The sequence below is a fragment of the Aegilops tauschii genome, chromosome 2, assembly GCF_002575655.3.
Source record: "Aegilops tauschii subsp. strangulata cultivar AL8/78 chromosome 2, Aet v6.0, whole genome shotgun sequence".
Lineage (NCBI taxonomy): Eukaryota > Viridiplantae > Streptophyta > Magnoliopsida > Poales > Poaceae > Aegilops > Aegilops tauschii.
The window spans coordinates 304,229,310-304,373,488 of NC_053036.3; positions in this window are offsets into that span (position 1 = coordinate 304,229,310).

The following is a 144,179-nucleotide window of genomic DNA, read 5'->3' on the forward strand; positions in this document are numbered from 1 at the left end:
TATGCTACTTTGCTGCATCACCCTTTCCTCTTCAAGGGAAAACCAACACAGTGCTCAAGAGGTAGCAGTGGCCCGTCTGGTGGGTCCCTGCTGTCAGGTGGAGGAATAATTTTTTTGCGCGTAATAAGGAGGCACTTCCTTGCTGCGGCCGTGGACCCAGCTGTCAGCCTCTCAACGTACAGTACTCGTCGGATGGAAGTCTTTCATTGACCACATTGACCACGCCGCACCGAGAGCACCAAGGCGGTGGACGACGGCGAGGCCTAGGAAGGGAACGATGCAGAGCCGGCTGGGGAAGACGCGGCAGTGGATGCCCACGCGGAGAGGAGTACGAGGGTTCACTGGTTCGGCTGCGGTGTGGGGCTGCCGTTGCCGCAGGGCCTGGCCAGCGGTGGGAGTAGTAGGGGGCGGTGAGGCCTCCGCAGCAGCACAGCTGGCCACGCAAGGCAAGAGCACGCGGTGGTTTGGATGGCTGGAGCAAGAGAATCAGAGGTTGAAGAAGCAGGAGGACCGTTGGATGTTAACAATCCAACGGTCACTGGTGATAGAATCGTTTGTCGACTAAGTTGACAAAGCCCTCCGTCTGCGTCAACTTAGTAGGCCCACAAGTCAGCCTCCCACTCTGGTGGGTCCCAGCTAGCAGGGGGGTATTCATTTTTTGTGCGTAATAAGGAGGCACTTCCTTGCGTGCGAAGATATAGCTGGTGGGTCTGAACTGTCAGCGGGAGTATTCATTCTTTTTGGCGTAATAAGGAGGTACTTGCTTGCGTGCGGCCATGGACCATGTGGGTCCCAACTGTCAGCCTCTCCATGTATGTCCCTCTTCCGATGTTGTCGTTTGTTGACAACGTTGACCACGCCATGCCGAGAACACCAGTGCGATGGACGACGGCGAGACCCAGGAAGGGAATGACCCGGAGGCGGCGAAGCCACATCAGTGGAGGGATGTGGGTGAGTAGAGGGATGGCCTGGCCAGCGTGAGAGTAGTAGGGGGCGGTGAGGCCTGCGTGGCAGCACAGCCGGCCACGGGAGGCGGGAGCAGGCGGTCCCGCCGGCGCTGGATTTGGCGGCTGGAGCAAGAAGATCAGAGATTGAAGAAACACGACGGCCGTTGGATTGACATCCAACGGTTACGTCTGCTAGAATCGTTTGTTGTCGTATATAATAAGTAAAAAAAATATTGCATACGCGTCAACTTAATAGGCCCACAAGTCAGACCATTCCCTATTTTTTTAATAATTTATATTTAGCTCATTGCAACTTCTTATGCAATTTATTGCAGTCCGTCTTTTTTTGTTGGCCAGGGCCAGGGTTAAAAATTTAAATGAAATTTCGTATATTTCTGTGGGTTCCAAACTATTTTTAATATCGAAATGTCGAGCCAGATTTAAAGTACTTTGAATATATATTTGAATTAGGTTAAAGCCCAGTGAAATTGGAATCTGAAAATGTGAAAAAATTCAGAAATTATAAAGTAATTGCCAATTTGTCATCTGTTTTTTATATTTACAGCCCATTTCATATTACTTTCAAGATTTGCAGGCGTCTTGAAAGAGTTGCAGCCCATCAGGGCGTAGAAAAATAAGTAGGCCTGGATTGGGTATTCTTCAGAAAAAATAAACTAGGCTCATTTTCACAAACAAAAAATAGCTGGGCTGGTCATGTGGTGAACACAAAATATAAGCCTATGCTAGACGGGCCATAGCCCAGTTGAAACCCTGCTCCGTCGCAACAATAACAAAAAAAAAATACTGCTCGAGTAGCTACGGCCTAGGTGTCAGCCGATCTTGTGTTGTTCTCTTGTCTATTGACTATATACGCTAACAATGTCGTGGGTCCCAGATGTCAGGAAACCACTAGCAGGAAACATTTTCTTTTTCCATACGCTAACAATGGAGTATATCTATATATAACAAAAAATGAGGAACTTCCTTGCATCCGGCCATGGACATGGTGGGCCCCTACTGTTATCCTCTCCACGTACAGTCCTCCGCCAATTCCTCTTGTTTGTTGACCATGTTGACAACGCGAGAGGGCGGCGCTGCGGCGAGCACAGCAAAGCGCGCGGAGGACAACGGCGAGGCCTCGGAGGTCGGCGTTAATGATTTAGGAGACGGTGGGGCGGCGATGCATGCGCTGAGGCGCAGCCAGCCGTGGGAGGCGGAAGCAGGCGGCCCCGCCGGCGCCGGTTTGGTTTTGGCGGCTGGAGGAAGACAGGACTGAAGAAACACTACAGACTGTAAAAGCAGGAGGAGTACTTAACAACCTTAACTGAAACCAGCAGGGGCACTTAACAACCATAGCTGAAAGCAGTATGAGTACTTATACAGTTTCAACCGTACAAAGCACGCCTCGAACAATGCTACTTTGCCTACAGTTAACCAAAGGGTGAGGCCGCCAAGCCCCAGGACAAGGCCCAGGCGCCACCCCGCGCATCCACAACCTTCTGAAAGCGGCTTCATCTCGCAACGTGGTCAATAAACAGGATATTCACTTTAGAGCCATGAAAAAGCAGGAACATAATCTTCTGTCCTATTCTCCAAGATGGACGGGCCTTCATTATTTGAGACCACCCATGAACAAGTATCTTTTCACCTCCAAGGGGAATGCAGTAGGTCGACATAAACATCATGTTGTGACCAAGCGCAAGTCTGACCCGACCATGGTCAGGCATCTGTATAGGAACAATAGACCCGGGCAGTTCCTGTTTCAAGAAGATCACAACTGTAAAACTATGCATAAGCAAGAGTTTATGAACAACATATATAACAGAAAACAGCTCGTACCATAAGTTTCTCAACATAGTTGGACCTGTTCAACGAGTGCAGTAGTGGCACACATATCCCACATAGCCTTCCACCATTGAAACGCCCCACAAGGACCTCAAGACGATCAATAAAGTGTAGGAACTTGTGGATGTCGTCCAAGTCAACTTAAGTGCCATGAGTAACAGCCGAGTTCTTATAGAATAACAAACGAGTAGCCTGTTTAACTCTGAAAAAACCTACACGTGCCACCAATTATAAGAAAATATTAGTTAGAAGTAGCATCTTCGTGAGAGATTCGTTGCTACTTCTAAAGTTAAATTGTGATTAGTTAGACAGAATAGGTGCATTAAGAAGTAATCAAGGCAAGAAGCAAGAACCAGATACAAAACTAACATGGATGAACAATTGGAACAACGTCGGGGTGGAAGATCGCAGTGAAGATGAGACCAGGTTCTGCTATTTCCATCAACATTCGTGAGCCAACTTTCAGTCCATAACACTTGAGAAAGTTTATCCAAGTTCGGCCATAAAAAAAGCAGCGGTCTTCTTGGTTCATGAACCCAATTCGAAACTTATATCCATGGCTTGTCTTCATTGTGACCATTAAACTGGTGTATTCAGTTATGGCAAGGCCGAGCATCTTGAGTACATGTGTTCTGGCAGAGCAAGGAATGCAGTATAGGAAAAATAATATGAGAACACAATGTATTCCCTATATCCAAATCTAGAAATAATTTCCTCCTTCACGTCAGAGTTGACCATGGTACTAGTACCTTCTATCCAAATATAGCAATCCAAATTTCCAAATTAGTCGACAGCATGTTCAAAAAACCCCACCCTCCCGGATAGAAAAGAGGATTCTAGGAACATACTGTGCGCGTTTTAAAATCCTGTGTTAGGATGAGAAAGAACAAGTGTGGCGTCTTGCCGAGGGTGCAGAAACCTGTAGGGTCCTCGCACTTTGGGCACTGCAAATGGAACACACTAGATTCAGTAAGAAGAAAAATGCATCAACGGCGGCGGCTGCCATCCTAGGAGTACCCGCGACCAAGGGACTTGGATTTATCGGGGATGGATGAAGAATTCGTACCAGGTTCTCCATGAGAAAACCCTATGCAATCACCGAGCGGGGGTTTTCTCTGAACAAGCAGACGAGGGAGAAGGGGATTCAGGCCCAGTGAAATATTGTCGCTTTGTCCGTCCAGCTTACTGCTAAAGCTGGAAAGGTGGGGGGGTTTTGTGATTTGACGGCTCATTGGGCATTACTGCGGCGCTACGACCGGGGTGTGTCTACCGTGCAGTTGTGCACCCTAATTTGGTGCATATGGCACGTGGACCCCGTCGCCGGATGCCCCACATATCAGCGAAAGGAAGTAGAAAGACAGGAGTAACCAGTTACACATAAATATATTTTTGACAGAGGGATACTCCCTCTGTAAAGAAATATAAAGATCTTTTATATCACAAGTTTATACATAAGAAAAATCAAGGGGAATATATATAACATATATATATTTATAAAAAACGGAGTTTTTTTTAACATGGTATAGACGAGTTGGTGATGATGGTGTGCTTGCCATCCTGCAATATAGGCCGCCCGATTTATATCTGACGGATAGGAAGGAAACTATGGCAATTTTGCAAAAAGGTACCCACACACCTCTCCACATTTGAAAATAAGGCCTTCCCTCATTCATCCTTTTCTCTCACAAGATAAAATACTCATACAAATGCATCTTGATGTTACGTGCAATGCACGAGCATTATGGGGGTTCAGCTGAGAAATACTCAGACAGGCTCACGGTTCTGGACTTTGGGCCACAGGCCGGTGGGCCTGCATGATTGGGGGCCCATGTGTTCTACCTCAGCGCTTTTCATATTGCAAGCGGTCAGTACGGCACTGGTTTTAGATGCGGTCGCAAGGCGAATACACAAAATTGAATAAAGCACGGCAGCTGTTGGAATGAAATCAAACGACAGTTCATAACAAGCAATTAGAGTTGCAATTCTATCAATGATACTGTCGTACTACTTATACACACAGGACACTTGTTTCACCATGCCAGAGTATTACATCAAAATCTCTCGGAGGATAGATCAGTTCGGCAGTTTCGTGCTGCTACTGAAGAATTTCAAAGTTGATTTGGACCAGCTCTCCTTGCCGAGAAAGTTCGATTTTGACATCATCCCCTACCGCAAGATATGATTTAGATTTGAACCTTGACCATCCTTTAGCATCAATCATCATGCGACCATCCTTTGTACTTACGGTATATTGAGCAGGTTCATTCATACCAAGGCTGCGCATGGTAAGAGAAACTTGGCCACGGTCGCCCGGATTGTTGAACAACTCCCTCGTTGCTCTAGGAATTCTCTGTTTGCAAACAAGAAGACATACACAAATAGTTAGATCAACACAGTGAATCATGTGAAACAACATGGAAAGAAAAAAGAACGAAGCACTTGGGCGGCCAATGCTTACCAAGAAGGTGGACATGTCGGTTTTTGTAAGGACTTTGGTATATGAAGTGCGAACTGCAGCCCAGTCTGTTGCCGGTGCAACTGCTGGTTCCGTTGCCGCTGCACGGGGCGGAGCAGATGCAAGTGCAAGTGTTGGTGCATGTGCCGAAGTCGTTGCTGGTGCCCGTGCCGGTGCGACTGTTAGTGCCGCGGCTGCTGCCGGAGATGGTGCTCCTTGTAGAGCTGGTGCCGGTGTCGGAGCAGGTGCCGGTGTCGATGCCCGATCCTCCGGTAGATCAGCCTGATCCACTGACGCGATTGGTGCCCAATCCTCAGCTGGATCAGACTAAGCTGCTGGCGCTGTCAGTGCAAGAGCAACTGCCGGTGCTCGATCCGTTGCTGAAGGTGGTACCGATGTGCGAGACAGCGGCGATCGTGTCTGATCTGCTATGATCAGCTTTCTAACTTGACTAGGCTCCGTGACCGTGATCTAGTCTTTTTCTTCATTTCTTTTAAACGCGAGAAGGACTAATTATGGCGTGTTTGTTAAACCAAACTGTAGTTCATCATAGGGATTCAGCTAGTACTCAGACAATAGATTGATCCAATTTTTTCCAGTAATATAAGTGATGGACAGTGCCTTCCTTACTGACACGACATAATAAGTGAAACCTGCAAAAATATCCATCGTAGAGCAAACCAAATGGTTTATTCTGTGATGAATGTCACATGGCAAAACCTGCATCGTAAAATTGCAGCAAAAGAAAGAAAACATGACATTAAATCAATAAGATCTAGACAGTAAATCAATAAGATTTACTTGATGTGACACGAGTGAATCCTTACCAGGAAATCACTATGTTGAAGTACTAAACAGAAGATTGGTCATCCAACTACGCGTGGCATACAGGGCCCACTCCTACTCCCACAAGCAGGACAGTCCAAAGGCCATGACAAATCGTATGGACCGAACATCCATGGGACTGGAAATCCTGGTGGGTGCGATAAACCCTGCAATGCATACAGATATTGGAGTGTAACCATAATTGATAAACCATCCTCACAAAAAAGATGATATGGATACTTCAAAATATACAGACTAAATTGAGTGGACAAACATTAACATAGACTGTTCTCAGGACTCACCACACACCAAAAGCGGCAGTACTAAACAATACAGGGTTCACAAACACAAATCAAGTACTGAACAATAGTACTTACTACAGACAAGCAAAGTTGCACTAATTAAACTCTGCAGACTATTTCTTGCCACCGACCTACGGGATGAACCCCGCATAACTTACTAGGCCATGGACTTCGTGAGAGATGTCTACTGGCACCATCACCATCTCCTCAACCTTGGAGAACCTAACAGAGTGGTCTTTCCACTCATAAACATGACGATGAAGACTTGCCGCATCAGATTTGTCGGGAAGCTCTACAAGAACCACACCCTTCGTAATCGAAGGCACAGCCGGGAAACTGTTGTGGTCAAGTACAGCCTCGAGAACACTCCTGACAACAATGCTACAGGAAAACACTAGCTCAGGACACGTGGCGACAAGGACACAGTAGCTGGATAATTTAGCAGTAGAACTCATCCTCAGGTCTTCCAGTTCACACGGCGTGACTTTGAGAACTTCATCTCCACCGCGGACCTGGTTCTAATTCAAACAGAAACCAAATATTTTATTACTACCTCCGTTCAGAAATATAAGATGATTCTCGATATTTTACTCCATATATGACTACATATACGCACAGAAATGAGTGAACAAAGACACTAGAACATGTCTTCAAAGGCATGAGAGCAGCGGGATTACTTGCAATATCCATAACACAAGTTACTGATGCAAATATACCCTCTTCAAAGGTAGCATTGATGTTCGTAAAGTAGTTGAAAGTAATCTATAAGAAATCAGTGTCAACCTCTCACATGTTTTGGTCAAAAGAGGAATTTAGAACCGCCATTTGGCACACAAAAATCACATGCAAGATCACCCAGAAAGTGGTACTACTAGTACTAGTACTGCATGTTAGATGAAAAAACATGATCAAGATCGAGAAAAAGATCGTCAAGAAGAGATATTACCTGGACTTGCTTAATGAGGGATCCCGGAGAGGGGGGCTTGGACAGGGCGATGGCTTTGACCTTGTCTGCGATAGTCTCAGCGGGGTGCTTGCGCTTCTTCGTACCATGAGCCTCGAAGGTTTTTGCCAGAGCCATAGACATCACTTCGGCCGGTGCTCCAGCATCCATCAAGAAACTATCAAATAGAAATAAAAGAAAAGAAACCATAATCACAAACCCAAAAGAAGAACAGAGAGGGAGTTACAGGATCAGCCTCGGGGTTGCAAGACCGGGCCTTGGCCAGAATCAACACCATTGATGCGCTCACCTTTCCTTCTTTGGGAGAGAAGAGCAATGGCAGAAGCAGGTCGGAGTTTTCTTGAAGAAATGAGGAACAAGATGAGGGAGAAGCGAGGGTTGGGTCGAGAGGAAGCTGAGAGAGAAGAGTGAAATGATGGTTTCTTCGTCCGTCCAACTTACTACTAGAAAGGAGGGTTTTTTTGTGATTTAACGGCTCATTGGCCATTACTGCGACGGTTCGATCGGGGAAGTCTACCGTGTAGTTGGGCACTCTACTATGGAGTAATTTAGTGCATGGCTGGTGGACCCTTTATGATGGCTGTCCCACACGTCGGCGAAAGTGAGTAGCAAAGTTCCCGACGACCTTTGAGGAGGATGCACATGGTAGAGCAAGTCCACTGTTTTTTCTGAAGAAAAAATGATTACAGCAAGCGTTTCCACTCTTACGACGGAGGAGTGCGAAACACGGTAGCCACTTGAACATACACAGTGCTCCTACTACTAGGCATGTGCTGTGGTTCATACGTCAATACTACATAATCTTGTTGCTAGTGTAGTAAGATATGACGATAACAAATGATGTTGTGCGCATGTCAACTATATGAACAGTAATGTAACTATATTGAGATGAGAATGTAACCAAACACACCCACACGCTTTGTGCTACAGTGACTGATCTGCACCGTCTGATTTTGATCTAATGGTCATGTTGTGCCGAGGCATGGACATGCCCATGTAGAGGACGCCTAAACACCACCGAAGTCCCTCTACTTCTCGAGGCGCGCGACGTTGGCGATGCAGGGTGCAACGGCCCGCAGAGCCTGCTCCCGGTCGACGGGAGCCAGCTCATCAAAGACGACGTCCAATGGCACGAATGGATTCCGGTGACGGAGCCCTGAGAGGATTCGCCCGGCAACGGCGACGGCAGCCCGCAACCCCTCCTTGTCCAGCTCCGCCCCCACCATCGCGCGGAGACGGCCCAGCTCCTCGGAAATATAGGTGAAGAAGGAGACCAAGTCAGGAAGCCGTAGCTCGTTGAAGTCGACGGGGTGGTCGAACGGGTTTAGCCTGACGGCCGGCATGGTCGCGCTGGCACGACGGTAGGCATCGCACAGCCACAACACGTGCGTGGCAACTTGGTCCACCAAGTGGCTGAGGCGATCCTGGACCTCGTCACGATCGGCCCGCTCGCGCTCCAGCCGCCTCCCCTGACGGCCTATTGTATCTCCCACTTTCGGCAGCAACGCCGCCGACGCCTTGAGCATCTTTGTGGTGGACGCCTGCCGCTTTTGAAGCTCCGTGAACTCCCGCACATAACGGAGGAGCATGGCACTCCTCTCCTCCTTGAGCTCATGGAGCTCCACATCCTTGGCCCTGAGCTCTGCATCCTTGGCCTCGAGTTCCTGTGTCAGGCGCCTCACCTCAGACTCCGTGATCTGCTGCGCCCCCATGACACTAGGTAGAAGCAATGGGGAGAGGAAGCAAAGGGGGCGAAACGGCTGAAAGGCACTGCAATCTTCGGGAAGGCGGAGGGATCCAGCCGAGGAGCGGGGAATCTTTAGGTTTTCACCATGGGAAAACACCAGTCGACGACTTCTCACATCAGGGAGCAGTGGGTTTTACAGGCGGAGTCATCGTGACTAATTGCTGCCGCGCCTGCTCCCGTCAATCAAAAAATTAAAAATCCTGCCGCGCCTGCTCCCGTCAATCAAAAAAATTAAAAATCCTGCCGCGCCCAAAGACTAGAGCAACACCGCGGTGGATATTTAAATTTACCTGCCGGCAAGGAGATAAAAAAAAGGATGAAAAAACAAATGTGGCGGCGGCCTAGCTAATCGGTCGCACTAGCCCAACTAGCTAGCCACCGTGCTTCACTGATGTACTCGGCGGGAAAGGTGGTCTTTCGTGATTTGACGACTCATTTACTTGCTTCAGCGCTACGACCGAGGAGGACCCAGAAAACGCACGGTAGGGCGTCCCACGTCTCGGCAAGGAAGAATATATGCATGCACCACCCGGGAGGACCTCGAAACCGCGCGGTAGGGTGTGCCACATCTCGGCACGGAGGAAAAATGTGCGTGTAAAAATATATCAGACGCAGTAGTACCTATGGTTCGACCTCGGGACCCAGCCGGTTGGTCGAAAACACCCCACTAGCCACACAGCTTCATCATGCTAATGTGGCATGGAGGATAGGTGTGGTTAGCTCCGTCTCGACCAGCCACAACGTCTCTTTTTCTAGGCGATTCTTCTATTCTCCAAGCTTTTTTAGTTATAATAACACCACAGCAAGCTAGCGCCGCTCTTCGTGTGTGCATGTGCGTCTAAAGGTTAGACGATGGAGAGGAGAGAGAGATTGCAGACCTGGGGCCACCAGTAAGTGAGTCAACGGTCATGCACGTGTTGACGAGGCATTCCCTCTACTCTACTCAACGTAATACTGTATAAAATCAAGTTATGGGACAAAGCCAACAACTGTTGTTGTTTCAGGCTATCGACTTACGCTTTGTAGTCCAGGTTGCCAGTTCGAATCTCGTCTTTCAGATTTGTTAGTTTTAGGTCCAAATTTTGATCAATGACAAGTGGGACCCCCGTGTGTTGTTTCGATATTTCAGTGTAGGATGGTTTTTTTGAACAAACACTTTGCGCGGTTAGACAAGTAATGACACGAGTTACACGTAGTTTGCAAGTTTACGAACAAAAATGACAACGGCGTAGAATATCACATCCACCCCGCAGCTTAGATGCTATGGTGATATGAGCAAGGTTGTCAGAATCGCGATTTTGAATCGGATCGGAGCTCTGATAGTAGAATCATAAATCGTAGAATCTTCACTACCAGGATCATAGGAACGTAGATTTTATGAACTAAATCGTAGAATCGGATGGGTAAGTTTGGATCGTAAAGTCGTAGAATCGTATAACAGAATCGCGATTCTAACAACCTTGGGTACGAGTTTTTAAATCGGTGTTTGGGAGCTAGTGTGGGGACAAATATAATCTAAACAATCCTAAACAGAACTTCACAAATTTATCTAAGGTCGAGGGGTTAACCCCCGACAATCTACATAGCTCCGCCTAAACACAACATTTGCATGTACTGTAGTACTAGACTTAATATTCATGTTTCAGTTTCCTGTTCATTTTAAATATTGAATTGAGGACCATGCATGTCTTACATTTTACTCCCTTCATTCCTAAATATTAGTCTTTTTAGAAATTTCAAATGGACTAGCACATACGGATGTATATAGACATATTTTAGGGTGTAGATTCACTTATTTTGCTCCGTATGTTGTCACTTGTTGAAATCTCTAAAAGACTAATATTTAGGAACAGAAGGAGTATTTTTGAATTCGTGTCATACATGCATGGTTTGGAAAAATAGATGCACTATACTTATTGGATTGTTGTTGTGTTCGTGTGTGTGTGTGTGTGTGCGTGTGGGCATATGCTTGATACATGCAAAGTTTTCTCACCACCATATTGTTCATCTTTTAAATTTGAATTTGCGATGAAAAACTTACTAGGGATACCATGAAATGTGAAATCCACGTTGAGATCACTATATCAAAAACTCACTCTTATTCAAGAACTCATCATAAATCAATTACCACATCGAGATTACTATTTGCAAGGAAAATACGGGCATTGTAATACACATAGATTCATTCGGCAATTTAAAAGATTCCTTTCGTATTCTCGAATGGTACCCAACGGCGTACCAGCCAGACCTTCGCTCGTGTTGATCCTAAAAAAAAACGGGCTCGTGTCCTTCTGGTGGCGTGCGTGGTACGCACATTAGCCAACCCCAACAAGTCGAGCCTCCGTGTTTCGAGTCGAAATATCTGGCGGCCAGAATTCCAGCCCTAGGAAATTCCCCTCATGTCCCTGGTCCATAATGACTACCGATGAACAATGGAGGGATGACTTAGTAACTAGACAACGTTACCTACCATGCCTAGCGCGGTTCAATTCCCTCGGTCGCCGCTCCCCAAGGTCACCCGTCAACTGCATTGCCTAGTATTACTACTACTACACCAGGATGAGCACAGAATTGAGCCAGTTTGTTCGTGCCTAGTACTACTTGAGTCAATATATCAGGGACCCCTCAAAAAAAGAGTTAATATATCAGGCAATGCACTGGTACGGACGGATTATCCTTTTACTCTGCATATATAACTTGTCTGAAGTCTAACTAAGAAAAATGTTTGACCAAATCCTTTCTTAAGAAATACAACAGGACAGATGTATCACTTGAAAATTTATTGCATGATGCATGTTATGATGTTGTTTCGAATCCTGGATTTTAAATTTCAGAAAATCCAAAAGTGACCAGAAATTCATGAAACTGAGCGTGGTCACGTGATATGGCACAAACATTCTTTCGTAATTTTTATCTTCAATTTGAGACAAGATGCTTATGACAAGTTGCACAAATGAAGAGCCAAGGTATTTTGGAACAAAGACCTGTCATGTTAAGGCGAACGCTTTCACTATTGAAACCGTGGGTGTTTACGTGCCGCCACGAGTCCCGCTTCTCATCAGCAGGTGCCGTTCGAGCAAGCGTGTGAGTCGACGGGAGGCGTGCGAGTAGACTGCTGTGCCAGCTGACAGGGAGGCATGCGAGTAGACCGCTGCGCAGGCTCACTGGGAGGTGAGCCCTTTGACCAGGCTCCGCCGCCCACCTTCGTCCCAACTGCTCCCACTTTTAATGTCGTCGGCGCCGCAGTTTAAAATCAACCCCGCACTACTCGGTATCGCTACAATCTTCTCTCTTCCTCTCCGATTCTCCTGTCGTCTACCTCCAACCAGCCTGACCTAAACGTACGCCATGCCGCATCATGATGGTCTGCCCTTAGTCTTCCAGTTTCCTGAGGTAGACACCCAGCTGGAGTCTTAAGAACATAAGGCGCTTTGGGACGAGCTTGAACCAGCCTTGCGGGAAGACGCCGTGCCTGTCCCCGCTCCCGTTCTGGCTCCCGTCGCCCCGACTGTGCCAGCGCCCATCCCCGTGGCACTGATGGGCTAGGAGCCGCACATTGTCACCGAGCTTGATGCCACGGGATTCCATGAGGTCCCCGCCGACTTTCACGCGCCCGTGCACCTGCCAGCACATGCGCCTACGCGTGCACTGACGCGCAAGCCCGTGCCGGTGCCCGTGCACCTACCTGCGCATGCGCCTGCGCGTGCACTGATGTGCACGCCCGTGCTGGTGCCCGTGCACACGAATGTCTACGCCGCACCGTTGCCAGCGCCTGTCCCCGCGCGGGTGCCAGTGCCCCATTCAGCGGCATGGATGGCCGCCATCGACCGCTTCCTTGCACCAATGCCAGTCGCCTCCTCCCGCCAGTTAACTCGCTCCTGGAGACCGAAGTCTAGAACATTGTGGCTTTCCTTGAAGGTAGGGCCAACGTCTAGGAGTACGCCAACAACGGCGCAAGACGCCGCCGTCGCCGTCGCCGCCGGTCAGTGGCCCGGCGACACACAGAGCACGGCAGAGGAGCCCCTTCCCACCGCAAGACGCCCCCGCCGCCGCCGCGTAATCTAAATTTGCCATGAAAAACGTTCGGATTGCCATGCTTAAAATCCGAACGTTTATCATTTCCGTTTATTTTAGATCAATCGTCGTATGAATTTAAAGTCGGAGTCAGACTGAATGAAATCTATGGTTTGATCGATTGAATGTTCTGCTAGAGCCGTATCAAATTAAATATAAAACGTCATCAAGCCACATGTATTCCTTGTCATCCAACGACCTAGACTGCTTCAATGTCGAGAGCTCAGCACGTTTAGCATGCAGTTAATTTCATGCCAAAAATAGTGTTAATCACATAATAACACGCAAATAATATCCTACTTAATATCCGCATGCACTTAATATACTTCCAAATTAACGTGCATTGCACGTACACATTGACTAGTACTACTAGTACGTGAAACTGGTGCCGTAACTTGTGAACGCGTCCAGATATGGTCAACGGCAACATCGCCCGCGAGTTCTTTGTGTTTTCCCATGCGTCTAAACGCAGAAGGGGAGGAGAGAGAGAGAGAGAGAGCACACATGGAACCCACCAGTAAGTGAAGGCGAATAGTACATGCTAACGAGCCGGGCCCACTAATGTACTAAAAATAATATTACATGTTATCCATTAAATAGGCTGTGGTAATATAAAAATATTATATGAAAAAAGGGGGGTACAACAAACATTGTTGTTCTATGTATGTTGCGTATTGACGTGCTGCTTGAAGGCCCTGATCGCATGTTCGATCCTCGTCCTTTATTTTTAATTTTGTATATGGGTCCAAATTTGTTTCATGACAGGTGGGCCCCTCGGTGTGTAGTTTGTGGCACTTTAATTTGTGGGTCGAAATTTGTTCCATTCTAAGTGGACTATCGGTGTGTAGTTTTGTAGCTTATTTGTAATAATTAGAGTTTTTTGCAATAATACCATGGTGCGACATTGAAGGCGAGAAAGGACGTGCGAGAGAGCGATGACCGAGCCAGAGGGAAATCAACTGGGGGAGGTGCGGGGGTTGCAACGGTGTTTGGAGTAGTTGTGGGCCGAATGTTACGAAAATATAATCTACCACCGGAATAAATCCCTACACAAATTAATCCAAGGTTAGAGTCCCCCTCGCAATGTAAATAGCTCCGGCTTTGCGAGGGATGGAGAGGTAGCTTCAATGTGTGGAAGATACGACGTGAGAAAGCGAGGTCAATCGAGAGACATATAGATAGAGAGACAAAGTGAGTGTGGCCCGGCATTCATTGAAAAGATATATATGCTCTAGAGAGATATTGTTCGACTGAGCTTTTGGGAAGGGTGAGGGCTGTAAGATAGAGCTTGAGAGATGATCCAGTCACAGACATGTAGATATATTTTGTGCGTGGGAGGAAGCAAGGTCAATCAATTACATATATAAAGGGAGAGAGATTGGGCGAGTGTGGGTCGTCGTGCGATCAAAAGAGTGATACGGGTTGGAGAGAGTGACCTAGATAGACAATGTGCGTGAGAGAGTATACAATATGAATATGTCGAATTGGGCTCAAACATGGAGATATATCGTTTGTGTCCGAGAAAGAGCGAGGTCAATCGAGACATACAAAGAGAGACAGAGAGAGAGGGGGAGGGAGAGAGAGAGAGATTGAACGAGCGTGGCCCGCCATGAGTTCGAAAGAGTGGGGGCGGCTTGGATGGACTGACCTAGATAGACAATCTGCGTGAGAGAGTATAATGTGTGTCGATCAAGGCCCGAACAGGGAGATATATCATTTGTGTGGAAAGAAAACGAGGTTAATTGAGACTCAGATAAAGAGAGCGAGATTGAGCAAGTGTGGCCTGCCGTGCGAAAGAAAGAGTGAGACGGTCTCGAGGGAGTGACCTAGATAGACAACGTGCGTGCGTCCGCATGAGAGGTTGGGGGCTAGATAGGCAATGCATGTATCTAGCGAGAGAGGGTGGGAGGGAGGGAGGGAGAGAGAGCTCGGCATGGGGTGCAATGGCGGGTGTGTGAGGTAAATACATTTGGTAACAGAGTGGAAAAAGGGGGTTGTATAGTTGAGAGAGTTAGAGATCGAAACATGGAGAGAAAGAATGAACGTGTGTCGGAAACCCATAGCTTCCTAAGGTGGTTAGGAGAGGAAGATTGACCGATACAGGAAGTATGTAGCGTGTGTGCCGGGGGGGGGGGGCTAAAACCAACATTTGAACGTAGATAGTACTAGACTTAATATCGATGTTTCAATTCGGTGTACATTGTAAGATTTGAACTGAGGACCGTGCATATGGGTAATTATTTCGAATTCGTGCCATACTAGGTTTGGAAAAGTTGACATTGACTCGATTGTTGTGCTATTTTTGTAGGTCATATGTTTGAATCCATCCAAAAGTTTTCTCACTACCATGGTGTTCATCATATACATATGAATTTGTATTAAAAAAGTAGCGTGGATACAGTGAAATGCGAAATCCACGTTAGAATTGGAGATTGCTATGTGACACACACTCTAATTCAAATAACTAATTATGTGACACACACTCTAATCCACGTTAGCGTGGATACCGTGGATACCGTTTCGTTTTTTAAATAACTCCTCATTAATTAATTTATAGTATCTCATATCGGATGACTAATTATTTGCAAGGAAAACACAGGCATGGTAATACATAGAGATTCCTTTGCAAATGAAAGAAGATTCATTTGCATTCTCAAATATCCTCTCAAATGTAGGCGCACCAGGAAGACCTGGGTCCTGTCGTGGTGGTCGCGTGTGTCGTACGGTGGCTTAGCACCCACCCACCCGCACGATGCTTCGGTGCCTTAAGGCACCTACCTTTGTGTCTATGACATGTGGGCCCAACAGGTGGCTGGCCCACATGTCAGTGACCCAAAGGCAGGTGCCTTTAAGGCACCGAAGCTGCGTCCCACCCACCCCCTCCCTCCCTCCCCCTCCCCCCAAAAAAAGGACGACGACAAGTTCGCGCTTCCACATTTCGGATTGAAATATCTGGCGGCCCCAATTCCAGCCCTGCAAAATCTCCCTTCTCCACCGTCCCCTTCCGCGCCCAGATTGCTCAAATCCCCAATTCGCCGCCAACCCAAGCAAAGTTCAAATTGCCCCCCGTCTCGTCTCTTTCCCCACCTCTGTGCCGGACGACGACGACGAAGACGACGGTCGCGCTTCACCACCGCACCGGAGCTACCTCATCTACACCCTCGTCCACCGCACCAGGTGGTCCACCGACAACGTCGGCCGCCGCATCCGACGTGCCTCACAGACACCAACTTCCACTGCATCAGGTGTGCTTCACCAACGCCGTCTCCCACCTCACCGGGGCTACTTCACGGAGCACATCGTCACACCTCCGCCCCCCCCCCCGAGGCCGTTGGGGCTTCACCAACTGTCTCGTCCACCGCATCGTAGCGCTCCGCTGCCACACAAGATCTGCATCCGTGCGCGACTAGCCAACGCCAGCGCATCACCCTCAATGGCTCTGAAGTGACCCGCTCTCTAGCTAGGCGAGCATGCCCAAACGCCGGCCCGAACTAGGTATCCACACATCACTCCTTTGTGCACTGTTCCAACGATGCTTGGATATCCTTTCACTGCTCTCTTAGCTTACACGCCTATGCAACTCTGACTTTAACTCTTATTTCTTCTGGAGATATCATCTGAAACAAGCAAAACCATTTTTTAGCGAAGCATGACGGCGCTACGGTATCTGGTACACATCCTTCACACCCGTATAACCTTGTAAGTATCTGTCCTCCGGTACAACATCAAGGTCGATTCCTCTTTTTTGATCAACCATTCGCCGTGTCAAAAATGCATAGGGGGATGCAAGGAGCACAAGGCCTGCACATCCAAGCAAGTGGTAACATGGACTTGTACATGGAACATCCCAAGCGCAAGTAGAGCTGCAGTGAGCCTGTACAACGAGCTAGCGTAAGTCCCTGCATTTCATTTAATTCGTACTGGCATGCGTGTATGATTTGTGTGGAGTGGCGGATCCACAAATTCAAGTTACCAGGGGCGAACATCTAACTTAAAAAATATGAAGGCACTTGCACTCCGGAAATCAACATAACTTGAGAAATGAGAAGCTACATGCACTTTGAAAACCAGCTAGTGATCCAAAGTAGTTTAGATTATAAAACACTAAATGATGCAAGCACCAAAAAACACAAAATGCAACATGGTGTACAAGGACTACTAACATGGTCTATACCTGCTTGAATTATTCGTTCTCTGGCTGAAAATATCGAAGTGTAATTGCACCTATAACCAGTGCGCAAACTGCATATCAATATATCTATCCTGCACAAGTATGCCAATAGTTTCAAACAACATATTAGAAAAGTATTTATGCTACGTTGTCATGATACGGGGACTTTCTGGTAGATGGCCTCGACGCTTCCTCAAGCCATGAAAATGCACTATAATTTGCTTGCCATCAATGGCTGCAAATCTCTATGTCTCTCTCAATATAGCTGATCATCATTAGACACTAAATCCTTCAATGGGAGCTTGAAAAATGCTTGCATTAGATCCCTCATTAGACACTATATGTTCATCACCAAGAGCATGTAAAATGTTTGCATCAAATCCTTCAGTTGCAGTCTGTTCATTACACACTTCAGGCTCAAGAACAACATGAGCTTGTATGTTTGCACCGGAAACTTGATTAGATACATCAGATTCAGTCAGTTCAGTATTGATAGGGGGAGTTATAGAATAAGCAGAAATTGGTTTCATTTTCTCATAAATTCCCTACATAAAAGCAGTTTTACAACACTGTCAGCTTTAACTATTGGCCAGAAATTGAATAGTTGAATTAGATATAATCAGGGATGTGATGTACTTGCTCGTTGTGCATGCTACTCTTGCAAGCCGCGACTGTCCATTTGCGCAAGCTCGATGCCATGCCCGTGCTGCCGGCGGTGCCTCCCACGCAGGCTACACCCAGGGTTGGATCTTCATCTTCTTGTCCGTTCGTTCGATTGAAACCCAGCGACCGCCCTCCAACGAGGGCGCGAGGAAGTGCTGTGTCGGTCTATCCAGCGGCGGCTAGGTTAGGAGCGAACCAGACTGGAGGCTGGAGTGAACGAATTGGGATTTTTCCTGCTGTCGATCGATATGGGAGGCGCTCCTTTGGGCCGCGAGCCTGCTATAGGGCCTGCCTTGCACTTACGTTATTGGCCCATCCAAATTGAAACATTTTTCTTCATTTTTTACATTGCCTGCTTGTGCGTTGGACCGAACAAAACTAGCCTCGGCCAACCTGGACGACTCAAACTAGGTGCACACTTTCCAGCCACCCGAGGCGGCCGCCCATACCAGCCCCTATGGTGGCATCGCCCCTTTTTGTGTGTATGATTGGGGTAGTGAAAAATATTCCAGTGGCGCTTTTGATTCGCCCATAGAATGGTTCAATTGCTTGTTTATATGAATTGAGTTCGCCAATAATTTGAAGGATGCCAGTCTTTTCATCCTATTGTAGATTGCTTAGATCTTGATATGCCAAATGTAATCGCATGAAATATACAACAAAAGCCAGTGTGATGTCTGTGGCTACAACTAGTCTGACTACGCGTCCTCATATAACATATCAAGGACGCACCATCTTACCAGATTAACCATTTGACTTACCAATGCAGTGTGGGAAGAAAGAAGTATTGGGACTGCGTATCCAAGCAATTGATGCCATGGACTCCTTCATATAACCTTGTAAGCGAAAAAGAAGTTGCAGTGTGCCTGTACAAAGAGCTAGCGTAAGTTCAGTTATCTGCTTCTCGCTTCTCGGAATTTTAGTTAGCCACTTATTGCAAAATTGTTCAATTACGTTGCTTGGCTTAATTTAGTTTGCTACAGATTACATAATGCCATAGCCTATTAATCCTATTATAGACTGCACCTATCTATGCGTTTGATACTTACTATTAAGAATTACCTGTTTGCCTGAACTTAAATAGCTACTTAAGCACGTAGATAGCTGGTCATATGTACTTCTAGGGTACAGCAGAATTCACGTGTAATTTACGTTCTGATACCCTATTTGTTTAAATGGTTTGTTGTTATCACTTGTAGCACTAGTAATGTTTGCATGTTCATAGATAGACAACTGTCAGGTTTATATGAGGGACACCGTCTTTTTAACTTATATATGTGTTGGAATCATTTTGCTTACATCAAAGAAATTTACAGATGTCTATGTTGCTGGTAAACGGAACCGACTTGTTACTTTAATACGTTGCTAAGAACTTGTTAGTTTTAATAGTTCATGTGTAATTAAATACGTTGCCAAAACCGGTTAGTTTTACTAGTTTGATGTTAGTTTCTTATGGCTCTTGCAAAACTTTATTTATTGATTGCTAACATTCAAGTTTACAGGATCCAACTGAAACTCCGTTGGCACAACAGGTATGTTTTCATAAACTTCCTTGTTTACCTGGTTTGCTGTTGTAACTTGTTGCTGTAATCATCTTTCCAACTTCAAGTTTTCAGGATCGAATTGGAAGTCCAATTGCACAACAGGTACATTTTCAAAAAAATATTTGTGTAACAGGTTTGCTGCTATAACTTGTTGCTCTAATCAAGTTACTGACTACTCAACTTTTTAGGATCCAAGAGAAACTCCAATGCCACAACAGGTTCCTTTTGCAAAAATTGTTTGTTTAACTGCTTTGCTGCTACAACTGGTTGCTCTAATCACGTTACTGGCTACTCAACTTTTCAGGATCCAAGAGAAACTCCGATGCCACAACAGGTACCTTTTGCAAAACTTGTTTGTTTAACTACTTTGCTGCTGCAACAACCGGTTACAATGATGTTAATAACTACTTTTCAGCATCCAATTGAAACTCTTTAATTCCTTGTTTGTTTAACTGTTTTGCTATTATAACTCCCAGTTGAGATGTTTTGCTAACTTCAACTTTTTGAAATCCAATCGAAACTTTAATGGCAAAACAGGTTAGCCCAAGATCAAAGAGCGATGTCCCCATGGACATTGTATCATCCCACAGTAGTGGCACCGGCCCAATCATACATCATGAATTGCCAACTGCTGATGCTCTAGAGGCTAAATTAGTGGTAGAAAGAGATTCTGCTTCTGCACTTAGAGATGAAGTTGACATGTTGAGGAAGTAAACAACACAATCACAAGCAGTACTCAAGACAACCATTAAATAATTGGTGGATTTCAAAACGAAGCAAGCTGAGACTGATCGCATTGTTAAGGTCCTGAAGGAAAAAAGGAAATTAAATTCCCACTTGGTAAATCATAGGTGAAATGTTCTTTCCATCGTTTAATAACCTTTGTGTTGTTTGTTCACGTAATCAATCAAACCATTTGTTTTAGAGATCATGTAACAATTGTTTTTTGTTTTTTGGTTTGTAATTTTATTTGAGCACAAGTCTGTATTAATTGATAAGACTCGGAGACATTTCATTTTGATTGCTGTGCCAGACCTACAAATATGCCAATCGGGCTGAATGTGCATTCAGCAATAATAGTAGTATAGATGGACCATAAGTGGCACGCATCGGAAAGGGCAAAGATGATGTAGTAGCTTCGCTAAAAAAAGGATGCTGTTCTAGCAAAAAAAGTACAGCGGCCTGGCTTATGTATGTTAGTTGATATTATTGATTCATATACTCTAAGTGTTTATATGTCTGTTAGTTATGTACATTCTTGGTTGATTGACTCGGTATTTGAATCTTGATACATCGCTTGTGTACATATCTAAATGGGAGTACACATTATGTTGCGTGTGACATTTGAGTTGGACATAAAGTGTTCCAAATATTCGAATTCACCTTGAACTGGATTCTAGCTTCTGAATTTGAGTATCAGCATTTGTAAAACATATTCATATATGATAGTGGAATACATCTTTGTCGTGCTTTTGAAGATATATAAAAACACATAGAATGATTTATAAAGATTCGTATATGAATACAAAATGGATTCAAATTTAGTTGCCAGGGTAAACGTGGATGCTTATTGTCCCAAAATTCGAAAGAAGCGGCAAAATGTCCACTCCCACGTCGGCTGCCCACAGCCAAGTGTTTGGGAGATGGAAATTACTGTCTACCCATTACACGGACAATCCATCGGCCCGATTTCCACTGCTTTCAATAGGGGTAGGTTAGTAACTTCAATTAGACGTGACACGACCGCCTCTGAGCCCATTCCGACACGGCGGGCGCCAAACATGGGCGGCAAAACACATTTGATTCAAGCTCGTCCGAAAGACCTCTGTTTCTCCCTCCATTTCCCCATTCATACACGGTGGGCGGCAAAACAAACTTGACTCGGCCGAAATTGATGTAGGCAAATATTTTCAATAGGGGCAGGTTTGTAACTTCACTCAGACGTGACACAACCGCCCTACCTGTCAGCCCCGTTCATACACCGTGGGCGCCAACCGTGGACGCCAAAACACCCTCTCCTCGCCCGAAATCGCTCTGGGCAAATATTGGCGAGATGCGAGATTACCGTCCTATCACCAACCGACGAGACGTCCAAATTTTTAACGGGGGATAAGTTCGTAACTTTCCCATATTTCAGACAGGCGCATCCTAAAAACATGGTTCCCCGTACCTCCCCCTCCATTTTCCCATTCATACACCGTCCGCGCTAGAACACCACCCCCACACCAGCCTCCTCCGTCCGCCAGCCCATCCATCGCCGCCGTCCTCCACCCCATCCATCGCCACCGTCCTCCACCATGCCGGAGCGCCTACGAAGACCACGTCGTCCACTGCTAGAGATAGACGTTTCTCATCCACGGCGACGGACCAAGAGCCTTGCATCGCGTCCTCTCGCTTCATCGGCGCCGTCGTCCTCTTTGCCGGGGCCGCTCACACGACCTTCTCTTCCACCGCAATGAGACTTATCCCCCGATGCACCCGTCTACCATCGCAGATCTGCTTCAACGCCACCGATAGCCATCGCACCCCCGATGCCTACACGGCGCCACAAGAGAGGTGGTACTTCATATCTCCTCAACTTTTTGATCTCAACCAGAAAATAGATCGTGACTTGGTTACTCTACTTTCTTTTCAGCTCTTAGAATTTAGTTCTTAGTTCGAGGCAAACAATGGATGCTAAATATCATTTCTCCGGTTTGTAGCTTTAAATCTGCCATGGCACAGTCATAATACGGTTTAATTGATCATGCTTAGGGTTTAATTGATCATGTTGGTTTCGTGGTGGTTTCTTTAATAGAAATCGGAGGGGAAACCCTCTTTTGCTCAAAAAGAAATGCTTAGGGTTTCCCCCTTTTATGATCACTATACGACCAGAATACGTGCTTCGTGTCATAATAGCACTGCTCCACCCATCAAGCTAAACAAGCTTAGTTGTTAAAATACGAATATGATATTATAAAAATAGATTCGTTTAATTGGTCAGCTAAATGTTCCTAATTTAGTTTCGAAAATGCATGTTCGCCGCTCGGGTGTGTATCTCTACAGGGTGCCCACGGTGGGCCGGCCCACCCTAGAATTTTGGGTCGTCCCAGGCCCCGATTCCCCTCTGTTCTCCTGCGTGCTTTTGATCTCTACTCGCCCCCAGCCGCCAGCCTCGCCGGCGACTTGCCGTCCCCGGACGGCATGACTCTAGGCGGAGACGTCGGACTAGTAGGAGGTCAGGAGCCGCTCGCCCTACAGCGTCACCGCTGCCCGGGCGCGCCGCTGTGCCTACCTTCCTAGTCCGTTCAGGGCTCAGGCGTGCATCACCCACTAAGCCAACCCAATTTATCCTGAGATACGTCCTCAACACTCAGCACTTCAGCAGCCACTCCTCATCACCCATTTTCTAATTGATTCATTACTCATTAGGCAGGACTATCATTAGGGTTTGTTGTGTGCTGAGTGCTACCTACACTTACTTGTTCAGATGTATTTCAGTAATCTTTAGTACCTGTAAAGTTCACAGGGTTTCAAAATTCCGGCCCTAGGAATAGACACTAGTCATTTTGGATTGTTGGTCGTAGTGACATTAACCCAGATTACTACTGCAGGCCAGGTTTGTTGACAATTTTACTTGTCTTTCTTACTCATTTGATATGATATCCAATTATTCACGTCGATTAGTTGCAAACAGTAAGTGCTAGACAAACTTCTTGATTCAGATTTTGGACGGTCTCTTACTACAGTTACAATTCTGCATACTTGTCCTAGTGAGCTCACAAGTAAATGATTGATTCACTACATCTATGTTTGCCTTCTCATATTTTTTGTCAATATTCTTTTAGGGTGGACCACCCTGTTTCAAAATACTAGAACTGTAGACATGAGTGAATAGTATTTCTCTGTGTGATCTCTTCCATCATGTGTGGGCAACGAACACTGCATTGTATAGAAAGAAAGTGTCATTTCCAGCTTTTACATAGGCTACGATCTTTTACATGGAATACAATCTGCCTACTTGCTTTGTGTCGCACTACCAACACTTCACCCTTGAAGCTAAACATTATGCCACTCATAATTCCTTGGTTTATTTGTTCAAAACGAATTTGATATGATTCTAATGTTCCTACTTCTGTTTTGAAATGTGTGTCTGCCTGTTATAGAGACATAATGGGTTTGTATTTCTGTGTGTGGTCTGGTCAGCACGGTTGGGGGGGGGGTGAACTTTGCATATGCAGGGGTTTATAGGGAGACACTCTTTGAGTTGAATCCGCAATGCATTCCATAAATAATCTGACTACTTTTTATGTTTTAATAAATCTCAGATTCTGAACATCATCATATGATTATGATCTTGCGCGCATGAAAAGAATAAAGCAGAACAATGCCATGGCTGTCCACCTTGGCATTAAGGGACTGAAATCAAGTCTGGATGCAATGCAATGCAAACGCTCTCCACCTACAGATTCATGCTCAGAATATGATCCTAACAGTGATTCTGAGCTAGAGGGAGACCTAAGTCAATGTAGCTCCCTAGTGGAGGAGTCAGAGGCAGATGCCCTATCTTATTCACCCATCAAGGTGCTTTCTCTAACTTTCCACGGTTATATTGATCGCACATATCTTGCAACTGATGCTTTGCATTGCTTCTACTTTGTTGCACTGCCATTAGCTTAGTTTACACATCGTGTATGTGAATACGCCCTGCCTATCCATTTTCAGTACATATTCCATCTGTCATCATACCATATTTATCCATTCAAATGTTGTTCTTGTGTATCAGACGTTCAAAAGGAAGAGGGCGATTGCTGATCGCGGAGGAACACAAGCAAAGTATTTGGAAAAGGTAGTGACACCTGATAAATCAAATAGCCCATTAGGTGTAGTTGCAATATCACCTGACCCGCAAAACACCCCAACTCTAGCAGACTCTAGCCCTACTGCACTGGTCATTTCTGATGCCCCAACTTAGCAGACCCCAACTGTAGCAAACAGTATGATGATGCCAGTTGACATAGCACCAGCTCTACGACACAAAACCCCCATTCCAGCAAAGAGTACACCAATCCAGTTGCCAAATCCCTTTTCGAACCAGAGAGAGCCCCAATTGCAGCAAATAGGACCCCTGTTCCATTTCTTCCCAGTTTAGAAGACGAAGCTTATATTGTTGTCAGGAACCTTGTGCGCATCTTTCCTTCATGGAAAGATTATACCGCAGACACATAAAAATTTCCAGTCTTCCTCCGCAACTTACGCGTAAGTAACGTACTAATGTTATTCATGGTAAGTACTGCATATGTTTCTACTGACAGAAGACACAAGATTTCATTCTTTTAAATAGGCGAGGACCAAACTGGACTGTCAGGACAAGCAAGAGTTGGTTGCGCTTTTCAAGCACTCGTTGATGAAGTATCGTTCCTACCTGAGGCAAGCGCACTTCGATGGCAAGCCTCTAAATGAAATTTCTGTAAAGTCTCCGGTGCTACATTTATCCGACAGTGACTGGAATAATCTTGTTACACATTGGTCTCGTCTGCAGCGTAACATACTGTCTATGATATCACATCACAATTTGAACTACATTTCTGCATTTGCCTTAATGTCCCACTTGTACGAAAACTGTTAGCAGAAGAACATTCATTCTAAAGGGACCACAACATCTCGCAACTATACTGCACACTGCATTGCTCTTGAGTACCTCTTGCCCTGTATAACCATACTTACTTTCATAGCTGTTTGATTATGTAGCATCACTGCACATGTTAGCCTCGTTATCATCCATTTGGTGGACATTATAAGATTCGTCTGGACTCTTACATAAATTTAGAATCAACCCAATGCTTTTGAAGAGGTTTAGCTCTAGAGTCCTTGATACGTCCATTTTGCATCATGCTTTTATATTGATATTTATTGCATTATGGGTTGTTATTACACATTATGTCACAATACTTATGCCTATTCTCTCTTATTTTACAAGGTTTACATGAAGAGGGAGAATGCCGGCAGCTGGAATTCTGGGCTGGAAAAGGAGCAAATATTACAGACCCATTCTGCACAACTCCAAAAGTCCTGAAACTCCACGGAAGTTATTTTTGGAAATAATAAAAAATACCGAGCGAAGAAAATACCAGAGGGGGCCCACACCTTGGCCACGAGGGTGGGAGGCGCGCCCCCTGCCTCGTGGGCCCCCTAGTGGCCCTCCGGTGCCCATCTTCTGCTATATGAAGTCTTTCATCCGAGAAAAATCATAAGCAGGCTTTCGGGAAGAAACTCCGCCGCCACGAGGCGGAACCTTGGCGGAACCAATCTAGGGCTCCGGCAGAGCTGTTCTGTTAGGGAAACTTCCCTCCGGGAGGGGGAAATCATCGCCATCGTCATCACCAATGCTCCTCTCATCGGGAGGGGGCCAATCTTTATCAACATCTTCACCAGCACCATCTCCTCTCAAACCCTAGTTCATCTCTTGTATCCAATCTTTGTCCCAAAGCCTTAGATTGTTACCTGTGGGTTGCTAGTAGTGTTGATTACTCCTTGTAGTTGATGCTAGTTGGTTTATTTGGTGGAGTTTTGTATGTTCAGATCCATTATGCATATTAATACCCCTCTGAATATGAACATGAATATGCTTTGTGAGTAGTTATGTTTGTTCCCGAGGACATGGGAGAAGTCTCGCTATTAGTAGTCATGTGAATTTGGTATTCGTTCGATATTTCGATGAGATGTATGTTGTCTCTCCTCTAGTGGTGTTATGTGAACGTCGACTACATGACACTTCACCATTATTTGGGCCTAGAGGAAGGCATTGGGAAGTAATAAGTAGATGATGGGTTGCTAGAGTGACAGAAGCTTAAACCCTAGTTTATGCGTTGCTTCGTAAGGGGCTGATTTGGATCCATATGTTTCATGCTATGGTTAGGTTTACCTTAATACTTCTTTTGTAGTTGTGGATGCTTGCAATAGGAGTTAATCATAAGTGGGATGCTTGTCCAAGTAAGGACAGCACCCAAGCACCGGTCCACCCACATATCAAATTATCAAACTTCCGAACGCGAATCATATGAACGTGATGAAAACTAGCTTGACGATAATTCCCATGTGTCCTCGGGAGCGCTTTTCTCTATATAAGAGTTTGTCCAGGCTTGTCCTTTGCTACAAAAAGGATTGGGCCACCTTGCTGCACTTTATTTACACTTGTTACTTGTTACTCGTTACAAATTACCTTATCACAAAACTATCTGTTACCGAAAATTTCAGTGCTTGCAGAGAATACCTTGCTGAAAACCGCTTATCATTTCCTTCTGCTCCTCGTTGGGTTCGACACTCTTACTTATCGAAAGGACTACGATAGATCCCCTATACTTGTGGGTCATCAAGACTCTTTTCTGGCGCCGTTGCCGGGGAGTGAAGCGCCTTTGGTAGGTGGAATTTGGTAACGAAAAATTTATAAAGTGTGCTGAAATTTACTGTCACTTGTTACTATGGAAAGTAATCCTTTGAGGGGCTTGTTCGGGGTATCTTCACCCCGACCGGTAGAGCAAATAGTTTCTCCTCAACCTACTGAACCTACTGAAAATGTTTACTTTGAAATTCCTTCGGGTATGATAGAGAAACTGCTAGCTAATCCTTTTGTAGGAGACGAAACATTGCATCCCGATTTACACTTAATCTATGTGGATGAAGTTTGTGGATTATTTAAGCTTGCAGGTATGCCCGATGATGTTATCAAGAAGAAGGTCTTCCCTTTATCTTTGAAGGGAGATGCATTGACATGGTATAGCCTATGTGATGATATGGGATCATGGAATTTCATCAGAAGTTTTATCCTATGCATCTTGTTCATTGTGATCGTAATTATATATATAATTTTTGGCCTCGCGAAGGAGAAAGCATCACTCAAGCTTGGGGGAGGCTTAAGTCAATGTTATATTCATGCCCCAATCATGAGTTCTCAAGAGAAATGATTATTCAAAATTTTTATGCTCGGCTTTCTGACAACAATCGCTCCATGCTCGATACTTCTTGTACTGGTTCCTTTATGATGAAGACTATTGAATTCAAATGGGATTTATTGGAAAGAATTAAACGCAACTCCGAAGATTGGGATCTCGAGGAAGGTAAGGAGTCAGGTATAACACCTAAGTTTGATTGTGTCAAATCTTTTATGGATACCGATGTTTTCCGTAAAGTTAGCACTAAATATGGACTTGACTCTGAGATAGTAGCTTCTTTTTGTCAATCCTTTGCTGCTCATATTGATCTCCCTAAGGAGAAGTGGTTTAAATATCATCCTCCCATAGAAGTAAAAGTAGTTGAACCTATTAAAGTTGAAGAAAAGATTATCACTTATAATGATCCTATTGTTCCTACTGCTTATGTTGAGAAACCACCTTTCCCTGTTAGAATAAAGGATCATGCTAAAGCTTCAACTGTGGTTCGTACGAGTAATATTAGAACTTATACACCCCTGAGAAAGTTAAAGTTGAACCTAATATTGCTATTGTTAAAGATCTCTTGGCTGATAATATTGATGGGCATGTCATTTACTTTTGTGATGAGACTGCTAGAATTGCCAAACCTGGTGCTAAAGATAAACATAGACCTGTGGTAGGCATGCCTGTTATTTCTGTTAAAATAGGAGATCATTGTTATCATGGCTTGTGTGATATGGGTGCTAGTGCTAGTGCAATACCTATTTCTTTATACAAAGAAATTATGCATGATATTGCACCTGCTGAGTTAGAAGATATTGATGTTACCATTAAGCTTGCCAATAGAGATACTATATCACCGATCGGGATTGTTAGAGATGTCGAAGTCTTGTGTGGAAAAACTAAATATCCTGCTGATTTTCTTGTTCTTGGTTCCCCACAAGATAGTTTTTGTCCCAATATATTTGGTAGACCCTTCTTGATTACTGTTAATGCTAAGATAGATTGCGAAAAGGATGTTGTTACTATTGGTTTGGATGATATGTCTCATGAGTTTAATTTTTCTAAATTTCGTAGACAACCCCGTGATGAGGAATTGCCTAGTAAGGATGAAATTATTGGTCTTGCTTCTATGCCGCGCCTCCTAATGATCCTTTAGAACAATATTTGCTAGACCATGAAAATGATATGTTTATGAATGAAAGAAGGGAAATAGATGAAGTATTCTTTAAACAGGGACCTATTCTGAAACACAACTTGCCTGTTGAAATCCTAGGGGATCCTCCTCCACCCAAGGGTGATCCAGTGTTTGAGCTTAAACCATTGCCTGATACTATTAAATATGCTTATCTTGACGAAAAGAAGATATATCCTGTTATTATTAGTGCTAACCTTTCAGAGCACGAAGAAGAGAAATTATTGAAAACTCTAAAGAAGCACCGTGCTGCTATTGGATATAATCTTGATGATCTTAAGGGCATTAGTCCCACTCTATGTCAACACAAAATAAATTTGGAGAAAGATGCCAAACCATTTATGATCATCAGCGACGGTTAAATCCTAAGATGAAAGAAGTGGTAAGAAAGGAAATATTAAAGCTCCTTGAAGCAGGTATATTTTATCCCGTTGCTGATAGTCAGTGGGTAAGTCCTGTTCATTGTGTTCCTAAGAAGGGAGGTATTACTGTCGTTCCTAATGATAAAGATGAATTGACTCCGCAAAGAATTATTACAGGTTATAGGATTGTAATTGATTTCCGTAAATTAAATAAAGCTACTAAAAAGGATCATTACCCCTTGCCATTCATAGATCAAATGCTAGAAAGATTATCCAAACATACACATTTTTGCTTTCTAGATGGTTATTCTGGTTTCTCTCAAATACCTGTGTCAGCTGATGATCAAGCAAAGACCAGTTTTACTTGCCCTTTCGGTACTTTTGCTTATAGACGTATGCCTTTTGGTTTATGTAATGCACCTGCTACCTTTCAAAGATGCATGATGGCTATATTCTCTGACTTTTGTGAAAAGATTTGTGAGGTTTTCATGGATGATTTCTCCATTTATGGACCCTCTTTTGATGATTGCTTGAGCAACCTTGATCGAGTTTTGCAGAGATGTGAAGAAACTAACCTTGTCTTGAATTGGGAGAAGTGCCACTTTATGGTTAATGAAGGTATTGTCTTGGGGCATAAAATTTCTGAAAGAGGCATTGAAGTTGATAAAGCTAAAGTTGATGCTATTGAAAAGATGCGATGTCCCAAGGACATCAAAGGTATAAGAAGTTTCCTTGGTCATGCCGGTTTTTATAGAAGGTTCATTAAAGACTTCTCAAAAATCTCTCGGCCTCTGACTAATCTATTACAAAAAGATATTCCTTTTGTCTTTGATGATGATTGTGTAGAAGCATTTGAAATACTTAAGAAAGCATTAATTTCTGCACCTATTGTTCAGCCTCCTGATTGGAATTTACCCTTTGAAATTATGTGTGATGCTAGTGATTATGCTGTAGGTGTTGTTCTAGGACAAAGAGTTGATAAGAAATTAAATGTTATTCAATATGCTAGTAAAACTCTAGACAATGCCCAGAGAAATTATGCTACTACTGAAAAAGAATTTTTAGCATTTGTATTTGCTTGTGATAAGTTCAGACCTTATATTGTTGATTCTAAAGTTACTATTCACACTGATCATGCTACTATTAAATATCTTATGGAAAATAAAGATGCTAAACCTAGACCTATTAGATGGGTTCTCTTGCTACAAGAGTTTGATTTGCATATTATTGATAGAAAGGGAGCTGAGAACCCCGTTGCAGACAACTTGTCTAGGTTAGAGAATGTTCTTGATGACCCACTACCTATTGATGATAGCTTTCCTGATGAACAATTAAATGTTATAAATGCTTCTCGTACTGCTCCATGGTATGCTGATTATGCTAATTACATTATTGCTAAACTTATACCACCTAGTTTCACATACCAGCAAAAGAAAAAGTTTTTCTATGATTTGAGGCATTACTTCTGGGATGACCCACACCTTTATAAAGAAGGAGTAGATGGTGTTATTAGACGTTGTGTACCTGAGCATGAACAGGAACAGATCCTACGCAAGTGTCACTCCGAAGCTTATGGAGGACACCACGCTGGAGATAGAACTCCGCATAAGGTATTGCAATCCGGTTTTTATTGGCCTACTCTCTTCAAGGATGCCCGTAAGTTTGTCTTATCTTGTGATGAATGTCAAAGAATTGGTAATATTAGTAGACGTCAAGAAATGCCTATGAATTATTCACTCATTATAGAACCATTTGATGTTTGGGGCTTTGATTACATGGGACTGTTTCCTTCCTCTAATGGGTATACACATATTTTAGTTGCTGTTGATTATGTTACTAAGTGGGTAGAAGCTATTCCAACTAGTAGTGCTGATCATAACACTTCTATTAAAATGCTTAAAGAAGTTATTTTTCCGAGGTTTGGAGTCCCTAGATATTTAATGACTGATGGTGGTTCACATTTTTCATGGTGCTTTCCGTAAAATGCTAGCTAAGTATGATGTTAATCATAGAATTGCATCTCCTTATCACCCACAGTCTAGTGGTCAAGTACAATTGAGTAACAGAGAGATCAAATTAATTTTGCAAAAGACTGTTAATAGATCTAGAAAGAATTGGTCCAAGAAACTTGATGATGCATTATGGGCCTATAGAACTGCATATAAAAATCCTATGGGTATGTCTCCGTATAAAATGGTTTATGGAAACGCATGTCACTTACCTCTCGAATTAGAACATAAGGCATATTGGGCCATTAAAGAGCTCAACTAGATTTCAAACTTGCCGGTGAGAAGAGGCTATTTGACATAAGCTCACTTGTTGAATGGAGAACCCAAGCCTATGAGAATGCTAAGTTGTTTAAAGAAAAAGTTAAAAAATGGCATGATAAAAGGATACAAAAGCGTGAGTTTAATGTAGGAGATTATGTGTTGCTATTCAACTCTCGGTTAAGATTTTTTGCAGGAAAACTTCTCTCTAAATGGGAAGGTCCTGACGTTATCGAGGAGGTCTATCGTTCCGGTGCCATAAAAATCAACAACTTCGAAGGCACGAATCCGAAGGTGGTGAACGGTCAAAGAATCAAACATTATATCTCAGGTAATCCCATAAATGTTGAATCTAATATTATTGAAACCGTAACCCTGGAGGAATACATAAGGGATACTTTCCAGAACGTTTCAGACTCCGAAATGGAATAGGTATGTGGTACAGTAAGTAAACCGACTCCAAAACAGTTCTAATGGCAATTTTTCTCCGTTTTGGAATATTTAGAAAAATAGGAAAATAAGAAGCAGTCCGGGAAGGACACGAGGCTTCCATGAGGGTGGGAGGCGCGCCCTACCCCCCTGGGCGCGCCCCCTACCTCGTGGGCACCTCGTGTGCTCTCTGGACTCCGTTTTCTTGCACGATACTTCTTTTGGTCGGTAAAAAATCATTATATAATCTCCCGAAGGTTTTGACTCTCGTATCACGCAAATATCTTCTATTCCTGTTTCGAGCTGTTTTCTGTTAGAATCGTGAAGGCCAGGCATCATGTCGTCCCCCTCCTCCAACAATCAGGGCAACGATGCTTGGCTAATGAAGATAGAGCTGAAGAGAGAAGAACCCGAGGAGATCAATAAGTATGATGGGATCAAGAAGGCCATGGAGGATCAGGATCCGGTAGCAGAAGAAGAAGACATCCTTCCACCTCTCTTTACCCCAACTAAGATTGAAGCTTTCAAGATGATTGAGTTAGCTCGTATACAAAACAAGTATCTCACACGTGAAAATATTTTGTTGAAGGAGCATATCGTCGCACTCAAGGGCATTATCCGTAAGCTAGAAGATCTGCTATGCTCGATGTGCGACTATCCATCTTCACCACCATCTCCTTCACCAGCAAAAGAGATATAATCACATGGGTATGGGCACTCCCCTTGGCAACTGCCAAGCTTGGGGGAGGTGCCCCGATATCGTATCATCATCACACTCCTATCTTTACCTTTTTCTTAGTTCGTTCCTTTTAGTAATATCTTGATCTAGTAAAATAAAATTTTAGTATGATTTAGTTTTGAGTTCTGCCTTATGATCCTTCTATGTAATCGAGTCCGTGAGCTATATATAATAAAGATTAGTGTTGAGTCAAGGGCTTGATTATTTTGCCATGATCTTAAGGGAATAAAAGAAAAGAGAAAGAATAAAAAGAAATAAAGAGATCATATTGATCTTATGGGGAGTAATGAATTCACATAAAAAGAGTATGATGATTAAAAGTTGTTGAGAGTTGACAAACATAGTTTTGGTCATCGTTGAAATTAATAGGAAGTAATAAAGAAAGAGAGGTTTCACATATAAATATACTATCTTGGACATCTTTTATGATTGTGAGCACTCATTAAAATATGACATGCTAAAGATTTGATGTTGGACAAGGAAGACAACGTAATGGGTTATGTTTTCTTATATCTGAAATAAAGTATATTGTCATGGATCATCCAACATGTTGAGCTTGCATTTCTCCCTCATGTTAGCCAAATTCTTTGCACCAAGTAGAGATACTACTTGTGCTTCCAATACCCTTAAACCCAGTTTTGCCATAAGAGTCCACCATATCTACCTATGGATTGAGTAAGATCCTTCAAGTAAGTTGTCATCGGTGCAAGCAATAAAAATTGCTCTCTAAATATGTATGATTTATTAGTGTGGCGAAAATAAGCTTTATACGATCTTGTGATGTGGAAGAAATAAAAGCGACGGACCGCATAATAAAGGTCCATATCATAAGTGGCAATATAAAGTGAAGTTCTTTTGCATTAAGATTTCGTGCATCCAACCATGAAAGCGCATGACAACCTCTGCTTCCCTCTGCGAAGGGCCTATCTTTTACTTTTATCTCTTACCCTTATGCAAGAGTCATGGTGACCTTCACCTTTCCTTTTACATTTTATCCTTTGGCAAGCACATTGTGTTGGAAAGATCCTGATATATATATATATATATATATATATATATATATATATATATATATATATATATATCCAATTGTATGTAAGTTAGCATGAACTATTATTGTTGACATTACCCTTGAGGTAAAAGGTCGGGAGGCGAAACTATAAGCCCCTATCTTTCTCTGTGTCCGATTAAACTCCGTAACCACAAGTATTGCGTGAGTGTTAGCAATTGTGAAAGATTAAATGATAGTTGAGTATGTGGACTTGCTGAAAAGATCTTACATAGACTCTTTCCGATGTTATGATAAATTGCAATTGCTTCAATGACTGAGATTATAGTTTGTTGGTTCTCAATGAAGTTTCTGATTCATACTTGACATTGTGAATAGATTATTACTTGAGCATAAGAATTCATATGACAATATCCATATATGTTGTTGTTATAAGAGTGATCATGATGCCCTCATGTCCGTATTTTATTTTATCGACACCTCTGTCTCTAAACATGTGGACATATTTATCGTTATCGGCTTCCGCTTAAGGACAAGCGAGGTCTAAGCTTGAGGGAGTTGATACGTCCATTTTGCATCATGCTTTTATATTGATATTTATTGCATTATGGGCTGTTATTACACATTATGTCACAATACTTATGCCTATTCTCTCTTATTTTACAAGGTTTACATGAAGAGGGAGAATGCCACCAGCTGGAATTCTGGGCTGGAAAAGGAGCAAATATTAGAGACCTATTCTGCACAACTCCAAAAGTCCTGAAACTCCACAGAAGTTATTTTTGGAAATAATAAAATATACTGAGCGAAGAAAATACCAGAGGGGGCCCACACCCTGGCCACGAGGGTGGGAGGCGCGCCCTACCCCTGGGCGCGCCCCCTGCCTCTTGGGCCCCCTGGTGGCCCTCCGGTGCCCATCTTCTGCTATATGAAGTCTTTCGTTCGAGAAAAAAAATCATAAGCAAGCTTTCGGGAAGAAACTCCGCCGCCACGAGGTGGTACCTTGGTGGAACCAATCTAGGGCTCCGGCAGAGCTGTTCTGCCAGGGAAACTTCCCTCCGGGAGGGGGAAATCATCGCCATCGTCATCACCAACGCTCCTCTCATCGGGAGGGGGCCAATCTCCATCAACATCTTCACCAGCACCATCTCCTCTCAAACCCTAGTTCATCTCTTGTATCCAATCTTTGTCCCAAAGCCTCAGATTGGTACCTGTCGGTTGCTAGTAGTGTTGATTACTCCTTGTAGTTGATGCTAGTTGGTTTATTTGGTGGAAGATCATATGTTCAGATCCATTATGCATATTAATACTGATGAAGTCATGTACCTAGGGTAGGGTCATAGGCCTGACCTAGACACCCTCCCCAAGGGCATCACCCTAAAGACAGAAGCATTCGAAGGGTACCATCATCCACTCGACCAGAGACATTCCACTTGGAAGAATCAATGTCACTCGACCGTCATAGGAACCACTGGACATACAGAAGATCTAAAGTCACTCTACGCAGCAACGGTCGGGCATTTACTCATAGACTTAATTACCATTTATAACACTTTATTGCGGACGTTACTAGTAACGCTTACTCTTTATGAACATTGAACCCTTTGTAACGGAGGGGAGCTGGGGTCCTAGCGCCCTCTATATAAGCCACCCCCCTCCTCTGGGACAAGGGTTCACACCCCCTGTAACTCACACGCGCATAATCCAGTCGACCGCCTCCGGGCTTCGAGACGTAGGGCTATTACTTCCTCCGCGAAGGGCCTGAACTCGTAAAACTCGCGTGTACAACTTCGCCATAGCTAGGATCTTGCCTCCTCATACCTACCCCCCATTCTACTGTCAGTCTTAGATCCATGATCGTTGGCGCCCACCTTGGGGCAGGTGTCTTAGCGACTTGTTGGAGAAGTTGCGATTTTTCCGATCCCCATCATCATGGTTTCCGGCAGAGGATTGGCCGAGGGCCGCGAGATCCTTCTCGGCGCGCTCGTGTTCGTCGCCGACGACTCCGCTTGGCTCCAAGAGGCTCCACTCGACGTCGAGGCGCTCCCCGTCCGTGGGGCAACGCACTTTCGCACGTGCGTCCGCGGCGTCCTTCTTCGGCAGCCGTCGACTCAGTATCGGTCGGCTCCTGTGGCGTCCTCGCTCCCCGCTGTTCGTCGGCGCAAGCGTTCCGGTCGGTCGCGGCTCCAGCGGTGGGTGAGGCATGCGGTGGCCCGCCAATCGGCCACCCCGCAAGTCACGGCAATCGAGCCCGACGAAACTCTCTACGGCCTGTTCGACTGGCTCCGTCGAGACTGCATCCGAGTGCGACAGCAGTGACCCCGCGGCGGAAGTCCTGATGGTCAACGGACCACGCAGTCCTCCTGGCTTCCCCCGCTACGACGGTGGCGATGGCGGCGGTGATCCGTCGTGCGTCCACGAGGAGTACCGCCCCGAGCCCCTCTCTTCGCAGCAGAGGGAAGAGCTTCGCCGCCGTAACATGGATGCACTTCACACTCCTCTCGTTGGAGAAACCCCAGAGGCCCGGGCCTTGGAGGAGGCGCGCCTGGCCAACTTGGCTGAGCGCACTCGACTGGAGAACCTCCAACACGCACTCGACGAGCGTGCTCGGCAGCGGATTCCTGAGTCCAGTCGACGACAACTTTTTCCTTCTCCAACTCAGGTATACCGAACTTCGATTCAAAATCTCACAGCTGCAGCCCGAATAGCAGAGTCGATTCAGCCTTCCCAGTCGGAAGCTGGCAGAGGTTTGATGCAGATCTGGGCTTTACTCCGGGCTGCAGGAGAGCAGAACACAGCAGTATCACAGTCACGGAATAGAATTCATAGCAGGTGTGTGGTGGCAGACACAGTTCAGTCGGCTCACAACCCAAGATCGCCCCCGCGGCATGAGGGACGTGGGGACCGGCAAGATCAGTACAGAAACCGTGAGCAATATGATCACCGACTCGACCACGATGACCGTCATCGAGTGCCCACACCTCCCCCGAGGAGTGGGTCATATGTGCCTCGGCAGCACGATGAAGACGCCCTCACAGTGGCGGGCGAAGAATTCCAGTCGACCCCAGGGAGCCGGGCTTTGATGCGAGATCTATTCTTGTTCAAGGTCTGGTCGATAGAAACAGAGCACACAGGGAGGGTCATGACAGAGATCACCCGACTGGCAGCAGAGTACATGTTTCAGGCCCAGAGTGCTTTAGCAGAGCCATCAGGGCTGCGGTGATTCCTCCCAACTTCAGGTTGGCGACTGGAGTCAGCAAGTTGACTGGTGAGTCCAAGCCTGACACTTGGCTTGAGGACTACCGAGTGGCTGTGCAGATCGGTGGCGGCAATGATGAAGTGGCCATGAAACACCTTCCTCTTATGTTGGAAGGCTCAGCCAGAGCGTGGTTGAATCAGTTAGCACCTGGCAGCATATACAGTTGGGAAGAACTCACCCGAGTGTTTGTCAGAACCTTTGAGGGTACTTGTAAACGGCCGGCATTGTTAACAGAATTGCAGTCCTGCGTGCAGAAACCGAATGAGACCTTGAGAGATTACATCCAGAGATGGATCACATTCCACCATACAGTGGAGAATGTGTCAGATCACCAAGCAGTTTGTGCCTTCAAGGAGGGTGTTAAGTATCGAGAGTTGAATCTGAAATTCGGTCGGACAGGAGATATGTCTCTGACCCGGATGATGGAGATCACCACCAAGTATGCTAATGGTGAAGAGGAAGACCGACTCCGGAGTGGCAAGCATAAAACAATCGCCCAGGAAACCGAAGGAGGGAATTCCAGTCGGAAGCAGAAGCGCAAGGCCGAACGAGCTACTCCTGGTGAGGCTTTAGTTGTGGCTCAAGGAAAGTTCAAGGGGAAGCCCAAAGGGCCCTAGAACCCCAAGAAAGTGAAAGATCAAGACGGAAATGATGTGTTGGATTTACCCTGTCACATTCATATCAAGATGAAGAGGGTAATCTGATTTATCCTAAACACACCACTCGACAGTGTCGGCTCCTGATCCAACAGTTCCGAGAGAAACAACCCAAGGAGAAGGAAAAGAAGTCGGACAAGGGTGAGGATAAGGAAGAAGACGATGATGGTTTTCCCAACGTCAATTCCACTCTGATGATTTTTGCTGATGTTGAAAGCAAAAGTCAACTGAAAGTTATAAACAGAGAGGTGAACATGGTTGCTCCGGCAACACCAAGTTACTTGAAGTGGTCCCAGACTGCCATCACATTCGACCAGTCTGACCATCCAGCACGTATAGCCACCCCTGGGAGGCAAGCGCTAGTGGTCGACCCAGTTGTTGAAGGCACTCGACTGACTAAAGTGCTGATGGATGGTGGTAGTGGCCTGAATATCCTATACGCTGAGACCTTGAAGGGAATGGGCATTCCGATGTCCAAGCTTAGTGAAACCAACATGAGTTTTCATGGCGTCATACCTGGCAACAAGGCTGAATCACTCGGCCAGATCGCCCTTGATGTGGTTTTCGATGATTCCAAGAATTACCGCAAAGATAAGTTGACATTTGAAGTAGTGGATTTCCGGAGTGCTTATCATGCCATTCTGGGTAGGCCTCCCTATGCACGTTTCATGGCTCGGCCATGTTACGTGTACCTCAAGTTTAAAATGCCTGGTCCCAGAGGAGTGATCACTATCACTGGCAATCGGCAGAAGGCAGAAGAGTGCTTCCAGAAGGGCTCAAAAATCGCCGATGCACAAATGGCAGCAGTCGAAATGCAAGAATACCGGAAGAACGCAGATCCGAGTGATTTTTTGCGCTCCAAGAAGCCTGCCACTGATTCTGCATTTCAGTCGTCCGGTGAAACCAAGCCGATTCATATTCACCCGACGGACCCTAATGCTGCTCCTACTCATATCTCAACATCACTCGACAGCAAATAGGAAGAAGCGCTCATCCAGTTCCTCCGTGAGAACTGGGACATCTTTGCATGGAAACCTTCCGACATGCCGGGTGTACCCAGGGGACTGGCTGAGCATCGTTTGCGAGTCGACCCGAAAGTAAAACCAGTCAAGGAACATCTTCGACGGTCCGCCGTACAGAAGAGAAAAGCAATTGGTGAGGAAGTGGCTCGACTCCTGGCAGCTGAGTTCATCCGAGAGATTTACCACTCCGAGTGGCTCGCCAATGTTGTCATGGTCCCTAAGAAGGACGATTCGCTTCGCATGTGCATTGACTTCAAGCATATCAATTGGGCCTGCCCGAAAGATCATTTTCCTCTCCCCTGCATCGACCAAATCGTCGACTAAACTGCGGGGTGTGATCGATTATCTTTTCTAGGCGCCTATTCAGGGTACCATCAGATCCGACTGTATGCACCCGATGAGATAAAAACGGCTTTCATCACTCCATTCAGATGCTTCTGTTATGTCACCATGCCATTCGGCCTGAAGAACGCTGGAGCCACATTCATGAGGATGATTCAGAAGTGTCTGCTCACTCAAATCAGTCGGAATGTGGAAGCATACATGGATGACATTGTGGTCAAGTCATGAAGGGGTTCCGACCTACTGGCTGACCTTGCTGAAACTTTTGCCAACCTCAGAAGGTATGATATCAAGCTTAATCCATCAAAGTGTACATTCAGAGTTCCTGGCGGAAAGTTGCTCGGTTTCCTCGTCTCCGAACGAGGGATCGACGCGAACCCAGAGAAAGTTGGTGCCATACTCCGGATGAAGCGCCCTGTGCGTGTACATGATGTCCAGAAGCTTACTGGTTGTTTGGGCGCCTTGAGTTGATTCATATCTCGTCTCGGTGAAAAGGCCCTGCCTCTTTACCGACGGATGAAGAAATCCGACAAGTTTGAGTGGACAGATGAAGCTGACACAGCGTTTGCAGAACTCAAAGCCCTGCTTTCCACCCAGCCGGTGCTTGCTGCCCCAATCAGCAAAGAGCCTTTACTGCTTTATATTGCAGCCACAGGACAAGTTGTCAGTACGGTGCTCACGGTCGAGCGGGAAGAAGAAGGAAAAGCCTATAAAGTTCAGTGCCCAGTATACTATGTTTCTGAAGTTCTGACTCCGTCCAAGCAAAGATATCCGCATTATCAGAAGCTTGTTTATGGGATTTACATGACCACAAAGAAGGTTGCACATTACTTCTCTGATCACTCCATTACAGTCATCAGCGACGCACCATTGTCAGAGATCCTGAACAACAGAGATGCAACTGGTCGAGTGGCAAAGTGGGCGATTGAACTCCTTCCCTTGGATATCAAGGTTGAGGCAAAGAAAGCCATCAAGTCCCAAGCAATAGCAGATTTCCTCGCCGAGTGGTTTGAACAGCAACTGCCGACTCAGATTCACTCAGAGTATTGGACCATGTTCTTCGATGGATCCAAGATGTTGAATGGTTCCGGTGCTGCGGTGGTATTGGTATCCCCCTGAGGTGACAAACTCAGTTATGTTCTCCAGATTCATTTTGACTCCTCCAACAACGAAGCTGAATATGAAGCACTTCTATACGGGTTGCGTATGGCCATTTCACTCGACGTCCGTCGCCTCATGGTATACGGCGACTCGGATTTAGTGGTTAATCAAGTGATGAAGGAGTGGGATGTCAGAAGCCCAGCTATGACTGGCTATTGTAATGCAGTGAGAAAGTTAGAGAAGAAGTTCGAGGGGTTAGAGCTCCATCACATACCCCGACTGAAAAATCAAGCAGCCGATGATCTGGCAAAGATAGGTTCCAAGAGGGAGGCCATTCCCAGCAATGTGTTCTTGGAACATATTCATACACCTTCAATTCAAGAAGATCCTTTCACTGAAGATCCCCCACAACCAAAAAGTGCCACTGATCCGACTGAAGTCGAAGTCCCAGCCATGGTCGACTTGATCATGGAGGTTTTGGTCATCACTCCCGACTGGACAGTGCCGTACATTTCATACATCCTTAGGAAAGAACTCCCAAAGGATGAAGAAGAGGCTCGACAGATTGTTCGTCGATCCAAAGCCTTTACTGTGATAAGAGGACAGTTGTTAAAAGAAAGTGTGACTGGAGTCTGCCAGAAATGCATAACACCAGAAGAAGGTCGAGTGATCCTCAATGACATCCACTCGGGGACCTATGGTCACCATGCGTCTTCTCGGACCATTGTGGCCAAAGCATACCGAGCGGGATTTTATTGGCTGTGAGTAAATGAGATGGCAAAAGAAATAGTCGACAAATGTGAAGGTTGCCAGTTTTACTCCAACATGTCTCACAAGCCTGCGTCAGCCCTGAAGACCATTCCACTTGTCTGGCCATTTCCTGTTTGGGGGTTGGATATGGTTGGACCTCTCAAGACTGGTAGGAGCGGCTTCACTCATGTGCTCGTGGCAGTCGACAAGTTCACCAAATGGATCGAAGCCAAGCCTATCAAAAGTCCTGAAGCCAGTACTGCTGTCAGCTTCATCAGAGAGTTAACATTCAGATATGGTGTTCTGCACAGCATCATCACTGATAATGGGTCCAACTTCGATTCTGATGAGTTCAGAGCCTTCTGTGCTTCCCAAGGCACTCGAGTCGACTATGCTTCAGTTACCCACCCCCAGTCGAATGGACAAGCTGAAAGAGCAAACGGATTGATTCTCAAAGGACTGAAACCCCGACTGATGCGTGATCTCAAGCATGCAGCGGGCGCCTGGGTCGATGAACTTCCATCAGTGCTTTGGGGATTGAGGACAACTCCCAATCGGTCGACTGGCCGAACTCCATTCTTCTTGGTCTATGGAGCTGAAGCTGTGCTCCCGAGTGACTTGCTTCACAATGCACTCCGAGTTGAGCTTTTCTCAGAAGATGAAGCAGAACAGGCACGGCAAGATGCAGTTGATCTCCTAGAAGAGGAAAGAGAGATGGCCCTAATCCGGTCGACCATCTATCAGCAAGACTTGCGTCGATTCCACGCCAGAAACGTGAGGGGTCGAGCATTTCAAGAGGGAGACTTGGTTCTTCGAGTGGATCAGCAGAAACCACACAAGCTTGCTCCTGTTTGGGAAGGCCCCTTCATCGTCACAACAGTGCTCCACAATGGAGCATACCACCTTTACAACGTCGAGCACAAGAAAGACGAGCCACGCGCTTGGAATACGGAGTTGCTCCGCCCTTTTATACTTAAGAGTTCAGATGTAATAAGAAATACCTTCTAGTTTGATTATCAAAGACACAGTTTTACAGACTCCTAAATGTTTGTTGTTTCTTTGTTATATGTTTCAAATCCCCCAGCGGGTGCCTTAGCCGCGAATCCATTTCGCCTAAGTTTAAAAAATCCTACCGAGTGGTGAGCAAGCCTCTCACTCAGGGGCTTAGCTGCGAATCCGTTTCGCCTAAGTTTAAAAAATCCTACTGAGTGGTGAGCAAGCCTCTCACTCGGGTGCCTTAGCCGCGAATCCGTTTCACCTAAGTTTAAAAAATCCTACCGAGTGGTGAGCAAGCCTCTCACTCAGGGGCTTAGCTGCGAATCCGTTTCGCCTAAGTTTGAAAAATCCTACCGAGTGGTGAGCAAGCCTCTCACTCGGGGGCTTAGCTGCGAATCCGTTTCGTCTAAGTTTGAAAAATCCTACCGAGTGGTGAGCAAGCTGTTGGGTAACGTAGTAATTTCAAAAAAATTCCTACGCACACGCAAGATCATGGTGATGCATAGCAACGAGAGGGGAGAGTGTTGTCCACGTACCCTCGTAGACCGACAGCGGAAGCGTTATCACAACGCGGTTGATGTAGTCGTACGTCTTCACGATCCGACCGATCAAGTACCGAACGCACGGCACCTCCGAGTTCTACACATGTTCAGCTCGATGACGTCCCTCGAACTCCGATCCAGCCGAGTGTTGAGGGAGAGTTTCGTCAGCACGACGGCGTGGTGACGATGATGATGTTCCACCGACGCAGGGCTTCGCCTAAGCTCCGCAACGGTATTATCGAGGTGTAATATGGTGGAGGGGGGCACCGCACACGGCTAAAATATCGTATATCAAGTGTGTTTAGAGGTGCCCCCCTGCCCCCGTATATAAAGGAGCAAGGGGGAGGCCGGCTGCCCTAGGCGCGCCAAGGAGAGGGGGGGAGTCCTCCTCCTATTAGGAGTAGGACTCCCCTTTCCTAGTCCAACTAGGAAAAGAAGGGGGGAAGGAAAGAGAGGGAGAGGGAGAGGGAAAGGGGGCTGCGCCCCCCTCTCCTAGTCCAACTAGGATTCCTCCTGGGAGGGGGTGCACCACCTCCTGGCTGCTGCCCTCTCTCTCCCCTCAAGGCCCACTAAGGCCCAATACTTCCCCGGGGGGTTCCGGTAACCCTCCGGCACTCCGGTTTAATCCGAAACTTCTCCGGAACACTTCCGGTGTCCGAATATAGTCGTCCAATATATCAATCTTTATGTCTCGACCATTTCGAGACTCCTCATCATGTCTGTGATCATATCCGGGACTCCGAACAACCTTCGGTACATCAAAACATATAAACTCATAATATAACTGTCATCGTAACGTTAAGCGTGCGGACCCTTCGGGTTCGAGAACTATGTAGACATGACCGAGACACCTCTCCGGTCAATAACCAATAGCGGAACCTGGATGCTCATATTGGTTCCCACATATTCTACGAAGATTTTTATTGGTCAAACCGCATAACAACATACGTTGTTCCCTTTGTCATCGGTATGTTACTTGCCCGAGATTCGATCGTCGGTATCTCGATACCTAGTTCAATCTCGTTACCGGGAAGTCTCTTTACTCGTTCTGTAATACATCATCCCGCAACGAACTCATTAGTCACAATGCTTGCAAGGCTTATAGTGATGTGCATTACCGAGTGGGCCCAGAGATACCTCTCCGACAATCGGAGTGACGAATCCTAATCTCGAAATACGCCAACCCAACAAGTACCTTTGGAGACACCTGTAGAGCACCTTTATAATCACCCATTTACGTTGTGACGTTTGGTAGCACACAAAGTGTTCCTCCGGTAAACGGGAGTTGCATAATCTCATAGTCATAGGAACATGTATAAGTCATGAAGAAAGCAATAGCAACATACTAAACGATCGGGTGCTAAGCTAACGGAATGGTTCATGTCAATCACGTCATTCTCCTAATGAGGTGATCCCGTTAATCAAATGACAACTCATGTCTATGGCTAGGAAACATAACCATCTTTGATTAACGAGCTAGTCAAGTAGAGGCATACTAGTGACACTCTGTTTGTCTATGTATTCACACATGTATTATGTTTCCGGTTAATACAATTCTAGCATGAATAATAAACATTTATCATGATATAAGGAAATATATAATACTTTATTATTGCCTCTAGGGCATATTTCCTTCAGTCTCCCACTTGCACTAGAGTCAATAATCTAGTTCACATCGCCATGTGATTTAACATCAATAATTCACATCACCATGTGATTAACACCCATAGTTCACATCTCTATGTGACCAACACTCAAAAGGTTTACTAGAGTCAATAATCTAGTTCACATCGCTATGTGATTAACACCCAAAGAGTACTAAGGTGTGATCATGTTTTGATTGTGAGATAATTTTAGTCAACGGGTCTGCCACATTCAGATCCGTAAGTATTTTGCAAATTTCTATGTCTACAATGCTTTGCACGAAGCTACTCTAGCTAATTGCTCCCACTTTCAATATGTATCTAGACCGAGACTTAGAGTCATCTAGATTAGTGTCAAAACTTGCATCGATGTAACCCTTTACGACGAACCTTTTGTCACTTCCATAATCGAGAAACATATCCTTATTCCACTAAGGATAATTTTGACCGATGTCCAGTGATCTACTCCTAGATCACTATTGTACTCCCTTGCCAAAATCAGTGTAGGGTATACAATAGATCTGGTACACAGCATGGCATACTTTATAGAACCTATGGCCAAGGCATAGGGAATGACTTCCATTCTCTTTCTATCTTCTGCCGTGGTCGGGCTTTGAGTCTTACTCAATTTCACACCTTGTAACACAGGCAAGAACTCTTTCTTTGACTGTTCCATTTTGAACCATTTCAAAATCTTGTTAAGGTATGTACTCATTGAAAAAACTTATCAAGCGTCTTGATCTATCTCTATAGATCTTGATGCTCAATATGTAAGCAGCTTCACCGAGGTCTTTCTTTGAAAAACTCCTTTCAAACACTCCTTTATGCTTTGCAGAATAATTCTACATTATTTCCGATCAACAATATGTCATTCACATATACTTATCAGAAATGCTGTAGTGCTCCCACTCACTTTCTTGTAAATACAGGCTTCACCGCAAGTCTGTATAACACTATATCCTTTGATCAACTTATCAAAGTGTATATTCCAACTCCGAGATGCTTGCACCAGTCCATGGATGGATCGCTGGAGCTTGCATATTTTATTAGCACCTTTAGGATTGACAAAACCTTCTGGTTGCATCATATACAACTCTTCTTTAATAAATCCATTAAGGAATGCAGTTTTGTTTATCCATTTGCCAGATTTCATAAAATGCGGCAATTGCTAACATGATTCGGACAAACTTAAGCATAGATACGAGTGAGAAACTCTCATCGTAGTCAACATCTTGAACTTGTCGAAAACCTTTTTGCGACAATTCTAGCTTTGTAGATAGTGACACTACTATCAGCGTCCGTCTTCCTCTTGAAGATCCATTTAATCTCAATGGCTCGCCGATCATTGGGCAAGTTAATCAAAGTCCATACTTTGTTCTCATATATGGATCTTGTCTCAGATTTCATGGCCTCAAGCCATTTCGCGGAATCTGGGCTCATCATCGCTTCCTCATAGTTCGTAGGTTCGTCATGGTCAAATAACATGACCTCCAGAACAGGATTACCGTACCACTCTGGTATGGATCTCACTCTGGTTTACCTACGAGGTTTGGTAGTAACTTGATGTGAAGTTACATGATCATCATTATTAACTTCCTCACTAATTGGTGTAGGAGTCACAGGAACAGATTTCTGTGATGAACTACTTTCCAATAAGGGAGCAGGTACAGTTACCTCATCAAGTTCTACTTTCCTCCCACTCACATCTTTCGAGAGAAACTCCTTCTCTAGAAAGGATCCATTCTTAGCAACGAATATCTTGCCTTCGGATCTGTGATAGAAGGTGTACCCAACAGTCTCCTTTGGGTATCCTATGAAGACACATTTCTCCGATTTAGGTTTGAGCTTATCAGGTTGAAGTTTCTTCACATAAGCATCGCAACCCCAAACTTTAAGATATGACAACTTTGGTTTCTTGCCAAACCACAGTTCATAAGGCGTCGTCTCAACGGATTTTGATGGTGCCCTATTTAACGTGAATGTAGCTGTCTCTAATGCATAACCCCAAAACGATAGTGGTAAATTGGTAAGAGACATCATAGATTGCACTATATCCAATAAAGTACGGTTATGACGTTCGGACACACCATTATGCTGTGGTGTTCCAGGTGGCGTGAGTAGTGAAACTATTTCACATTGTTTTAACTGAAGGCCAAACTCGTAACTCAAATACTCTTCTCTACGATCAGATCGTAGAAACTTTATTTTTCTTGTTACGATGACTTTCCACTTCACTCTGAAATTATATGAACTTTTCAAATGTTTCAGTCTTATGTTTCATTAAGTAGATATACCCATATCTGCTCAAATCATCTGTGAAGGTGAGAAAATAACGATATCCGCCACGAGCCTCAATATTCATTGGACCACATACATCTGTATGTATGACTTCCAACAAATCTGTTGCTCTCTCCATAGTTCTGGAGAACGGCGTTTTAGTCATCTTGCCCATGAGGCACGGTTCGCAAGTATCAAGTGATTCATAATCAAGTGATTCCAAAATCCCATCAGTATGGAGTTTCTTCATGCGCTTTACACCAATATGACCTAAACGGCAGTGCCACAAATAAGTTGCACTGTCATTATTAACTTTGCATCTTTTGGCTTCAATATTATGACTATGTGTATCACTACGATCGAGATCCAACAAACCATTTTCGTTGGTGTGTATGACCATAGAAGGTTTTTATTCATGTAAACAGAACAACAATTGTTCTCTAACTTAAATGAATAACCGTATTGCAATAAACATGATCAAATCATATTCATGCTCAACGCAAACACCAAATAACACTTATTTAGTTTCAACACTAATCCGGAAAGTATAGGGAGTGTGCGATGATGATCATATCAATCTTGGAACTACTTCCAACACACATCGTCACCTCGCCTTTTACTAGTCTCTGTTTATTCTGCAACTCCCGTTTCGAGTTACTACTCTTAGCAACTGAACCAGTATCAAATACCGAGGGGTTGCTATAAACACTAGTAAAGTACACATCAATAACATGTATATCCAATATACCTTTGTTCACTTTGCCATCCTTCTTATCCACCAAATAGTTGGGGTAGTTCCGCTTCCAGTGACCAGTCCCTTTGCAGTAGAAGCACTTAGTCTCAGGCTTAGGACCAGACTTAGGCTTCTTCACTTGAGCAGCAAATTGCTTGCCGTTCTTCTTGAAGTTCCCCTTCTATCCCTTTGCCCTTTTCTTGAAACTAGTGGTCTTGTTAACCATCAACACTTGATGCTCTTTCTTGATTTCTACCTTCGTCGATTTCAGCATCGCGAAGAGCTCGGGAATTACTTTCGTCATCCCTTACATACTATAGTTCATCACGAAGTTCTACTAACTTGGTGATGGTGACTAGAGAATTCTGTCAATCACTATTTTATCTGGAAGATTAACTCCCACTTGATTCAAGCGATTGTAGTACCCAGACAATCTGAGCACATGCTCACTAGTTGAGCGATTCTCCTCCATCTTTTAGCTATAGAACTTTGTTGGAGACTTCATATCTCTCAACTTGGGTATTTGCTTGAAATATTAACTTCAACTCCTGGAACATCTCATATGGTCCATGATGTTCAAAACGTCTTTGAAGTCCCGATTCTAAGCCGTTAAGCATGGTGCACTAAACTATCAAGTAGTCATCATATTGAGCTAGCCAAACGTTCATAACATCTATATCTGCTCCTACAATAGGTCTGTCACCTAGCGGTGCATTAAGGACATAATTCTTCTGTGCAGCAATGAGGATAATCCTCAGATCACGGATCCAATCCGCATCTTTGCTACTAACATCTTTCAACATAATTTTCTCTAGGAACATATCAAAAATAAATGCAGGGAAGCAACAACGCGAGCTCTTGATCTACAACATAATTTGCAAAAATACTATCAGGACTAAGTTCATGATAAATTTAAGCTCAGTTAATCATATTACTAAAGAACTCCCACTTAGATAGACATCCCTCTAATCATCTAAGTGATCACGTGATCCATATCAACTAAACCATGTCCGATCATCACGTGAGATGGAGTAGTTTCAATGGTGAACATCACTATGTTGATCATATCTACTATATGATTCACGCTCGACCTTTCGGTCTCCGTGTTCCGAGGCCATATCTGCATATGCTAGGCTCGTCAAGTTCAACCTGAGTATTCCGCGTGTGCAACTATTTTGCACCCGTTGTATTTGAACGTAGAGCCTGTCACACCCGATCATCACGTGGTGTCTCAGCACGAAGAACTTTCGCAACGGTGCATACTCAGGGAGAACACTTTTATCTTGAAATTTTAGTGAGAGATCATCTTATAATGCTACCGTCAATCAAAGCAAGATAAGATGCATAAAGGATTAACATCACATGCAATCAATATAAGTGATATGATATGGCCATCATCATCTTGTGCTTGTGATCTCCATCTCCGAAGCACCGTGTTCGTGATCTCCATCTCCGAAGCACCGTCATGATCACCATCTTCACCGGCACGACACCTTGATCTCCATCGTAGTATCGTTGTCGTCTCGCCAACTAATTGCTTTTACGACTATCGCTACCGCTTAGTGATAAAGTAAAACTATTACATGGTGATTGCATCTCATACAATAAAGCGACAACCATATGGCTCCTGCCAGTTGTCGATAACTCGGTTACAAAACATGATCATCTCATACAACAAATTATATCACATCATGTCTTGACCATATCACATCACAACATGCCCTGCAAAAACAAGTTAGACGTCCTCTACTTTGTTGTTGCAAGTTTTACGTGGCTGCTACGGGCTTAGCAAGAACCGTTCTTACCTACGCATCAAAACCACAACGATAGTTTGTCAAGTTGGTGCTGTTTTAACCATCGCAAGGACCGGGCGTAGCCACACTCGGTTCAACTAAAGTGAGAGAGACAGACACCCTCCGGTCACCTTTAAGCAACGAGTGCTCGCAACGGTGAAACCAGTCTCGCGTAAGCGTACGCGTAATGTCGGTCCGGGCCGCTTCATCTCACAATACCGCTGAACCAAAGTATGACATGCTGGTAAGCAGTATGACTTATATTGCCCACAACTCACTTGTGTTCTACTCGTGCATAGCATCAACGCATAAAACCTGGCTCTGATACCACTGTTGGGTAACGTAGTAATTTCAAAAAAATTCCTACGCACACGCAAGATCATGGTGATGCATAGCAATGAGAGGGGAGAGTGTTGTCCACGTACCCTCGTAGACCGACAGCGGAAGCGTTATCACAACGCGGTTGATGTAGTCGTACGTCTTCACGATCCGACCGATCAAGTACCGAACGCATGGCACCTCCGAGTTCTACACACGTTCAGCTCGATGACGTCCCTCGAACTCCGATCCAGCCGAGTGTTGAGGGAGAGTTTCGTCAGCACGACGGCGTGGTGACGATGATGATGTTCCACCGACGCAGGGCTTCGCCTAAGCTCCGCAACGGTATTATCGAGGTGTAATATGGTGGAGGGGGGCACCGCACACGGCTAAAATATCGTATATCAAGTGTGTTTAGAGGTGCCCCCCTGCCCCCGTATATAAAGGAGCAAGGGGGAGGCCGGCTGCCCTAGGCGCGCCAAGGAGAGGGGGGGAGTCCTCCTCCTAGTAGGAGTAGGACTCCCCTTTCCTAGTCCAACTAGGAAAAGAAGGGGGGAAGGAAAGAGAGGGAGAGGGAGAGGGAAAGGGGGCTGCACCCCCCTCTCCTAGTCCAACTAGGATTCCTCCTGGGAGGGGGCGCACCACCTCCTGGCTGCTGCCCTCTCTCTCCCCTCAAGGCCCACTAAGGCCCAATACTTCCCCGGGGGGTTCCGGTAACCCTCCGGCACTCCGGTTTAATCCGAAACTTCTCCGGAACACTTCCGGTGTCCGAATATACTCGTCCAATATATCAATATTTATGTCTCGACCATTTCGAGACTCCTCGTCATGTCCGTGATCATATCCGGGACTCCGAACAACCTTCGGTACATCAAAACATATAAACTCATAATATAACTGTCATCGTAACGTTAAGCATGCGGACCCTTCGGGTTCGAGAACTATGTAGACATGACCGAGACACCTCTCCGGTCAATAACCAATAGCGGAACCTGGATGCTCATACTGGTTCCCACATATTCTACGAAGATCTTTATCGGTCAAACCGCATAACAACATACGTTGTTCCCTTTGTCATCGGTATGTTACTTGCCCGAGATTCGATCGTCGGTATCTCGATACCTAGTTCAATCTCGTTACCGGCAAGTCTCTTTACTCGTTCCGTAATACATCATCCCGCAACTAACTCATTAGTCACAATGCTTGCAAGGCTTATAGTGATGTGCATTACCGAGTGGGCCCAGAGATACCTCTCCGACAATCGGAGTGACAAATCCTAATCTCGAAATAAGCCAACCCAACAAGTACCTTTGGAGACACCTGTAGAGCACCTTTATAATCACCCATTTACGTTGTGACGTTTGGTAGCACACAAAGTGTTCCTCCGGTAAACGGGAGTTGCATAATCTCATAGTCATAGGAACATGTATAAGTCATGAAGAAAGCAATAGCAACATACTAAACGATCGGGTGCTAAGCTAACGGAATGGGTCATGTCAATCACGTAATTCTCCTAATGAGGTGATCCCGTTAATCAAATGACAACTCATGTCTATGGCTAGGAAACATAACCATCTTTGATTAACGAGCTAGTCAAGTAGAGGCATACTAGTGACACTCTGTTTGTCTATGTATTCACACATGTATTATGTTTCCGGTTAATACAATTCTAGCATGAATAATAAACATTTATCATGATATAAGGAAATATATAATACTTTATTATTGCCTCTAGGGCATATTTCCTTCACAAGCCTCTCACTCGGGGGCTTAGCTGCAGTCCAGTACTCGCCTAAGTTTGAAAAATCCCACCGAGTGGTGAGCAACCTTCCCACTCGGGGGCTTAGCTGCAGTCCAGTACTCGCCTAAGTTTGAAACACATCCCTATCCGCAAGGACGACGAGGTGTAGGTCGACTGCAACCTTCTCCTCGGAGCTACGCCACAAGTGTAACGTACGCTCCATCCTCATCCGCAAGGACGACGAGGTGCAGGTCGACTACAACCTTCTCCTCGGAGCTACGCCACAAGTATAACGTACGCTCCATCTTCATCCGCAAGGACGACGAGGTGCAGGACGACTGCGACCTTCTCTTCGGAGCTGCGCCAGAAATACAATGTGCGCTCTATCCTTATCCGCAAGGACGACAAGGTGCAGGTCGACTGCAACCTTCTCCTCGGAGCTGCGCCACAAGTATAACGTGCACTCCATCCTCATCCGCAAAGACGACGAGGTGCAGGTCGACTGGAACCTCTTCCTCAGAACTGCATCTCAAGTACAAAAAAATATTCCGAGTGAAGAACAAATCCCACTCGAAGGCAAGCACAAGCATATTCAGAGATAAACCAAATTCAGATAAATCCTAAGGTTCCGACCGCGGATTAAAGTACTCGGGCATCAAGCCCGAAGAAGTTTAACGGTTACAAAATCACTCGGCATTCCGAGGCAAATTTAAGGAGAGGCATAAAAGTTTGTTCACTCCGCAGGAGGAGGGCTGGCAGGCTCGACGAATTCGTCCAGGTCGATTCCGTTGGCAATCCGAGTGGCAGCAGCAATGAAGGTCTCCATGAAAGATTGGAAGTCGTGCTTCTTGGTGTTGGCAACCTTGATCGCCGCCAGCTTCTCTTCTCGCGCTTCCTTGCAGTGGACACGAACCAAAGATAGAGCCACATCAGCGCCACACCGGGCAGAAGACTTCTTCCATTCCTGCACTCGACCGGGAATCTCATTAAGTCGAGTCATCAGAGACTCGAGGTCATTTTGGAGTGTTGCCCTTGGCCAGAGTGATGTGTCGATCCACGACATCGCGACCTTCAGTCAAGCAAGATAATCAACAACACCAGCAACATGAGATTCCAATCGGAGTACATTCATGGTAGCTTCCTCTTTCACTGGAGAATGGATGGGGTCCAAGCTTGTCTCAACTCGCCAGTTTCTTCTTCGAAGTTCCAGCAAAATTCTGCACGTACAATTCAAAGATGAGTCCGTGGTTGTATATCGAGTCGACAATAACAAGTCAGTCGGTTCAGAGAAAATACCTTCAAGCATGACGAACAGCTTCTTGGCAAGACCTCCCGGATAATTCTCCAGATCGTCCCTCTTGCGAGCAATGCCTTCCATCTTCTCATTCAGAATGTTCTTGTCCTTCTTCAGGCGAGTCGCCTCCTTATTGGCTTCATCAAGGGCAGTTTTCAGCTTGGCATTTTCTTCCTCCAGTTTGCCGACTGAAGCTAGCTTCTGTTCGGCGAGTGCAGTTTTCTCGTCAGCTGCTTTCTGTGCGGCCGCGAGATCTTGGTCCTTCTTCGCCAGAGCTTGATTCATTTTCTCTGAAAGAAACAACGCTCGGTTCAGAAAAAGCAAAATAGAATCCAGTCTAGAGACAAATCAGTCGGCAAGTTTTCTCTTACTAGCAGCTTCATCCTTGGCCTTCTGCAGATTTGTCTTGGCCAGTTCCAGATCGAGGTTGAGCTGAATCTGTTTTTTCTCCAATTCAGCAAAACGAACTCTGAGTTCACAAGATTTCTGTAATCGAAAGACAGTCAATCGACAGATGGAAAGATTAGTTACTTCAGAACAATGGTCTGATAAATTCGAGTTTGTTTTCAGACCGTAGTCGACTGCCCGTAGTCAACCACGGTCTTGGGGACTACACCCAGTGGGTGCACTTAGCGTGCCCCCACTGGTCCAGTTTCCACTCGACGTGGTCTGTCCAGGCCGAGTGTAAAAAAAGGGATCTAAGACCGTAGTCGACTGCCCGCAGTCGACCACGGTCTCGGGGACTACACCCAGTGGGTGCACTTAGCGTGCCCCCACTGGTTCGGATTCCACTCAACATGGTCCGTCCAGACCGAGTGGAAAATTTAGCTTCTCAGACCACAGTCGACTACCCGCAGTCAACTATGGTCTCGGGGATTACACCCAGTGGGTGCACTCAGCGTGTCCCCACTAGTTCAAAAATCCAATCGACACAACCTAGTCGACTCAAGATACAAGTTTGCTCACTGGCAAATCAAAACACCCAGTGGGTGTAAGGATGCCAAGTGTAGACAGATGAAAAGATTCTTTGAAGAAAGTTTTCAGGTAGCATATCCTAACAGAACAAGCTAAAAGAGTCAGTCGGCAATCTGCTAACCTGGACGTTGCTCTGGAGAGCGGAGCTGGCGCCATAAGCAGCTTGGCTGGCTTCCCGCACCATCTTCATCTTCTCCATCATAATGCCCGCCTGGCGTATAGCCTCTTTGGCAGCACACACCTGGTCCTCTGGGACGTGATGTGCAGCAAAAAGTGAAGGTGGATCGGCGGGAGTCTGCGCGGCTGACGCTGAAGGCTGAGCACTCGACAGTGGAATGGCGAAGGTGACGGAAGTCCGATTGGCATCCCCGGCTTCCTGGACTACTGGTTCCGCCACCAGCGTCGACTGAGGCGTCTTGCCAACGGACGTTTTCCTGTTTCTTCTTCCCAAGAGCCTCTGTGGCTTGTCCTCGTCGTCGTCTGGGAGATCAATGATGTTGGGACGAGCTGTAAAAAGATCAGTCGCCAAAAATTCATCCTCGTTGGTTATATTGCAGTTCAGTCGATAGAACAAAGACAAGATCACGAAGATTATAACTGGGTTGGAGGTGACCGCATTTTCCATGTCCTCATCCTCGTTTTTGTAAGCAGAGGTCCAGAGGTAGCGGCACTGCTAGTTTCAAGATTCATTCGGTCAAACCAAGGAAAAATAGACAACACAGAATTTCGGGTAAAACCGAAGACATGACACTTACACAGAGGCAACAGGGATGTCGATTTTGATTTTGGGCAGAGCCTTTCGAGTCTTCTGCGGTACGACCTTGGATTGTTTCGGAGCCTTTTCAGTCGGCGCCAGAGAAGACGTCCGAGGACGCTTTGACGACTGCCCGGTCTGAACAGCTGCCTTGTCACGAGCGCTTGCCGGATCATCAATGAGCTTGGATCACCTTTCCCTACGGGGAGGTGAGTCGACCTCTTCTTTGTCACTCGGGTCGGAGCTCTCCTCGTCCCCTTCACCATCAGAATGCCACTCGCCGCTCTCACCTCCGCTCGCCTCCCCCTCCGGGTCCTGCTCCTGCTCTCCGTTGGGCATCGAATACATCTCAGTAAGAGCCTAGAAGGCAACAAGCAAGACAAAAGTCAGTCGGTTAATTACAAGCAGTTACATGATAAATCAAGATAACATTCGGCAATTCAGGGTTGGACCTTGTCTGTTTCGTACGAGTTGTCGAGTGGAGGGACTCTCCGGGCCCCCTGGGGTTATCTTTGTTGCCAGTGATACCCCTCAACCACTTCTCCACCGTATCCTCATCGACTTCTTCTGGATGGATTCGAGTGGAATCTTCAATGCCCGAATACATCCACATCGGGTGGTCACGGGCTTGAAGCGGCTGAATGCGTCGTCTGAGGAAGACTGCCAACAGATCCATGCCGGTCACGCCATCACGGATGAGCTGGACCACTCGCTCGACCAGCACCTTCACCTCTCCTTTCTCCCCTGGGGTCACTTTCAAGGCGGAGGGCTTCTCTACTCGAGCCATGGAAAAGGGGGGAAGTCCAGTCGACTGACCTGGAGTCGACTGGTCTTTGCAGTAAAACCAGGTCGACTGCCACCCTCGGACTGACTCGGGAAGGATTATGGCTGGGAAAGAGCTCTTACCCCTCATTTGGATCCCAAGACCCCCACACATCTGGATCACTTTTGTCCTCTCATCACTCAGATTAGCTTTTTTGACCGACTGGGAGCGACACGTGAAAATGTGCTTGAAGAGGCCCCAGTGTGGTCGACAACCCAAGAAATTCTCGCACATAGACACGAAAGCAGCAAGATACACGATGGTGTTGGGTGAAAAGTGATGAAGTTGTGCTCCAAATAAGTTCAAGAAAGCTCGGAAAAAGGATGCGGAGGCAAAGAAAACCCGCGGTCGACGTGAGTAGCGAGGAGAACGCACTCACCCTCCTGCGGTCGGGGCCCAGTCTCGTCCGCCGGGAGCCGTGCGGATCCGTGAGGGATCAATCCCTCCTCGGCCAGATCGTCGATGTCGTCTTGGCGGATCGTCGACCGGATCCAATCTCCCTGGATCCAACCGCGCGGCGGACCGGACCTCGACGAAGATCCACCCCAGCTGGACCTCTTCCCCTTCGCCTTCGCCGTCGCCTTCTTCACGCGCTCCAAAGCCACCGTCTTCTCCTTCCCCATTGCAATGGGCGGAGCTCGAACAGAGCAGCGGCGTGGGAGCAGGCGCGGATGCGGTGGGGAAAACAGAGAAGGAAGAGGAAGAATGGGAATGCACTGTTCAAAAACCCCGGACCGACGCCTTATTTGAGGTTGCTTCCGAGTGACTGACCTGTGGACCCGGGCGATCTTATCAAATCCCGCAACAGTCGCGCGAGCGATACGTGGCGAAAAAGGTGGCGCAGAAATTGAGGCGGCCCTGCCTTATCCACCCCGATTGATGTGGCCTCCTCCGCCCCTTGCGCTTCCCAAAAATTGGAATCCCGGAAGATCCGCGGGCAACAGAGCAACCTGTCAGACGGAAGATTTTCTCCATATCAACGCTCGAAGCTTTTTCAGTAAAAGTTCACTCGACAAAACCAAGAATGGATCAAGGCGACTTAAAAAGAAGTTGGTGTCACCGTGTTGATTCATTGATCCCAACAAGACACTTCCGAAGCGCGGAAGTTGAATCGGGAATATTTTCAACTCCTTCTCCACTCAAACCCTGAACCATTCGGGGGCTAATGATGAAGCTATGTACCTAGGGTAGGGTCATAGGCCTGACCTAGACACCCTTCCCAAGGGCATCGCCCTAAAGACAGAAGCATTCGAAGGGTACCATCATCCACTCGACCAGAGACATTCCACTCGGAAGAATCAATGTCACTCGACCATCACAGAAACCACTCGACATACAGAAGATCTAAAGTCACTCTACGCAGCAACGGTCGGGTGTTTACTCATAGACTTAATTACCATTTATAACACTTTATTGCGGACATTACCTGTAACACTTACTCTTTATGAACATTGAACCCCGTGTAACGGAGGGGAGCTGGGGTCCTGGCGCACTCTATATAAGCCACCCCCCTCCTATGGGACAAGGGTTCGCACCCCCTGTAACTCACATGCGCATAATCCAGTCAACTGCCTCCGGGATCCGAGACGTAGGTCTATTACTTCCTCCGCGAAGGGCTTGAACTCGTAAAACTCGCGTGTACAACTTCGCCATAGCTAGGATCTTGCCTCCTCATACCTACCCCCCATTCTACTGTCAGTCTTAGATCCACGACAAATACCCCTCTGATTATGAACATGAATATGCTTTGTGAGTAGTTACATTTGTTCCTGAGGACATGGGAGAAGTCTCGCTATTAGTATTCATGTGAATTTGGTATTCGTTCTATATTTCGATGAGATGTATGTTGTCTCTCCTCTAGTGGTGTTATGTGAACATTGACTACATGACACTTCACCATTATTTGGGCCTATAGGAAGGCATTGGGAAGTAATAAGTAGATGATGGGTTGCTAGAGTGACATAAGCTTAAACCCTAGTTTATGCGTTGCTTCGTAAGGGGCTGATTTGGATCCATATGTTTCATGCTATGGTTAGGTTTACCCTAATACTTCTTTTGTAGTTGTGGATGCTTGCAATAGGAGTTAATCATAAGTGGGATGCTTGTCCAAGTAAGGACAACACCCAAGCACTGGTCCACCCACATATCAAATTATCAAAGTACCGAACGCGAATCATATGAACGTGATGAAAACTAGTTTGACGATAATTCCCATGTGTCCTCGGGAGCACTTTTCTCTATATAAGAGTTTGTCCAGGCTTGTCCTTTGCTACAAAAAGGACTGGGCCACCTTGCTGCACTTTATTTACACTTGTTACTTGTTACTCGTTACAAATTACCTTATCACAAAACTATCTGTTACCGATAATTTCAGTGCTTGTAGAGAATACCTTGCTGAAAACCACTTATCATTTCCTTCTGCTCCTCGTTGGGTTCGGCACTCTTACTTATCGAAAGGACTACGATAGATCCCCTATACTTGTGGGTCATCGGTCCTCTTGTAAGGACTGAACGTCGTCTATCACTGTACTTACATTAACAGCTACTCCCTCCGTCCCATAATATAAGAACGTTTTGTACAGTACACCAGTGTTCAAAACACTCTTGTATTATGGGAAGAGGGATTGGTTCATTGTGTAGCATTCTGCATCTTATCTCCCTCGCCCACCATTTACTAAAAGATATCAGATCTATATTTAATCCTACCAAAAATTTGAATACACAGACAATGCCAGTGCAGAAGTGTAGCCCATTGGTCTTGTCAGTGCATTTTGTCCTGTAACGCTTGTACTTCCAGGGATTGGTAGTTAATTATGTAGCATGAATCTGCATCTTATCTTCATTATCCTCTATCCCTTCCAGTATTATCATATCTATAATTACTCTCTACAAAATGTAGAGTACAGGCAATGCTTATGAAGAAGATTATGTGCTGAAATTCTTGAGTTATCCTTCCCTTGACATGGAGAACGGCATTATAAAGCCGGTGTTAACTGTCAATGTAAGTCAGTCCTTCTAAAGCCTTTATCCTCAACTGCTGTTTAATTTGCTCATACTCCCTATCGTTTACTGCTGTTTAGTTTGCTGTTTCTATCAAAATGCATGTTCGCAAGAACCGTAAGTTCCAAGTTTTACTTGTAAAACCAAATTCCTTATTCATACCATGCACATTACTCAATACTCCCTATATGTAGTGGATCTATAATCTAGTGTGTGGTGAAGTAGCCCACGTTTGCACCTTGTCATCTCCTGTTTTATCTTACTGATGTGGCTGATGATATGAACAACATGCCATGCACATTAACCAAAATAGATACAACGATTGTCTTTGCCCTTCATCTATGCTTGTTATGTTGACATGGTAATCCATTAGTGTGGTGAAGCTCCCCGCATTATGAACAATGCCAGATTATGCTATTGATATTTTGAACTTACTCTTTATTTTCTAATTTGAAATTGGATGGAATTGACAGCACAATTATCATCTTTGTTTATACACGTGGAAAACCTGTCAACTCTCTGCTTGTTTCAGGGTGATATGCCTGATGGCATGCACAAGTCTGCTGAAGGCTGTGAGACAAACCCAACATATATTGCAGCAAAGAAGGCAAAACATCTTGAAGATAGCGAGACAACCCCAAAGTCTTGTCTTGATGCGAGATCCTCATTGCTAAATAGCTACACCTGGAAGCTATGACCGACATGCTAGGCCGGTCTCACAGCCTTGCTCAGCAGCTTGCGTAGCAGTTCCCGCGCAAGGCTAACCTTTCTTGAACTATCTTGGAATTGGTCTCGGTTCAGTATTATTTTGTTACGCTGCAATGGAGCCCAATTTTTGTAATCTGCTTCTTCGTTGCGCTTTATGATCACTGGTGGCGAACTTCGATGCCCAGTGGATGTAATATACCATAAATCCTTTATTTCATAGTGTAGGTTTATTCTAAGTTACTATGCCGTAATTTCTTTATTGTATAGAGTAGGTTTGTTCTTAATTCCTACTAGTTACTGCCATCATTCGCTATCTGAAAAAATCTGATGTAGTCGACCGGGCCGAAACATTCGCCTCTAACGGGCCTATTATTTAGCGGGCCACAATTGGGCCGGCCTGCATCTTTCTTCGGCCCGAATGGCCATTGGGGCCTTCAAACTTTGCGCCAAGCCCACAACTTACTCCGGCCTATATTGGGCCCAAAGTTTAGTTGGGCCTTTTGTGGACCCAGCGCTTAGATTGGCCCAGGTAGCGTTGGGCCTTTTGTGGACCCAGCGCTTAGATTGGCCCAGGTAGCGTTGGGCCTTTTGTGGACCCAGCGCTTAGATTGGCCCAGGTAGCGTTGGGCCATTAACAGGCTAAATATTCTACTAGCCTGTTACGACCCAGAAGAAACCATGGGCATTTAGCAGGCCGAAATGCATGTTGGGCCTCAATTTTCACTAGTCGTCGACGGGCCTTCAGCAGGCTGAAATGTAGATCGGGCCTTTTTTGGCCCAGTTATATGACGGGCCGTTACCAGGCCAAAACATATCTTGGGCCTTAGTTGGCCCATAGATATCATGGGCCTTTAAGAGGCGAAAGCTTAGTACATGCATGAACGGGCCGAATTATACGACAGGCTTTAACAGGCCCAAAGTCACATTGGGCTGAATTGTTGCCACCTTTATCACGAGCCGTTAGTGGGCCGGATGTCGCCTTTTTAACCTATATGGGCCTCTGTTGGGCCCTGCCACGTGTCAACGTAGCATGTCTCCTCAAATGGACAGGCGACATCTGGCCCACCGAGGAGAAGACACGTGTTTCCTCCGGCTAATGAGAATTTTACACGTGGAAAATCACCATTGGTCCGGGCTATTAACGGGTTATCGGATCCAAAACCGGACCCGATAGCTTAACGACGTTCCGTTACGGTGGATGCCACGTGTTGGTCACCCTTGACGAAAGCACTTCCATGACGCGGCATTTATCGTCATGGAAGTGAACACTTCCGTGATGATAATTTTGGTAATGTCATGGAACACTTCTACGACAGCACAGGTATGACTATCTTGATGCTGTCATAAAATCGTCATGGATGTACATGCATGACAGAAAACGTGACCTACTGGGGCAAACACGTATCATCACGCAAGTGTCTTTTTTTGTAGTGATGTCACCTAGATACTCCAATGTCACCACAAGTATCCGCGGGTTTGATTATACGATATGTATCACACAATCTCAGATTCATCTATTCAAACCAACACAAAGAACTTCAAAGAGTGCCCCAAAGTTTCTACCGGAGAGTCAAGACGAAAACGTGTGCCAACCCCTATGCATAAGTTCACAAGGTCACAGAACCCGCAAGTTGATCACCCAAACATACATCAAGTAGATCACGTGAATATCTCATTGTCACCACAGATAAGCACATGCAAGACATACATCAAGTGTTCTCAAATCTTTAAAGACTCAATATGATAAGATAACTTCAAAGGGAAAACTCAATCCATTACAAGAAGGTAGAGGGGGAGAAACATCATAAGATCCAACTATAATAGCAAAGCTAGCGGTACATCAAGATCGTGCCAAATCAAGAACACGAGAGAGAGAGAGAGAGAGAGATCAAACACATAGGTACTGGTACATACCCTCAGCCCCGAGGGTGAACTACTCCCTCCTCGTCATGGAGACCGCCGGGATGATGAAGATGGCCACCGGTGATGGTTTCCCCTTCTGGTAGGGTTCCGGAACGGGCTCCCGATTGGTTTTTCATGGCTACAGAGGCTTGCGGCGGCGGAACTCCTGATCTAGGTTTATTTCGGGGGGTTTCTATATTTATATGATTTTTTGGCATCGAGAACAAGTCAGGGGGTCCACGAGGCAACGACAAGGACGGAGGACGCGCCTGGGGGGGGGGGGGTAGGGCGCGCCCTCCAACCTTGTGGTTGGCTCAGGACACTTCTGGCAAACTCTTTTGCTTCGGGGGCTTCTTCTGGTCCATAAAAATTGCCGTAAATTTTCAGCTCGTTTGGACTCCGTTTGATATTCCTTTTCTGAGAAACTCAAAAACAAGGAAAAAACAAGAACTGGCACTGGGCTCTAGGTTAATAGGTTAGTCCCAAGAATCATATAAAAAAGCATATAAATGCATATAAAACATCCAAGATGGATAATATAACAGCATGGAACAATAAAAAATTTATAGATATGTTGGAGACGTATCATTGGACAAAACAGATTGCAATCAATATCAAGAACAAAAAATCTATGGGCACATAATTCCTATTTGCAAGAATAAGAACATCATTAATTCTTCCCATAGGCTTTTTAATAGTAGAATCCGCCAAATGCAAATTTAAAGAACACTCTTCAATATTGCTAAGACCAAGCACATTACATAGATATTTTGGAATTGTAGAAACACTAGCACCCAAGTCACACAAGGAAAAACACTCATAATTTTTAATCTTGACTTTTATAGTAGGTTCCCACTCATCTTGTAATTTTCTAGGAATTGAATCTTCTAATTCCAATTTTTCTTCCAAAGCTTTCATCATAGCATCAACAATATGTTTTGTAAAAGCTTTATTTTGTTCATAGGCATGGGGTGAATTTATCATGGATTGCAACAAAGAAATACAATCAATCAAAGAGAAACTATCATAATTAAAGTCTTTGTAATCCAAAAGAGTGGGCACATCACTAGTTAAAGTTTTGACCTCTTCAAACCCACTTTTAGCAACTTTCTCAACAAGATTTTCACCCTCCGAATTATCGGGACGCCTTCTAGCTAAAGTTGACTCTTCTTCAGTCCCTTTATTATCAATCTTAATTTTACTAAACAAAGAATCAATAGAAGAAACACCAATCATTTTAAGTTCTTCATCACTTTTATGAAAGCAATCACTAGAAAACGCCTTTTCTAAAATTTCTCTTCTAGCTCTAAGCATAGCGGTTCTTTTCTTACTTTCATCCATAGAAACATAAAGAGCTTTAATTGATTCCTCAACTTTAGGCACACAATTTTTCATCTTGAGATTTCCTACATCATGAGAAATTCTATCAACACTTCTGAAAGGATCGATATAGTTGACTAGAGGGGGGGGGTGAATAGGCAACTAACAATTTTTAGCTTTTCTTTACCAAATTAAAGTTTGCATCAAAATAGGTTGTCTAGATATGCAACTAAGTGAGCAACCTATATGATGCAACGACAACAAGCACGCAAGCAAGTAAGAAATATAACACGAGAAAACTTGCGAAAGTAAAGGAACGAGATAACCAAGAGTGGAGCCGGAGAAGACGAGGATGTGTTACCGAAGTTCCTTCCTTTTGAGGGGAAGTACGTCTCCGTTGGAGCGGTGTGGAGGCACAATGCTCCCCAAGAAGCTACTAGGGCCACCGTATTCTCCTCACGCCCTCACACAATGCGAGATGCCGTGATTCCACTATTGGTGCCCTTGAAGGCGGCGACCGGACCTTTACAAACAAGGTTGGGGCAATCTCCACAACTTAATTGGAGGCTCCCAACGACACCACAAAGCTTCACCACAATGGACTATGGCTCCGCGGTGACCTCAACCGTCTAGGGTGCTCAAACACCCAAGAGTAACAAGATCTGCGAGGGATAAGTGGGGGGAATCAAATTTCTCTTGGTGGAAGTGTAGATCGTGGCCTTCTCAACCAATCCCGAGCAAATCAACAAGTTTGATTGGCTAGGGAGAGAGATCGGGCGAAAATGGAGCTTGGAGCAACAATGGAGCTTTTGGGGGAAGAGGTTAGTCAACTTTGGGGAAGAAGACCCCTTTATATAGTGGGGGGGACAAACCAACCGTTACCCCACTTCTGCCCCGAAGAGAGCGGTACTACCGATGTGCCAGCGGTACTACCGCTTGCCACTATAAGCGGTACTACCGCTCCTCATCACAGTACTACCGCTTGGCCCACAACGGTACTACCGCGGTGGGAGGGCGGTACTACCGCACAGGAGCGGTACTACGGCCCCCCACAGCCGCGGCTAGTACCGTAAAACCTGACACGAAAAAAGAGCCCTTGAATCGAGGCGGTACTAGCACGAGACCACCGCGGTACTACGGCTTGGGGCTACTAGCGGTACTACTGCTCTGGAGCGGTACTACCGCTCCCAGAGCGGTACTACCGCTTGTGGTACCCAAGCGGTACTACCGCTCCGTCCCGCGGTACTACCGCTGGGACCAGAGTTAGTACACACATGGGGGCTACTAGCGGTACTACTTCTCTGGGCGGTACTACCGCTCCAGAGCGGTACTACCGCTTGTAGCACCCAAGCGGTACTACCGCTCTGGCCCGCGGTACTACCGCTGGGACCAGAGAGGGCACAATGAGAAGAGAAACAAGCCCATCATCGAAACGGAAAGGCTCGGAGGGAGGGGCAAAGGAAGTGTACGTGATGATTCCGCCCTAGCCTTTCCAAAACGGACCCCCTCTTGATAGTACGGTGATCCCTATGAAACTAGCCACCAAACTAATCCGAAAGGACTACACCGTCTTCGCTTCAAGCTCCGAGGGGAGGGAATCGTCTCGTGCCAAAAGGATGAATCTCTGAAAAACACTCAACGCACACGATTAGTCCGCAAAAGTATTGTCATCAATCACCAAAACATCTTAGGGATAAATATGCCCTTACAATCTCCCCCTTTTTGGTGGATTGATGACAATACGGGATTTGCACAACTGGGAAAAGACAAAGGACATAAGCAAACCCCAAATCTCTAAAATATAGACGGGCTCCCCCTAGATGTGTGCCATCAAGATAAGTGCTTTGGACTGCAGGACACACATACTAGGATCAACACTCCCCCTGTATTTTAGAGACCAACAACCTAAGCGAGATACAAGATAGCAGGATATATAACATAATGAAGCATATAACTCATGAGATATCAAATGACTAGAGACAAAGATAAAGATATGATAAGGATAGGGTAGCATATGTCTCACACCATATGACTCGAACTAAAGTCTCACTGAACACAAAACCAAGCAAAGCACAAGGTAGCACACAACGAAAGCACAAAGGCAAAGACACACTCGCAACACAACGATGCAAATCCCTAAACTCTCTCCCCCTTTCGCATCGAGACAACAAAAGGGGCAAAGAGCTAACCTACGGCTCCAGGTGAGAGCATGCTGAGGATCTCGAACATTAGGACTCTGCGTGATCATCTGCACTGCCGTCCTTGCTCGGAAACTGCTCGGCATCTGAATCAGTCCACGGACAGTGCTGCTGGATCCACTCCTCCTCCTCAGTAATCTGACCCTCAGAGCCGCTGGTGACGGTCGCACCCATCTGACGCATAAGCTCCTTATGACGTCCCCTTGCCTTCTTCTCAGCCACATGAGTCAAGTACTGACCGTGAGACTCCATGCAGAACAGCTTCTTCATCTTGCGTTTGAGCTTCTTTGCCCAAGAGGGCTCTGCCGCAGAAGGCTATGTCCCAGGAGGCACATAATCCTCATCATCATCACCGGCATCAGCCTCGTCCTCGGTCTCCATGGCAGCAGCAGAAGATGGAGCTCCAGATCTACCCCAATTATCCTTCTTCCTCAGACGCTTGATCTCATGAGAGACCAACTCTCTAGTTTCCAGCTGCTCCTCAGGATAGGTATGTCTCCAGGCCCTCTCAATAAGCAACATAATGAACGGACCATAAATTGGGCACTTGCGCTCAGAAACAGCCAAAGCTCAGACCACATGACATGAGAGATGTCCAGGGACTCACCGGTGTTTGCTTCCTTCTCACGCTGGCAGAAGAGAAGCATGTCCACAAGATAAGAGTGTACCATGTCCAAATTCCCAATACGAGGGAAGAGAGTCTCGCGGAAGATACGGTGAAGGATGTCCAGATAGGTAGACAACTCATAGGTTTCCTTCCTGGTCTCAGGGTTGACCTTCCGAGTACAGTAGGGCCAGAGGGCTTGCTTGTGAGTGGAGGTAACATTTTGGTGAGGACGAAAACCGACTGGAGTCTCGAGCCCTTGATCTTCCACCTCAAGCAGCCCCGTGAAGGCCTGCCACTTGACAGCTAGCACCTTTCCATTTGTCATCCAAGTTAGAGTCCTGTCTGCATCAGTTCCTAGGTGAACAGTGGCAAAGAACTGTGCCAGCAAATCTGCATCAAAGTCCTTGTTGAACTGCATGATCCTGAGAATGTTCAACTGAGAGCACATCTGAAGGGCATCACCAAAGTACTCAAGGTCCTTCTCCATAGCATCCGTGTTGATGGAATGAACATTGACAAAGAGGTTCTTCTTAGCCTTGATCACATCAAAGTATGTGGCATACTGAAACCGGTTCCAGAACGGGCGATTGACAAGATTGGGTTCTTGGTCTTCCTCATAGGGGTTGCGCCGACGCCTGTCCCAGAATTCCTTGCTAGACATCTCAGTCACTTTCTTGCCACTTGGCTTCGGTCGGTTGGCAATCTTCTTCTTGCGAGGAGGATTAGCACTTGAGGAAGCACCCCCTGCCGGCTGTGGAGCACTGGAAGAACCACCTGTAGTCTCAGATGAGCGGTACCGCTTCGACGTTGAACGCCCGGGGTTGACACGGCGGACTTGCTGCTCAGGATGTTCATCACCTGGAACCAAACACACGGACACAAGAAACAACCAGAAGGAACGATCAAAACCAAATAAACACAACAAATATGGATCAACATGTGGTAGGAAACAATGGAACTGGGCATCCAGCGGTAGTACCATGCCTGCTCAGCGGCAGTACCGCGCCAGCGGTACTACCGCGCCATACGGGCGGTAGTACCGCTCCAGCGGTAGTACCGTGCCAGATGGGCGGTAGTACTGCCCGAGACGGGGCACGGTGGATCCCTACTGTCGTGGTCAGATCCGGCACTACCGGGGATGCCAAATTCAAAAATAAACCTACCAAACATCAATCCAAAGAGTCTAGTTGCCTTCTCAAACCTACTCAAGCCTAGATTTGGCCAAAAATCTAGAGATGCAACCACTATTGCCCCTAAAACGCGAGATCTGAAAACTAGACAAGAAGAGAAGAGGAACGGGGGCAATATCGGCATCCATGGCAAGAGGACGAGGTGGGGATCGACTCCACCGAAGGAAATGGAGAGGAACGGTCCGGAGACGGAGGGCCGCCGGAGCCTTCCCGCGGCGAGATGGCTCTGGAGAGAAAGGAAGAGGAACCAGGGGACGAAGCAAATGGGTATGGGGTGGAGGAAACCACCCCTGCCCACGACTTAACCCCTTGGCCCCGCCCCTCAGCGGTAGTACCGTGGTGATGGGCGGTAGTACCGCTTAGCCACATAAGCGGTAGTACCGCTCCGTGGAGCGGTAGTACCGCGCCTTCACAACGGTAGTACCGCCCAGCGCAACTCAAACCAGACTCAACACATATGGTGCAAAACGAAAGACGGGAAACAACGGCAAGAAGACCAACAAGAGCACTAGCAAGAGAACAAGAATCACACGCCTCTATACGAGAGGATGGTGGCCGAGGCCACCTATGTTTGAGTCACTTGGTATGGCACCGCGAAGAATTATCCTTGGGCCCATGACCAAAGCTCGTCTTTGAAGCACAAGTACCATCAAAAATGGCTAATGTGAAAGAGTGAGATCAGTTTATGCATTGTGGGGGGAGGGAAAGTTCATTGAGAGAACAACACACCCCCTACGTCCATGCCTACACCTAGACAAGAATGCACAATGAATGTGAGGGGTGTGCAAAGGTTCAAACCACATTGCTCGAATCAATGATATTTAGCTCATGCCTTAACTCGCGAAATCTTGCTTCATCCAATGGCTTCGTGAAAATATCTGCAAGGTTATCATGAGTGTTGACATAGTTGAGCTCGATCTCCCCTCGCCTAATATGATCCCCGATGAAGTGATACCGAATCTCAATATGCTTTGTCTTGAAGTGTTGCACCGGGTTGAGAGAAATCTTGATAGCACTTTCATTGTCACACCAAAGAGGCACTTTTTCACAAATGACACCGTAATCCTTTAAAGTTTGCCTCATCCATAAGAGTTGTGCACAACAACTTCCGGCCGCCACATACTCCGCTTCGGTGGACGAGAGAGACACACAACTTTGCTTTTTAGAAGACCAACTTACCAAAGAGCAACCAAGAAATTGGCACCCTCCAGAAGTGGACTTCCTATCCACTTTGTCTCCCGCCCAATCGGAGTCCGAATAACCTACAAGCTTGAAGTTTGCTCCTCTTGGGTACCATGGGCCAAAGTTTGGGGTATGAGCCAAATATCGAAAGATTCGCTTGACCGCCACAAAGTGGCTTTCCTTAGGTGCGGCTTGAAACCGTGCACATATTCCCACACTCAACATGATATCCGGTCTAGATGCACAAAGGTAAAGCAAGGATCCAATCATAGAGTGATATACCTTTTGATCCACCGCTTTACCATTGGGATCAATGTCAAGTTGGCACTTGGTGGGCATTGGAGTGGAAGCCGGCCTGACATCACTTAGCTTGAATCTCTTTAGCATGTCTTGAGTGTATTTGGCTTGGTTGATGAAGGTTCCTTCTCTTCTTTGTTTGATTTCGAATCCGAGAAAGAACTTCAACTCTCCCATCATAGACATCTTAAACTTTGAGGTCATGAGAGCGGCAAATTCTTCATTGAAGGCTTTGTTAGGGGAACCAAAAATAATATCATCAACATATAGTTGGCACACAAACAACTCCCCTTTGACCTTCTTAGTAAAAAGAGTGGGGTCGATTTTCCCGATTTTGAATCCATGATCTTGTAACAACTCCGTAAGATGCTCATACCACGCACGTGGGGCTTGTTTAAGGCCATAGAGCGCCTTATGGAGTTGATACACATGATCGGGGAAATAGGGATCTTCGAACCTGGGGGGTTGTTTGACATATGCCAACTCATTTATGGGACCATTAAGAAAAGCACTTTTCACATCCATTTGTTGCAATGTGAAATTATGATGAGAAGCATAGGCAATCAACAAACGAATAGATTCAAGGCGAGCGACGGGGGCAAAGGTTTCACCATAGTCGATACCCTCGACTTGGGAGTAGCCTTGTGCCACCAAACGAGCCTTGTTGCGAACAATGATTCCATGAGCGTCTTGCTTGTTCTTGAATATCCACTTGGTTCCAATGACATTATGATTTCCGGTTGGCCTTGGCACTAACTTCCACACTTGGTTATGTTCGAAGTTGTTGAGTTCTTCATGCATGGCGTTGAGACAATCCAGGTCCTCGAGCGCTTCATAAACCTTTTGGGGTTCGACACAAGAAACAAACGCATGATGTACACAATAGTTTGCTAATTGTCTACGAGTGCTTACCCCCTTTCTTAGGCTTCCAACCACATTCTCCATGAGATGACCTTTGGTGGTGAGCTTGGAAGCGATCTTAGCGGCACGACGCTCCAATTCCTCCTCGGAAGTGAAGTGAGGAGGGGTTACTTGATCATCTTGAGTGTCGTCTTGAGCTTGTTCTTGATCTTGAACTTGCTCGAGGGGAGGAACTTGACCTTGGGCATCATTTGGTAGATCCCCACCATCTTGAGGTTGATCTTGCCCTTGATCTTGTTCATGAGGTTGAGGGCCTTCACTTTGTTCTTCGGAAGCGTGTGTGTCTTGGGTTGGTGACGGCTCCACTTGAGTGGAGCATTGTCCTTCTCCTTCGGCCACAAGGGGTTCCTCAATGGGCAGGATATATCCAACACCCATTCTTCTTATGGCTTGGGGAGGAATTTCATCACCTACATCACAAGTACCACTTTGCTCCACTTGGGAGCCGTTATTCTCATCAAACTCCATGTTACACGTCTCCTCAATAAGTCCCGTGGACTTATTGAGAACACGGTAAGCATGGGAGTTTGTAGCATAACCAACAAATATGCCCTCATGAGCTCTAGTCTCAAATTTAGACAAACGAACACCTTTCTTGAGAATGAAACACTTACACCCGAACACCCGAAAGTACTTGAGGTTGGGCTTGTTACCGGTGAGTATCTCATATGGAGTCTTGTTCAAGCCTTTGCGGAGATAGAGCCGATTTGAAGCATGACACGCGGTGTTGATGGCTTCGGCCCAAAAGTTGTATGGAGACTTGAACTCCGCCATCATGGTCCTTGCCGCATCCATCAACGTCCGGTTCTTCCTCTCCGCAACACCATTTTGTTGAGGGGTGTAAGGTGCGGAATATTGATGCCTGATCCCCTCATCACTAAGAAACTCATCCAGGGTGTAGTTCTTGAACTCGGTGCCGTTGTCACTTCTTATAGTCAAGATCTTTGCATTTGTGTTGACGTTGGGCTTCATTTGCAAAGTCAATGACTGTTTGTTGGGTCTCACTCTTCCTCTTGAAAAAATACACCCAAGTGTATCTAGAATAGTCATCCACAATTACCAAGCAATATTTTCTACCCCCAAGACTATCAAAGGATGGAGGCCCAAAGAGATCCAAATGAAGGAGCTCCAAGGGCCTCTTCGAGTAAATGAGAGTCGTGGGAGGGTGAGCCTTCTCATGAAGCTTTCCTTCGATACAAGCACTGCAAGCACGATCTTTAGCAAAACTAATGTTCGTTAGTCCACGGACATGGTCCCCCTTGATAAGACTTTGCAAAGATCTCATATTGACATGGGCTAAACGGCGATGCCAAAGCCATCCCACGTCAACTTTAGCCATTAGGCATGTCGCGGTCTTAGTGGGTCGCTCCGAAAAGTTAATCACATAGAGACCGTTCTCGACATGCCCAACAAAGGCTACTTTAAGAGTCTTGCTGCACAAGAGGGCCACGGTATCAATATCAAAGAAAGTGGTGAAGCCCATGATAGCAGGTTGACGAACGGAAAGTAAATTGTATGCAAGGGACTGAACTATCATGACCTTCTCGATCGTGAGATCATGAGAAATGACAACTTTGCCGAGTCCCAATACCTTAGAAGACGAGGCATCACCCCACTCGACATTGGCGGGCATAGATGGAATCTTGTGCACGTCCACCACCAAGTCCTTGCTTCCGGTCATATGATTTGTAGCTCCACTATCGAGCAACCATGATCCCCCACCGGAAGCAAACACCTACAAGAGATCAATGCTTGGTTTTAGGTACCCATTTTGTAATGGGTCCTTTGATGTTAGTAACAAGGGTCTTAGGAACCCAAATGGACCATTCAATATACTCATGAGGAGAACCAACAAATTTGGCATAAACATGCCCATCACTTGCGCGACATAACACATAAGAAGGATTAAAGTCGCCGGCTTTGTTGGATGGGGTGGAATTGCCCTTCTTGACACCGTCACCCTTCGCGTTGTTCTTCTTCTCCTTGGAAGTACCCTCTCCCTCTTTCACAAAAGTTTGCTTGAGAGGGGGAGGTCGTTTGGTCTTGTCATTCTTCTTCTTGTTCTTGGGCTTGGGAGCGAACCCAATCCCCTCCTTGGCTACAACTTCCTTTTGGTTTCTCAAAAGGTCGTTGAGGTTCTTCTCACCTTGTATGCATGACACAAGGCCTTTCTCAAGTTGCTCCTTCAACTTAGCATTCTCCTCAACAAGATGCACATGCTCACAACAAGGGTTAGTAGCATTTGCATTATCAATTAGCACCATATGAGGAAAAGTGGCTTTCTCCTTAGTTAGCATTACTTGTAGTTGATCATGAGACTCCTTGAGGCTAGCATGAGCACCCTTCAAGACCTTGTGAGCCTTGTCGAGAATTTCAAACTCCTCTTTAAGTCTAGCAAGATCAACCCCAAGTTTTGCCTTCTCGGAGTTTAGCACACGAGACACAACAAGAGCATGATCAAGATCTTTCTTTAACTTAGCATGATCATCGTTGTATGACTCCTCAAGAGCCAAACGAAGACCAAGCTCTTCGTCAAGAGCATTGGAAAGATCCGAAATCTCATCGGCATAGTCACGACTATGCCCCTCCATCTTAGAGATGGTATCTTCGTGAGCCTCGATCATGTCATTGGCTTCACCAAGTTGTTCCAAGAGAGCAACGAAGTGCTTCTTGGATTTACCCTTGAGTTTACCCATAAAGATCTCAAACTCATTTTCCTCCACATTTGTCCCCTCATGTTCATCAATGCTATCTGTCGAAGAAGGATGATTAATGATGGTAGTTTTGATGTTGGAGGTTACCTTATTGGTGGCTTTAGCCATGAGGCACTTGGCGGTGATGTTCTCATTGGGGGAGTCGAAGAGAGACACCCGTGGAGTCTTCGCAATGGCGACGGAGGCCATGGCAACCGACTCACCATCTTCATCATCGTTATCATCCTCATTGTAGTCTTCTTGTACCACCAACGCCTTGGGAGGAGTCTTCTTGGTGAAGTTGCTCTTGTTGGGGAACGACTTGGCCTTGTCTTTTCTAATGAGCTTGCCACCATTGTCTTCCCTCTTCTCGTAAGGGCACTCCGCAACAAAGTGGCTCACATTGCCACAATTGAAGCAAGTCCTCATCCGTTGCTTGCCCTTTGCGCCACTTGAATTGCTCTTGTTGAAGTTTGGCCTTGTGTTCTTCTTGCTCCAAAATTGCCTTGAAGCAAGAGCCATGTGTTCATGATAGGCATACTTCGTATCTTCGAGGTTGCCCTCCTCTTCTTCCTCTTCATCCTCTTCCTCCATACTAACCTTGGCCTTTAAAGCAAGGTTGGGCTTCTTTACTCTTTGAGAACGAAGAACCGCATTGTCGACGTCTTGTCCAAGATGCTCATAGCAACAAATTCATCCAACACTTCACTTGACGATAAGGTGTGGAAGTCCGGCCTTTGACGAATTATGGAGGACATGGCTTTGTGGTAGGGCATCATTGCCTTGAGGAATTTGCGCTTGATCCAATTGTCATCCGTGTCCTTACTTCCATGATCTCGGGGAGAGACCGCGAGTTTGGTTACTCTCCGAAAAAGCTCACGAGGTTCTTCATCTTCTTTCATTGCAAACTCGTCGGCTTCATCTTGCACCACTTCATAGTTGGAGCGTTGAATGCTAGCACTTCCCCGATAGAGGGAAACAACTTGGATCCAAGCATCTTTGGCCATGGTGTAAGGCCGGAGATGAGGAAGATCTTCGGGTGGGATTGCTTCTTGGATGATGAAGAGAGCATTCTCATTGAATTGATGATCCACAACTTCTCTTGGAGTGAAGTTACTTCGGTCATGCGGATAAAAACCCTCTTCAATGATTCTCCAAAGGTTAGTGTTCACATGATTTAAATGACGCTTAAAATGATAGACCCAAGAATCAAAATCTACATTCTTCTCAATCTTAGGGGCCGGGCCGGCATGATTCAAATGAGTGGAAGGGAGCGGTCCACCATAGACAGGTGGAGGTTCCACATGGGCAAAGATGCCGGTCCCATTTTTATCACTAGAACAAGGAGCCTTCTCGCTAGAAGCTTCCCCCTTGTCGGAGGTAGCATCCGTCACCTTGTTAGCGGGATCACCCACTTTCAACGGGGAATTTATTCAACATGCTTTCGACCTTGGTCGTCATGGAGGTTTTCAATGTGTCCAACGCCACATTGAATTCCTCACGAGAGACCGCGGTTCCCCCATCTCCCGTAGACGAGACTGGATTCTCACCGGAGTGCTCCTCCGCACCGTCTACGACGTCAGCCATACTCTTTGGACGGTAAAGTCCTTAATAAAGAGACGAGGCTCTGATACCAATTGAAAGGATCGATATAGTTGACTAGAGGGGGGTGAATAGGCAACTAACAATTTTTAGCTTTTCTTTACCAAATTAAAGTTTGCATCAAAATAGGTTGTCTAGATATGCAACTAAGTGAGCAACCTATATGATGCAACGACAACAAGCACGCAAGCAAGTAAGAAATATAACACGAGAAAACTTGCGAAAGTAAAGGAACGAGATAACCAAGAGTGGAGCCGGAGAAGACGAGGATGTGTTACCGAAGTTCCTTCCTTTTGAGGGGAAGTACGTCTCCGTTGGAGCGGTGTGGAGGCACAATGCTCCCCAAGAAGCCACTAGGGCCACCATATTCTCCTCACGCCCTCACACAATGCGAGATGCCATGATTCCACTATTGGTGCCCTTGAAGGCGGCGACCGGACCTTTACAAACAAGGTTGGGGCAATCTCCACACCTTAATTGGAGGCTCCCAACGACACCACAAAGCTTCACCACAATGGACTATGGCTCCGCGGTGACCTCAACCGTCTAGGGTGCTCAAACACCCAAGAGTAACAAGATCCGCTAGGGATAAGTGGGGGGAATCAAATTTCTCTTGGTGGAAGTGTAGATCGTGGCCTTCTCAACCAATCCCGAGCAAATCAACAAGTTTGATTGGCTAGGGAGAGAGATCGGGCGAAAATGGAGCTTGGAGCAACAATGGAGCTTTTGGGGGAAGAGGTTAGTCAACTTTGGGGAAGAAGACCCCTTTATATAATGGGGGGAACAAACCAACCGTTACCCCACTTCTGCCCCGAAGAGAGCGGTACTACCACTGTGCTAGCGGTACTACCGCTTGCCACTATAAGCGGTACTACCGCTCCTCATCGCGGTACTACCGCTTGGCCCACAGCGGTACTACCGCGGTGGGAGGGCGGTACTACCGCACAGGAGCGGTACTACGGCCCCCCACAGCCGCGGCCAGTACCATAAAACCCGACACGAAAAAAGAGCCCTCGAATCGAGGCGGTACTAGCACGAGACCACCGCGGTACTACGGCTTGGGGCTACTAGCGGTACTACTGCTCTGGAGCGGTACTACCGCTTGTGGCACCCAAGCGGTACTACCGCTCCGTCCCGCGGTACTACCGCTGGGACCAGAGTTAGTACACACATGGGTGCTACTAGCGGTACTACTGCTCTGGGCGGTACTACCACTCCAGAGCGGTACTACCGCTTGTAGCACCCAAGCGCTACTACCGCTCTGGCCCGCGGTACTACCGCTGGGACCAGAGAGGGCACAATGAGAAGAGAAACAAGCCCATCATCAAAACGGAAAGGCTCGGAGGGAGGGGCAAAGGAAGTGTACGTGATGATTCCGCCCTAGCCTTTCCAAAACGGAACCCCTCTTGATAGTACGGTGATCCCTATGAAACTAGCCACCAAACTAATCCGAAAGGACTACACTGTCTTCGCTTCAAGCTCCGAGGGGAGGGAATCGTCTCATGCAAAAAGGATGAATCTCTGAAAAACACTCAACGCACACGATTAGTCCGCAAAAGTATTGTCATCAATCACCAAAACATCTTAGGGATAAATATGCCCTTACAAGTTCTAGACAAATCATCAATCTTACTCAACTTTTCCTCCATTGTAGCATTGAAAACCTTTTGATTATTGATAAATTATTTAATATTATTCTCAAGATCAGAGGTGTTTCTGTTGGGGAACGCAGTAATTTCAAAAAAATTCCTACGCACACGCAGGATCATGGTGATGCATAGCGACGAGAGGGGAGAGTGTTGTCCATGTACCCTCATAGACCGAAAGCGGAAGCGTTAGCACAACGCAGTTGATGTAGTCGTACGTCTTCACGATCCCACCGATCAAGTACCGAATGCACGGCACCTCCGAGTTCAGCACACGTTCAGCCCGATGACATCCCTTGAACTCCGATTCAGCCGAGTGTTGGGGGAGAGTTTCGTCAGCACGACGGCGTGGTGACGATGATGATGTTCTACCGACGCAGGGCTTCGCCTAAGCACCGCTACAGTATTATCGAGGTGGACTATGGTGGAGGGGGGCACCGCACATGGCTAAAAGATCAAACGATCAATTGTTGTGTCTCTAGGGTGCCCCCTGCCCCCATATATAAAGGATCAAGGGGGGAGGTGCGGCCAGCCAGGAGGGGCGCGCCAGGTGGAGTCCTACTCCCACCGGGAGTAGGACTCCCTCCCTTTTCCTAGTTGGATTAGGAGTGGAGGGGAGAGAGGAGGGAGAGAGGAAGGAAAGGGGGGCGCCACCCCCCTCTCCTTGTCCTATTCGGACTAGGGGGGAGGGGCGCGCGGCCCTGCCCTGGCCGCCTCTCCTCTTCTCAACAAAGACCCACTATGGCCCATTAAGCCCCCGGGGGGTTCCGGTAACCCCTCGGTACTCCGGTAAAATCCCGATTTCACCCGGAACACTTCCGATATCCAAATATAGGCTTCCAATATATCAATCTTCATGTCTCGACCATTTCGAGACTCCTCGTCATGTCCGTGATCACATCCGGGACTCCGAACAACCTTCGGTACATCAAAACATATAAACTCATAATATAACTGTCATCGAAACGTTAAGCGTGCGGACCCTGCGGGTTCGAGAACTATGTAGACATGACCGAGACACGTCTCCGGTCAATAACCAATAGCGGAACCTAGATGCTCATATTGGCTCCCACATATTCTACGAAGATCTTTATCGGTCAGACCGCATAACAACATATGTTGTTCCCTTTGTCATCGGTATGTTACTTGCCCGAGATTTGATCGTCGGTATCTCAATACCTAGTTCAATCTCGTTACCGGCAAGTCTCTTTACTTGTTCCATAATACATCATCCCACAACTAACTCATTAGTTGCAATGCTTGCAAGGCTTAAGTGATGTGCATTACCGAGAGGGCCCAGAGATACCTCTCCGACAATCGGAGTGACAAATCCTAATCTCGAAATACGCCAACCCAACAAGTACCTTCGGAGACACCTGTAGAGCACCTTTATAATCACCCAGTTACGTTGTGACGTTTGGTTGCACACAAAGTGTTCCTCCGGTAAACGGGAGTTGCATAATCTCATAGTCATAGGAACATGTATAAGTCATGAAGAAAGCAATAGAAACATACTAAACGATCAAGTGCTAAGCTAACGGAATGGGTCAAGTCAATAACATCATTCTCCTAATGATGTGATCCCGTTAATCAAATGACAACTCATGTCTATGGCTAGGAAACATAACCATCTTTGATCAACGAGCTAGTCAAGTAGAGGCATACTAGTGACACTCTGTTTGTCTATGTATTCACACAAGTATTATGTTTCCGGTTAATACAATTCTAGCATGAATAATAAACATTTATCATGAAATAAGGAAATAAATAATAACTTTATTATTGCCTCTAGGGCATATTTCCTTCAGTCTCCCACTTGCACTAGAGTCAATAATCTAGATCACATCGCCATGTGATTTAACATCAATAGTTCACATCACCATGCGATTAACACCCATAGTTCACATCGTCATGTGACCAACACCCAAAGGGTTTACTAGAGTCAATAATCTAGTTCACACCGCTATGTGATTAACACCCAAAGAGTACTAAGGTGTGATCATGTTTTGCTTGTGAGAGAAGTTTAGTCAACGGGTCTGCCATATTCAGATCCGTATGTATTTTGCAAATTTCTATGTCTACAATGCTCTGCACGGAGCTACTTTAGCTAATTGCTCCCACTTTCAATATGTATCCAGATGAATACTTAGAGTTATCTGGATCAGTGCCAAAACTTGTATCGACGTAACCCTTTTACGACGAACCTTTTGTCACCTCCATAATCGAGAAACATATCCTTATTGCACTAAGGATAATTTTGACCGCTGTCCAGTGATCTACTCCTAGATCACTATTGTACTCCCTTGCCAAAATCAGTGTAGGGTATACAATAGATCTGGTACATAGCATGGCATACTTTAAAGAACCTATGGCTGAGGCATAGGGAATGACTTTCATTTTCTTTCTATCTTCTGCTGTGGTCGGGCTTTGAGTCTTACTCAATTTCACACCTTGTAACACAGGCAAGAACTCTTTCTTTGACTGTTCCATTTTGAACTACTTCAAAATCTTGTCAAGGTATGTACTCATTGAAAAAACTTATCAAGCATTTTGATCTATCTCTATAGATCTTGATGCTCAATATGTAAGCAGCTTCACCGAGGTCTTTCCTTGAAAAACTCCTTTCAAACACTCCTTTATGCTTTGCGGAATAATTCTACATTATTTCCGATCAACAATATGTCATTCACATATACTTATCAGAAATGTTGTAGTGCTCCCACTCACTTTCTTGTAAATACAGGCTTCACCGCAAGTCTGTATAAAACTATATGCTCTGATCAACTCATCAAAGCATATATTCCAACTCCGAGATGCTTGCACCAGTCCATAGATGGGTCGCTGGAGCTTGCACATTTTGTTAACACCTTTAGGATCGACAAAAACTTCTGGTTGCATCATATACAACTCTTATTTAATAAATCCATTAAGGAATGCAGTTTTGTTTATCCATTTGCCAGATTTCATAAAATGTGGCAACTTCTAACATGATTCAGACAGACTTAAGCATAGATACGAGTGAGAAACTCTCATCATAGTCAACGCCTTGAACTTGTCGAAAACCTTTTGCGACAATTCTAGCTTTGTAGATAGTAACACTACTATCAGCGTTCGTCTTCCTCTTGAAGATCCATTTAATCTCAATGGCTCGCCGATCATTTGGGCAAGTCAATCAAAGTCCATACTTTGTTCTCATACATGGATCCCATCTCAGATTTCATGGCCTCAAACCATTTCGCGGAATCTGGGCTCATCATCGCTTCCTCATAGTTCGTAGGTTCGTCATGGTCAGGTAAGATGACCTCCAGAATAGGATTACCGTACCACTCTGGTGCGGATCTCACTCTGGTTGACCTACGAGGTTCGGTAGTAACTTGATCTGAAGTTACATGATCATCATCATTAGCTTCCTCACTAATTGGTGTAGGAGTCACAGGAACAGATTTATGTGATGAACTACTTTCCAATAAGGGAGCAGGTACAATTACCTCATCAAGTTCTACTTTCCTCCCACTCACTTCTTTCGAGAAAAACTCCTTCTCTAGAAAGGATCCATTCTCACCAACGAATATCTTGCCTTCGGATTTGTGATAGAAGGTGTACCCAACATTTTCTTTTGGGTATCCTATGAAGACGCACTTCTCCGATTTGGGTTTGAGCTTATCAGGTTGATACTTTTTCACATAAGCATTGCAACCTCAATCTTTAAGAAACGACAGCTTAGGTTTCTTGCCAAACCATAGTTCATACGGTGTCGTCTCAACGGATTTAGATGGTGCCCTATTTAACGTGAATGCAGCTGTCTCTAATGCATAACCCCAAACGATGGTGGTAGATTGGTAAGAGACATCATAGATCGCACCATATCTAATAAAGTACGGTTATGACGTTCGGACACACCATTACACTGAGGTGTTCCAGGTGGCGTGAGTAGTGAAACTATTTCACATTGTTTTAACTGAAGGCCAAACTCGTAACTCAAATATTTCATCTCTGTGATCTTATCGTAGAAACTTTTATTTTCTTGTTACGATGATTCTCCACTTCACTCTAAATTCTTTGAACTTTTCAAATGTTTCAGACTTGTGTTTCAAGTAGATATACCCATGTCTGCTCAAATCATCTGTGAAGGTCAGAAAATAACGATACTTGCCGCGAGCCTTAACACTCATCGGACCGCATACATCAGTATGTATTATTTCCAATAAGTCAGTTGCTCGCTCCATTGTTCCGGAGAACGGAGTCTTAGTCATCTTGCTCATGAGGCATGGTTCGCAAGCATCAAGTGATTCATAATCAAGTGATTCCAAAAGTCCATCAGCATGGAGTTTCTTCATGCGCTTTACACCAATATGACCTAAACGGCAGTGCCACAAATAAGTTGCACTATCATTATTAATTCTGCATCTTTTGGCTTCAATATTGTGTAAATGTGTATCACCACGATCGAGATCCAACAAACCATTTTCATTGGGTGTATGACCATAGAAGGTTTTATTCATGTAAACAGAACAACAATTATTCTCCAACTTACATGAATAACCGTTTTGCAATAAACATGATCCAATCATATTCATGCTCAACGTAAACACCAAATAACACTTATTTAGGTTCAACACTAATCCCGAAAGTTATATGGATTGTGCGATGATGATCACATCAATCTTGGAACTACTTCCAACACACATCGTCACTTCATCCTTAACTAGTCTTTGTTCATTTTGCAACTCCTGTTTTAAGTTACTACTCTTAGCAACTAAACCAGTATCAAATACTGAGGGGTTGCTATAAACACTAGTAAAGTACACATCAATAACATGTATATCAAATATACTTTAGTTCACTTTGCCATCCTTCTTATCCGCCAATTATTTGGGGTAGTTCTGCTTCCAGTGACCAGTCCTTTTGCAGTAGAAGCACTCAGTCTCAGGCTTAGGTCCAAACTTGGGCTTCTTCACTTGAGCAGCAACTTGCTTGCTATTCTACATGAAGTTCCCTTTCTTTCCCTTTGCCCTTTTCTTGAAACTAGTGGTCTTGTTAATCATCAACACTTGATGCTCTTTCTTTATTTTTGATTTCATCATCATGAAAAGCTCGGGAATCGCCTACGTTATCCCTTGCATACTATAGTTCATCACGAAGTTCTACTAACTTGGTGATGGTGACTAGAGAATTCTGTCAATCACTATCTTATCTGGAAGATTAACTCCCACTTGATTCAAGCGATTGTAGTACCCAGACAATCTGAGCACATGCTCACTGCTTGAGCTATTCTCCTCCATCTTTTAGCTATAGAACTTGTTGGAGACTTCATATCTCTCAACTCGGGTATTTGCTTGAAATATTAACTTCAACTCCTGGAACATCTCATATGGTCCATGATGTTCAAAACATCTTTGAAGTCCCGATTCTAAGCCGTTAAGCATGGTGCACTAAACTATCAAGTAGTCATCATATTGAGCTAGCCAAACGTTCATAACGTCTGCATCTGCTCCTGCAATAGGTCTGTCACCTAGTGGTGCATCAAGGACATAATTCTTCTATGCAGCAATGAGGATAAACCTTAGATCACGGATCCAATCCGCATCATTGCTACTAACATCTTTCAACTTAGTTTTCTCTAGGAACATATAAAATTTAAACGGGGAGCAACATCGCGAGCTATTGATCTACAACATAGATATGCTAATACTACCAGGACTAAGTTCATGATAAATTAAAGTTCAATTAATCATATTACTTAAGAACTCCCACTTAGATAGACATCCCTCTAATCCTCTAAGTGATCACGTGATCCATATCAACTAAACCATGTTCGATCATCATGTGAAATGGAGTAGTTTCAATGGTGAACATCATTTATGTTGATCAAATCTACTATATGATTCACGCTCGACCTTTCGGTCTCAGTGTTCCGAGGCCATATCTGTTATATGCTAGGCTCGTCAAGTTTAACCTGAGTATTCCGCGTGTGCAACTGTTTTGCACCCGTTGTATTTGAACGTAGAGCCTATCACACCCGATCATCACGTGGTGTCTCAGCACGAAGAACTTTCGCAACAGTGCATACTCAGGGAGAACACTTATACCTTGAAATTTAGTGAGAGATCATCTTATAAAGCTACCGCCGAACTAAGCAAAATAAGAAGTATAAAAGATAAACATCACATGCAATCATAATATGTGACATGATATGGCCATCATCAACTTGTGCCTTTGATCTCCATCTCCAAAGCATGGTCATGATCTCCATCGTCACCGGCATGACACCATGATCTCCATCATCTTGATCTATATCAATGTGTCGTCACATGGTCGTCTCATCAACTATTGCTCTTGCAACTATTGCTATCGCATAGCGATAAAGTAAAGCAATTATTTGGCGCTTGCATCTTATGCAATAAAGAGACAACCATAAAGCTTTTGCCAGTTGCCGATAACTTCAACAAAACATGATCATCTCATACAACAACTTATATCTCATCACGTCTTGACCATATCACATCACAACATGCCCCGCAAAAACAAGTTAGACATCCTCTACTTTGTTGTTGCAAATTTTACGTGGCTGCTACGGGCTTAGCAAGAACCGTTCTTACCTACGCATCAAAACCACAATGATAGTTTGTCAAGTTGGTGCTGTTTTAACCTTCGCAAGGACCGGGCGTAGCCACACTCGGTTCAACTAAAGTTGGAGAAACTAACACCCGCCAGCCACCTGTGTGCAAAGCACGTCGGTAGAACCAGTCTCGCGTAAGCGTACCCGTAATGTCGGTCCGGGCCGCTTCATCCAACAATACCGCTGAACCAAAGTATGACATGCTGGTAAGCAGTATGACTTGTATCGCCCAAACTCACTTGTGTTCTACTCGTGCACATAACATCAACGCATAAAACCTGGCTCGGATGCCACTGTTGGGGAACGCAGTAATTTCAAAAAAATTCCTATGCACACGCATGATCATGGTGATGCATAGCAACGATAGGGGAGAGTGTTGTCCACGTACCCTCGTAGACCGAAAGCAGAAGCGTTAGCACAACGCGGTTGATGTAGTCGTACGTCTTCATGATCCCACCGATCAAGTACCGAACGCACGGCACCTCCGAGTTCAGCACACGTTCATCCCGATGACGTCCCTCGAACTCCGATCCAACCGAGTGTTGAGGGAGAGTTTCGTCAGCATGACGGCGTGGTGATGATCATGATGTTCTACCGACGCAGGGCTTATCGAGGTGGACTATGGTGGAGGGGCCACCGCACACGGCTAAAAGATCAAACGATCAATTGTTGTGTCTCTAGGGTGCCCCCTGCCCCCGTATATAAAGGAGCAAGGGGGGAGGTGCGGCCAGCCAGGAGGGGCGCGCCAGGTGGAGTCCTACTCCCACCGGGAGTAGGACTCCCTCCCTTTTCCTAGTTGGATTAGGAGTGGAGGGGAAAGAGGAGGGAGAGAGGAAGGAAAGGGGGGGCGCCGCCCCCCTCTCCTTGTCCTATTCGGACTAGGGGGGAGGGGCGCGCGGACCTACCCTGGCCGCCTCTCCTCTTCTCCACAAAGGCCCACTATGCCCATTAAGCCCCCGGGGGGTTCCGGTAACCCCTCGGTACTCCGGTAAAATCCCGATTTCACCCGGAACACTTCCGATATCCAAATATAGGCTTCCAATATATCAATCTTCATGTCTCGACCATTTAGAGACTCCTCGTCATGTCCGTGATCACATCCGGGACTCCGAACAACCTTCGGTACATCAAAACATATAAACTCATAATATAACTGTCATCGAAACGTTAAGCGTGCGGACCCTGCGGGTTCGAGAACTATGTAGACATGACCGAGACACATCTCCGGTCAATAACCAATAGCGGAACCTAGACGCTCATATTGGCTCCCACATATTCTACGAAGATCTTTATCGGTCAGACCGTTAATCAAATGACAACTCATGTCTATGGCTAGGAAACATAACCATCTTTGATCAACAAGCTAGTCAAGTAGAGGCATACTAGTGACACTCTGTTTGTCTATGTATTCACACAAGTATTATGTTTCCGGTTAATACAATTCTAGCATGAATAATAAACATTTATCATGAAATAAGGAAATAAATAATAACTTTATTATTGCCTCTAGGGCATATTTCCTTCAGTTTCTGTTATCATTATAAGGAGTACCATAGGAATTACCATAATTATTAGAGGAATTACTAGGAAAAGGCCTAGGATTAAAATTACCTCTATAAGCATTGTTATTGAAATTGTTTATTAGAGCGGTTCCGGCCGCCGCTTGCTCCATTCCCATTTCCATTCTTGGGGCCACTGTGGTTATGTGAACTTCCTCCATTGTGAGTGTGGCCTCCATGGTTATGGTGGGTGTGTCCTCCCGATTTCGGGGTAAAACAAGGCTTCTGTTGAGCTCCAGAATTATACTCCCTTGTCCATACTTCCTTTTGCGTCTCTCTATGCGCTTCTGCTTCCCTTCAATCATAAGAGCCATGTCTACCAACTCTTGGTAGTTAGCAAATGTTGCTACCATCAACTGCATACTCAGCTCATCATTCAGCCCTTCCATAAACTTCGCACTCCGAAAATTCTATCGCAAACAAACAATAACATACATAAGCACTCAAGCATAGATCAAGGGTAAAACTCAAACAAAAATATCCAAAATGAAAGTTCAACTGAAGAGCTTCGATTTGCAAAAATAATCAATTAAACCGGAGCTACGAAACTCAAACTACGATCAAAAGAAGTTCGAATTCAAATCTGCTTGAAACCAAATTTTAATTTTTCAAAACCATGTTCAAGTTGATTAACTGGAAAGAGAGGTTCAAGACGAAGATTTTGGCGTTCGTTTCACTGGATTTGGGCAAACGGTTAAAAAGTTGCGAAGGTTTGAAGATGAGGGGCTAATCTGCGATAAAAATAATCGCGGATAGATCCCTGGCCGAAAATAAAATAAAAAGAGAAACACTAACGAACGAACGTTCACTAAAGAGACAAACGAACGAATTCTTTCGTTAACAGAACCTAACGGATGAACGCTCGCTACTTAGCGAACCCTAAAACAAAACCGATCTAAACCGAAAACCGAAAAAAAGCGAAACGAACCGGCGAACCGGGGCGGTTTCTAACGGTTCACGACGAAAAACCGGCTGGTCGGCGACGGCGGAGTCCGGCGAACGGCGCGGGCGGGCGGCTCCAGCGGCAGCGCTGTGGGGCAGCGGCGTCGACGGCGAGCAGCGGCGGCGGCGAGCAGCGGCGGCGGCGAACGGCGGCGCGGCGCGGCGTGGGAGGCGGCGGGGTCGGCGGCTCGGGGTCGAGAGGGGGCGGGGCCTCGGCCCTATTTAAAGAGGCCGGGGGCGGCGGCTTGCGCGAGGGGCTGGTGCGGGGCGGAGTCCGGCTCGGACTCCCCCTCGGCGTCCGTGCCACGCACGGCGGCGGCGGAAGGAAGGCGGTGCGCGGTAGTGGGCCGGCTGGGATTCGGCCGAGTCGGCACGAGATTTTTTAAAAATAAAATTACGGTCATCATTGTAATAAAATTACGAAGAAAAATCCTAATAAAGTATAAAAATGTTCTAAAAATGCCAAAAAAAATTCACCGTCTAAATAAAATATTTAGAACAAAGTGAACATTTTTCTGGCCTAAGCTGCAATTTTCAAAAATGCATATTTTTCTAATTCAAATAAAATAACAAATAAAATCCAAATAAAATATATATTTGATTTTTAAAAAAAATTCCTCCAATATTCCTCTCTTTTTGAAGAAGTCATATTATCTTGTCTCTTTTATTTTTAATATTAGAAATATTTGGAGAGAAAAATATTAAAACCACATTGATCCTCTTTTCAAATTTGAGAAAAATTCAAATATGAAAATAAATGAAATCCCCAACTCTCTCCGTGGGTCCTTGAGTTGCTTAGGATCTCTGGGATCACAACCAAAAATGCAAATAAAATATGATATGCATATGATGACCTATGTATAACATCCAAATTGAAAAATTGGGATGTTACAGGGAGCCAAAGAATATTTGCAAGTATTAGCAGCTGAGTTGTCAATTCAACCACACCTGGAGATTAATTATCTGCTGCAAAGTGATCAGTAGCAAAGTAGTATGATAGTTTTGATAGTAGTAGCTACAACAATAGTAACAGTAACAGTAACAGTGATAGCAATGATTTTGTAGCAAGTGCAGTAGTAACAGTAGCAGTAGTAACTTAGAAGGAACAATATAAGAGAAATTCATAGGCGTTGGATCGGTGAATTCGTTGGATGATATTCATCATATAACAGACATAACCTAGGGCGATACGGCACTAGCTCCGGTTCATAAATATAATGTAGGCATGTATTCCGTAAATAGTCATACGTGCTTATGGAGAGAACTTGCATCGCATCTTTTGTGCTACCCTCCCGTGGCAGCGGGGTCCTATTGGAAACTAAGGGATATTATGGCCTCCTTTTAGTAGAGAACCAGAACAAAGCATTAACACATAGTGAATACATGAACTCCTCAAATTACGGTCATCACTGGAAAGTATCCCGACTTCTGTCACTCGGGGTTTACGGATCATAACATGTGATAGGTGACTATAAATTGCAAGATCGGCTCTAGAACATAGATATAATGGTGATAACATAAACGGTTCGGATCTAAAATCATGGCACCCGGGCCCAAAGTGACAAGCATTAAGCATGGCAAAGTCATAGCAACATCAATCTCAGAACATAATGGATACTAGGAATCAAGCCCTAACAAAACTAACTCGATTACATGATGAATCTCATCCAACTCCTCACCGACCAGCGAGCCTACGAAGAAATTACTCACTCCCGGTGGGGAGCATCATGGACTTGGCGAGGGAGAAGGGTTGTTGATGACGAAGGATGAAGACCCCCCTCTACGGAGCCCCAAATGGACTCCAGATCTGGCCTCCCAATGAAGAACAGGAGGTGGCAGCGGCCCCATCTCGTGAAATGCGATAATTCTTTCTCCTTGATTTCTCTCTCCGGATATGTGATTTTATAATATCAGGTTTGAGGTCTGCTGGGCCACTAGGTGGGGACAACCCACCTAGGCGCGCTTGGAGGGGGCGCGCCCTGGTGGGTTGTGCCCACCCAGGTGCCCCCCTCCGGTGGTTCTTGGCTCTAGAAATTGTCTTTTGTTGCATAAAAATTCCTCACAAAGTTTCGTTCCAATCCGAGAACTTTTATTTCTGCACAAAAACAACACCATGGTAGTTCTGCTGAAAACAGCGTCAGTTCGGGATGGTTTCTTCCAAATCATGCAAATTATAGTCCAAAACAAGAGTAAAAGCAGATACAACAGAGACGTATCAACTCCCAAAGCTTAAACCTTGGCTTGTCCTCAAGCAATTCAATTGATAAATGGAAAGTGGAAAAGAAAAACTTTTATGAACTCTTTTGCTCTTGGTTACATAAATAAGCTTAAGTAGCACCCAGGTTTTCAACAAAGATTATAACTAACCATGTCGACAATAACTCTTAAAATTTATATTAACTCATATCAATGGCATAATCAACTAGCGAGCAATAATAAGATACCTCAAATAACAACACTTTGTCAAAACAACCATGATATAATATGACAATAGTGGTATCTCGCTAGCCCTTTCTGAGACCGCAAGACATAAATGCAAAGCACCTCCAAAGTTCAAGCAGCGACTAAACATTGTAATTCATGATAGAGAAGATCCAGTCATGATGCACCCAACATTAGCTACACACAATGCATGAGGATGACAATAGTGCTCTCAGGTTCTGGCGCTTATTTGAGAAGGTGATGACACAACATAAAAGTAAATAGATAGTCCCTTCGCAGAGGGAAGCAGTGATTTGCAGCGGTGCCAGATCTCAAGTTTTTAAAACAGAGGTAAATGGAATTTTGAGAAATGCACCCTTCTTGTTTACTTCACGGCCATTAGTTATCGGTATCTTCCATGCTAAACACATTAGTGGCGGTTCCCAAGCGAAAAAGTAAAAGTTTACTCCCCCTCCACCAACAAACACACTCCACGGCTGGTCCGAATCCACGGGTACCATCCATACCAACAATAGTCCCCCTATTACCGCCCCTCTCGTGCAAGGATGAGTGAATAAACACTCATCATGAGAATAACCCGCTTAGCGTGGAGGATACTGACTACCTCCTGTCGCTCTATGAACAATCATGGCACACAAAAAGGATATTGATTTGAAGTTTTTAGAGCTGACACATGCAAATTTACTTAGGACGGCAGGGTAATACCGCATATAGGTAGGTATGGTGGACTCATTTGGGATAAGTTGGGTTTCAAGATTTTTCATGCACAAGCAGAATTCCCGCTTAGTACAGGCGAAGGCTAGCAATTAGGTTGAGAAGCAGCCAGCTAGAGAGCAAAAACGGTCATGAACATGCATTATGCATAAGTAACATTGGATACTCGCATGAGTAGGATATGAAGACCATGAACATAAATATCATAGAGGCTATGTTGGTTTTGATTCAACTACATGCATGAACATGTGCCAAGTCAAGCCACTCGAACATTCAGAGGAGGATACCATATCATCAAACTACATCACAATAATTTTAACGCAATGTTGACATCCAAGATAAATCATTATCCATTCCTAGCTACTTAAGCATGGCATGAGAAACTATAATGCCTAAGGGTCATTGCAAACATGTTTAATCATAATAGGATGAATCATGGATACTAGGTCAAACATATTTACAAAACAGAAGAAGTTGAGTTCATACCCGTTTCTCTCTGCCACGGCCAGTTCATCAAATATCATCATTATTGCCTTTCACTTGCATGACCGAATGATACGAAAATGATAATAGTGCAAGAGTGCCACAGACTAAGCTGGAATCTGCAAACATTTTATTCAAAAGGAGAAGACAAAGTAATATGGGCTCTTTATTAGATCAACAATAATGCACATGACAACCACTCAATATTTTCATAGTGGTCTTCTCCTCGGTACGACTCAATAAACAGAAAAAGAAATTCAGAGAAACACACTAAAATATTTTTGGAGTTTTTCGTTTTCCTGGAAGAAAGCAAATAAAAAGAAAAAAATGAGAAAAACTATTTAAATAGGAGCACTCCCAACAAGCAAAAGAAGAATCGAGAAATCTTTTTGGGTTTTCTTCTTAATACTACAACTACCCTAAGCTAGAAAGAAAAATAAAAAAGAAGCAGACAATATTTTTGGATTTTCTCAAAGTTTTTCAAACACACAAGAAGATGGCGAGAAAATAAATCTAGCATGGATAGTACAAGAAAAAGTGTGAACACCGACAACTGGAATGGAATGTGTGAACATGTATGTAATGTCGGTGGAAATACGCACTCCCCCATGCTTAGGCTTTTGGCATAACTTGGTAATCACCATCAGTAGCCTGCATAGTGGTCGGAGTGATAGCAGGCTCTAGGTGCAGATGCCTTAGCCCGCCGCGCAGCCACAACTGCTGCTTTATGTGCTCGGGCCTCGCTCTCAAGAACATAATATCTTCCCTTGTTGTGAACATCAAAGAGAGTAGGCGCAGGCAAAAAGGTGTCCACAATGGACCTTTTATTAAACAACAGGTTATAAGTAAAATTATGGGCTTCGCCACTAAGGATCTTATGACGGTTCATAGCATCAAAGTCCAAGTACTGCGTGGGTAGGATGGGGTCATAAGGCCAAGGTGAAACACCCATCTCTCTTGCTAAGCGTGTGGCATAAGTTCCACCATAAAAATATCCACTACCAGCGTTGTGTTGCAACCTGCGTGCAACAATCGCTCCAAGGTTATAACTTTTGTCACCGGTGAGAGCAGTGCGTATGAGGCTCAAGTCAGGAGCACAAAGCGTACTACAATCTTGTTTGCCTACAATCCATTTTCAATTAAATAGTGCAAAGTATTGAATTGAGGGAAAATGAATGCTCTTTATTCTACCTTGCGTCACTCCTCTAGTCTCACCATAGCAAAGACTAGTCAAGAATATATCAAACTCAGATCTTGGTGGTTCGTCTTAAGAACCCCAAAATGGAATTTTGTAGTAGTTAGAAAATGTCTATAAGGGTAGAGTGAAAAGATTGTCGTACAGTTTAAACGACACTCTAGACTCACGAGGATGGAATTTAAATTCTTTAGTAAACGATTTAGTGAGGCTGAGGTGTTGGTTGCACTTATCTGCAATGTAGGGACCGAGCTCGTCATTGTGAACATATTTCTCAAATTCATCTTTAATGCACGCACCATAAAATCGTTGCATGGCCATAAACATGATTTGGTGGCGGCATCTCGTATGGAATTTTCACTTGGTTCAACATAAGACCGACGAACGGAGCTGCTACTAGAAGATGCCTCTGAGGACCTCCTCCTCGAAAAACTCCTCCCAAAGAGGTTCATCATGTTTTTATAATTTTCTGAAAATTTTTGGGTCACAAAATTTTTATCAACAAAACTTCACAAGATTGATAGAAACTACTCACAGGGAAGCATAGGGGCCATATCAAGCATTCAAACTACTTAGAACTCTAATAATTCAACATGCAAGCTCATCTACAGCAGCACCAAGAGTAGCTAATTATTCAAAATATAAGCCACTAAAGCAAAAACTAATTGGACCAACGGAGGAATCACATACCAAGCAACAATCCCCCGAAACAGGTTTGAAAACAGAGTTTCAAGCAAAGAGATCGAAATCCACGGGTTTGAGAGCAAGAACACGAGAGAGAGACAGCAATGATGAAATTTTTTCTAGAGGAAGGTGGTGACATGGGCTAAAGAGATATGTGAGGGGGCCCACGTGGGGACCACAACCCACCAGGGCGTGCCTGGGGGGTGCTGGCGCGCCCAGGTGGGTTGTGCCCACCTGGTGCACCCTCCTCTGATGTTATTTGCATCAAAAATTTAGAAATATTCAGAAAAAATTGTATTAAATTTTCAGAGCATTCTGAGAACTTTTATTTTTGGGTCATTTTTTTTATTGCACAGGAAACTCAAAAAACAGACAAAACATGTCATTTCATTTTATTTAACTAATAAAAATAGAAAACAAATGGTAAGGATAGAAGGTAGTGCTTACTAAATTCATCAACTTCATACCTCTCAAAAATGATTCATTAATAAGGTTGATCAAGTCTTATAAACAACCACTTTTGATTAGCATGAAACCGAAGAACTTTCGTAAAACACTAAGTTACCTCAACGGGGATATGAATATCCCCAACAATAAGCATTTCATATTTATTTTTGACAGTAGGTAGAGGTAGTTGAGAACTTCCAATGGTGATTGTCGGAGATTTTTCAATAATATTAATACCATTCACTTGGAATTGTTTCTTAGGAAAGTGCACCGTATGCTCATTACCACTGATATGAAAAGTGACCTTGCTTTTATTGCAATCAATAACAACCCTTGCAGTATTCAAAAAGGGTCTACCACGGATAATCGACATGTTGTCGTCCTCGGGCATCTCAACTATTACAAAGTCAGTTAAAATAGTAACATTAGCAACAACAACGGGCACATCCTCACAAATACCGATAGGTATGGCAGTTGATTTGTCAGCCATTTGCAAAGATATTTCAGTAGGTGTGAGTTTATTCAAATCAAGTCTTTTATATAAAGAGAAATGCATAACACTAACACCAGCTCCTAAATCACATAAGGCAGTTTTCACATAATTTCTTTTGATGGAGCAAGGTATAGTTGGTATTCCCGGATCTCCAAGTTTTTTAGGTACTCCATCCTTAAAAGAGTAATTAGCAAGCATGGTGGAGATTTCAGCTTCCGGTATTTTTCTCTTGTTGGTGATGATATCTTTCTTGTACTTTGCATAAGGGGCCAATTTTAAGATATCAGTCAAGCGGGTACGCAAGAAGACTGGCCTAATCATTTCAGCAAAGCGTTCAAATTCTTCATCATCTTTCTTATTAGTTGACTTAGGTGGAAAATGCATAGGTTTTTTAACCCATGGTTCTCTTTCCTTACCATGTTTTCTAGCAACAAAGTCTCTTTAATCATACCTTCTATTCTTGGGTTGTGGGTTATCAAGATCAACAATTGGTTCTATTTAAACATCATTGTCTGGTTCTTTATTATTTGTTTGAGTATCTTCATGAACCTCATCATTATATTTTTCATTATCAGAAGTTGAGTGTTGATTGAGTTTCAGCATCACAAATAGAAACATTATTAGTAGCATAAGGAGGTTTTTCTACTTCAGGTTCACTATAGGCATGCAAAGTCCTATTATTTTTCTTCTTCTTTTTCTTTTTGGAAGGACTAGGTGCATCAGTGTTAATTCTTTGAGAGTCTTGTTCAATTCTCTTTGGGTGTCCCTCGGGATAAAGTGGTTCCTGAGTCATTTTACCTCCTCTAGTTGCTACTCTAACATTAAAGTCATTTATATTATTGTTCATTTCATCAAGCAATTCTCTTTGAGATTTAGCAACTTGTTATAGTTGAGTTTGAACCATAGAGGCATGCTTTCCTACATCTCTAAAATCATTGGTAATTCTAAATAAAGTCACTCAAGCGAGCAATCATATCAGAATTGTATTTCAATTGTTTCATAACATTTGCATTGAAGTGATCTTGTTTCCTAATGTAATTATCAAACTCATAAAGGCATTGACGAGGATGCATATTATAAGGATTGTCATTGTCATTGAATTTCATTAAAGAATTTACCTCTACCACCTTAGGTGGTGGTGGTGTATCAAGCCCATGTATTTCTTCAATATGAGGTAAATTTTTGACATCCTCGGCTTTAATACCTTTTTCCTTCATTGATTTCTTTGCCTCTTGCATATCTTCAGGACTGAGATATAAGATACCTCTCTTCTTCGGAGTAGGTTTAAGCAGTGGTTCCGGAAGAGTCCAATCATCATAATTTTTCAATATGTTATTCAATAGTTCTTCAGCTTGTTCAATAGTTCGTTCCCTGAAAACATAACCAGCACAACTATCTAGGAAATCCCTAGAAGCATCGGTTAGTCCATTATAGAAGATATCAAGTATTTCATTTTTCTTAAGAGGGCGATCAGGCAAAGCATTAAGCAATTGGAGAAGCCTCCTCCAAGCTTGTGGGAGACTCTCTTCTTCAATTTGCACAAAGTAAAATATTTCCTGTAAGGCAGCTTGTTTCTTATGAGCAGGAAAATATTTTTCAAAGAAGTAATAAATCATATCCTGGGGACTACGCACACAACCAGGAGCAAGAGTATTATACCAAGTCTTAGCATCACCCTTTAATGAGAACGAAAATAATTTGAGAATATAATAATAGCGAATCTTCTCATCATGAGCAAAAAGGGTGGCTATGTCATTTAACCTAATAAGATGTGCCACAACAATTTTAGTTTCATAACCATCGAAAGCATCAGATTCAACCAAAGTAATTAACTCTGGGTCAACAGAGAATTCATAATCCTTATCATCAACAAAGATAGGTGAAGTAGCAAACTTAAGATCACATTTCATTCTAGATTCAAAGATTTTTCTTTCAGTTTGCATAATAATTTCTTAAGATCATCCCTATCATTGCAAGCAAGAAAGTCTCTAGTTGTCCCCTCATCCATAACATAACGTTCCGGTATCTTAGGCAATTCATATCTAGGAGAACTAGATCTAATAGGTGTTTCAAGATTTTCAGTTTCAAGCTCTTCATCAGTTCCAATAATTTCATCAGTTTCAGCATTCTCAAAAGCTTTAGTTCTAGCAATTTGGTCATCAAGAAATTCACCTAGTGTCATATTATCATCAAGCATGGTACTAGCATCATCATGAGTATCATTCATAGCAAAAATAGCATCATCAATAACTTGCGACATATCAGGATTAATAGCATGTGGTGGTGTTGCAAGTCTACTTATAATAGAAGGTGAATCAAGTGCAGAGCTAGATGGCAGTTCCTTACCTCCCGTCGTCTTACAGGGAAAAATCTTAGTCTTAGCATCCTTCAGATTCTTCATAGTGATAATTTGATAATAATCCCCGGTGACTCAACAAATATAGCTATGCTCCATGGAAACAACGCTAGAAAAAGGTCTTGATATCCCACAAGTATAGGGGATCGCAATAGTTTTCGAGGGTAGAGTATTCAACCCAAATTTATTGATTCGGCACAAGGGGAGCCAAAGAATATTTGCAAGTATTAGCAGCTGAGTTGTCAATTCAACCACACCTAGAGATTAATTATCTGCAGCAAAGTGATCAGTAGCAAAGTAGTATGGTAGTTTTGACAGTAGTAGCAACAGCAATAGTAACAGTAACAGTGATAGCAATGATTTTGTAGCAAGTGCAATAGTAACAGTAGCAGTAGTAACTTAGCAGGAACAATATAAGAGAAATTCGTAGACATTGGATCAGTGAAGTCGTTGGATGATATTCATCATATAACAGTCGTAACCTAGGGCGATACAGCCCTAGCTCTAGCCCATAAATATAATGTAGGCATGTATTCCGTAAATAGTCATACGTGCTTATGGAAAGAACTTGCATGACATCTTTTGTCCTACCCTCCCATGGCAGCGGGGTCCTATTGGAAACTAAGGGATATTAAGGCCTCCTTTTAATAGAGAACCGGAACAAAGCATTAACACACAGTGAATACATGAACTCCTCAAATTACGGTCATTACCGGAAAGTATCCCGACTTTTGTCACTCCAGGGTTTATGGATCATAACACGTAATAGGCGACTTTAACTTGCAAGATCAGATCTAGAACATAGATATAATGGTGATAACATAAACAGTTCAGATCTGAAATCATGGCACCCGGGCCCAAAGTGACAAGCATTAAGCATGACAAAGTCATAGCAACATCAATCTCAGAACATAATGGAAACTAGGGATCAAGCCCTAACAAAACTAACTCGATTACATGATGAATCTCATCCAACTCCTCACCGACCAGCGAGCCTACGAAGGAATTACTTACTCCCGGTGGGGAGCATCATGGAATTGGCGATGGAGAAGGGTTGGTGATGATGAAGATCGAAGATCCCCCTCTCCGGAGCCCCAAACGGACTACAGATCTGGCCTCCCGATGAAGAACAGGAGGTGGCGGCTAGCTCCAACTCATGAAACACGATAATTCTTTCTCCTTGATTTTTTTCTCCGAATATGTGATTTTATAGTACCAGGGTTGAGGTCTACGGGGACACCAGGTGGGGCAACCCACCTGGGCGCGCTTGGAGGGGGGCACCCAGGTGGGTTGTGCCCACCCAAGTGCCCCCCCTCCGGTGGTTCTTGGCTCCAGAAATTATCTTTTATTGTATAAAAATTCCTCGCAAAGTTTCGTTCCAATCCGAGAACTTTTATTTCTGCACAAAAACAACACCATCGTGGTTCTGCGAAAAACAGCATCAGTCGGGGTTAGTTTCATCCAAATCATGCAAATTAGAGTCCAAAACAAGAGGAAAAGCGTTAGGTAAAGTAGATACGACGGAGACGTATCAAGTATGGATTGATCATTACGAGAAAGCCGAGCATAAAAGTTCTGAATAATCATTTCTCTTGAGAGCTGATGATTGGGGCATGAATATAACATTGACTTAAGCCTCCCCCAAACTTGAGCGATACTTTATCCTTCACGAGGCCAAAAATTATATATAAAATTCCGATCACGATGAACCAGATGCATAGGATAAAACTTCTGATGAAATTCCAATTTCAATTGGTTGTAGTTCGAAGCTCCAATATCATCACATAGCCTATACCATGTGAATGCCTTTCGCTTCAAAGATAAAGGGAATACATTCTTCTTGACTTCATCCTCGGTTAAACCTGCAAGCTTAAATAATCCACAAACTTCATCCACATAGATTAGATGCATATCAGGATGTAGTGTTGCATCTCCTGCATAAGGATTAGCCAACAGTTTCTCTATCATACCCGAAGGAATTTCATAATAAATATTTTCAGTAGGTTCAGTATGTTGAGTAGCAACTTCTTGCTCTACCGGTCTAGGTGAAGATACCTGAACAAGCCCCTCAAAGGATGATTCTCCATAGTAACAAGTGACAGTAAATTTCAGCACGTAATATACATTTTTCCTTACCAAATTCCACTCACCAAAGGCACTTCACTCCACGGCAACGGCGCCAAAAACGAGTCTTGATGACCCACAAGTATAGGGGATCTATAGTAGTCCTTTCGATAAGTAAGAGTGTCGAACCCAACGAGGAGCAGAAGGAAATGACAAGCGGTTTTCAGCAAGGTATTCTCTGCAAGCACTGAAATTATCGGTAACAGATAGTTTTGTGATAAGATAATGCGTAACGGGTAACAAGTAACAAATGTAACTAAGGTGCAGTAGGGTGGCCCAATCCTTTTTGTAACAAAGGATAAGCCTAGAAGAACTCTTATATAAAGCAAAGTGCTCCCGAGGACACATGGGAATTATTGTCAATTTAGTTTTCATCATGCTCATATGATTCGCGTTCGTTACTTTGATAATTTGATATGTGGGTGGACAGGTGCTTGGGTGCTGCCCTTACTTGGGAAAGTCTCCCACTTATGATTAACCCCTCTCGCAAGCATCCGCAACTACGAAAGAAGAATTAAGATAAATCTAACCATAGCATGAAACATGTGGATCCAAATCAGCCCCTTATGAAGCAACACATAAATTAGTGTTTAAGCTTCTTTCACTCTAGCAACCCATCATCTACTTATTACTTCCCAATGCCTTCCCCTAGGCCCAAATCATGGTGAAGTGTCATTTAGTCGATGTTCACATAACACCCCTAGAGGAAAGACAACATACATATCATCAAAATATCGAATGAATACCAAATTCACATGATTACTTATAACAAGAATTCTCCCATGTCCTCGGGAACAAATGTAACTACTCACAAAGCATACTCATGTTCATAATAAGAGGGGCAATGAATATCATTAAGGATCTAAACATATGATCTTCCACCAAATAAACCAACTAGCATCAACTACAAGGAGTAATCAACACTACTGGCAACCCACAGGTACAATTCTGAGGTTTTGAGACAAAGATCCGATACAAGAGATGAACTAGGGTTTGAGAGGAGATGGTGCTGGTGAATATGTTGATGTAGATTGACCCCCTCTCGATGAGAGGATCATTGGTGATGACGATGGCTTTGATTTCCGCCTCCGAGAGGGAAGTTTCCCTGGCAGAACAGCTCCGCTGGAGCCCTAGATTGTTTCTGCCTAGGTTCTGCCTCGAGATGGCGGCGCTTCATCCCGAAAGCTTCCTTATGATTTTTTCCAGGTCAAAACCCTCCATATAGCAGAAAATGGGCACCAGAGACCTGCCAGGGGGCCCACAAGCCCTGGGGGCGCGCCTAGGGGGTAGGGCGCGCCCCCCAGGCTTGTGGCCACCTGGTGGGTCCCCTCTGGTATTTTCTTTGCCCAATATTTTTATATATTCCAAAATAATTCTCCGTAAATTTTCAGGACATTTGGAGTTGTGCAGAATAGGTCTCTCAGATTTGCTCCTTTCCAGTCCAGAATTCCAGCTGCCGGCATTCTCCCTTTTCATGTAAATCTTGAAAAATAAGAGAGAAAAGACATAATTATTGAACCATAATATGTAATAACAGCCCATAATGCAATAAATATCAATATAAAAGCATGATGCAAAATGGATGTATCAACATACTGGACCAATTACTAGAGCTCGCGCACGCCAATTGAATTACCAGGTACTTTTGTTTCTTGGTGACAATTCTAATGTTCATGAGAATATGATGCTGCCTAAATTGGATACATTTGTGTTGATTACTAATGAAGGGCCTAGCATGGACAAGAGGGATGAACACTGGAGCAGGATCAAGCATGGAGATGAAGGCGCGCGCGAAGGGATCCAGAATGACATTTCTAGTGCATATTTGAGCACTTTGAAGCCTCCGTGATGACCTACAAGGAGGACATGGACGAAATATACAAGATGCCCCTTCATAACTTTCATTCATAACTTATTTTAGGTGTTGCGCCACCTTATTTTTGGGCCAGGCCCATGTAATTTCAACATACTTAAGTATAGGCTGTTTTTAGAGTCCGTATGTGTGGGGAAACAAAGTTAGGGTTGGTTTCGGACCCCTCCTACAAGGGGCCACAAAATTCCCCTGTACTCCTTGATATATACTGCCCTAGGGCGTCATTTAGACTTTGGGTTTTTGTTTAGATTAAAAGTTCGCCATAGCTGCAACTTCGCGTACTTCGTTTGTGTTCAACGACCAGACCAAGACGTCATAGAACCCCACTAGATAAATAAAGCTTTCCTCTTTTATTAGCAATATCCAGATTGCAATTTTAGTTTCTTGCTTGTTCTTCGTTTGCTTGCAGGAAATAGACCCTCGTGGTCAGGTTGATCGTGCTCCGGTGTGGTCAATGACCTCTCGAAGTTGGTTTAGCGATTGCTAAGGCGCGACGTCCTCGCATGTTCGTAGTCGGGTCATCAAAGTCTACTCCACCAAAAACGATAGCCACCATCTCATCGAAAGATGGGACACCTTTGCCTCTATCAAGTGGTATCAGATTTCCAGGTTGCTCTGTGAGATTTTCCAGCTTTTCATAGTTTAGACCGAGTATGTTCTTCATACCTACAGTCCACGAAAAAGCCAAAAAAAATTAGGGTTAGTTCCTCATATCTGAACCAATATGAGCCTTTGCATAATCCTTTTAGGATTTTGCTTTGTTGAATTTGTGGTTGCATCATCGTGTCTTGTTGCTGGTCTTAGCATCCGGTCCTTTGGAGTTTTGAGTTCTGTCACAGCTTGTCACGCCGCCGCCGCACCATCTTCATCGCTGCTGCCATATACCTCCACTGTTGCCATATCCTACCACCGCTACCATATACCACCACCGCTGCCATATCCTACCACCATATATCCACCACCAATCCGAGTTCTTTTCATATTAGGCTTGGTTTCAAAATCCATCTATTTTCCAATTCGTGTTTCCTTGCCTCAGTAGGTTTCGGAACAAAAAAAGTATGGAGACCCCCGGGCAGTTTTTAGGCCAAAATTTCAGCAGGCGAAAATATGTTTTCCTATCCTGTTTTTAGGCTTTTCTGAGTCTTTTGAGACACGTGCCATCATAGTGATTTTTTTTTTGCACTTTTTGGTCGTCGCTGCCTTGATTTTCGAGAAAAAATAGTCAAATTGTTTTTGTGCCTATCCTGTTATTTTGACTTCGGAAGAGTTTTGAGACACTAGCCATTATAGTGATTTTTGGCAAAAAAAAAGAGCGCAATTTTTTTCCAGAGTGTGCTTTTCCCTTGTTTACGTGCCGCGCCGTGATTTTGTTAGTGTTCTAGGCTCGCGTCTCTAGCACGATCTAGTCTATGACCAGCACAATATTGTCGTTGAGCGTGTATTCAACTTTGCATCTCTGAATTGATTATTGCTGACATTTTTGCTACCATATCATAAGCCTTCCGAGTTCCACATTCATCTACATCGTGCGTTTGACACCACCTGGCAGTCACTCTGTCCAAGCTTTGGAAGTTTTGATTACACCGGTTGCCGATCACCACCTGCTGCTGGGTAAGAACTGGTAATGATTTGAGATTTTCTTGATGGTTTTCTGACACACCACCTGTAGGATCATATTTGTGTGTGTTTCTATTGCTGCTAACCATGGCAGTACCACAAGCCGACGAGATTGACTGGGAGAACATGACGAAGAAGGAGCTTCATGATAAATTCTAGCAAATGTTGGGTCAACAGGTGGAAGACGTGATGGCCAGCTTTGGAAAGGCAATGGAGAGGACTGATGATATTGAGAAGACAATTGACACCAAGTTGGACACCAAGTTCGATGAAGTACTCGAGTGTCTACCACAACCACCACCCGCATCTGCTGCACCATCGCAACAACAACAACCACCACCTCCACGTCGCGATCCAGCAGGGTGAGCGCAGCGTGTTCCTCTTGAGCCAGGAAAAACTTCTGGTGCCGCTGCTACTGCTGTTGATGCTTCTATAGCTCCTGCAGCTACTGCAGAGGTGGAGGACCATTACGAGGATGAGGTTGATCAAAATCAGAACTACATGCAACCACCAGCACCACCACCACTAGGTTGTCCTCATGCATATCATCGCAACGGTAGGGCTGCACCACAACCTGAGGTACGAGATCATGACCATCTTCCTAAACTAAAATTGAATATTCCACCATTTGAGGGTAGATATGTTCCTGATATATATCTTACTTGGGAGTTAGAAACTAAACAACATTTTACATGTTTACAATATCCCGAGGAGAGACATGTTCCTGCTGCTGTTTGTGCTTTCACTAGTTTTGTATGTGTTTGGTGGTCTGAACATTGTAGAATATATCCTATTCCAGCTACTTGGGCTGCTTTGAAAACTGCTATGCGTACTCGTTGGGTTCCACCATATTATCAACGTGAATTACTTCAAAAATTTCAGCATTTAAGACAAGGAAAAAATTATCTACAAGAACATTATCGGGAATTACAAACTGACATGATTAGATGTGGTATTGTTGAGGATAATGAAGCTATGCTTGCACATTTTATGGGTGGATTAAATAAAGAGATTCAGACCATTCTAGAGTATAAGGAGTATAATAATATCACTCATTTATTCCATCTTTCTTGCAAAGCTGAACGTGAAGTGAGGATCGGCAGGCATTGGCGCGAACTAATTTTTCTGCAGGTCGATCTTCATCATGGACACCACGTACATCCTCTACTCCCACACGTCCTACTGCAGCACCACTGACTTCAGCCGCCAATTCCAACAGAGATACAAGAAAACAAGCACCACCACCACCATCCACCAGGAGTACACCTTCTGGGCCTTCCCAGAGATCTTCATCCATGGCATCAACAGGGCACACACATGATATTATTTGTCGTCGTTGTACGGGAAGAGGTCATTATGCGAGAGAATGCCAATCTCCGCGTGTTATGATTGCTACTGAGGATGGTGGGTATGAGTCCGCTCTCTGCATGTTATGATTGCTACTGAGGATGGTGGGTATGAGTCTGCTAGTGACTATTATCAGGAGACTTTGGCTCTTATTACAAGTGAAGAACACGGTGGAGATGATTCTTATCATGAGACGCAATACATGGTTGCTGAAGATGCTGACATGTATGAAAGTTTAGTTGCTCAACGTGTTTTGAGTGTGCATGTCACACAAGCTGAGCAAAAATAGAGGCATAATTTGTTCCATACAAAGGGAATTATGAAGGAACGTTTTGTTCGCGTCATCATAGATGGAGGGAGCTGCAACAACTTGGTTAGCATGGAGATGGTGGAGAAGCTATCTCACCCCACAAGACAACATCCACATCCTTACTACATCCAATGGTTCAACAACAACGGCAAGGTTAAGGTAACACGTATTGTTCGTGTGCATTTTAGTATCCTAATTATGTTGACTGTGATGTGGTACCCATGCAAGCATGTTCCTTATTACTTGGTAGACCGTGGAAATTTGATAAAAATTCTGCACTCCATGGTAGAAACAATTAGTATACTCTTGTTCATAAGGATAAACATATTACTTTGCTTCCTATGACTCTTGATTCCATTTTGAAAGATGATATTAATAGAGCTAATAAAGCAAAACAGGAGAAGAATAAGAGTGAAAATCAGATTGTGGCAAAGAATTTGAGCAACAAATGAAGCCTATTAATAAACCATCTAGTGTTGCTTCTGAAATTAAATTGAAAAGTGCATGTTTACTTGCCACCAAATCTGATATTGATGATCTAGATTTCAGCAAATCAGTTTGCTATGATTTTGTGTGCAAAGAGGCATTATTTTCATTCGAGGACGTGCCTTTCTCTTAGCCTCCTGTTGTCACTAACATTTTGCAGGAGTTCGCTGACGTCTTTCCACAAGACGTGCCACCGGGATTACCACCTATTCAAGGGATTGAGCATCAGATTGACTCAATTCCCGGTGCTTCGCTGCCAAACTGTGCACCATATAGTACCAATCCAGAGGAGACGAAGGAGATTATGCGTCAAGTACAGGAGCTGCTCGACAAAGGTTATATATGCGAATCTCTTAGTCCTTGTGTTGTTCCTATTATACTAGTGCCAAAAAAGGATGGTAGGTCGCGTATGTGTGTTGTTGTAGAGGAATTAATAGTATTACTATTTTTATCGTCATCCTATTCCTAGGCTAGATGATATGCTTGATGAATTGAGTGGCTCTATAATATTCTCCAAAATTGATTTGCGTAGTGGATACCATCAAATTCGTCTGAAATTGGGAGATGAATGGAAAACAACATTTAAAAATAATTTTGGTTTATATGAGTGGTTAGTCATGCCTTTTGGGTTAACTAATGCACCTAGTACTTTCAAGAGATTAATGAATGAAGTTTTACGTGCTTTCATTGGATGATTTGTGGTAGTTTATTTTGATGATATACTGATTTATAGCAAATCTTTGGAAGAACATTTGGAACATTTACGTGATGTTTTTATTGCTCTACGTGATGCACGTTTGTTTGTTAACCTTGTGAAGTGCACATTTTGCACCGATCAAGTATCTTTTCTTGGCTATGTTGTTACTCCACAGGGAATTGAAGTTGATAAATCCAAGATTGAAGCTATTGAGAGTTGGCCATGGCCTTAAACGGTCACACAAGTGAGGAGTTTTCTTGGACTCGCTGGTTTCTATAAGCGTTTTGTGAGAGATTTAGCACCATTGCTGCACCTCTCAATGAGCTTACAAAGAAGGATGTGCCTTTTGTTTGGGGTACCACATAGGAAGAAGCCTTCACGGTATTGAAAGATAAGTTGACACATGCTCCTTTACTCCAACTTCCTGATTTTAATAAGACGTTTGAGATTGAATGTGATGCTAGTGGAATTGGATTAGGAGGTGTGTTATTACAAAATGGCAAACCTGTTGCATAATTTTCTGAAAAATTGAGTGGGCCTAGTCTGAATTACTCTACTTATGATAAGGAATTATATGCTCATGTTCGGACTTTGGAAACATGGCAACATTACTTATGGCCCAAAGAATTTGTTATTCATTCCGATCATGAATCTTTGAAACGTATTAAAAGTCAAGCAAAACTGAACCATAGACATGCTAAATGGGTTGAATTCATTGAGAATTTCCCTTATGTCATTAAACACAAGAAGGGTAAAGAAAATGTTATTGCTGATGCATTGGCTCGTCGTTACATTATGCTTTCGCAACTTGACTTTAAAATATTTGGTTTGGAGACCATCAAAGATCAATATGTGCATGATCCTGAATTTAAAATGTATTGTGGAATTGTAAAGAAGGGAGAACATGGAACAAGTTCATCTTTAATGATGGATTTGTGTTTCGTGCCAACAAGCTATGCATTCCAACTAGCTCTGTTCGTCTTTTGTTGTTGCAGGAGGTGCATGGAGGAGGATTAATGGGACACTTTGGCGTGAAGAAGACGAAGGATGTAATTGCTACACATTTCTTTTGGCCAAAGATGAGACCGGATGTTGAGCGCTTTGTTGCTCGCTGCACTACATGTCAAAAAGCTAAGTCACGACTCAATCCTCATGGTTTATATATGCCTTTGCCTATACCTAGTGTTCCATGGGAGGATATATCTATGGACTTTTTTGGGTTTACCTCGAACAAATAAGGGGAGGGATAGCATATTTTTTGTATGGATAGAATCTCGAAAATGACACACTTTACACCATGTCATAAAAGCGATGATGTTGCTAATGTTGCTGAATTGTTCTTTCGTGAAATTATTCGCTTGCATGGTATGCAAATACTATTATTTCAGATCGTGATACTAAATTTCTTAGCCACTTTTGGAGATGTTTATGGGCTACGCTGGGGACTAAACTGCTTTTTAGTACTACTTGTCACGCCCAAACTGATGGACAAACTGAAGTAGTCAATAGAACATTGTCTACTATGCTTAGGGCTGTTTTCAAGAATAACAAGAAAATGTGGGAAGAATGCTTGCCTCATATTGAATTTCCTTATAATCGTTCGCTGCACTCTACTACTAAGATGTGCCCTTTTGAAATTGTATATGGTTTCCTACCTCGTGCACCTATTGATTTGTTGCCTCTTCCATCTTTGGAGAAGGTTAATTTTGATGATAAACAACATGCTGAATTGATCTTAAAAATGCATGAGTTAACTAAGGAGAACATTGAGTGTATGAATACCAAATATAAACTTGCTGGAGATAAGGGTAGAAAACATGTTGTGTTTGCACCTGTAGATCTTGTTTGGTTACATTTGCGTAAGGATAGATTTCCTTATTTGTGAAAATCAAAGCTAATGCCACGTGATGATGGTCCTTTTAAGGTGTTAGAGAAAATAAATGATAATGCATATAAACTTGAGCTGCCTACAGATTTTGGGGTTACTCCCACTTTTAACATTGCAGATTTGAAGCCTTATTTGGGTGAGGAAGATGAGCTTCCGTCGAGGACGACTTCATTTCAAGAAGGGGAGGATGATGAGGACATCAATACCATTGTTACAACCACAGCCCCTGCTGCTATACATACTGGACCAATTACTAGAGATCGCGCATGCCAATTGAGTTACCAGGTACTTTCGTTTCTTGGTGCCAATTCTAATGTTCATGAGAATATTATGCTACCTAAATTGGATACATATGTGTTGATTACTAATGAAGGGCCTAGCATGGACAAGAGGGATGAACATTGGAGCATGATCAAGCATGGAGATGAAGGTGCGGGCGAAGGGATCCAGAATGACATTTCTAGTGCATATTTGAGCACTTCGAAGCCTCTGTGATGACCTACAAGGAGGACATGGACGAAATATACAAGATGCCCCTTCATAACTTTCGTCCATAGCTTATTTTAGGTGCTGCACCACCTTATTTTTGGGCCAGGCCCATGTAATTTCAAAATACTGAAGTATAAGCTATTTTTAGTGTCTGTATGTGTGGGGAAACAAAGTTAGGGTTGGTTTCAGACCCCTCCTATAGGGGGCCACGAATTCCCCCCTACTCCTCCATATATACTGCCCTTAGGGCATCGTTTAGACTTTGGGTTTTTGTTTAGATTAAAAGTTCACCATAGCTGCAACTTCGCATACTTGGTTTGTGTTCAACGACTAGACCAAGACGTCACAGAACACCACTTGATCAATAAATCTTTCCTCTTTTATTAGCAATATCCAGATTGCAATTTCAGTTTCCTACTTGTTCTTCGTTTGCTTGCAGTAAATAGACCCTCGTGGTCAGGTTGATCGTGCTCTGGCGTGGTCAATAACCTCTCGGAGTTTGTTTAGCGATTGCTAAGGCGCGACATCCTCGCACGTTCGTAGTCGGATCGTCAAAGTCTACTCCATCGAAAATGATAACCACCATCTCATTGAAAGATGGGACACCTTTGCCTCTATCATTATGTGCTATAACTGTAATGGTCCTTGAGCCGTATATCCATAAAGGCTCAGAGGAAAACCCGTGTGCATGTGTGGAATAATAAACGGTATATATATTCCTAATCATGCCTCTAAGACTGGCTCAAGCGTTGCATGATGGTCACATTTTCCTGATCATGGGCATGACTATGCCGGCAATTTTGAGGACATAGTATTAGAAGAACACTTGTGTTGAATTGACCCATATTGATGTTATGCTATGAGATACATTCATCATAAGTTAATGGTTTTATAACACAGATAAAGTTTGTGTTTGTATAATTCCTTAGACCATGAGAGTATCAAGTTCCTCCATGCTTGCTTCATGAACTTTGGGGTTAGTTAAATGCATCCGTAACATGGTGACTATCACAACAACTTCCGGGTTCATGAAAAAGTATGACAAGGGACTTGATAGCTCAAAATTGGGATTTGCTCCTTCGATGATGCAGAGATATTCTTTGGTCCTTCTTGGTGTTACGGTATCCATCATCGCATCGCCAGACACATCATGATTTGATCATGGGGACGCCGGTACGCGGGAACGAGAAAAGAGAAAAAAAACAGTAACGAGGAAACTGGCATAGTGAAAAAAAATGTTCGCAGGATGCCAATAAATCTCACCTCGGGCTTACGTAACATATCGCGAAGCAACATGAGCTTCAGTAATTACAGGTTCTCTTGAATATTCATTCGTGTGGGTATAGGGATCAATATGGATGTCCATCGTTAAGCCATTGATCATTAATCAGAAAGAGTTTTGGTCATGTCTATACTTCACCGAACCAACAAGATCACACACTTAAGTGTCATCTATCTCCTAAGTAATAGACAAGGGTGTTAGTGTCTTGGACTAGGGGGTCCCGGCCTAGCCGATCTAGTCCATGAGCCGGACTGACTGCATGTTGATGACAAAGGACTCCGGAGGCCTCTAGCGCGTGGCATGAGCATATCGGGCTTCACCGAGGACTTGGCGTGTACTCCAAGTATATCTATTAGGTTTGGCATGTAACCCCTAGATGGCAACCAACCATGTGTAAGCCTAGATACCCCCGGTGCCTTTATAAACCGAAGGGTTTAGCCCGTTGAGGTACGTTGGTCATCATCATTTGCCTTAGGGTTTAGCCCATAACTTATGATCTCGAGGTAGATCAACTCTGTACTTTGAAACATCCACAATATAAACAAGAGCAGGACATAGGGTTTTACCTCCTCAGGAGGGCCCGAACCTGGGTAAACATTGTGTCCTTTGTCTCCTGTTACCCATCGTTCCAATCTCATAGCTCGGGCCCCCTACCCGGGCTCTGTTGGTTTTGACACCAACATTGGTGCTTTCATTGAGAGCTCATTGTTGGATCGCCAATGATTAATGGCTCACCTGCATATCGATAGCAACATAGGTTGCGGTGACATCTTCATCCCCACCCAGCTTCTCACCTTTGGCAGCATCATGCTGCATGCTAATCTGACCGGCCGCTTGGGTCGTGTTGAAACTTTACCGCAAACTAGGTCGTTATGTTCGGAAGCCTCGAGTACGTCACGAACGCGCGAGGATATCTAGTCCTCTAAGGACTGATCTCACATCAGCTCAAAGATCCCTCCAGCACCGCAACATCAGAACTAGCTTCCAAACTCCTCTCACCAGAATCGACGCCGGAGATAGAGCCGGTTGTCGCCTCGACCGATCCAGCCCCTGCCTCCTTGGATGTCGGCCTTGAGCAAACTCGTCTCCGGACCTAGCAGCGGTCGCGAAGGTAGCTCCTCTGTCCATCGACCGAAGGTCAGCCCTGGACGGACAAGATGACCAGCCTGTGTCAAGCGGCCCAAACAAACTATTTCAGGTCGGCCCGGCTTACAACCAGGTCCTGGCCGCCAAGGAGCTCTTGTGGATAAACGAGGTGCTAGATCGAATCCAAAATCTGGCGATCTCATCTGCTATCTATGATGAGATCAGATGTAGAGCTGCTGACAGGAAATTTTTATCTCGCCCACCACCCGCCTAGTCGCCACGATCGAAGACTTGACCGATACACACTCGACTACGGCTCCGACGAGGCCACTGACATGGCGGAGGATATCAATGGCAACACTCGAGCAAGCCCACCTGCGACCATATCCCGTACGAGGAATTGGGTCACGTCTACATATGACGTTTACATGGTCGACGCTCCTAAGGACAATTCCAAGGAGAAGCCTAAGGAAAACCCTAAGCGTCGTCGCCCTAAGAGGTGAATGAAGGGCAACAATGGGAGAAGAAGTACGACCAACACCACGGGCGTCGCAGATAATGGTGTTGCCCTCGCCGCTACTAAAAGCCTAGGTGAGGACGATCAAGCCTCCCCGCCCAACGGAATGGGCCCATAGGGACACCTGCGGAGGATGATCCTGAGGACATAGGCGCCATCAATGGCGGGTCGGACAAGGATTACCTCCCCGAGTCCGAGGATGAGGTCAGCCTCAGACCCAAGGACTTCATGGTGCCCATAAACCCATCCGAGCAGGCACGGTTCCAACGGCAGCTAATCGCAATGGTCCGGAGCATGAAAAAGAAGCAACAAGAGATGTACACTCACGAAAACATGCTCAATGAAGAATGGATGAAAATCCTCATGGCCGAGGCAAACCTCGAAGCTCGATGCGCGGCAGCCAAGTCATTTCCACGACGGCGGCTACTGCCCTACTTCGATGACGAGGCAGCAGATAATGAGTTGCTCACACACGGCCACGCATGTTAGGCTGACCGTCCCCCTAGAGGGAGAGACCGGCCAGCAAGGGCACATAAAGAACCCCTGCAAAAACCCGCCCTCATGGAAAGAGTGTGGTCGAACATCCCGAGCCCTTCGATCTGCTTGATAAGATACAGGCCAATGAAGCCCCTTCCTGATCCATTTATGGACTAAGGGAGTGCGCGTCCGCCGGCCTGGAGGGCTATGATGCCTGGTTAGACAGACATAAAAGAGCTCGGGAGCAGACAAGGGCTAGGACAACAGCCAACGCCCGACAAGATGCGGCTCGATATCGAGGGCCCGCACACCCAGTATGTTTCAGAGACGAGGTCATGGAGAATCAGTTTCCAGAGGGGTTTAAACCCATCAATATCAATGAATATGATAGAATGACTGACCTGACTATCTGGATCGAAGACTTTCTTCCCCATATTCACATGGGCCAAGGTGATGACCTTCATGCCATAAAATGCATGTCGCTCAAGCTTAAAGGACCGACAAGGCATTGGCTCCACAACCTTCCTAGAAATTATATTGGAAGCTGGGAGGAGCTCGAGGAGGCCTTTAGGGCTAACTTCCAGGGCACCTACGTTCGACCCCCGGATGTCGATGGCCTCAGCCACATCGTCCAACAGGAGGGTGAATCAGCTCAAAAATTCTGGAACCAGCGAATGGCTCGCCGGACAGCTCGGGCAGGATAAGCTGATAACCATGGTGGCTCTTACCTCTCTAATGACCTGCTTTTGTGCAGGCAAGGATAGTTGGCTGGCCCGCAGCTCTCACAGGAGCGACGCTGGCACCTCGGAAGCACGCGACAAGAACGACAAATCCAGACGCAACAGAAATAAGCACCGGAATAGGAACAACGACAACAATGTTGAGGACCCAATAGTCAATGCAGGGTTCCGCAACTTACGGGTCAGACCCAAGAAGAAGCCCTTTAATGGGAACAAAGACGGATCAAGCACTCTCAATAGAATTCTTGACAGGCCTTGCTAGATTCATGGCACTTCGGACGAAACCGCCAAGCACACTAATAGGAACTGCTGGGTATTAAAGCAGGCCGGCAAAGCGGTGGCCGATGGACACGGCAAGGGTCACTCTGGGAACGACGATGAGGATGAAGCTCGCAGGCCAAATAGCGGAAGCCAAAGCCAGTTTCCTTCCGATGTCAAGGACGTGAACATGATTTATGTTACACACATTCCTAAGAAGGATTGGAAATGTGCACTTCGAGACATCTACGCGTTACAGCTTGTAGCCCTGAAATACAACATGTGGTCGGCTTGCCCAATCACTTTTGATAAAAAGGACCACCCGACTAGTATCCATCATGGCGGGTGATACGCATCCAACGTATCTATAATTTTGATTGTTCCATGCTATTATAGTATTAATTTTGGATGTTTTATATGTCATTAGATGCAATTATATATCATTGACTTAGTGCCTAGTGTCAGTTTTTGTTCCTTTTGCATGTTTTTGGCTTTTCAGAAAATCAATATCAAACGAAGTCCAAAGGGAGAAAAAAAATTGGATTAATTTTTTCTGGACTAGAAGAGACCCTAAAAGGTTCGACAGGAGACCAGAAGAGCCACAAGGGAGCAACAAGCCCTCGGGGTGCGCCCCGGGGGGGCTCAGGCTTGTGGGCCCCTCGTGGCACATCAAACCCTAATTCCACCTCTATAAATATTCCCCTGGCATCAGACAGACACCCAAAATACTTTTTCCGCTGCCACAAGTTCCAGAACCACGAGATCCCATCTGGGGGCCTTCTTCGGTACTCCGTCGGAGAGGGAATCGATCATGGAGGGGCTCTACATCAACCTTGCTGCCCTTCCGATGATGTGTGAGTAGTTCACCACAAACCTACGGGTCCATAGTTAGTAGCTAGATGTCTTCTTCTCTCTATTTGATCTTCAATACAATGTTCTCCTCGGTGTTCTTCGAGATCTATTCGACGTAATGACTTTTTGCGGTGTGTTTGTTGGGATCCATTGAATTGTGAGTTTATGATCAGATCTATCCATGAATATTATTTGAGTTTTCTCTGAACTCTTGTATGCATGATTACGATAGACTCATATTTCTTCTCCAATTTATTGGTTTGGTTTGGCCAACTAGATTGATTTATCTTGCCATGGGAAGATGTGTTGGAAATATGCCCTAGAGGCAATAATAAATGGTTATTATTATATTTCTTTGTTCATGGTAATTGTCTATTATTCATGCTATAATTGTATTGTCCGGAAATTGTAATACATGTGTGAATACATAGACCACAACGTGTCCCTAGTAAGCCTCTAGTTGACTAGCTCGTTGATCAACAGATAGTCATGGTTTCCTGACTATGGACATTGGATGTCATTGATAACGGGATCACATCATTAGGAGAATGATGTGATGGACAAGACCCAATCCTAAGCATAGCATAAAAGATCATGTAGTTTCGTTTGCTAGAGCTTTTCCAATGTCAAGTATCTTTTCCTTAGACCATGAGATCGTGCAACTCCCGGATACCGTAGGAGTGCTTTGGGTGTGCCAAACGTCACAACATAACTGGGTGACTATAAAGGTGCACTACGGGTATCTCCGAAAGTGTCTGTTGGGTTGGCACGGATCGAGACTGGGATTTGTCACTCCGTGTGACGGAGAGGTATCCCTGGGCCCACTCGGTAATGCATCATCATAATGAGCTCAATGTGACTAAGGCGTTAGTCACGGGATCATGCATTGCGGTACGAGTAAAGAGACTTGCCGGTAACGAGATTGAACAAGGTATTGGGATACCGACGATCGAATCTCGGGCAAGTAACATACCGATTGACAAAGGGAATTGTATACGGGATTGATTGAATCCTCGACACCGTGGTTCATCCGATGAGATCATCGTGGAACATGTGGGAGCCAACATGGGTATCCAGATCCCGCTGTTGGTTATTGACCGGAGAGGCGTCTCGGTCATGTCTGCATGTCTCCCGAACCCGTAGGGTCTACACACTTAAGGTTCGGTGACGCTAGGGTTGTAGAGATATGTGTATGCGGAAACCCGAAAGTTGTTCGGAGTCCCGGATGAGATCCCGGACGTCACGAGAGGTTCCGGAATGGTCCGGAGGTGAAGAATTATATATAGGAAGTCAAGTTTCGGCCACCGGGATAGTTTCGGGGGTTACCGGTATTGTACCGGGACCACCGGAAGGGTCCTGGGGGTCCACCGGGTGGAGCCACCTATCCCGGAGGGCCCCGTGGGCTGAAGTGGGAAGGGAACCAGCCCCTAGTGGTCTGGGCGCCCCCCCCCCCACGGGCCTCCCCCCATGCGCCTAGGGTTGGGAACCCTAGGGTGGGGGGGGCTTCCCACTTGCCTTGGGGGGCAAGGCAGCCCCCTGGCCGCCGCCCCTTGCCCTAGATGGGACTTGGCTGGCGCCCCCCTCCCAGGGGGCCTATATAAAGGGGGGGAGGGAGGGCAGCAACCTACAGCCTTGGGAGCCTCCCTCCTCCCCTGCAACACCTCTCTCTCTCGTATAAGCTCGGCGAAGCCCTGCCGACATCCCGCTGCATCCACCACCACGCCGTCGTGCTGCTGGATCTACATCAACCTCTCCTTCCCCCTTGCTGGATCAAGAAGGAGGAGACGTCGCTGCACCGTACGTGTGTTGAACGCGGAGGTGCCGTCCGTTCGGCACTCGGTCATCGGTGATTTGAATCACGGCGAGTACGACTCCGTCATCCACGTTCATTGGAACGCTTCCGCTCGCGATCTGCAAGGGTATGTAGATGCACTCCTTTCCCCTCGTTGCTAGTATACTCCATAGATGCATCTTGGTGAGCGTAGGAAAATTTTAAATTATGCTACGATTCCCAACAGTGTCATCATGAGCCAGGCCTATGCGTAGTTACTATGCACGAGTAGAACACAAAGCAGTTGTGGGCGTTGAGTTTGCCAATTCTTCTTGCCGCTACTAGTCATTTCTTGTTTCGGCGGCATTGTAGGATGAAGCGGCCCGGACCGACCTTACACGTACGCTTACGTGAGACAGGTTCCACCGATTGACATGCACTAGTTGCATAAGGTGGCTAGCGGGTGTCTGTCTCTCCTACTTTAGTCGGAACGGATTCGATGAAAAGGGTCCTTATGAAGGGTAAATAGAAATTGGCAAATCACATTGTGGTCATACGTAGGTAAGAAAACGTTCTTGCTAGAAACCTACAAACCACGTAAAAACTTGCAACAACAATTAGAGGACGTCTAACTTGTTTTTGCAGCAAGTTCTATGTGATGTGATATGGCCAGAAGATGTGATGAATGATATATATGTGATGTATGAGATTGATCATATTCTTGTAATAGGAATCACGACTTGCATGTCGATGAGTATGACAACCGGCAGGAGCCATAGGAGTTGTCTTTATTATTTTGCATGACCTGCGTGTCATTGAATAACGCCATGTAATTTACTTTACTTTGTTGCTAAACGCGTTAGCCATAGAAGTAGAAGTAATCGTTGGCGTGACGACTTCATGAAGACACAATGATGGAGATCATGATGATGGAGATCATGGTGTCATGCCGGTGACGAAGATGATCATGGTGCCCCGAAGATGGAGATCAAAGGAGCATAATGATATTGGCCATATCATGTTGCTATTTGATTGCATGTGATGTTTATCATGTTTTTGCATCTTATTTGCTTAGAACGACGGTAGTAAGTAAGATGATACCTTATAATAATTTCAAGAAAAGTGTTCCCCCTAACTGTGCACCGTTGCGAAGGTTCGTTGTTTCGAAGCACCACGTGATGATCGGGTGTGATAGATTCTAACGTTCGAATACAACGGGTGTTGACGAGCCTAGCATGTACAGACATGGCCTCGGAACACACGCAATACACTTAGGTTAACTTGACGAGCCTAGCATGTACAGACATGGCCTCGGAACACGGAGGACCGAAAGGTCGAGCATGAGTCGTATAGAAGATACGATCAACATGGAGATGTTCACCGATCTTGACTAGTCCGTCTCACGTGATGATCGGACACGGCCTAGTTAAATTCGGATCATGTATCACTTAGATGACTAGAGGGATGTCTATCTGAATGGGAGTTCATTAAATAATTTGATTAGATGAACTTAATTATCATGAACTTAGTCTAAAATCTTTACACTATGTCTTGTAGATCTAATGGCCAACGTTGTCCTCAATTTCAACGCGTTCCTAGAGAAAACCAAGCTGAAAGATGATGGCAGCAACTATACGGACTGGGTCCGGAACCTGAGGATCATCCTCATAGTAGCCAAGAAAGATTATGTCTTAGAAGCACCGCTAGGTGAAGCACCAATCCCTGAGAACCAAGACGTTATGAACGCTTGGCAGCAGCGTGCTGATGATTACTCCCTCGTTCAGTGCGGCATGCTTTACAGCTTAGAACCGGGTCTCCAAAAGCGTTTTGAGAAACATGGAGCATATGAGATGTTCGAGGAGCTGAAATTGGTTTTCCAAGCTCATGCCCGGGTCGAGAGATATGATGTCTCCGACAAGTTCTTCAGCTGTAAAATGGAGGAGAATAGTTCTGTTAGTGAGCACATACTCAGAATGTCTGGGTTGCACAACCGCTTGTCTCAGCTGGGAGTTAATCTCCCGGATGACACGGTCATTGACAGAATCCTCCAGTCGCTTCCACCAAGCTACAAGAGCTTTGTGATGAACTTCAATATGCAGGGGATGGAAAAGACCATTCCTGAGGTATATTCAATGCTGAAATCAGCTGAGGTAGAGATCAGAAAAGAACATCAAGTGTTGATGGTGAATAAAACCACTAAGTTCAAGAAGGGCAAGGGTAAGAAGAACTTCAAGAAGGACGGCAAGGGAGTTGCCGCGCCCGGTAAACCAGTTACCGGGAAGAAGTCAAAGAACGGACCCAAGCCCGAGACTGAGTGCTTTTATTGCAAGGGAAGTGGTCACTGGAAGCGGAACTGCCCCAAATACTTAGCGGACAAGAAGAAGGCCGGCAACACCAAAGGTATATGTGATATACATGTAATTGATGTGTACCTTACCAGTACTCGTAGTAGCTCCTGGGTATTTGATACCGGTGCGGTTGCTCATATTTGTAACTCAAAACAGGAACTACGGAATAAACGGAGACTGGCGAAGGATGAGGTGACGATGCGCGTCGGGAATGGTTCCAAGGTCGATGTGATCGCCGTCAGCACGCTACCTCTGCATCTACCCACGGGATTAGTTTTAAACCTCAATAATTGTTATTTAGTGCCAGCTTTGAGCATGAACATTGTATCTGGATCTCGTTTAATTCGAGATGGCTACTCATTTAAATCCGAGAATAATGGTTGTTCTATTTATTTGAGAGATATGTTTTATGGTCATGCCCCGCTGGTCAATGGTTTATTCTTGATGAATCTCGAACGTGATGTTACACATGTTCATAGTGTGAATACCAAAAGATGTAAAGTTGATAACGATAGTCCCACATACTTGTGGCACTGCCGCCTTGGTCACATTGGTGTCAAGCGCATGAAGAAGCTCCATGCAGATGGACTTTTGGAGTCTCTTGATTACGAATCATTTGACACGTGCGAACCATGCCTCATGGGTAAGATGACCAAGACTTCGTTCTCCGGAACAATGGAGCGAGCAACCAACTTATTGGAAATCATACATACCGATGTGTGTGGTCCAATGAGTGTTGAGGCTTGCGGAGGATATCGTTATGTTCTCCCTCTCACTGATGACTTAAGTAGATATGGGTATGTCTACCTAATGAAACACAAGTCTGAAACCTTTGAAAAGTTCAAGGAATTTCAGAGTGAGGTTGAGAATCAACGTGACAGGAGAATAAAATTCTTACGATCAGATCGTGGTGGAGAATATTTAAGTCACGAGTTTGGTGCACACTTAAGGAAATGTGGAATAGTTTCACAACTCACGCCGCCTGGAACACCTTAGAGAAACGGTGTGTCCGAACGTCGTAATCGCACTCTATTGGATATGGCGCGATCTATGATGTCTCTTACCGATTTACCGCTCTCATTTTGGGGCTATGCTTTAGAGACTACCGCATTCACTTTAAATAGGGCTCCGTCGAAATCCGTTGAGACGACACCGTATGAATTATGGTTTGGGAAGAAACCTAAGCTGTCGTTTCTAAAAGTTTGGGGATGCGATGCTTATGTCAAGAAACTTCAACCTGAAAAGCTTGAACCCAAGTCGGAAAAATGCGTCTTCATAGGATACCCTAAGGAAACTATTGGGTATACCTTCTACCTCAGATCCGAAGGCAAGATCTTCGTTGCCAAGAACGGGTCCTTTCTGGAGAAGGAGTTTCTCTCGAAAGAATTGAGTGGGAGGAAAGTGGAACTTGATGAGGTGATAGTCACCCCTTCCGAACCGGAAAGTAGCGCAGCGCGGGAAAATGTTCCTGTGGTGCCTACACCGACTGGGGAGGAAGTTAATGATGATGATCATGAAGCTTCAGATCAAGTTACTGAACTTCGTAGGTCCACAAGGACACGTTCCGCACCAGAGTGGTACGGCAACCCTGTCCTGGAAATCATGTTGTTAGACAACGGTGAACCTTCGAACTATGAAGAAGCGATGGCAGGCCCGGATTCCGACAAATGGCTAGAAGCCATGAAATCCGAGATAGGATCCATGTATGAAAACGAAGTATGGACTTTGACTGACTTGCCCGATGATCGGCGAGCCATAGAAAATAAATGGATCTTTAAGAAGAAGACAGACACGGATGGTAATGTGACCATCTACAAAGCTCGACTTGTCGCTAAGGGTTATCGACAAGTTCAAGGGGTTGACTACGATGAGACTTTCTCACCCGTAGCGAAGCTGAAGTCTGTCCGAATCATGTTAGCAATTGACCGCATACTATGATTATGAGATATGGCAGATGGACGTCAAAACGGCATTCCTTAACGGTTTCCTTAAGGAAGAGTTGTATATGATGCAGCCGGAAGGTTTTGTCGATCCTAAGAATGCTAACAAAGTATGCAAGCTCCAGCGCTCAATCTATGGGCTGGTGCAAGCATCTCGGAGTTGGAACATTCGCTTTGATGAGATGATCAAAGCGTTTGGGTTTACACAGACTTATGGAGAAGCCTGTGTTTACAAGAAAGTGAGTGGGAGCTCTGTAGCATTTCTCATATTATATGTGGATGACATATTATTGATGAGAAATGATATAGAATTCTTGGAAAGTATAAAGGCCTATTTGAATAAGTGTTTTTCAATGAAGGACCTTGGAGAAGCTGCTTATATATTAGGCATCAAGATCTATAGAGATAGATCAAGACGCCTCATTGGTCTTTCACAGAGTACATACCTTGACAAGATATTGAAGAAGTTCAATATGGATCAGTCCAAGAAGGGGTTCTTGCCTGTATTGCAAGGTGTGCAATTGAGCACGGCTCAATGCCCGACCACGTCAGAAGATATAGAAAAGATGAGTGTCATCCCCTATGCCTCGGCCATAGGGTCTATTATGTATGCCATGATGTGTACCAGACCTGATGTAAACCTTGACGTAAGTTTGGTAGGAAGGTACCAAAGTAATCCCGGCATGGAACACTGGACAGCGGTCAAGAATATCCTGAAGTACCTGAAGAGGACTAAGGATATGTTTCTCGTTTATGGAGGTGACGAAGAGCTCGTCGTAAAGGGTTACGTCGACGCTAGCTTCGACACAGATCTGGATGACTCGAAGTCACAAACCGGATACGTGTATATTTTGAATGGAGGAGCAGTAAGCTGGTGCAGTTGCAAGCAAAGCGTCGTGGCGGGATCTACATGTGAACCGGAGTACATGGCAGCCTCGGAGGCAGCACAGGAAGCAGTCTGGATGAAGGAGTTCATTACAAACCTAGGGGTGATTCCCAATGCGTCGGGCCCGATGAATCTCTTCTGTGACAACACTGGAGCCATTGCCCTTGCGAAGGAGCCCAGGTTTCACAGGAAGACCAGGCATATCAAGCGTCGCTTCAACTCCATTCGTGAAAGTGTTCAAAATGGAGACATAGATATTTGTAAAGTACATACGGACCTGAATGTAGCAGATCCGTTGACTAAACCTCTCCCTAGAGCAAAACATGATCAACACCAGGACGCAATGGGTGTTCGATTCATCACAATGTAACTAGATTATTGACTCTAGTGCAAGTGGGAGACTGTTGGAAATATGCCCTAGAGGCAATAATAAATGGTTATTATTATATTTCTTTGTTCATGGTAATTGTCTATTATTCATGCTATAATTGTATTGTCCGGAAATCGTAATACATGTGTGAATACATAGACCACAACGTGTCCCTAGTAAGCCTCTAGTTGACTAGCTCGTTGATCAACAGATAGTCATGGTTTCCTGACTATGGACATTGGATGTCATTGATAACGGGATCACATCATTAGGAGAATGATGTGATGGACAAGACCCAATCCTAAGCATAGCATAAAAGATCGTGTAGTTTCGTTTGCTAGAGCTTTTCCAATGTCAAGTATCTTTTCCTTAGACCATGAGATCGTGCAACTCCCGGATACCGTAGGAGTGCTTTGGGTGTGCCAAACGTCACAACGTAACTGGGTGACTATAAAGGTGCACTACGGGTATCTCCAAAAGTGTCTGTTGGGTTGGCACGGATCGAGACTGGGATTTGTCACTCCGTGTGACGGAGAGGTATCTCTGGGCCCACTCGGTAATGCATCATCATAATGAGCTCAATGTGACTAAGGCGTTAGTCACGGGATCATGCATTGCGGTATGAGTAAAGAGACTTGCCGGTAACGAGATTGAACAAGGTATTGGGATACCGATGATCGAATCTCGGGCAAGTAACATACCGATTGACAAAGGGAATTGTATACGGGATTGATTGAATCCTCGACACCGTGGTTCATCCGATGAGATCATCGTGGAACATGTGGGAGCCAACATGGGTATCCAGATCCCGCTGTTGGTTATTGACCGGAGAGGCGTCTCGGTCATGTCTGCATGTCTCCCGAACCCGTAGGGTCTACACACTTAAGGTTCGGTGACGCTAGGGTTGTAGAGATATGTGTATGCGGAAACCCGAAAGTTGTTCGGAGTCCCGGATGAGATCCCGGACGTCACGAGAGGTTCCGGAATGGTCCGGAGGTGAAGAATTATATATAGGAAGTCAAGTTTCGGCCACCGGGATAGTTTCGGGGGTTACCGGTATTGTACCGGGACCACCGGAAGGGTCCCGGGGGTCCACCGGGTGGGGCCACCTATCCCGGAGGGCCCCGTGGGCTAAAGTGGGAAGGGAACCAGCCCCTAGTGGGCTGGGCGCCCCCCCATGGGCCTCCCCCCATGCGCCTAGGGTTGGGAACCCTAGGGTGGGGGGGCTTCCCATTTGCCTTGGGGGGCAAGGCACCCCCTTGGCCGCCGCCCCTTGCCCTAGATGGGACTTGGCCGGCGCCCCCCCCCTCCCAGGGGGCCTATATAAAGGGGGGGGAGGGAGGGCAGCAACCTACAGCCTTGGGAGCCTCCCTCCTCCCCTGCAACACCTCTCTCTCTCGTATAAGCTCGGCGAAGCCCTGCCGACATCCCGCTGCATCCACCACCACGCCGTCGTGCTGCTGGATCTCCATCAACCTCTCCTTCCCCCTTGCTGGATCAAGAAGGAGGAGACGTCGCTGCACCGTACGTGTGTTGAACGCGGAGGTGCCGTCCGTTCGGCACTCGGTCATCGGTGATTTGAATCACGGCGAGTACGACTCCATCATCCACGTTCATTGGAACGCTTCCGCTCGCGATCTACAAGGGTATGTAGATGCACTCCTTTCCCCTCGTTGCTAGTATACTCCATAGATGCATCTTGGTGAGCGTAGGAAAATTTTAAATTATGCTACGATTCCCAACAAGATGTGCTTTTTAATGGGTTCAATCTTACGGTGCTCAATCCCAGTGATAGAAGGGGACATGACACGTATGTATCGTTGCTATTAAGGGTAAAAAAGATGGGGTTTATTCATACGTGAGTTTATTTTGTCTACATCAAGTCATCTTGCTTAAGGCGTTACTCCATTTTTCCATGAACTTAATACACTTGACGCATGATGGATAGCGGTTAATGTGTGGAGTAATAGTAGTAGATGCAGAATCGTTTCGGTCTACTTGTCTCGGAAGTGATGCCTATATATGATCATTGCCTTGGACATTGTCATAATCATTTGCTTTTCTATCAATTGCCCAACAATAATTTGTTTACCCACGTATGCTATTTTCAAGAGACAAGCCTCTAGTGAAAGCTATGGCCCCCAGGTCTATCTTCTATCATCTATTAAAACCAAAATACCTTGCTGTGTTTTTATTTTATTTTGTATTTTTGTTCCATCTATCTATCAAAAACTATACAATTTAATCTTGCTCGTAACCGTCAAGGGATTGACAACCCCTTGTTTGCTTTGGGTTGCAAGGATTTGTTGTTTGTGTGCAAGCACTGCTAACGAGTCGTTGCTTGGTTCTCCTACTGGATTGATAACCTTGGTTTCATAACTGAGGGAAATACTTGTCTCTACTGTACTGCATCATCCTCTCCTCTTTGGGGACATCCCAACGCAGATCACAAGTGGCAAGAAGAATCTCTGACGCCGTTGTCGAGGAGACATCATCAACAACTATCAAGTACCTTTTCACAAACCTTCATCTCCTTGTATTTACATTATTTGCCATTTGCCTCTCGTTTTCGTCTCCCCCATTTCTAAAAAGTTTTACAAAAATACGAAAAATATTTTTTCTTGTTTGCCTTTTTGCGTGTTTTCTGGTTTGTTTGCTTGCCCAATTTATCATTATGACTTATTCTTCCCTTGTTCCGTGTACCCCTAAAAGTGAAGTTCTCGATTTTAAGCAAATGGGAGGAGAGAATTTAAAAGATGCTTGGTATAGGATTTGCGATCCTCAAAATAGATCAACTCGTAAGCAATCTACTACCGTCCTTCTTCGCAACAGTATTACTGGAGGGAATTTCTTGAGTAGTCGCCCTAAGCATGCTTTTAATGCTATGGGAAATTTAGTGGGATCACCATCTATCACTATTAGTGAATTGGTTTTAACCTTGGAACATGTTATGCAAAGGTTAGATGCTATTGAAAATAAAATGCCTACCGTAGAGCATATTGAAATTTTGGATAAAAAGATTCATAATCATGTAACCCAATTTGGATCAAGTAGGGATTACTCTAAAGATGCTAAAGGAGAAAGAACCAATAATCAATGAAAGAGTAGAGCAAAGTCCCACTAGGATTGATAAGTTGGAAGAAATTATTAATAATTTGGGTTCCATTTTTTCTTCCGTTAAAACTATCGAAAAAACTCCTCCTAGAATGAATAACAAGTTTATATATGTACCTAAATACAATGGTGCTACATCTTGCGAGGATCTTAAAATGATTAGTGTTCACCCCAATTTCGCTGATTTGACTTGCGCGCGAACCACGCTGGTTGTGGATGTGTGCGCGTGCACGTGTAGGTTCAACACTTGAGCATGAGCATGTGTGTTGCATCGTGTGCTGTGTCAGCCTGTGTGCATGCATGCTTGTGTGTGCGCGTGTGAGTGTTGCGTGTGTGCATGTGTACAAGTGAGTGTTGCATGCATGAATGGGGGTGTTGTGTGCTTGTTTGTGTGCATGCATACATGTGTGCATAATCACCACAATATGTCATGTGTATTAAACAGACCGACTCAGCATACCATCACAAGGCCACATTGTCCGTTATGGTTAGAGCGTGCGGGTCTGAACCTTAGGTCTCTACTTTGAATCCCCGCTGACATGTGGGCCTTATGATAGGGAGATAATGTGCGTTGATAATGCAACACTAGAGGCGTCACGTGGACTATTTGACTGGTCAATTGATAGTGCCATCAACAAAATATAGAGCTCTATGGTGAGCCAGTGACCGTATAATCACCACAAAACATATATGGTGACCGTAATGAGCGTATTATGATGTCCAATAAACGTATTGTGCTTTCGTTTCAAATACAGTGATCGTATGTGTATTATCTCGCGAGAAAAAATGGAACATGAATTAATGTGTCCCGGGCGTACTTTTAGAGGGCCTATAGATAGTTTCCATGCATGTGTATGTGAAAGGGTGTGGAGAGAGGGGGTGTGCGATTGGGGGTGAGAGAGATGCCCTTTGTTTCTTTATAGTGTGACTAATTTTATAGGATAAAAGTATAAAAATTCACAATACGGAAGAAATGACATTGGACGCACCATGCAATTAAATTTCATATATATCTTTATAGTATTGTATAGATGCAGATTTTCTAAAACAAACTTTTGGCCACACTTTCTGTAGTTTTAATTCAAGATAAATCTTGTATGTGGAGTAAAAGTGAACACATGGCTTTTTAGATCATTAGGAGCACATGATAAGATGTAACACTACTGCAGGCCAGTGCTAACGTGGCACATGTATCAGAGACCCTTCGACCAAACTATGTGCGTTGCATGAATTGCAAACGGTATCGTTTCCCACCACCGTTTCCCACCCCTTCCCTATCGAATTCCCGCCACCAGCAATTGCGCATAAGCCTAGGCGGCGCGCAACACATGGAGGCACAAGCGCAGCCTATAGCCCCTCTACCTTTCCAAGCATGCCAACCCACCGAAGCGCTCTGCCATCAACCTCCTCGACAAGGAAAACCAGTCGGCCAGTGTAGGCGCCACGGTCCATTGATGCTGAATGCGTCCCCGACAATGCGATGGATGATGCCTTGCTGCGCCTCATCTCCAGGGTGAGCATACCCTTGGCGCGGGGCGTGGCAGCACCGATAAAGATAGGCGCGTCAACGCCGAGAGGCTGCAGCTCGCTGCACAACTTGATCGGTGGTGCACCGCAGTGCAAGATAGGTGCGTCCACACTGATAGGCTACAGCACGCCGCACAACGAGACCGATGGAGCGCCACAGACCGAGAGGTGCAGCGCATCACATAGCAAGAGCGGATCCATCGGTGCTTGCCTGTTGTCGACAGAGTGTTGCAGCTGGGTACATGACCCGTCAGTAGCCCCATTCCTTGCCAGGAGTGGGCAGAGGTTGTCTGCGCAGTACTTCCACCAACGGTCGGCCACATCGTACTAGCACTAGACGCTGGCCATGCTATTCGCATGGGTCGCGCCGTTCGCCTTGTCCGCGACTCGCTCAATGACAATGCGCTAGTCGCTAGGCTCGAGCGCCGCCTTGGCCCAGGTGTCCACCTAGGCGTAGTAGAGGAACATGACCATCACATCCTCGACCTGGTGATCTCCGATGAAATAGAAAACTTGAAGCTCGAGATCTCGCTCCATATGTACTGCGAGCGTGTCAACCTCTTGGAAGAACGCCTACACGAGTTTACAGAGCCAAGAGCTTCCGTAGGCAAGGGTGGTGGTCATGGACGCATTTTATTTTGTTTAGTCATTTCGACGTTGATCGCTTTGTATTCACAACAATCATAATATTGCACTGTTTCAATGTGTGTACTCTATTTTTCATTCTTGTATGTTGTTCTGTTTCAATGTGTCTATGCTTTCCATTCTGTACATGTGGATGGTAATAGCTAGATAGAAATTAGTACGAAAACATATATAAATATGAAATTCATAATGTATATATTAATTGTTCAGTAGTTCATCACATATATATATATAATATCATCACAATTACATGATGATACTTAACTACTAGGTACAATGCATAAAAATTGAAAACGAACAATACTAAAACTAATAAACCCTCCTTAGGGGGCCAGTATTCTAGCAGCCCCTCGCCAGTAGCTCCCTAGTGCGTGGCGGCTTCCCAGCGCGGAGGCAGTACTCCGCGTCCTCCGCCTCGTACTGCTTGATGTGCTGATATGCCTCTTGCTGGCGGACGCACGTGAACGATCTTTCCATTTCATTGGGCGCCCACCGGAGCTCCTCGTCGGTAGCATGCTGGAGCTTATCAGGCCACCTCCGCGTAGCGATGAGGCGCCTAGCGCCTTTGGCCTTCCTGGCGAAGTACCTGCCGCCTTCGTACACCTCCGCACGTCGATGTGCCTTCCACCAAAGCTCCAGTGCCTCATTTTCAGAGGTGGCCTCACGGGCTTCACGGGTCGCTGGTAGCTGGCGCGCTCTTCCGTCGACTCCTTCTTGAACGCGACTTTCCGGGCTTTCCCAGCCGGCGGCAGCGCCTTCCATAGACAAAGATCGTACTAGCCCCAAAACCACTCCCTTGTCTGTTGGCGCGTAGGGGTTGTCCTCGTCGCTGCTCTACGCCTTGACATGCTCGCGGGGCGGCGCAGCCTCGTCGGTGCGTAGGCAAATCAACAGCGTCATGGCAGAGTTTTGTCGGACCCGTGGTATTGGGGGTACCTAGGCCCGTCTACCTGTGGCCCATCATGTAGCGCACTGCCCAGGCCCCTCGCGCGGCGCACCTTTTTACTTCATGAGCAAGGCCCTCGCGAGGCTCCCTCCTCGTGAGGCGCATGTCAGCAAGCATCGTTAATAGCCTCGTGAGGCCCCTCACGAGGCGGCTTCCCGAGGCCCTCTGGGAGGCAAAAAAGTTAAGGACAGTTCAGCAGAGTCACGCGGCCCTGCGCCTTCACGTGGGTGACGCGTGTGGTGATGAGCGGAGCCAGAGGGGCGCCAACAGGCGTGGATGCGGAGGTTTTACTCTTTCGTGCTAAGGGAGCAAGGACTGTGCACTAGTTCCCATTTTGGTGCAAGAAGACTAGGACGGCATTCTCGCCAGGACGGAGGTCATTAATGAGCCCGCCGACGCGTCATGGCGGGAAGCTTTAGCAGGCAAAGACCACCTTTAGTCAGGATAAGATGTACTCTTGTCCACCTTCAAAGTTGGCTATTGTGGCAACCCTTATCGCCTTGTGTTTTCGGGGGAAGCGGACCAAGGCCAGTATATGTATAGGCAGGGTTGTTCAAGAACGCAGTATTTCGAAAAAATTACCTACGATCACGCAAGATCTATCTAGGAGATGCATAGCAACGAGACGGGAGAGTGTGTCCACGTACCCTCGTAGACCGAAAGCGGAAGCATTTAGCAACGCGGTTGATGTAGTCGAACGTCTTCACGATCCAACCGATCCAAGTACCAAACGTACGGCACCTCTGTGTTCAGCACACGTTCAGCACAATGACGTCCCTCGAGATCTTGATCCAGTTGAGGACGAGGGAGAGTTCCGTCAGCACGACGGCGTGGCGACGGTGATGATGATGTTACCGGCGCAGGGCTTTGCCTAAGCACTACGGCGATATGACCAAGGTGTTAAACTGTGGAGGGGGGGCACCGCACACGGCTAAGAGATTGTTTGTTGTGCTTTGGGGTGCCCCCCTGCCCACGTATATAAAGGAGGGGGGAGGATGCCGACGTAGGAGGGGCGCGCCTATAGGGGGAGTCCAACTAGGATTCCCAATCCTAGTTGGTCCCCTTCCTTTTCCAAGAGGGGAGAGGGGGAAGGAGTAGGAGAGGGAGAAGGAAAGAGGGGGGCGCCGCCCCCTCCCTAGTCCAATTCGGACTTGCCAAGGGGCGGCGTGCAGCCTCCCTTGCGGCCCTCCTCTCCTTTCCACTAAGGCCCATGAAGTCCCACTACTTCCCCCGGGGGGGGTTCCGGTAACCCCCGGTACTCTGAAACTTCCCGAACCATTCTGGTGTCCGAATGTAACCTTCCAATATATGAATCTTTACCTCTCGAACATTTCGAGACTCCTCTGCATGTCCGTGATCTCATCCGGGACTCCGAACAAACTTCGATCATCAACTCACATAACCCATAATACAAATCATCATCGTACGTTAAGCGTGCGGACCCTACGGGTTTGAGAACTATGTAGACATGACTGAGACACATCTTCGGTCAATAACCAATAGCGGAACCTGGATGCTCATATTGGCTCCTACTATTATATGAAGATCTTTATCGGTCAAACTGCATAACAACATACTTCATTCCCTTTGTCATCGGTATGTTACTTGCCCGAGATTCGATTGTCGGTATCATCATACCTAGTTCAATATCGTTACCGGCAAGTCTCTTTACTCGTTCCGTAATGCATCATCACGTAACTAACTCATTCGTCACATTGCTTGCAAGGCTTAGAGTAATGTGCATTACCGAGAGGGCCCAGAGATACCTCCCCGATACTCGGAGTGACAAATCCTAATCTCGATCTATGCCAACTCAACAAACACCATTAGAGACACCTGTAGAGCATCTTTATAATCACCCGGTTACGTTGTGACATTTGATAGCACACAAAGTGTTCCTCCGGTATTCGGGAGTTGCATAATCTCATAGTCAGAGGAATATGTATAAGTCATGAAGAAAGCAATAGCAATAAAACTAGACGATCATTATGCTAAGCTAATGGACGGGTTTTGTCCATCAGATCATTCTCTAATGATGTGATCCCGTTCATCAAATGACAACACATATCTATGGTTAGGAAACTTAACCATCTTTGATTAACGTGCTAGTCAGGTAGAGGCATACTAGGGACACTTTGTTTGTCTATGTATTCACACATGTTCTAAGTTTCCGGTTAATACAATTCTAGCATGAATAATAAACTTTTATCACGATATAAGGAAATATAAATAACAACTTTATTATTGCCTCTAGGGCATTGACTGGAAGTCGTCAACTTTCCAGGTCTTGGGAACAGCCGGAGGAGCGGAGAGGGATGAGCCGGAAACTTCAACCCAGCAAGCATCGTAACTCTGCAGGCGGCTTATTAAACAATGCTTCACCCTTTTGGACTCGATGAGTCTTGTAATAGAGTAGGACCAACACTTTAACTTTGCCGTGCCATCGTGCACACGTTGAATGCTGAATTCCATTGAAGTTGTCTCCTTTATACTTCTCCGGGTCATAATTGATCATTCATTTTCCTTAAGCTCAAATAGTTGCCTTTAACTATCCTGTATAGAAGGACAAATCACTAGTCTCTAGGCGGCTTACCGCACTGAGAATCATAGTTTTAGACATATAACCCGGAATATGAATCAAAAAAGACTGGTCCTCAATTATGTCCTTGATATACCCGTAATAACACACTTACCGGCCTGCAAGCACACGTCCGGCTTATACAACCCGGGTAATAAGGTTGATACCTCAATTCCGGTTTACCAGTCTTAATAACACCGATTGTATTCGACTAGTACTATAAATCAAAGTTAAGCCGGCAAAGTGAGACCCGCCGTGCACACTTGAAATAATCAGAAGAACTCGCTATAAATCAGAAGAACTTAGGGGCTTCCGATTCGAATACGACCAGAGACCCGTCCCAAAGGGGTTATGCTAGGATTCGAATGCGATCATATAGCCCCCAGTGGGTGTGGCGATGCCAATCAAGAGGGTACCGACAGCTATGTTCTCTTTGGTTCGAATACGACCCATGTTTGAACAGGAAGCCCCCAAATGACTTTAAGAATTGTTTAACGACGCTGATTCGAATACGATCCACGTTGGTTCCCAAAGGGGGTTGAACTATGATTCAAATATGATCAAAGAAAACTCCCCAATGAGCTCGGCACTTTGCCAATCAAATGGGTATCGACAGCTATGTTCTCTTTGGTTCGAATACGACCTATGTTTGAACAGGAAGCCCCCAAGTGATTATATTGCGTACGGCTAGATTCGAATACGATCATAAGCCGGATCCACCTCCGAGTTACCATGTGATCTTGTAATGGAAACAACACATTTACCTTTGGAAGAGAAAAAAGGACAGAGGTCCTGCTTTATTGCTTATCATAATATATACATGGCTTATAGAAATATGTACATCACGAGAGCCAGTGGCTCAAGTGTAATAAGGCCGAAGCTGAGCTATGTTCCACGGCCGACGGGTCTCCTCCTCCGACTTGCGTGAATCTTTGTGCTCCCGAATGTCAATGAGGTAATATGACCCGTTATGCAAGTTCTTGCTGACCACAAAGGGTCCTTCCCAAGGCAGGGATAACTTGTGCGCATCTGTTTGATCTTGGATGAGCCGGAGCACCAGATCACCTTCCTGGAAGACCCGGGACTTAACCCGGCGACTGTGATAATGGCGCAGGTCTTGTTGGTAAATCGCGGATCGAGCCGCTGCCACATCACGCTGCTCGTCCAACAAGTCAAGAGCATCTTGGCGCGCCTGTTCATTATCCGCCTCAACATAAGCCGCCACTCGAGGCGAGTCATGACGGATGTCACTGGGGAGGACTGCTTCCGCTCCATAAACCATGAAGAAAGGCGTGTAACCCGTAGACCTGTTAGGAGTAGTATTGATGCTCCATAACACGGAGGGCAACTCCTCCACCCAACAACCCGGCATCTGTTGCAAAGGGACCAAAAGCTGGGGCTTGATGCCCTTCAGAATCTCCTGATTAGCTCTCTCAGCTTGACCATTGGATTGAGGATGAGCCACTGATGAAACATCAAGTCGAATATGCTCTCGTTGACAAAACTCCTCCATGGCGCCTTTGGATAGATTGGTACCATTGTCAGTTATAATGCCGTGTGGAAAGCCAAAGCGAAAGATCACCTTTTTCATAAACTGAACCGCCGTGGCTGCGTCACACTTGCTAACTGGCTCTGCTTCAACCCACTTTGTAAATTTGTCAACTGCCACCAAGAGGTGGGTCTTCTTATCCTTGGACCTTTTAAAAGGCCCAACCATATCAAGCCCCCAGACCGCAAAGGGCCAAGTAATTGGGATCATCCTCAGCTCCTGAGCCGGCACATGAGCCCGTCGCGAGAACCTTTGGCAACCATCACATTTACTGACCAAGTCCTCCGCATCAGCATGAGCCGTCAGCCAATAAAAACCATGATGAAAAGCCTTGGCCACAAGAGACTTTGAGCCGGCGTGATGGCCACAATCCCCTTCATGAATCTCACGCAAGATCTCTTGACCTTCCTCAGGGGAGACACAACGCTGGAACGCTCCCGTAACACTGCGGCGATGCAACTCACCATTGATAACAATCATTGACTTAGACCGCCGGGTTATTTGTCTGGCCAAAGTTTCATCCTCAGGCAAATCTCCCCGGGTCATGTAAGCCAGATAGGGCATTGTCCAGTCCGGTATGACGTGGAGAGCCACCACCAGTCGTGCCTCCGGGTCAGGGACAGCCAAGTCTTCCTCTGTAGGCAACTTAACAGAAGGGTTAAGCAGGACGTCCAGGAAAATATTAGGTGGCACCGGTTTTCGCTGAGAGCCCAGCCGGCTTAAAGCATCAGCCGCCTCGTTCTTCCTGCGATCGATGTGCTCTACTTGGTAACCCTAAAAGTGCCCAGCAATGGCATCAACTTCGCGGCGATAAGCCGCCATGAGAGGGTCCTTGGAGTCCCACTTTCCTGATACTTGTTGAGCCACCAAGTCTGAGTCGCCGAAGCACCTTACCCGGCTCAAGCTCATCTCCTTAGCCATCCGAAGACCGTGGAGCAAGGCCTCGTACTCAGCTGCGTTGTTGGTACAAGGAAACATCAATTGTAGCACATAATGGAACTTATCACCCTTAGGGGAAGCCAATACGACTCCAGCCCCCGAGCCCTCCAACTACCTGGACCCATCAAAGTGAATAGTCCAATATGTGTTATCCGGCTTTTGCTCAGGCACTTGTAGCTCTGTCCAATCATTGATGAAATCCACCAAAGCCTGAGATTTAACAGCAGTGCATGGCATATACTTCAGACCATGAGGCCCGAGCTCTATAGCCCACTTAGCCACTCTCCCTGTGGCCTCCCTGTTTTGAATGATATCTCCAAGGGGGGCAGAACTGACCACAGTAATGGGGTGACCCTGGAAATAATGCTTAAGCTTCCGGCTTGCCATGAACACACCATAAACAAGTTTCTGCCAATGCGGATACCGCTGCTTGGACTCGATGAGTACTTCGCTGACATAATAAACCGGCCTCTGAACCGGATGCTCCTTACCCTCTTCCTTGCGCTCCACCACCACGGCCACACTGACGGCTCGGGTGTTAGCAGCCACATACAGCAATAAAGGCTCCATGTCAACCGGAGCAGCAAGGACTGGGGGCTCGGCCAGCTGTCTCTTCAAATCCTCAAAAGCAGTATTAGCTGCATCATTCCAGACAAAGTCATCAGTTTTCTTCATCAACTGATATAATGGCATGGCCTTCTCACCCAAACGCTTATGAACCGGCTTAAAGCAGCGATACGACCCGCCAAGCGCTGGACATCGTTTATACACGCCGGCTTAGCCAGGGAGGTGATGGCCTTGATTTTCTCCGGGTTAGCTTCAATGCCTCTGTTAGAACCAAGAAACCCAAGAGCTTGCCTGCAGGAACACCAAAAACACATTTGGCCGGGTTAAGCATCATCTTGTAGACCCGGAGATTATCAAAGGTTTCCCTCAGATCATCTATCAAGGTTTCCTCCTTCCCGGATTTAACCACAATATCATCCACATAAGCATGAACATTGCGCCCAATCTGGTTATGAAGACAGTTCTGCACGCAACGCTGATAAGTCGCCTGTGCACTCTTGAGTCCAAAGGGCATAGATACATAGCAGAAGGCTCCAAAGGGAGTGATGAACACCGTCTTCTCCTGGTCCTTGACTGCCATTTTAATCTGATGATATCCAGAATAAGCATCCAAGAAACTTAGGCACTCACAACCCGTCGTAGCATCAATAATTTGATCAATACGGGGAAGGGCGAAAGGATCAGCCGGACATGCCTTGTTCAAGTCCGTGTAGTCCACACACATCCGCCAGGTGCCGTTCTTCTTGAGTACGAGCACCGGGTTAGCTAACCATTCTGGGTGAAAGACTTCAATGATAAACCCGGCCGCCAAGAGCCGGGCCACCTCTTCACCAATAGCTTTCCGCCTCTCTTCATTAAACCGTCGAAGGAACTGCCTGACCGGCTTAAATTTCGGATCAACATTGAGAGTGTGCTTAGCGAGTTCTCTAGGTACACCTGGCATGTCAGACGGCTTCCATGCAAAAATGTCCCTATTCTCACGGATGAACTCGATGAGCGCGCTTTCCTATTTTGGATCCAGATTGGCACTGATGCTAAACTGCTGAGATGAATCTCCTCGAACGAAATCAACAAGTTTAGTCTCATCAGCCGACTTAAATTTCATTGCCGGCTCATGCTCCGTAGTCGGCTTTTTTAGAGAGGTCATATCTGTTGGGTCAACGTTGTCTTTGTAAAACTTCAACTCCTCTATTGCACAAACAGATTCTGCATAAGCTGCATCGCCTTCCTCACACTCCAGGGCCACCTTCCGGCTGCCGTGAACCGTAATGGTCCCATTATGACCCGGCATCTTGAGCTGTAAATACACGTAACACGGCCGTGCCATGAATTTGGCGTAAGCCGGCCGCCCAAATATGGCATGGTACGGACTTCTTATCTTGACCACCTCAAAGGTCAATTTTTCCACCCTGTAGTTATGCTCATCTCCAAAGGCCACTTCCAACTCGATCTTGCCGACTGGATAAGCCGACTTACCAGGTACCACACCATGGAAAATAGTGTTTGACTGGCTGAGGTTCTTATCAATCAACCCCATACGACGGAACGTCTCATAATAGAGGATGTTGATGCTGCTGCCTCCATCCATGAGCACCTTAGTGAACTTATATCCTCCCACCTGAGGAGCCACCACCAAGGCCAAGTGACCCGGATTATCCACCCGGGGAGGGTGATCCTCCCTACTCCACACTATAGGCTGCTCAGACCACCGCAAGTAGCGTGGAACCGCCGGCTCAACAGCATTCACAGCCCTCTTATGAAGCTTCTGATCTCGCTTACACAGACTGGTGGTAAACACATGATACTGTCCACCGCTAAGCTGCTTTGGATTGGTCTGATAACCCCCCTGCTGCTGTTGATGACCCTGGCCAGACTGCTGATTAAAGCCCCCTTGACCGTTCTGAGGATTAGAATTTGAGCCGCCGCCCGGGCCATGAAAGCCGCCGGCGCCTGAGCCACCGCCCGGGCCATTGTTGCCGTTAAAGGCGTTGGAATTCTTAAAGGCCTTCATGATTGCACAATCCTTCCATAGATGAGTAGCTGGCTTCTCTCTAGAGCCATGCCTTGGACAAGGCTCATTCAACAGCTGCTCCAGCGTCGGGCCTGACCCGCCGGCTCGGGGAGGGGGCCTCCCCTTGCGTCGCTGGTTATTACCCTGTGAGCTGGCGTTGGCTACGAACTCTAGGCTGCCATCGGCCTTGCGCTTGTCACCTCCTTGGTTCCCCGGGTTATGCTGAGGACCCTTGCCATTGCCGTTCTTCTTTCCCTTCCCTGTCCTTTCATCATCTGAAGCGGGGTCCTTGGTACCATCAGAATCGGCGTACTTGACGAGAGCCGCCATCAGTGTACCCATATCATTGCAGTCGCGCTTAAGCCGCCCGAGTTTCATCTTCAGGGGCACGAAACGACAATTCTGTTCCAACATTAAGACTGCAGAGCCGGCATCCATCTTATCAGAGGAATGTATTATCTCCTTAAGCCGGCGAACCCAATGTGTCGTAGACTCACCCTCCTGCTGCTTACAGTTAGTCAAATCCACAATTGACATAGACTGCCTACAGGTATCCTTGAAGTTTTGGATGAACCGGGCTTTCAGCTCAGCCCAAGACCCGATGGAATTCGGTGGTAGCCCTTTCAACCAAGTGCGGGCAGTCCCATCTAACATCATGGTGAAGTACTTGGCCATTGCCGCTTCACTGACTTCCAGCAGTTCCATGGCCATCTCGTAACTCTCGATCCAAGCTGCGGGTTGTAAGTCAGCCATGTAATTAGGCACCTTCCTAGGGCCTTTGAAGTCCTTGGGTAGACGTTCATTGCGGAGAGCTGGCACTAAACAAGGGACACCTCCAGTCCTGGTAGGGATACCCACGTCGATGGAAGTCGTCGGATAAGCCGGGGGAGTCTAGTAAGCCGTCAACTGAGGCACCTGCTCCGCCTCTTGCCACGCTCTGTCTTGGTCTGCTGCGTGAAAGGCTCTGTTATGAACCGGGCCATGGCCAGGGGGCGGGTCATGGCGTCAGACATTACTTGAGCCGGTCGCTGAGACCATGTGTCTGCTATAACTCGGGCTCCGGCCTGGACGAGGGGTCGAGTGGATCCTGTCCCGGCTGTAAGAGTACGCCTCTTGCTGCGCCAGTGCTGTCTGAAGGAGTTCCCTGACCCGGCGGGTTTCAATAGCTGTCGGAGAGTCGCTGTCAATTGGGAGGGCCGCCAGCCGTGCTGCTGCGGCAACCATGTTCTCCAGCGGGTTAGCATAATGACCCGGTGGTATTGGAACATACTGAGGCGGGGCAGGGTTCACCCGGGGAGGCCCCATCACTTGTGGCTGAACAGGGGTCCCAGACCCGGGCACTATGATCCCTGGCGGGTTACTAGACCCCGCACCTGGCGTGTTGAAGAGGTTTCGAGGATCGTAAATCGGAGGGAGTCGAGATTGGTCTTTTTGATGCCTCCTTCTCATGACCTCATTGGACGCGTTTTGATCCATCGTGAGCCGGAAGGACTGCGCCTGAATCAACTAGGTTTGGGCGTCGAGAGCCGCCCTCTCTGCAGCCATCCTGATCCCTTCCGCTCTCAGATCCTCTTTGGCTTTCACTAGATCTAACTTTAACTGCGCCACCTCCGCGTCATGCCGAGCTTGATCCGCCGGGTCAACCGCGGCGGTCAACAGGGTCGTCATCTTGTCCGTGAGATCCATCAGCACCTGAGCCGGCGAGGGCACTGGGTTTCCTGCCCCAGCAGCAGGGTTCTGAACAGGCTGTGCACCGGCCATGAAGATTTCGACCTGGCTCGGCGGCTCAAACGGGTCCGGAATACTGTCACCCTCGGAACAACCCATGAGCCTACCATCTTGAAGTTGATACAACGAGTTTGACTCATCTATGGACGACTCGCCGTCAGAGTCGGCGGCCGTCTCATCACTAGATCCAGATCTGTCAGAGTGCCCTTCATGGACACATCCCACAAAAGCATGCCTCAAGGCAGGCAGGGCCCGGGCAGGTCGTGCGCGCTGAGCCGTCTCGATGAGATCGGCGCAGAGATCCGGCTCAGGGCCCGGCTCACCAATCTTGCCAATGAAAACATGAATTCCGCCGAAGGGGACCCGGTATCCGTACTCGATTGAGCCGGCGTCGAGGCCCCAGCTTGCATCGTTGATGTAGAGCTTGCCGCGACGACTCTTGGTCATCCGGCCCACAGCGTATCCCTTGAGCCCTTCGAAGCTGCCCTTCAAGAACTCAAATCCACCGTGCGCTGGCCCCACGGTGGGCGCCAACTGTCGTGGAATTGTCACGGCAGATGTCCTCAAGCTAGGACTTAGTCGTGGAGCCATCGCAGCTAGGAAGCTTGAAGGGGTTAACGGGACAAGGAACACGAGGGTTTATACTGGTTCGGCCCCTTACGATGAAGGTAAAGCCTACGTCTAGTTGAGGTGGTATTGATTAGGGTTTCGATGACTAGGGAGCTTAACTGCTATGCCCGGCTCTCGATGAGATCTTTCTTGTCCCTAAACCGCTGCCGGGTCGTCCCTTTATATAGAGAGGTTGACGCCCAGCAGCCCTCAGAGTCCCGGCCGGCTGATAAAAGTGTCCGGCTCGGACTCTTAACTATTCTTGCCTTATACTACAAGTCTCACCATACGGCGGTTTATCACTACGGGCTTTAAGCCATCTCCGGGTCTTAAGCCCATCTTTGGCCCACCGTCTTCAAGTTTGGCGCCGGGCTTCAAGTGATGACCCTTACGAGTAACCCGGCCTCTTCTGGCGGGTGACTCTAAGGTTTATATCCTCAACAAGTTGTCTTGTTAACCATCAACACTTGATGCTGCTTCTTGATTTCTACCTCCACAGCCTTTAGCATTGGGAAGAGCTCGGGAATAGTCTTTTCCATCCCTTGCATATTATAGTTCATCACGAAGCCTTTACAGCTTGGTGGCAGTGATTGAAGAACTCTGTCAATGACACTATCATCAGGAAGATTAACTCCTAGCTGAGTCAAGTGGTTGTGGTACCCAGACATTCTGAGCATGTGTTCACTGACAGAACTATTCTCCTCCATTTTGCAGCTATAGAACTTGTTGGAGACTTCATATCTCTCAACTCGGGCATTTGCTTGAAATATTAACTTCAACTCCTAGAACATCTCATATGCTCCATGACGTTCAAAACGTCTTTGAAGTCCCAATTCTAAGCCGTAAAATATGGCACACTGAACTATCGAGTAGTCATCAACACGCGACTGCCAGGCATTCACAATGTCTGCAGTTGCTGGCGCGAGTGGTACACCTAGCGGTGCTTCCAGGACGTAATTCTTCTATTCAGCGGTGAGGATAATCCACAAGTTACGGACCCATTCCATGTAATTGCTACCATCATCTTTCAACTTAGTTTTCTCTAGGAACGCATTAAAATTCAAAGGAACGGTAGCACGGGCCATTGATCTACAACAACACAGACATGCAAATACTATCAGGTACTAAGTTCATGATAAATTAAAGTTCAATTTAATCATATTACTTAAGAACTCCCACTTAGATAGACATCTCTCTAGTCATCTAAATGATCATGTGATCCATATCAACTAAACCATGTCCGATCATCACGTGAGATGGAGTAGTTTTGAATGGTGAACATCACTATGTTTATCATATCTACTATATGATTCACGTTTGACCTTTCGGTCTCAGTCTTCCGAGGCCATACCTGCATATGCTAGGCTCGTCAAGTTTAACCCGAGTACTCTGCACGTGCAAAACTGGCTTGCACCCGTTGTATGTAAACGTAGAGCTTATCACACCCGATCATCACATGGTGTCTCGGGACGACGAAATGTAGCAATGGTGCATATTCAGGGAGAACACTTATAACTTGAAATTTAGTGAGGGATCATCTTATAATGCTACTGCCGTACTAAGCAAAATAAGATGCATAAAGGATAAACATCACATGCAATCAAAATATGTGACATGATATGGCCATCATCATCTTGTGCCTTTGATCTCCATCTCCAAAGCACCGTCATGATCTCCATCGTCACCAGCTTGACACCTTCATCTCCATCGTAGCATCATTTTCGTCTCGCCAACTGTTGCTTCTACGACTATCGCTACCGCTTAGTGATAAAGTAAAGCAATTACATGGCGATTGCATTTCATACAATAAAGCTACAACCATAAGGCTCCTGCCAGTTGCCGATAACTTTTACAAAACATGATCATCTCATACAACAATTTATATCTCGTCATGTCTTGACCACATCACATCACAACATGCCCTGCAAAAACAAGTTAGACGTCCTCTACTTTATTGTTGAAAGTTTTACGTGGCTGCTACGGGCTTCTAGCAAGAACAGTTCTTACCTACGCATCAAAACCACAACGATTTTTCGTCAAGTGTGCTATTTTAACCTTAAACAAGGACCGGCCATAGTCAAACTCGATTCAACTAAAGTTGGAGAAAGAGACACCCGCCAGCCACCTGTGTGCGAAGCACGTCGGTAGAACCAGTCTCATGAACGCGGTCATGTAATTTCGGTCCGGGCCGCTTCATCCAACAATACCGCCGAATCAAAGTAAGACGTTGGTGGTAAGAAGTATGACTATTATCGCCCACAACTCTTTGTGTTCTACTCGTGCATATAACATCTACGCATAGACCTGGCTCGGATGCCACTGTTGGGGAACGCAGTATTTCAAAAAAATTTACCTACGATCAAGCAAGCTCTATCTAGGAGATGCATAGCAACGAGATGGGAGAGTGTGTCCATGTACCCTCGTAGACCGAAAGCGGAAGTGTTTAGCAACGCGGTTGATGTAGTCGAACGTCTTCACGATCCAACTGATCCAAGTACCGAACGTACGACACCTCCGTGTTCAGCACACGTTCAGCACGATGACGTCCCTCGAGATCTTGATCCAGTTGAGGACGAGGGAGAGTTCCGTCAGCACGACGGCGTGGCGACGGTGATGGTGATGTTTGATAACCCACAAGTATAGGGGATCGCAACAGTTTTCGAGGGTAGAGTATTCAACCCAAATTTATTGATTCGACACAAGGGGAGCCAAAGAATATTCTCAAGTATTAGCAACTGAGTTGTCAATTCAGCCACACCTGGATAACTTAATATCTGCAACAAAGTATTTAGTAGCAAAGTAATATGATAGTAGTGGTAACGGTAACAAAGGTAACAGTAGCAAAAGTAATATTTTTGGTGTTTTGTAGTGATTGTAACAGTAGCAACGGAAAAGTAAATAAGCGAAGAACAATATATAAAAAGCTCGTAGGCATTGGATCGGTGATGGAGATTTATGACGGATGCGGTTCATCATGTAACAATCATAACATAGGGTGATACAGAACTAGCTCCAATTCATCAATGTAATGTAGGCATGTATTTCGAATATATTCATACGTGCTTATGGAAAAGAACTTGCATGACATCTTTTGTCCTACCCTCCCGTGGCAGCGGGGTCCTAATGGAAACTAAGGGATATTAAGGCCTCCTTTTAATAGAGTACCAGAACAAAGCATTAGCACATAGTGAATACATGAACTCCTCAAACTATGGTCATCACCGGGAGTGGTCCCGATTATTGTCACTTTGGGGTTGCCGGATCATAACACATAGTAGGTGACTATAGTCTTGCAAGATAGGATCAAGAACTCACATATATTCATGAAAACATAATAGGTTCAGATATGAAATCATGGCACTCGGGCCCTAGTGACAAGCATTAAGCATAGCAAAGTCATAGCAACATCAATCTCAGAACATAGTGGATACTAGGGATCAAACCCTAACAAAACTAACGCGATTACATGATAGATCTCATCCAACCCATCACCGTCCAGCAAGCCTACGATGGAATTACTCACGCACGGCAGTGAGCATCATGAAATTGGTGATGGAGGATGGTTGATGATGACGATGGCGACGAATCCCCCTCTCCGGAGCCCCGAACGGACTCCAGATCAGCCCTCCCAAGAGGTTTTAGGGCTTGGCGGCGGCTCCGTATCGTAAAACGCGATGAATTCTTCTCTCTGATTTTTTCTCCCCGAAAGCAAATATATAGAGTTGGAGTTGAGGTCGGAGGAGCTCCAGGGGGCCCACGAGGTAGGGGGCGCACCCTAGGGGGGCAGGCGCGCCCTCCACCCTCGTGGACAGGGTGTGGGCCCCCTGGTCTTCATCTTTTGCAAGGATTTTTTATTATTTCTAAATTGACGTTCCGTGGAGTTTCAGGTCATTCCGAGAACTTTTGTTTCTGCACATAAATAACACCATGGAAAGTCTGCTGAAAACAGCGTCAGTCTGGGTTAGTTCCATTCAAATCATGCAAGTTAGAGTCCAAAACAAGGGCAAAAGTGTTTGGAAAACTAGATACGATGGAGACGTATCAACTCCCCCAAGCTTAAACCTTTGCTTGTCCTCAAGCAATTCAGGTTATAAACTGAAAGTGATAAAGAAAAAAAACTTTTACAAACTCTGTTTGCTCTTGTTGTTGTAAATATGTAAAGCCAGCATTCAAGTTTTCAACAAAGATTATGACTAACCAGATTCAGAATAACTCTCAGGTCTCATGTTTACTCATATCAATGGCATAATCAACTAGCGAGTGATAATAATAAATCTCGGATGACAACACTTTCTCAAAACAATCATAATATGATATAACAGGATGGTATCTCGCTAGCCCTTTCTGAGACCGCAAAACATAAATGCAGAGCACCTTTAAAGATCAAGGACTGACTAGACATTGTAATTCATGGTAAAAGAGATCTAGTCATAGTCATACCCAATATAAATTAATAGTAATGAATGCAAATGACAGCTGCGCTCTCCAGCTAGTGCTTTTTAATAAGAGGGTGATGACTCAACATAAAAGTAAATAGATAGGCCCTTCGCAGAGGGAAGCAGGGATTTGTAGAGGTGCCAGAGCTCGGTTTTGAAATAGAGATAAATAATATTTTGAGCGGCATACTTTCATTGTCAACATAACAACCAAGAGATGGCGATATCTTCCATGCTACACACATTATAGGCGGTTCCCAAACAGAATGGTAAAGTTTATACTCCCCCTCCACCAACAAGCATCAATCCATGACTTGCTCGAAACAACGAGTGTCTCCAACTAGCAACAGTCCCAGGGGGAGTTTTGTTTGCAATTATTTTGATTTAGTTTGCATAAAGCATGGGACTGGGCATCCCGGTGACCAGCCATTTTCTCGTGAATGAGGAGCGGAGTCCACTCCTCTTGAGAATAACCCGCCTAACATGGAAGATAAGGGCAGCCCTAGTTGATACATGAGCTATTCGAGCATACAAAACAGAATGTTTATTTGAAGGTTTAGAGTTTGGCACATACAAATTTACTTGGAACGGCAGGTAGATACCGCATATAGGAAGGTATAGTGGACTCATATGGAATAACTTTGGGGTTTAAGGGATTGGATGCACAAGCAGTATTCCCGCTTAGTACAAGTGAAGGCTAGCAAAAGACTGGGAAGCGACCAACTATAGAGCGACAACAGTCATGAACATGCATTAAAATTAATAAACATTGAGTGCAAGCATGAGTAGGATATAATCCACCATGAACATAAATATCGTGAAGGCTATGTTGATTTGTTTCAACTACATGTGTGAACATGTGCCAAGTCGAGTCACTTAAATCATTCAAAGGAGGATACCACCCCACTATACCACATTGCAACCATTTTAATAGCGTGTTGGCACGCAAGGTAAACCATTATAACTCATAGCTAATCAAGCATGGCACGAGCAACTATGATCTCTAATTGTCATTGCAAACATGTTTATTCATAATAAGCTGAATCAGGAACGATGAACTCATCATATTTACAAAAACAAGAGAGGTCGAGTTCATACCAGCTTTTCTCATCTCAGTCAGTCCATCATATATCGTCATAATTGCCTTTCACTTGCACGACCGAACGATGTGAATAATAATAAGAGTGCACGTGCATTGGACTAAGCTGGAATCTGCGAGCATTCTAAACAGGAGAAGACAAGGCAATATGGGCTCTCGGTTAAATCAACAATAATGCATATAAGAGCCACTTCAACAATTTAATCATGGTCTTCTCCTACGACCCCCAAAGAAAAGAAAAGAAATAAAACTATTTACAAGGGAAAGCTCCCAACAAACAAAAGAAGAACAGGAAATATTTTTTGGTTTTCTTTTTCTTTTCTTTTGATTATTACTACTACAGCAAGAAAAGTAAACTAACTAAAAGCTACACTAAATTTTTTGTTTTTTCTTAAGGTTTATCAAACACACAAGAAGAAAGCAGGAAAAAGAAAATAAACTAGCATGGATATTACAGTGGAAGAGTATGAGCACCGACATCTAGTAATGAGTGTGTGAACATAAATATAATGTCGGTGAGAGATACGTACTCCCCCAAGCTTAGGCTTTTGGCCTAAGTTGGTTTATTCCCAAGGATGGCCTGGCGGATATTCGTAGTTGTAGCCAGGGTCGTACTGAGCTGCGGCAGTTATTGCCTCCTGTGCTGCAGCGTGGCGGCGAGCTGCCTCCGCCCTCCTCTCGTACTCATCTGCCTCCTCTCTAGTAATAACATATCTTCCTTTTGCCTGATAATCAAAGAAGGCAGGAGCAGGGAGAGTAATACGGACAACACGATGTTTGTCAAAGATTAAGCGATACCGGAGAGGTGATTCATTCCTCTCGATAAACTGGTGGTGGACCATAGCATTATAGTCTAAATAAGTAGGAGGCAACTCAATATCATCCTCACGAACGTCCACACCAAGAAAAACAGCTAAGCGGGTTGCATAAATTCCTCCAAAGAAATCTCCATTAAATCTATTATGATGGAACCTACGTGCAACAATGGCTCCCAAGTTATAAGTTTGGTCTCCTAACACAGCACTCCTAAGAATACTGAGATCAGGGACACACATGTGACATGCTTCATCTTTACCATTTATGCACCTACCTATGAAGAGAGCAAAATAATGTATAGCGGGAAAATGAATGCTCCCTATGGTAGCTTGTGCTATGTCTCTAGATTCCCCCATAGTTATGCTAGCAAGAAAATTTCTAAATTCAGATTTGCAAGGTTCACTAGCACTACCCCATTGTGGAAGTTTGCAAGTAGCAGTAAAATCCTCTAAGTCCATAGTGTAAGATTTTTCATAGAGATCAAACAGGACAGTTGGAGAATTACGTGAAGATGAAAATTCAAACCTCCTCACAAATGTACTAGTGAGATAGTGGTACTGGTGGCATTTGTCTGCCTCAAAGCTCACAAGATCAGCGTTACGCAAGTATGCGTTAAATTCTTCTTTGATTCCCGCTCGATCCATAAAATTTTCTGAGGGCCATTCACAAGGCCGCACTGGAGCGTCCCTTGGTGGCTCCTTGTCAGCATCACGCATTGCAAGCCTGGGTCCTTGCTTCCTTAAAGAACCACCTTGGAACATTTTCCTAAGCATATTTCTCCCTCTGAAAAATTTCTGAAATTTTTAGTAACTTCAAATAAAAGTGAACCAAACTCCACAAAATTGATAGCAACTACTCCTACAAGTGCCTAGAGCCTATATCAAGCATTAGAACTACTTGCAACCATATAAATTTGACATGCAAGCTCAAGAACATGGTCACCTAGGCAACACAAATTTGCAATGAATAAAGCACTAGAACAAAAACTAATTGGACCAATGGAGGAGTCACATACCAAGGAACAATCCCCCCAGCAGTTTTGTGAGAGGTGCTTTGAGCAAGGAGATCGAAAATCGCAGCAAAATGAGCTAGAACTCGTGCTTGAGCTGGATATTGGTGTTTGTGGGAGGAAGAAGGAGTGTATGGGTGCAGGAATAAGTGGAGGAGAGCCACCATGGGCCCACGAGACAGGGGGCGCGCCCTCCACCCTCGTGGCCAGGTGCTTGCCCCTCCTGCTGTGTTCTCAGTGCCAGATATTCTCAAAAATTCTAGAAAAAATCATATTCCATTTTCAGGGCATTTGGAGAACTTTTATTTTTGGGGTATTTTTATATTGCACGGATAAATCAGAAAACAGACAGGGAAATACTATTTTTACTTTATTTCAACTATATAACAGAAAGTAGAAAGAGGGTACAGAAGGTTGTGCCTTCTAGTTTCATCCATCTCATGATCATCAAAAGGAATCCACTAACAAGATTGATCAGGTCTTGTTAACAAACTCATTCCGAATAACATGGAACCGGAGAAATTTCGAATATATATCACTATGTTACCTCAACGGGGATATGCACATCCCCTATAATAAGAATATCATATTTCTTCTTGACACTAGGAAGAGGAAATTCAAAACCTCCAAAAATAATCGATGGAATTTTTCCAATAGAATTTATACTATGAACTTGAGGTTGTTTCCTCGGAAAGTGTACCGTATGCTCATTACCATTGACATGAAAAGTGACATTGCCTTTGTTGCAGTCAATAACAGCCCCTGCAGTATTCAAAAAGGGTCTTCCAAGAATAATAGACATACTATCGTCCTCGGGAATATCAAGAATAACAAAGTCCGTTAAAATAGTAACGTTTGCAACCACAACAGGCACATCCTCACAAATACCGACAGGTATAGCGGTTGATTTATCAGCCATTTGCAAAGATATTTCAGTAGGTGTCAACTTATTCAAATCAAGTCTACGATATAAAGAAAGAGGCATAACACTAACACCGGCTCCAAGATCACATAAAGCAGTTTTAACATAGTTTCTTTTAATGGAGCATGGTATAGTGGGTACTCCTGGATCTCCTAGTTTCTTAGGTATTCCACCCTTAAAAGTATAATTAGCAAGCATGGTGGAAATCTCAGCTTCAGGTATCTTTCTCTTATTTTGATTGTAGGTTATCAAGATCAACAGCAGGTTCAATTTCTACATCATTATCATTACTAGGTTGAGCATCATCATGAATATCATCATTAACATTTTCACTAGGTTCATGTTCATTACCAGATTGTGTTTCAGCATCAGAAATAGAAAGATCATTTGGATCCTCTGGTGTTTCAGCAATAGGTTCACTAGAAGCATGCAAAGTCCTATCATTTTTCTTTTTCTTCTTTTTAGAAGGACTAGGTGCATCTATATTGTTTCTCTGAGAATCTTGCTCAATTCTCTTGGGGTGGCCTTCAGGATACATAGGTTCCTGAGTCATTCTACCAGTTCTAGTAGCCACTCTAACAGCATAATCATTCTTCTTACTATTCATTTCATTGAGAAAATCATTTTGAGCCTTAAGTACTTGTTCTACTTGAGTGGTAACCATAGAAGCATGTTTAGTAATGAGTTTAAGTTCACCTTTAACTCTAGACATATAATCACCCAAGTGTTCAAGCATATCGGAATTGTATTTTAGTTGTCTACCAAAATAAGCATTGAAGTTTTCTTGTCTGACAATAAAATTATCGAACTCTTCTAAGCATTGTCTAGCAGACTTATAGTGAGGAATATCACCTTCATCAAATCTATAGAGAGAATTTACCTTTACTACCTGTGTCGGGTTATCAAGACCATGTGTTTTTTCAATAGGTAATGGATTAGGATCACATATTTCTTCAACAGGCGGTAAATTAAGACCATGTATTTCTTCAATAGGAGGTAAATTCTTAACATCTTCAGCTTTAATACCTTTTTCTTTCATAGATTTCTTTGCCTCTTGCATATCTTCAGGACTGAGAAATAGGACACCTCTCTTCTTCGGAGTGGGCTTAGGAATAGGCTCAGGAATTGGCTTAGGAGCTGGCTCAGGAAGTGTCCAATTATTTTCATTTGTCAACATATTATTCAATAGAATTTCAGCTTCATCCGGTGTTCTTTCCCTGAAAACAGAACCAGCACAACTATCCAGGTAATCTCTGGAAGCATCGGTTAGTCCATTATAAAAGATATCAAGTATTTCATTTTCTTAAGAGGATGATCAGGAAAAGCATTAAGTAACTTGACAAGCCTCCCCCAAGCTTGTGGGAGACTCTCTTCTTCAATTTGCACAAAATTGTATATATCCCTTAAAGCAGCTTGTTTCTTATGAGCAGGGAAGTATTTAGAGAGAAGTAATAGATCATATCCTAGGGACTACGCACACAACCAGGATCAAGAGAATTAAACCATATCTTAGTATCACCCTTTAATGAGAACGGAAATATTTTAAGGATGTAATAGTAGCGAGTTTTCTCATCATTAGTGAACAGGGTGGCTATATCATTTAATTTAGTAAGATGTGCCACAACAGTTTCAGATTCATAGCCATGAAAAGGATCAGATTCAACCAAAGTAATTATATCAGGATCAACAGAGAATTCATAATCCTTATCGGTAACACAGATAGGTGAAGTAGCAAAAGCAGGGTCAGGTTTCATTCTAGCATTAAGAGATTGCTGATTCCATTTAGCTAATAACCTCTTGAGCTCATATCTATCTTTGCAAGCTAAAATAGCTAAAGAAGCTTCTTTATCAAAAACATAACCCTCAGGAATAACATGCAAGTCTTCATCATCACTTTCATCAATATAATCAGTTTCAATAATTTCTTTCTCTCTAGCCCTAGCAATTTGTTCATCAAGAAATTCACTAAGGGGCATAGTAGTATCAAGCATAGAAGTAGTTTCATCATAAGTATCATGCATAGCAGAAGTGGCATCATCAATAACATGCGACATATCAGAACGAATAGCAGAAGCAGGTTTAAGTGTCGCAAGCTTACTCAAAACAGAAGGTGAATCAAGTGCAGAGCTAGATGGCAGTTCCTTACCTCCCCTCGTAGTTGAGAGATAAATTGTTGTCTTAGCGTCTTTCAAGTTCTTCATAGTGACCAGCAGATATAAATCCCAAGTGACTCAAAGAATAGAGCTATGCTCCCCGGCAATGGCGCCAGAAAATAGTCTTGATAACCCACAAGTATAGGGGATCGCAACAGTTTTCAAGGGTAGAGTATTCAACCCAAATTTATTGATTCGACACAAGGGAGCCAAAGAATATTCTCAAGTATTAGCAACTAAGTTGTCAATTCAGCCACACCTGGATAACTTAATATCTGCAGCAAAGTATTTAGTAGCAAAAGTAATATGATAGTAGTGGTAACGGTAACAAAGGTAACAGTAGCAAAAGTAATATTTTTGGTGTTTTGTAGTGATTGTAACAGTAGCAACGGAAAAGTAAATAAGCGAAGAACAATATATAAAAAGCTCGTAGGCATTGGATCGGTGATGGAGAATTATGCCGGATGTGGTTCATCATGTAACAATCATAACATAGGGTGATACAGAACTAGCTTCAATTCATCAATGTAATGTAGGCATGTATTTCGAATATAGTCATACGTGCTTATGGAAAAGAACTTGCATGACATCTTTTGTCCTACCCTCCCGTGGCAGTGGGGTCCTAATGGAAACTAAGGGATATTAAGGCCTCCTTTTAATAGAATACCGGAACAAAGCATTAGCACATAGTGAATACATGAACTCCTCAAACTATGGTCATCACCGGGAGTGGTCCTGATTATTGTCACTTCGGGGTTGCCGGATCATAACACATAGTAGGTGACTATAGACTTGCAAGATAGGATCAAGAACTCACATATATTCATGAAAACATAATAGGTTCAGATATGAAATCATGGCACTCGGGCCCTAGTGACAAGCATTAAGCATAGCAAAGTCATAGCAACATCAATCTCAGAACATAGTGGATACTAGGGATCAAACCCTAACAAAACTAACTCGATTACATGATAGATCTCATCCAACCCATCACCGTCCAGCAAGCCTACGATGGAATTACTCACGCACGGCGGTGAGCATCATGAAATTGGTGATGGAGGATGGTTGATGATGACGATGGCGACGAATCCCCCTCTCCGGAGCCCCGAACGGACTCCAGATCAGCCCTCCCGAGAGGTTTTAGGGCTTGGCGGCGGCTCCGTATCGTAAAACGCGATGAATTCTTCTCTCTGATTTTTTTTCTCCCCAAAAGCAAATATATAGAGTTGGAGTTGAGGTCGGAGGAGCTCCAGGGGGCCCACGAGGTAGGGGGCACGCCCTCTACCCTCGTGGACAGGGTGTGGGCCCCCTGGTCTTCATCTTTTGCAAGGATTTTTTATTATTTCTAAATAGATGTTCCGTGGAGTTTCAGGTCATTCCGAGAACTTTTGTTTCTGCACATAAATAACACCATGGAAAGTCTGCTGAAAACAGCGTCAGTCCGGGTTAGTTCCATTCAAATCATGCAAGGTAGAGTCCAAAACAAGGGCAAAAGTGTTTGGAAAAGTAGATACGACGGAGACGTATCAATGTTACCGGCGCAGGGCTTCGCCTAAGCACTACGATGATATGACCGAGGTGTTAAACTGTGGAGGGGGCACCGCACACGGCTAAGAGATTGTCTGTTGTGCTTTGGGGTGCCCCCTGCCCACGTATATAAAGGAGGGGGAAGGAGGAGGCTAGCCTAGGAGGGGCGCGCCTATAGGGGGAGTCCAACTAGGATTCCAATCCTAGTTGGAGTCCCCTTCCTTTTCCAAGAGGGGGAGAGGGGGAAGGAGTAGGAGAGGGAGAAGGAAAGAGGGGGGCGCCGCCCCCTCCCTAGTCCAATTCAGACTTGCCATGGGGTGGCGTCCGGCCTCCCTTGCGGCCCTCCTCTCCTTTCCACTAAGGCCCATGAAGGCCCATTACTTCCCCGGGGGGGGGGGTCCGGTAACCCCCGGTACTCCGAAACTTATCCAAACTTCCCGAACCATTCCGGTGTCCGAATGAAACCTTCCAATATATGAATCTTTACCTCTCGACCATTTCGAGACTCCTCTTCATGTCCGTGATCTCATCCGGGACTCCGAACAAACTTCTCTCATCAAATCACATAACTCATAATACAAATCATCATCGAACGTTAAGCGTGCGGACCCTGCTGGTTCGAGAACTATGTAGACATGACCGAGACACATCTTCGGTCAATAACCAATAGCGGAACCTGGATGCTCATATTGGCTCCTACATATTCTATGAAGATCTTTATCAGTCAAACTGCATAACAACATACTTCATTCCCTTTGTCATCGGTATGTTACTTGCCCGAGATTCGATCGTCGGTATCATCATACCTAGTTCAATCTCGTTACCGGCAAGTCTCTTTACTCGTTCTGTAATGCATCATCCTGTAACTAACTCATTAGTCACATTGCTTGCAAGGCTTATAGTGATGTGCATTACCGAGAGGGCCTAGAGACACCTCTCCGATACTAGGAGTGACAAATCCTAATCTCGATCTATGCCA